A 144,179-nucleotide genomic window follows, 5' to 3' on the forward strand; every position below is an offset into this window, starting at 1 on the left:
GAACGTATATGACCATAACCTGTTAAAAACTTACAATTATTGTCGACAGTATGGGACTACAAACGATGAGATTTACGTTATGGATGCAACAGTAACATTATGTCCAGTCACACATGACATTATCGCCAAACAATCAGTACGGTGACACACTATGCTATGGTGTATATGCACGTAGTGATTAGTAGATATCACGTGACAGTCAGTGTAGGGGGCATAACATTTCACCATAATCGACATATATGTATTGGTTTGCATGGGGAAATGTACACACAGTTTTGGCGAGACAATGGTACCATGTTTTTTAAATCGAGAAATCATCTGCTTGGATGCTCAGTGCGACGAGGCTGGTTGGATATTTGCAGTTGTGACAAAACACCGAGCAGGAAGTGTTTGGTGGTACAGATGGTAAAGATGTACGTGGAGAGAATTCAGACGACACCAAAATGCCTTATATAGGTGTACTATAAAGCTGCTGATGGGAGATATGGTAAGGTGTAAGACTAGATTACTAGATTGTTCTTTCATCCAGAAATAAAAACACGTGGTGCTTCAGTCTTCAGCACAATATTCTATCAATACTAGTGACAGTAATAATAAAAAATTTCCAATGTTGCCATGTGACGACGGTTAAAAAACTGTTATAAAATACATTTTACTTGACAAGTACGATACAATACACTTTCGATACGATAATATATTTTTGAACATGTGAATGGACATTTATCACAGAATTTAATTCAGATGTAGTATTGGCAATTTATGTGTATATTCTCTGGCTGAATATAATAAAATACTAATAATATTGAGAATGATTGGAAAATTACAAATAAAGAAATTCTATGAATAAACACTTCAGGTCAAACTATCGATGATAGTTGAGTATTATCATTATTCATTGTATCTTTATATAAAACTAATTTTTATTAATAATTCATTGTATACAACCCAAATCACTTTCTTTCACTGTATTTCACAAAATGTGTTTGTCTAATACAATTTAAACTCATATGGAGGTTGCAAGAAGACTGGTGTAGTATATTTCACTGCCTTGTATAACACTAGTGTAAAGCATTGTTTTCGAGGACATTCTCAATAGAACATTTTCCGTTCAGTCCGAAATCACTCGTTATGCGTGAAATCGAACGTAAAAACGGGACTAACAAAAGTCATAGCGTTGTAGTGGCGACGAACATCGCATGGGACTTGACAAACGCGAAAGTATACTGTACACATTTGATGATGGTCAATTTTGATGACGTAAGGGTATTCAAACGGAATATTTCTCTGTCAAAGATCGGCCTTTCGATGTGAGTAACGAAATAAACAAATTCGAGTTCAAAAAATCAAATCGTTCTGATATTTGCGGCGGACGTTCGGCGCGCGTCTTTTACGTAATTCGCGCGATCTCGCAGTTGTAAATGACTTATTGAATAAATGAGGTTCCATTTCGAACCATGGTTACATACGCTTTATGCTGATTTGGCTTGTACATTATTAGTATCTATTCAATATGAGTCAGTGTTCACTATCTTCCATTGTTAACTGTTTAGGACAATGACAGTGGCGTGGTCGACAGTGCGCCTGTCTTTAGGTGGACACAAAGTGGGAATATCTTGTTAACACAAATCGCAAGTAGCTGTTAACCTATGGTAATTGTATTGAGAGTATATAAATTGAGTGTTTGCTTTACGAGATTATATGCATTAATTCATAACTATGAGAGATGATGGCAGTTCTACTGTCAACAAACAGTTCCATGATTTTAATTTGAAAATATATAATGACACGTATTGTTTGATTGGGGTTTCAGCCAAGTAAAACCAGTGCACAAGTGGTCTTAGACTGTCGACAGCCGGTCATACCTAATATTAATCTGTCATTATTAATAAATATTGTTTATAGACGTAATAAACGTAAATAAATTGCGAACGCTGGGACAGGAAGTATGGAGTGCCGTAAGGCACGACCGAATGTCCGGTGCAGCAATTCACTGGTAAGATTTCTTACCAGATCCGGGTATTTCATATGCAAATGATAGTCGCGCAGATGTCTATCATTTGATCGTCGCCAATCGTGAAAAGGGTCAGGAATCGCCGGCTACTAGGATCGCCCACGACTTACGCAAAGTTTGTTTTGACTGTACTATACGCGATCGGGGAGTTTTTGATATCATGTTACTAACAACCTTGAAATCTTGACGTGAACAACCAACGCATTCAGGGGTCATTTAGTATAAGTTTGCATGCATTATGTTAATATAATTTATTTCGTGACGTCTGCATCAACTATGAATTATTCATATCAACTGGAAACCTGCAGACGGGGAAAGTCTCTCGGGACTAAAGTCCCTCGCGTGAAATGGTTCGCATTTCCAATCAAACGCCTTTGGCGTTGGGATGTCTAGGAAACACAATCACATTAGGCCCTAGGACTGTCGACGGTCTAAAGTGGTCTTTGCCCTACATATTATTTACTACCAGACTTTAACACACACCTGTTAAGTACATATCACAATGGAATATCTAAACACTTCACGTTTATGTGAATATGTTCTGACATTCCATCGTTGTTATTTTTTTAAGTATTAGGTACCTGCAATGGATAACTCATAAAATGCTGAATTGCCTTAGGATAACACATATGATGTTTGCAATTGAACTCCAAGAGCCAAAGCCAAGCGCTATGTGTATATGTATTGCAATAGCGTTAAATGTTAGGAATCTAATACAATTACTTAAAGAAGGCATTTCTATAACATGTGACATAGCTGTTTGAAGGGCGCGGATGCATTATCAGATCGTGCGCTGGATACCTGTACTGTGTTTATAACGTACTAGTCCAAAGTACACTTCATAAGATAAGCAGCCGATGTACATGCATTGCTAAGCAACATAGCGTTTATGCTAGCACTCATTCAAAAAAAACAAAGTCCGATAACTGCTGTACATTCTACTCCGCTCTACCAAGTGACTGAAACAGATTTATGATTCGATCGCCACCTTAGATTTTGTAAAACCAATTGCACCCTCTTTATGGAATATGTATAGTAATATTCAAGAAATAGTTTTAGTGGTAATTTGACACTGGCTACCATTTGTAAGTTATCTAAATATCCATATTCAACCAGTTCATAATTGCTGGTTCAATTGACGAGGTCCTAGTTTATTGTGAAGATTCCATTTCCAGCCTAAGCTGGCGCACATGGTGGGTTACTATACTTTTGGAATATCAATACGCACGGGACGCGATATTGAGAAATGCACACACCTATGGCAGACTTGTGTCATTTCACAAGTGTCATTTGCATACCTATACACATTGTTGAGTAGCAATTCACGATACATAGCATTCCGAAAATTGAATGAATTGACCTCTGTGCGTGCGTGTGTCCGTGCGTGCGCCTGGACCGATCCACACATACATCATACATAATATTATACATATGCACATCAATTTGTTTCACGATCTGAATCGAGATGGTCGAATGGTAGCCATTTTTGTAAATCATAATCTACCATTTCTCGGCTGTTTACAGATGGATTTTGTTCAAACTTGGTACACACATTGGACATTATATGACCCTGATGCACGTCATTTGTTTATCTGATCAGCCATTTTGTTTTAATGAATGTGAATCTAGAGCTATATCTCTGACATGTTTTGACTTATGTTTTTCAAATTTTATATATTCATTGCACATCATGTCATAGATTCACAGATGTATTGGTTTGACGAGTCAATTCAAAATGGCCGACTGGTGGTCAGTTTTAGATTTGATAACTAACGGGACTGTGTCATGCATGGCTTGTTATTTTTAATGTATTCAGTTAGTTTACAAACTGACAGTCATATCAATCAAATTCCGACGTTTCAGAGCTTGTACATTTTTTTTTTCGTATTTCTCTTTACTGTTTTATAGTGACACAATTTTTTACTCGACGTAATGTAAAGGTTGTTATTTGCTACATTTCTACGAATGAAATCAAACACAGTTTACCTTTTCACAAAATTAAGTTCTGGCAACGGAAACATTTATTTTAGACAGTAGTGCGCATAATGTGTCAAATGAACGATTTGTTTTAATGATGACGTCACCATTCAGTTTAAATGCATACATCAATATGACATCCATATGTTTTATCATATGTACTGTAAAGCCGGAACGCAGCCAAGCGTTTTGACAGTTGTTGGGCGCGATTATTAGATTTGAGTAGCGCCACCAACGGCACGAAATCCTGTTTTTATATAAATGCGGAAGTGATGTGGTGATTTACCGCGGTATTTTCTTTTGTGTTATTTTAGAATCTTGGGCAAAAATCATAATTCAAAATGATGAACTGATATGCAGGACTCAAATGCAACTTAGTCCTATAGGTTTTCGATCAAAAATCAACGAATTTATGAAAATATCATGCAATTTACAATGACCTTCGTATTCACCTTTCAAAATCAAAACATTAAGTTTGGCGTATTTGTAATTGTCGCATTTTTTTTTTATAAAAACACTTTTACATTTTCTGTTTTGACTAGGACAAAAAGTATGTTTGAATTCATAATTTAATATAAAAATATAAGTGCTAAACTCAGCGGGCGTTGCAATTTTGACCTTTGCACTGGCGTGCTACTTTCTGTCTACTGATGGCGTTGGCGCAGCATGACATGTTTATCGAGCGGTCTCTGAATCTTTTAGTGTTTGGCTGTCTTCTTGCTGAATTTAATTCGAAACTTTCACCAAAGAGACCAGCATTGCTTACTATTCGTATTGTGGCGTTTTGAGGTCAAGTTGAGGGTTCCAGTGTATTTTGTTTTATTCGAATTCTTGTTGAGTATAGTGTAAACTTCAAAAAATAATTGTGTTAGCTCTGACAACTTGGCGCTTATCTCTGGAGTGTCGAGCTTGGAACAAATATTTCTAACGTACGGCTAATATAAAGTTACGTTTTTAGAATTACCAAAACAGTCATTTTCATAAAAAAGGATTTAAAAATAAAAATATAGTGAAATAACCCTGTCTTCTGTCATACGGCTACATTGAAAGTGTATGAAAAAATGGGATTCCTAATCACAAAGCCCCATTTCCAAAAGTCAATAAAACATATATCATAATTTTGATTGAGTTGAGTCAATGTTACATCTTCCAGCGTTAGTATTTGAAAATCCATCTCTTACAGTTTTCACCCTGAAAGGTTGTTAAGATGAAACAGTCGCAAAATTGAACACAGTTATTTTTAGATCGGGATTAGACGTCCAAATGAGTGGTAACTTGTGTACATAAATTAGAATCAATTTTTTAAATGACATTTATCCTTATCATAGCCTTATAAACTATCATCATTTGCGTTGCTGTCTATTTCTATCTGTTCTTTCATTTACTGTTCGTTATATTAATTGTCCCGTGTATTATTAATGGCCTGCTACATAATCTTGGCACTAATTGCATGGAAGTGTGAAAGATTTATTTGAGTGTTATTAAATCTTCACGTCAGAGGTACCAAGTTCGGGGAATTCTCCACCTTTCTATCAAACAAAGACACACAGTGAATCGAATTGTGTCACATTTGGTCTCAGCCGCGTTGTAACGCTCCCCAGGCAGCACCAAGACTCTTGCCTCGTGGTGAGCTTGCCAAAACTAACTGTTAGCCAATTACAGAGAAGTGTTTGAGCTCGAGACGCAAAATAATCAACACACCGTAACGTCTGATTAATCGCCCCTGGTGTCGGGACATAACTCTCATATTTATAGGCTCAGCCAGTTGTTACATTTACTAATTCCCTAACATACGAATGAACCTGATCATGACAAGTTACGAGCAGGTGTGGATTATCCAGGGGTCATTAGTGAAAGTCGCTTTGACTGCAAAAAGCGGCCTCACCTAAACGCATGAAAATATAAATCATGACAGAAGCATCCAGAAAACATGGCGTTGCTAGTGTTAATATTGTGTAATCATTTAACTCTGAATGTGTGTTAGTTACTATGCAGATTATATGTATATAAATAGGCTAGCACAATAACTCAGTTACAATGCCTAATTCATTAAATTAATTCCTGTAAATTCAGCTAAACTTTAACTTCAGATTTCGTTAACATTCACATTTTACTGATTGTTTGTGATTTCAGTTTTTGATATCATTATGATCAATTTACTGATCGCATTATTATGTTAACATATATGTCATGGCAGAAACATATAAGCGCATACTACCATTGAGGAATGGGTGTTTTCTGTAAAGTGGAAACAATAAATGGCGGATCTGTTTACAAACGTCGTGTAGGGAAATTTACAAGTACAAGAACACAAAACTAATGACTGAAAACAATCGACAAAACAAGTACAACACATCATAGTCAAATCAGTAAAAAAGTAATATATGAACTTCATGATATTTATCAAGTAAAAGTAAAAGTACACTATAGCGTGAAATCATGGATCATTAGTAAAAAAATCGAAATCTAGAGTACAAGTAAACGAAGATACATTCTACCATTTTACTCTCGTAGATTCGGAAGTGTCTCATTTTTTTTATAAGCAGAGCGATTTTTAAGAAAATCCCTGAGCTTAAAGTCGACATATTTGGCTTTCTAACGATATCTTAGTTATCGTGCTACATCATCTACATCTAACGACGAGGAAAAATGATGTGTGGCGATTCTAAAAATACTAGTGGCCCGAATCAAGCGCACTATTTAGCACAAAAGAACTAGATTTCATTATATATGGCAGAAAATTTTAATTTTCAAAGGCTACGGTGTTCAAAATAACAGTTTTGCTGGCCTATCGGAAATACGTAATTATATAGCAGACATTTGAAATTTGTCACGTGACCTATGTATATTAAGCGCCCTCTATGACAGTGGGCTGCGTTCCGGTTGTGTACGCGGACTCCCAACAGTTCATTATCGCGAATGAAATACACCCCCCCCCCCGCACACACACGACAGAGTGGAACTCGGAAATTGACGTAACAATTACACATCTTCATAAAAATCTCATCAAAGTCACCCTTTCAGATCGTTCATTGGGTGCATGGTTCGGAAGTCATCTTCGATTTTGCGATTAACGCAAATCGACCAATTATTCATGATATGTCCAATCGATGTGACATTTGGTAAGTAGTATCTACTCTACAAGCCCATCGTCATTTAAAAAAAAACAACGTTGTATGACCTTATTGCTATGCATACCTGTAATATTTTAAGCACTGTATGGAAATGTTTAATATGATTCAAACAATACATGACTAAGATAACTCACTGAATAAGTACTAGTCAAATGATTCTTGGTCACCGGTGCAAATTTCATGAACGACTGCACCCTTCAATCGGGTTTGCTAATATATACTTTTACCGTCTTTACGTTTTAGCCTCGAAAGCCAATAATTGCTTCTTTTCACCAGCTGTATTTCGTTTTGTAATTGGACTCACCACCGATCATGCGCAACATGATAACTGTGTGAGCTATTACTACTTGTACTCAAATTGCTAATTCGCAATATCAATATAGGCTAAAAGCAAACCGTGTCAGCGTGATATGCTTTTCATTCCAATGATGCAACCGAGCATATAACTTTTAACGACCATACATATATCTTCACCCGGCCCACGCTACTAAGAAACCGAAAGTGAACATAATATATAAAAAAACATGATCTGGTAAAATCCGCCTGTTGGATGGATGATAAAGTTTGACGGAAATTGTGTCATTTAATCCTTAATTCAGAGAGATCAATAATTATTCAACGAAATGTCTGATCCTTTGATTTTTCAACAATTGTGATAAAAACATAAACAATACTTATACCCTATATATATATATATTGAGAATAATTTGATAACACAGTTACCGGGTATGTTTCATGCTCACGTGTAATTGTGGAGAAATCATTGGAATGTTAGAAATAAACAAATTATATCTCGTTGACTCCCTGAAGTAATGATGGGTTAGGCCAACCACGATGTTATGACAGCATTTACTAAATTTGGCAAAGCCCTAATCCAATCATGATATGTTCTCAAATTGAAACTCCATACGTCCATCCTAACCTCTGTGACCTTGAGAAAATTTACAGCAGTATTGTCAATTTTGCATATTGAATGAGAGGGGTTACGCTAACTCTATATCCAATAGAAGCAATGGAACAATGCTTTACAGTGTATGATTCACAGAATTCTATTTCCAATTCTTTGAATGAATAAAGATACAGAATAGTATTTAGTCTAATCGCAAAACATATAATATGATTTACGTTTTCGCTGCTTGTTAAGAGGGTCGGCAAGTGGTATTTTCGTAAGCTGTAATCAATTGTCTTTATTTTCGTAATAATGTAATTTAAATAAATAAAAAAAGTAAATCCGTATACATGGACAAGTTGTAAAATGTGAACAGCTAGTTTATTCGTCCGTAATTTGTACGAAAATATTATTTTTTGTAAGCGTATAAAGCATTTACCAAATTAAATGTTGTAATTTGTACCATACACAATTCTCAATTTTTATTCTTAAACTCAAATTATCAAAATCATTATAAAAATGTAAAATGTAATTAGGAATTTGCTTTATCTGTAAAGTGTAAACACCTATTTTTTTTACTATAAATGGGATTTTCATTTTATTTCCTGTAAAAAATGTCGTTTTTATTAAGCTGTACCAGCTATCCTCCTTGCCCTCCCCTCCTCTGTTAACTTTCAAAAAAAAATTGTCTTGCTTTAAGTTGTCAGATCATTTACTCAATCGATCACTGGTGGCGCTGTTGCATCGTCTGAATCGCGCGGTTTCGCGAGCTCGATATAAACATACTCTCCCAAGAACTCGTGCTGGATTGCACTGAGACATTGCGTACTTTAACTCGGTAAAATCCGTAGCTCTGATTGGAGGCGCCTTTAAAATCATGCACCAATCAAGGTTGGCGTAACATGTGACAACTGGCCATAAATATTATGTAGCCTTGTGTTGCAGTTCGCAAAGAATCGCCGATGCAATTTTTGGCGGCCTTTCCACAGTCTCCACTATACAAGCTTGTCTGTGGCATATTACTGAACAAAAACTACTGTTGGTCAAAACTAATACTGTCACTTGATACAATTACAATGTGTATTTGACGCAAGCACCGCAGTTGATTCCATGCGCCCTTTCTTCAACCTACTAGTCTGAGCTTCAACGCACCACACGGAGCCCAGGACAGAGCCTCCGTCTCGAGCGTTGGTCGGTCTGTGCAAATAATTGAAATCATTCCCAAATTCTTATCAGTTCACAGTAAGGGCGTTAGGCAAAAGTGTTAGATAAGCCAGGATTAATGACAATTTTCAATTTTTTTCCTAGTTTCCACCATTTAGCGAAACTGTAATATAGACGGGGTATGACCCAGTGTGTTCCATTTTCGGACACACCGCGTACCACACTTCTCGTTCGCGAACATTATTTATAGTGTTCGTAGTTGATTCGAGTGCCAAATAGCCACATCAACATTATTTTAGTGTAAAATAGTACGTAATTTTTATGTGATGGTTTTGAAAAATCTTTATGAATACAAAATAAAAAAATTCATGAACATATTGAAACTTTTGCTTGATCGAGCCTATTTTTATGAGTTATCGCACCCCGGCGCCGGCTGTACAAATATTGTTCAAAATCAGAGTCACCCGGGAAGTTGGTTATTAACAACGCATCGGTAGCTGCAGTATTGCAAGGGTATAGCGTTGTTTTATTTTCGGTAAGCTTATTTCGCCATCGAACTAATTTTAAATATGCACTGAACGGCAGCTACGCATCAGTGACAGCGATGCACCAAGAGTGACCGCACAACAGCGATTATTAAAGTTCACAGCTCAAGCATTCGATATTGAGCCCAGATTAGTGAATTATGTTTTTTAATGATTGAATATGTTGTTACCTTGTTTTATAAAAGGCAGACATGCATAATAATGCAAAAAAGGGGCATGGTACACGTAATCACTGGTACGAGCATTGGATGAAAAATTGCAGGTCGCGTGTTCTATATGGCAATCACCTATTGGTCAACTTCACTCGTGTCATACAGGGCATTTTCACCGTCTGGCAACCATCGCGGTGAAAACGAAGGCCAACAACTCGCAGAAAACGGTATTTTGGGTTGGTTGTTGAAACTCCCTTGAACAGTGTAAAATGATTAGCTCTGCGTGTGTAACATATATAAATTCAGTTGTTCGGGAATACTTCAGAGTTTGTGTTGTTTTCTCGAATGTTCACCGGCTCGACCGGCGTTCCACAGCAGCGCGCACAGAGCCCATAGAAATGCATGGTACAGTGCGCATCTTAGCAACGTGGAACGTCTTATGACGTAGCTCCGCCCCGAGGATACCATCTGCCGAGGTGCCGAGCAATAATGATTCATACACCAAAACTAGTTATCAAAGAGATAAAACAGATTATATTTAAGTTTATTTGAAACGGGAGAGACAAAGTTAAAAGGAATACATTGATCTCCAGTATTGAAAATGGGGGTCTTAATATGATTGAAGTTGACTCTTTCATAAAGGCACAACAAATAAAATGGGTTAAAAAATTTATCTCTGGTGGTCTTGCTGGATGACAAACTATTATGAATAGGGTTTTAATGGGTTTTGAGAGTAATATTATTTTTTTGTGTAACATTGAGATTAAAGAGTTGATAAACAAGGTCCCACTTTTCTATTATGATATTTTACAAGATTGGTCAAAAATTACCCATATAAATCCTGAAACTGTGCAGCAAATTGATAGCCAGATACTTTGGAATAATACATATTTAAAGATTGCTAATCATGCAGTGTATTTCCGGGGATTGGCAAACAAAAATATTAATAGGATTGGGGATTTAATTGACACCAATGGAAACTTTTACAATTGGGGTTTTTGGAATACTAAAGGTATTTCTCAAGTAGAATTTTTCCAAATTCAGGGTATAATAGATGCTATTCCAAGGGAATGGAAAAGTATAATTCATAGAAACAGACATACAAAGGTTGATTATGGTGAAAGGATTTATTGCAAGTCCTCCTATATAGTTATTAATTCAATTACAAGTAAATAAATTTATAAATTGTTATGCAGAGATATTGTTGAGACTCCAACCATTGTCAGCCGATTTCAAGAACTGTATGGTGTATCCTCTGAAATGAGTAATGTGATATTTTCACTTCCTTTTCAGACAACTATAGCTTCAGCCATGAGAACTTTTCAGTTTCAAATTTTACATAGATACTTACCTGTTAATGCAAAATTGTTTGAATGGAGCCTTGTAAATTCTCCTTTTTGTTCACTCTGCCAATTGTATAATGAAACAATTGAACATCTTTTAGTTGACTGTCACCATTTTCAGAAATTATGGAATGCATTGCAGGCAGGGTGTAGTATTATTCAACATATAGAGTGTAATAAAGTAAATATAATTTTAGGTATTTTAAATGATGACAATTTAATTTTGAACCATTTTATTTTACTGTTCAAAAAGTATATTTATAGCTGTAGAAGAAATGCTACAATCCCTTCTGCAATTGCGTTTAAATCACTAGTCCGTGAAAATAGAAAAATAGAGTTGGAAATAGCCCTATATAAAGGAAAGGAACAATATCACTATCGTAAATGGGAGCTCTTAAATAATTGGTTGGCTTAATACAAGTAAATTAATCTTGTTTTTGTTTTTGTCTCACCACCGTAAACCATGTACATTTTTTTTCCAGGGGGGATTTTGTCATCTGCTCTGTATCTTTTTCTTTATTGCGGAATAAAAAAAAATTGTTATTAACACAAACAAAAAATCTGCCGAGGTGTAAGAGTGAAGCGATGGCACAATATATCAACCTTGGCTAGCGTAGATTGCGCTGATAATACAAGATATAAATTTATACAGAAAACAATTTTATTCAAAGCATTATTTATTCTATTTTTTTAAGAATCTTCTCTGAATCCGGTTAGCCTTGAGCAATTTCAAAGCAGTTAAAATTATAATTATACCTTTGTTATGCACTTATGCAATACCTCACTGCGTCTTAAAGCAATTGTGTGTGTGTGTGTTTGTGGGTCGGGTGGGCTAGTCTCACTGCATTAATTAAAGACAATGGCAATACAAATAATTGAATCAATAAAACAATTGATTAATAAATTGGACAAATAAAATTATAACAAAAGTTGGCCGAGCCATCTTACTACTGGAATTCCAGAATGGCATTAGGAAGGAGGCAAAAAGGAAAAAAATACAGCCCAGTTAATCTCAGGATTACATGTACACCAGCTGACTGTGGTTATATCCGATGAAAAAGTTGGCAAAGGAAGGAATTCGAACTCAAGCCTCATAGAGCCTTTAACAACTGAAGTTTTGCAATATCCAATGAATGTATTGCATGAAATCGATCTCGTTAATTATTTAATAGTTATCAGAGGTTTAACGATTTCAATAATTGTGATTATGTTCATAGTCGCAACCTATCTATTATTATCCAAAATCCATTATCTGATAATTATCAAAGATAATACAACAGTTTGAACATTACTTTGTACTCATATGTTTCTCACTCAAGTCAACATCTGCGTACGGCAACCGAGGTGGCTCACAACATGCCATTTTATAAAACCATTTTTACAATTCATTTACATTTTGAAAATTCATTTTTATTTTATAATCCCTTTTTAATAACCATTTTCGGTTCCGAAATCGATTTTTAAAGGCCACTTTCAATTGTTTAAATTCATTTTCGTTTTTAAAATCCGTTTTCGTTTTTAAAATCCGTTTTCGTTTTTTAAATTCGTTTTTGTTTTTAAAATCCGTTTTCGTCTTTAAAATTTGTTTTCATTTTTAAAATTCGTTTTTCTTTTTTAAAATTCGTTTTTGTTTTTAAAATTCGTTTTCATTTTTTAAATTCGCTTTCATTTTAAAAATCCGTTTTCGTTTTTAAAATCCATTTTCGTTTTTAAAATTCGTTTTCATTTTAAAAATCCATTTTCGTTTTTAAAATTCGTTTTCATTTTAAAAATCCATTTTCGTTTTTAAAATTCGTTTTCATTTTTAAAATTCGTTTTCTTTTTTAAAATTCGTTTTCATTTTTTAAATTCGCTTTCATTTTAAAAATCCGTTTTCGTTTTTAAAATCCATTTTCGTTTTTAAAATTCGTTTTCATTTTAAAAATCCATTTTCGTTTTTAAAATTCGTTTTCATTTTTAAAATCCGTTTCCGTTTTTGAAATTCATTTTAATTTAGAAATCCTTTTCTGTTTTTTTAAAATCTATTTACATTTTACGTCCAGGTTCTTTTTCCAAAAAAAATTAAGTAATTTTTCAAAAATATTTGTAACCTTTGGCCTCGACCACCGCGTCACGTGACCAACGTACTGTCCAATCACGAAGCCTTCATCTTCAATCACCGACGAGACCGGTCATACAGAGCACTCATTTTGCGACTTGCATGTTATCAAGGTAAGTAAGTCTTCATGATTTTCGTTCTTCTTTACACCTAGATTAGTATAATCAACTAATATGCGTGTTTGTGTTTGATTACTCTGAATAATTGTGACATGTTTTGTATATGACAACCCTATATCGATAATTTCGTTGCCAGTGAGTTTTGCGTATTAAACGCATTAAATAACTATAATACATGTCTCGGGCATAATTGTGTCGATCTGTTTAATTGATGTATCGACGATTGTTATTTCCTTTCTTTTCTCAAACCTAATTTTCAACTTCACTTTTTCGAAAGCCATGGATCTACCATTATTTGTAGAGAATTTAGTCATACGGGGAAAGACGAATGACACAATCTTACTGTACCTCAAAAAGAAATTAAATATTAGGTGGAGGTAAGTAACTCGACACATTGTCAATAATAATTTGTTTTGTATATTTCACAGACAGCAGCTGTTTATTATTTAACTTATTACGATGTTACTGATGCACTGTCCCTCAACACCAGTTGTTGGGGGACGGTGTCTGAGGTTAACGTTGTAGGGATGGCATGGCTGACAATACATATTGTGCCACTATCAAGTCATCTATTTGTATTAATTGATCACATACACTTAACCACTCAGATTACAACAGCCTCAAAAATCTGACAATTTTATTTCGTCACCATCTTGAGAATAGTAGTGTTCATGCTACACGAAGTGCGGAATTTCTCATATGATTGAATATCGGATAAACCATGAAGTGTAAAATTAGACTCAATTGCATTCACGCACTGGAGGAAACAGGGTTAGCCCGGGCTGTGTAACGAACTTGTTAAGAATATAATTAAATCTTTAGTCTTTTTTAACTATGAGTACTCGGTACAAAGACTAGGAATGTATACATGTGTGTTATACGGTTATATAACAACACAAAGTATAATCAAGTATATTCAGAATGTGCAGATTATAGTATAACGGGAAGTAGAACGGAGTCTCACCGCCGGCAATTTTGATCACTACGTTTGTTCATATCCCAGCTGCTTATCTGCACACCTTTTAATCTCCACTCTCTGCCAATCAACGACCTCCATAATATATATAAGCATCTGAAGACCATCATCCGTCATTCACTTGTATTACACTTGCCCCAATTATGGGGGAACCGGAAGTGTAATTGTATATTACAGACACAGTCACAGGGACTGTGTTACAGAGTATAACATAGTGGGAATGTGTACAAATCTTTTGCAATCTGAGCAGTCGCTGGACTGGTGTGGCTCGTTAGTTTGTGTATATATCTGGTAGCATCGCTTATGTGTGGGATTTAAATACAAACACAAGTTCAGCACCGTCATTGAGGTTTGACTCACAAACCTCATTGACGGTGATGAACGTCACTTGCATTAAACTTAACTTGCAATTGACCTCACTGTGATGCCGCATTCGAGCCGTACGCAATATGTCGATAACGCAGACATATCTCATGTATATTATTTTAAAATGCGATTATTAATGGAAATATTTTATTATGAAACGCTAGAATCTGGTATATTCGGTCTTGACCACCACTTGTGGTTATTTGAAGACTGTTCATGCTTTGTGGCATACTAAATTGGCCAAAAAAATTTGAAAAGTGTCTCCAATGTTTACACAGATAACCGGCGTAAGCGTTGGCAAGCTTAAATAGATATACAGCGCCACCAGTGTCTGTTCCCGGCTCCATGCGTCCATCCTGTTAAACACCCATCCACTCTGAAGTTATCAGCATTATCTAATAAAATACGAGGCGGCGTTGTCACTGCAGCATGTACAGCATGACAATTCATTTCGATTCATTTCAATTATATCTATGACCATAGACCCTCAACAAAGGGTTGAGGGTCTATGCTATGACTAAGTATGCTTTTCTTCTTCTCCTCTTTATTATTTGTTCTTATTGTTTTGTGTGTGTGACAAACAATAAACAAATATATGAAGATTGTTCTTGTTAAATTGAATTTTTATACTATTCAGTATATCTACGTTGAAAAGGAGGATGGTGTCATGGGGAGTAACAAGGCACGATAAATCAGTAACGCCTGATGAAGTCCTTGAGGCGATAAAAGTAAGAAACTATATTAAACTTTATATCCAATTAAACACCAAATATTATAGTATATGTTAGACATGTTGAGAAATTCAAAAAATACTTATAAATGCACTTTTTCTCTATTTATCAGATGGAAATGAAAGGCTGAGGGAGGCTACTTGGGATTAAATCCATGCACAAACGCGTCAGGCAAAAGTACCACATATTCGCTACAAGGTAAACTAATCGGTATAATTGTGTCTCGCATTGTACTCATTTGCTGAAATAGCAATATAATTGTATTTGTTTTCGACAGAGATCAAGTAGAGGCCATCATGGTAGCCCACTTTTATGACCAAATGTGTATGCGAAGAAGAGGACGATTGGTTCCAGCTATCGGCCATAGGCGAAAATATTATTCCGAGGTATGTTTACATTAGACAGTGGGAGCAAAGTTGAATATATGAATATATGCCTGAGTTATTTATCCGGAGAACATTGTAAAAGCCTGCAATAGAAGTGATTCAATCGTGAATTTCAAAGTTTTAAAGTCTCCCAAATACATGATTTGTCCAACTTGAAAATGATTATAAATTAACGGACTTTTTCTAGGGACCAAATTGGTATTGGCACTGCGATGGTTATGATAAACTTATGGGATTTCGAAAGAAAGAGTATCCCTTCGCTATTCATGGCTGCATTGACGGATTTTCAAGAAAAATACTATGGCTCAGAATATACAAAAGCAACAACGATCCCCATGTTATATGCAAGTACTTTTACGACGCGATTACGCAGAATAAAGGTGAATAAAAATAAATATCCATAATTGATGTCTCATTATAAAATACGTAAAATTTAATAAACTGTGTGTAAAGAAATGGCCTGGGAATTCGATGGTCTGATTTGTTAATTCCGCATTATGAATAAATGTTGACGAAAATGATATCGCCGTGTCCATAATTCTCTGTTTTGTCGCGGTCAACAACTAGAAAACAATGAAATACTTATTTATTTAACGAAAAAAGGTAAAATGAATATATTGAATATTATACAATGTATTATATATTCAGTTCTGTATATTGTGACACATGGAACGATTCGAAGTACACGTAGACCACATATACAGATGTTCGTTCAGTTATGTATGTTTTACTATGTGCACATGTGTGTGTTTTTTTTGTGATGTAGTAACTTTAAGCTGTTAAACTGATTCGTGCATTTGTAATAGAAAGAAGAATCGGCGCAAATGTAAACGAATTATAATGCTTATGTCAGGCATTTTCTGTTGCAACAGTTATTTGTTATTTCATAACACAAATAATGTTACCTTGTGTATCATTTTAGTCTGTCCGAGCCGTACGAGGTCCGATCGTGGTACGGAGCTGGGAGATTTGGTGCAGGCCCAGATGTATTTTAGACGTGATCATAGTGACACATATGCGTTTGAAAGATCACATAAATATGGTACTTCAATGTCCAATCAGGTATTATTGCATCCAACAATTCCCAGAAACATAATATCAATAATTTACAACACATATACTCAGATTCTGGGAATTATATTTATTTTGTATCACCTTTGTTCATTATCATATACGATCAACTGGAACAGGCATTCATTTTTTGGACATCACGTTAGAATGTACATTATGCAATACAATCGATTTACCTGTATGATTTTCATGAATCTTCCGATTACAAACCTATATTAGTTAGTTGACAGCATTTGCACTTTTAGAATGCCCCCATACGATGTGTAAAGCCCAAATCGATATATAACTAGAACATCAGCAAAAACACTACAATAATACTTGACAATAAAATAAACCACAATAATTCAATCTAACAATCACTGCAATAGAACATGGCTTACGTTATCAATACGTTTTTGTAGATCATGGGTAGTCATACACGTTCGCATGTATTCCCATAACAGTGCCTAACAACACTAATTTTTCTTATGAGAACATTCGAAAATTTGCAGAGACTGTCAGTCACTCTTCTATCTCTTTTATTGTGGCCAGTTCATTGACAACCAAATCACTTCTTCATACTAAGTATAAGTCTTATGCTAATCTGTTTTTGTATGAATAGTGTATCGAGAGTTGGTGGACACAATTACGCAAATACAGCAGTCAGTTTTGGAGGGAGGAATTTAAGGTACTGTATAACAGTATTGTATAATGTCGATATATTTGCGTTTGTTATCAAATTTATAGATCATCCCAATCTGTTCCTGATCTACCGATCAGAAGAAAGCTTTCAAATACCCATTATAATGTCATACAAATATTTTTTTTTAATATCAGATGTTGAAAGATTCAGGGATATATGACAGTGACAGTTTAATTGACAGGTAAATGTAAACTTCATGAAATCACTTTTGGAATGAATTATATCGTTAATTGATATATATGAAACTATTAGGATGTATGTTGATTGTGTCTAATTCAGACTATTCATTAATTCTATGATCATGCACAGAAACTGCCTTATGTATGTGTATATGCCTATATTAGAGGAAGAACTTAGTGAATTTGCGGATGAATGGAACTCGCATAGAATTAGAAAGCAAAGGAACCAATTACGACCAAATGGTGTACCAGAAGACTTGTACAGTTTTCCCGAGTTAGTCGGTATGTATTCAGATTCACACACAAACCATGAAATATTCTTGAAATTTATACCAGTGAACATATCCTCACGTGTTGTATATCAATGAAAGTGATTGGCAGGTTGGTGGCTGAAGGCTTATCTAACTAACTTTATTCACATAATAAATTCTCTTTGAAAATACCATAATACAAAACCAAAACAATTTGTATTTAGCATCGTTCCCAGGCATTTATATACATAAAAATCTTATTGAAATGCAATAATTGTTTTGTTTTTTTTAATGTAGACAGACATTTGGGTAATTATGTAAATTGAGCAATTATGCAGAGATTTCAACCCAAAACTAAGTAGATCTGTTTATTGCTTGGCGGAAAGGCGAAAAGTGAATTATTATGCAAATCAGATAAATATTATGTATATAAACCCAAATAAGATCATCACATTGTCTTAGAATATTTATGTACCAATATTCATTAAAATAAGATAGATACTTGTGACAGTTGACAATTATTATGTAAATCAGTTATTATATATATGCATACTTTAATGTAATACTAATAAAGTAAAGTCACAGAGCATTTATGTACAAAACAAAATTATTATACACATTCGGTAATTAATATGCATGAATATTAACCACTAACCTATCATGATTGTCTGCCCTATAAAATCTATGTAACATTGAAATGTGATGATTATTACATTAATATGCATCAAATTTACCAAAAACTAATAGGGTCTGGGCTTTGTTCCAGATCATCTTTGTCCAAGTTTCATTTAAAGCTGACCAGTTGTTGTTGGGGGTAATTATGGAACAGACACACATACATACATACAGAGTAGCTGCAAAGACTCCCATTGTGTGCTTCTTACACCAAAGTCAAAAAATGAATTTAAATTCAATTTAGTTTTTAAAGTATTAATATGTCAATTTCATTGTATGAATTTTATTAATTTTGCAGGTGCCAGAGATATGGGATACAGTGTATCTGATACTGACCTTGAATCTGTAGCAGAAGAAATGGGTGTTGGAACTGGACTACCAGACTATCTGTCAGCAGAATTTAGAGAAGCAGCAGATAACGAAACATCTGAAGAATTCAACATTATTAATGTAAACAATGCTAAAGCAGCCTATGTATTTCTTAGAAGCACTTTTAATCCTGATGTGTAATTTTGAGAGATCTGCAAATACTGTGGCTAAGAACCGTTTTGTTATAATTGTCCCAATGTTTCTATTCGTCCTCTGTTCCTGTTTTTTGCATGATCTATTTACAATACTTCAGTGACCTAAGAAAATATACGATACTAATATATTGTTGTAGCATAAGTGATATATGATCTAAACTATCATGAATAAAATGTATAGTGTGTGACATGACTTAGTGTGTTATAATTTATATATTTTTCACAGCAAACTAGCCACATTGTTCTGAAATTTGATATGTAGTGTGTATGTAAATTAGAGTTAACAAAATTGACAATTGGTCATGCAATGCCATGGTGGATTTCAACAACATGGAAATGTTCTATTTATCATACCATTTTTATATTTGGTATACAAGAACTTTAGCACAGACTGTGTAATGTTGTGCTTTAACTAGAAGCTTCACTATACGAGTGTCCTTTGTCGCATAACTGGTCCATTCGTCCGAGTTGAGAATTAATGTTTTTGTGTGTCATGAACAACTTGTATTAATCTGGGAATAACATCCTAAGGAGTTGTTAATTTGTCCTCATGACTTGTGCAGTTTTCTCTGACAGGACCGATGCTCTGATATTGTCCCTAGTTTCTTACTTCAACCAAGACATATTTGACCTAGTATGGAATTGGTTTTTCATCATGCATTCTTGTCACACTGCTCAGCGACATACTATGAGAAATAATGGCAGTATTTTAAGGTGTGGAGCTAGTTTCTGAGTCGTCAATGTCAACAGATGGTGGGAATTATGTTGACCTTGCCAAGTACAGTATTAAATTAAAGCAGCCAGTGTATGAGTAGCAAACATCTCAAGAAATCTTAGTTATTTCGAGCTACACGCTCACAACAACTCTCTGTTAGTGAGGTTTCCTAGACTAAATCCATTTCATGTTTTAGCTTGTTCAGGGAGTGATGTTTTTAAATATTTGCAAGGTGGGAATGCAACTTTAATGTGTATAATAAAAACCTGCAATACTATTTGAGAAATTAGTGATGTTTGTAACATATACATGTGTCATCAAACATCAGCCTTAACACCAAGAATGCAAGAAAAGTGTATACTCAATGTAACATTTAATTAACATAAAAAAATAACTTACATAACTGGACAGGCATGGGGGTAGATGAAAGTCATACAGAAATGCCTGCACACTGAAATATTGCAACTGTATTATTTTGTTTTTCTTTTAAATGGTCAGTACAATTATCATAAAATATCATGACTGGTCTATGCTGTAGTGTATTCATTGCCAAATACATGTATTATTACAACATCTGATTATGGGAAACCATCATTGTATATAACAGAAAACTATTATTACCCTAGAAACTCACTAAAATTATATGTCAATTTTTTTTTACAATGGTAAATTTCATATCAACGAGTCATTGTTAATTTTGTGATCTGACATATCAATTTGATTCTGATGAAGTCATTGAGATTAGATTGAAACCATTAATAGGAGATGGATTTGTAAAAAACAAGTCATTGAAAATGACACAGTTCTCGTTAAATTTGTGAAAGTTCTCTTTGTGCTTGTCACGAGCGGGTCCTTGAAACTTGAGTCTAAACAGATTATTTATTAACATCAAATTCGAACACGTGTTGCGTGACGACCCCTCCAGTTTAAGACATAGCAAAGAAAAACATAGATCACAAGTGAAAGCATGTCATAGTTATCACATTTTTAACAAACAAGATGGCCGCATGTACATGTATCCATTTATGACATGCTAAATATGAATGAAATGATACAGAGATATAGTAATATGGCTAAAAATAAAAACACCCGTTATCCGGCCATCTGTGATCTTATTATGAAACAAAGTGACATGTATGATGTATGTGCCAAATACAAATGAAAATGGTACATAAATCTTGGAAATATAGTAGTAAGGCCGAAAAATCAGATGGCTGTCAATCGGCCATTTTGAAACAAATTGTCACGGACATTTATCCTAACATGTAAAAAATATATGCCAAATTTGAATGAAAACTGACAAAGCATGTCCAAGATACCACATTTAAAAAAAACAAGATGCCTGCTAGTTGGCCATTGCAAATTGCAAAAGAAATTGTCATGGACATGTATCCTAACATGTATAATCTATGTACCAATTTTGAATGAAAACTGACAAAGCATGTCCGAAATACAACATTTTCAACAAACAAGACTGCTGCCAGTCGGCCATTTTGAATCGAATCGCTAAACCACTGCATGCACATATGTTCCACATAAAGTACTAGGCACCTGCAAAGAATGAACAAAATTGGTCCAAAAGATTCTGAAATACGACTCCGCACGCATGGATGGACGGATGGACACACAAACAGAAATGTTCATTGCATACATGGGAAAGTAGGCATGGGTATCATGAAAAACAAAATGGCCACCAGTCAGCCATATTAGTTTGAATCACAGAAAAAATATGACATGCAACTATAACCCAATATGTATGATCATCATACCAACTTTGATCCAATTGGCCTAGTCATCTCTGAGAAGCAGCTTCGGACATGTAAACATGACGATTTATAGAGCTTTTATATAAAAATTGAGCGTCAGCCAGCCAAATTGAATTACAAAAATAATGTTGGTGCAGATGTATCTCTTTGTATACTACCTTTGTACAAAATTTAAACAGAAACGTTCATTGTATTCAAGATAAAGTAGCATGGGTACCATGAAAAACAAGATTGCCGCCAGTAGGCAAATTTGTTTGAATCATCATACCAACTTCGTCCGAACGGGGACTAATAATACTACACATCTTATTCATGCCATGTCAGTCACTTTCAATTGCACCTGTAAAAAAGGAAAATCATGATCAGATATCAGGTCGTCATATTTATCTTAATCTAGATTGAGATTCTATGCTTAAAGTATACTTAATATAATTATGCATTTGGCATTACCGGTATATAGAATTTTATGTGAATGATCAAGAATTAGAAAGAGTATCGTCATACATGTATCTTGGTATAAAACTAAATACCACTGGGAACCTAGATTTAGCACAAGTAGACTTGACAAACCGGGCTCTGAAAGCATTTTTCAAACTGAAGCAGATGCTCTACTCGGAAAAACAAGTTCCCATCAAAATCTATCTGAAAATGTTTGACACTATGATCAAACCATTACTCACATATTGTACAGAAATTTGGACATGTGACATAATAAAACATAGTTGAACTCTGGTGACCTTGCACATTGTTATATAATATAATTCCCTTTATCATAGTTTGTTTCAATATAAATATGCATTGTCATAATTTTGAATACAAACAAGTTTTGGGGTTGAACCAACAGTGGGGAATCAATCTACCGAATGTCCTTAATAGATGTAAATATCTTACAAAAACATTGGTGCCAAATTTGTTTAATTATTTTAAGGGACATAATTTCCAGCTTTATTCAAAGTAATTCAGATATTTTAGTATAAAAACAAATGCCTCATCTCAGAAAAAAAGTGCTGCATTTAGACGTAAATAGATTCATAAAACATGCAAGATAACAGAAAATCTTAGCTGGCTTTTGTCCAAGTATTTGTCTGTCAAAAATTAATGATTCTATCATTCTGTTCTAATAGCTGAAACAAATTCCTGTGAATTTTCATTTGTCGAATAAACTGTTCGTCAAATACAGAATACATATATCTTAGTACAATTTTCTTTTCAAAATGTGGATGCAACGTTTTGCTTTTTATGTATTTTTTATGTATTGTTTTTGATTTGATAACTTTGAAAAAAACAGATTTTCAATAAGTTCAGATCTTGATCAAAGTTTGGCACCCAGTTCATAGCAGTGCTTATATTGATTTTCTGACATCTTGTTTTCTGTAAATATTTTATTGGTAGGTTTGCAAATGTGTATCAGACTGTGCAAAAAATCTCTTCATGAGTTGGTTTTGAAACCCAGTATAGTATTCCCATGAGATTTGGGAGATACATTACCAAGGATATTATTACAAGATAAATGATTTGCTTCATTGAACACATACAACAATGCATATTTCCACTGAGATCAGTGACCTTTGATGTGTATCACCAGTGATCAGTCAAGTGGAAACAGTCAAAATATTTTATCAGATTTTCTCAAGTTTTGCATGATATTTTCATACAGGACATCTGTTGTTCAAACTCAAGAAAGATTTTTAGTATACGACTTCAATAAAGACTATTATTATTACGTAAAACTGACAGATGTTCAACACTGGACAGCTGGAAACATTTTGTTTTTGTGTCGATCAATTTATATTGACAAATGTCGGAAGGAAACACCTGTTAGCTAGTACCACTGATAAGAGTGAGTAGTTCATTGTAGTTCTTGTTTATTATGTAAACAAAGTCAATCTCATTAACCTAGTAATTGTTTATTGCTTTGTATGCACTACATGAACACTTTTGTTTGAGGCAAGTTCTTTCACTGGATGTGCAGAAAGTTGTTAAAAAACTTACCTCTGGTAGCTCATCATCTATCATACTCTCAGATAACTCTTCCATAGCTTAAAAAATCAAAGAAAGCTTAGAAAGAACTCCCATGTGCTGAGAGTATTGGAGACACATTAAATATAATTCGAAATTACTTAGCTGAAAACTAATTATGCAAATCAGAAAATTAATATGACCAGATTTGAGTGTAAAACTAATGAGGTCTGCGCAATGTAACAGAAAATCTATGTCTCCAAGTTTAATTGAAATGTGATTAGAACCAAAAAATTATGAATTATTATGCTTATTAGGGAATTAATATGAACAGATTTTTACCCCAAACTAATTAGGTTTGTACATTGTCCTAGAGCATCTTTATACTAAGTTTCATTGAAATGGAATAATTAGTACCGTGAAAACTCCAAAATTTCGACCCCTCTAAAAATTCGATCGCCTATTTATTTGCCGGGTTTCGGTGTTTTATTTACCTCCAAATTTTCGATTCCACTAAAAATTGCCGACTCATTCTTATTCGAAAATTGCGACCAGTTTTAGTTTTCCCACAAACGAAAAAAAAAAACGATGTGAGCGTTCAAACGGGACCTTCCTCGAAGGCATGAATCCGGGTTTCTGATTGACTGAGAGATTTTTATTTTATTGGTAACGAAAATATATTCTAAATAAACGAAGTTTGAAATAAAAACGAACACAAAAATCTCGGCATGCTGCGTTTCTGAATTGTTGATTATTACTGTACTCAGTAGTGATTATAATAATGTACACAAAATAAATTTGTTGAATGGTTATGAAATACAAATAAAAGTCAACTTAGTTTCATCGTAAGCGAATGATTCCGGTCTCGTATAAACGTTTGATGCTGTAGGATATCCGCCATGTTCTCTTAGGTCAAATAGGTCAAATCGCTAATTAACCAATCAAAAAGCTGGATGATGCCAACGTGTTCAAATTACCATAGCTTATTTAAATATGTTAATGTTATTGAACGCAATGCGGAAGAGATTGGTGTTGTAGTACGATGTTTTGGCTTGGATTTTGATGCGAAAACGGCATGATTTTTTTTAAATAAAAAATTACTTGTTTTTGAAAAATAAACTGGTCATCTGAAGAATAATTTAACATTGTTCACAGTGATAACAGCTCATTCTCGAAAGGAAGCTTACCCGCTCACGCTAGTCACGATAAAAATCATACACGTGTACTCTTGAATAGACAAACGTCAATGACTACGGTAAAACTTAGACTCTATTTTAGGCGGCAGGATTGATTGAAATGTCCGAAAAATGACGCCAAAATACACCTTAAAAGTCCCATTTTATTTTCTTAAATCCTATTTTATTTTTTAATCCAAGGGCGAATTTACGGCAGAATTTGGTCCCTCAAATAAGGGACACGTGAGCTTTGATTCTAACCGGATACATTGCACTGGGTCGGGGAGATAGTTTGCTAAACTTCCATGCATCTTTTGTCCAATGGGTACCTGTACTTCGAACATTCGCAAGTTTTTCTAGGTAGTGCGAGACAGCTTTGTCTTTTGACCTATTAGTTTTGTGCTGACCTCTTCTCCGCGTCTTGATGTTTTGTTTTGCTTGTCATAATACTCACTGATTGATGACTTTGTTTAGATTTTGAGTTACAACTCGGCCACGACCTTTGCTTTTACCGTGAAACATGAGGAAGTTTACGTCAATTGACGGACATTGCATTTTTTAAAAACTAATGAAGCACACTGTCTATCATCCCCATTTTTTCATTTGCTGATTTCTATTCTGAAAAATTCGACCGTCCGAAAATGCACCTTAATTTTGACTCTAAAAACACGTCACATATCTAACACCAATTATTTAAAACCGGTCGAAATTTTGGAGTTTTTACGGTACTTTAGATATCAGTGTGAAAGCTTAAAATTGGTTAATTATGCAAATTAGGTAATTAATATGTACAGATTTTAACCCGCAATTATTCAGGTCTGTCTATTGTCCTACAGCATCCATGTACATTCATTGATATGTGATGTATAGTACCTGAGATATCAGTGTGAAAGTTGGTTAATTATGCAAATTAGGTGATTAATATGCACAAATATTTACCGGAAACTAATTGGGTCTGCATAATTCTAGATTCATTGAAATGTGATGATTAGTACTTTAGATATCAGTAGAAAAGCTGAAAATTAATTATGCAAATTAGGTAATTAATATGCACAATTATTTACCCTAAAACTAATCAGGTCTCTGCATAGTCCTAAAGGATCTATGTACCAAGTTTCATTGAAATGCGATGATTAGTACTTGAGATACCCGTGGAAAAGCTGAAAATTAACTAATTATGCAAATTAGGTGATTAATATGCACAAATATTTATCGAAAACAATCAATCTCTGCATAGTCCTTGAGTATGTAAGTACCAAGTTTCATTGAAATGTAATGCTAACTACTTATATCAAATGCTGAAAATTAATTAATTATGCAAATTAGGTAATTAATATGTACTGATATTACCATAAAAACTATCAGGTCTGTGCAGTGTCGTATGACATCTATGTACCAAGTTTCATTGAAATGTGATGATTAGTACTTGAGATATCAGTGGAAAAACCGAAAATTGACTAATCATTATGCAAATTAGGTAATTAGTGTCCACGGATTATTACCAAAAACTAATCAAACCTAGCATTAGTTCAGAGCATCTATGTACCAAGTTTCATCAAAATCCAATGAGTGGTTGTTTAGATATCAGTGGAACAGTCATGGAACCACTAAAAAATAGCTAATTATCATGCAAATTAGGTAATTAATATGCACGGATTTTTACCAAAAATTAATCAAATCTGCGCATATGTTCAGAGCATCTATGTACCAAGTTTCATCAAAATCCAATGAGTGGTTCTTTAGATATCAGTGGAACAGTCATAGAACAGCTAAAAAATAGCTAATTATCATGCAAATTAGGTAATTAACGAGCATGGATTTTTACCAAAACCTAATCAAATCTGCGCATTGGCCCAGAGCATCTATGCACCAAGTTTCATCAAAAACCGATGTATGGTTCTTGAGATAGCAGTGGAACAGTCGGACACACATACACACACACACACATACACACATACACACATACACACACACATACAGACACACTAACTGCAAAGACTCCCATTTTGTGCTTCGCACATGGGAGTCAAAAATACATTTCATAATCAATTGTAACGCTACATATGATTTTTCACCGTATATACTCAAACTATGATGTATGGCAATTTAGACTTTTTGATCGAATTTGTATTGGTAATATACTATCTTAATACAGTGAACAATTTTGAATCAAAAATGATATAATATCCTAATTGTGCACAAATAAGAGTTATGGGCATGTAGCATCATATAAGTTCAAATATGGCAAAAAAAAAAGAATAAATAAATCTATATATCCCAGTTTCAGACTTAGTCCAAGATGTAAAGATGCTTAACGTAGAACCAATCCACAAGACATGTCATCAACAATAGATGTGAACAGTAGGCTGAGGACCCCATATATCAATCATTTATGTGTAACATTCCTATCAATGGGCAAGGGTACTAAAAATAACAAATGTCAAAAGAACAATGGACAGGCAACTGCTGAAAAGTCAGCAGCATATTTGGAACAGCTTTTAAGACAGTTTTAAAACAGATTATCAGTTGGAAGATGATTTTTGCAGAGAAAATAAACTGAAAACGAGATTGTACACATGTGCTTTGCGCAGTAAATATGGCTGTGACCGTTTTCCAACCCCCAAACAATAGAAAATATTATGCTATAGCCAAACATAATTTGCATATTCATTGTACTAGCTTAGGCAGAATGGTGTGCACATTTTGGAGGCTGATACGAGTTAGTTGAAGGATGATGGCACTTTTAATTGTGGGAGTCTTTTTTTATGACAAGCAATGTACTGCAAACTGTGCATGTTTGGAATATTCAAAATCTGTCCTACATTATGGTTTGTTGACCTCAGGTAACGCAATATACACAAGCACACAAACAATAAATGTGTAAATAGTATCAATTCTGGAATTGGATTTTGATGTATTCCCATTCATAACAAATGACTACAAATAAAACTCAACCTACCAGGCAGATTTAAATAAGCACAATAGTCAGAGCAAACATGTTCCTTCGAAAAACCAACAATCGCAACCCTTGAAATATTATCCATACCAAATAACCTGTAATATATGTAAAACTTTAGCAGGGAAAATAATTATGTTTACATAAAAAAATGGAGTGTGTCAATAGTAACTGGTTAGACAACTGTATTCCATATTTATGATATTTTAGTTTAGTTAAAACGCTAAACATGCTAAACAATTATAATTCATCTGTTACTATGCTGAATCCATAAACAGCTTTGAACTAATTTAATGAAACATAGTAACACAAACTATGATTAGTAGAATTTAAACTATTCTGTACACTGTGTATGCAGTGTATAAGACTGATTAATGAAATACAGAAACCAATCAATATTTATGCTATTTTTCAAAGGTGATGAAAGTAAAATTCATATTTAAAAGTACCTTAGAAATGCTTCTTTGTACTGGAAATAAACTGACTGCCCTGGACTGTTGGGTATTTTTCACCCACACTAGACTAAAAAGATTAATAGGACAAAAGAAAAAAAGGAAAGATACCAACAATTCTAACACAAATTTAATAATAATTTAATATACTTTCTACATTTAATTACACAAGAAAGGTTAATAAGGCTACAATACTTACAAATCATGTGTTTCACTGTCAACTAAATCCCAAGTAGCAACAGCAACATCAGTTAAGGTATAGCCAACACCTGCAAAATTGTATGTCATTAATAAGACCATTATTGAACTATAGTATGATAGACAAAAGTACTCTAGAACTTGATATATAGTAGAAAATATTTGGCAATATTTTGCATTTGTAGTCCTACGTAACTATACAAAATAGCTAATCATTTACTCCACAACTTACTCATCATCATTACTACATGTACCATTGTCAATAATTAGTCTACAACACAAACCAAAGTTCATGAGACAGTATCCAATTGGTCAATAATCGCATTCTACATTCATAGAAATGGGGGAAATATACATGTATACTTTAGATCCCAATACAAAATCAAAACAAGCCTTTTCTTTAAAAGGTAATTATAACAAGTCATTGAAAATGACACAGTCCCCGTTAAGTTCTCTTTGTGCTCGTCATATTAAAGTGGAGGGGTGGTCGCGAGCGTGTCCTTGAAACTTGAGTTCCAAGTGGCGTATACAACAGATTGTTTATTTACATCAAAACACTTGTTTCGTGTCATAGTAATATAGCCAAAATAAAAACAGCCGTTATTCAGCCACCTTTGATCTGATTATGAAACACACTGATATGTATGATGTATGTGCCAAATACGAATGAAAATGGTACATAAATTGTGGAGATATAGTAGTAAGGCCAAAAAGTCAGATGGCTGTCAATCAGCCATCCTTGACCAGATTTTGAAACAAATTGTCATGGACATACATCCTAACATGTATAAAGTACATGTATGTGCCAAATTTGAATGAAAACTGACAGAGCACGTCCAAGATACCGCATAAAAAAACAAAAACAAGATGCCTGCCAGTTGACCATCTTTGATCCAATTGCGAAATAAATCGTCATGGACATGTATCCTAACATGTATAATCTATGTACCAAGTTTGAATGAAAACTGGCAAAGCATGTCCAAAATACAACATTTTCAAAAAACAAGATGGCTGCCAGTCGGCCATTTTAAATCAAATCGCTAAACCACTGCATGTGCATATGTCCCACATAAAGTACTAGGCACATGCAAAGAATGAACGGAATCGGTCCAAGGGATTCTGAGATATGACTCCGGACGGACACACAGACGCACGGACGGACGGAGACCGAATTATAAGTCCCCGTTTTTGGACTTCGTCCGAACGGGGACTAATAACCTACAAACTTTATATATCTGTGGTAAATAATTCCAAAGAAGTCCCACTCAAAGTTTGCATTTATCTACCAAAAATACCAGGATATTCATAAACATTTAAAATATTTACCTTGTAAGTCCATTAGTAATAGTCTCCCATTGTATTTTGCATATGCCCAATGAACAAAAGCAGCCATCTTGTCAACCATATCAAATGGAAGCAAATTGTTGATCATTCCATTATTGTTTAGATATTTGATGAATTTTCCAGGAATAAATTCTTCAAGTGTGTAATATACAATGTCATCATCAACTTTTAGCAGATAACATGGGACAACACTGTAAGGACAAGATGTACACAATAAACATGAAAAATGTGCGCTTACATACAAGCTCCACTGTCCTATAGAGCTTTGCAGTAACCATGTCAAGTAATAGACAATCCCAAGATAAGATACAGGTCACCCTCAAGAAAATAGTTTGATTGTGACTGTTGAAGACATGCCCACCAACAACAACAACACATTTACATCATAATTATCCAATGGACATGCATATATACTGTAATCGAATCAGCAAAAAATGGTGGTGTAGATGTACTTCTTGCTATTCTATTATTGTTCAAGGATTTAATAAACAGTAATTGTATTTAGGAGTTTTAATAGATGGGTCAATGACATCCAATTCTGAACACACTTGCGGGTGACCACATGAATAGACCTGACCCAAAGATTGTCTCATTTTAAGATGTGTCAAAACAGAAACTAATCAAAGAAGCATAAGCATAAGTATTTACCAAAAACATGACGAATACTCTATAAAAGTGTCATTAAAATCCAATTAGTGGTTCTTTATATATCAGTGGAACATTCATGGAAAAAATTAACTAATTATGCAAATTTGGTAATTAATATCCACAATTATTTACCCTAAAACTAATCAGGTCTCTGCATAGTCCTAGTGGATCTGTGTAGCAAGTCTCATTGAAATATGATGATCAGTACTTGAGTTATCAGGCGAAAAGCTGAAAATTAACTAATTATGCTAATAAGGTGATTAATATGCACAAATATTTACCCCCAAACTAATCAGGTCTCTGCACAGTCCTTAAGTAACTATGTACCAAATGAAATGTGATGATTACTACTTGAGATATCAGTGGAAAATCCAAAAATTGATTAATCATTATGCAAATTAGGTAATTAATATTGCAGATTTTTACCCAAAACTAATCACATCTGCGCATTAGTTCAGAGCATCTATGTGCCAAGTTTCATCAAAATCCAATGAGTGGTTCTTTAGATATCAGTGGAACAATCATGGAACAGCTAAAAATCAGCTAATTATCATGCAAATTAGGTAATTCATATGCATGGATTTTTACCAAAACCTAATCAAATCTGCACAGTGGCCCAGAGCATCTATGCATCAAGTTTCATTAAAAATCAATGTATGGTTCTTGAGATATCAGTGGAACAGACAGACACAGACAGACACAGACACAGACACAGACAGGCAGGCAGGCAGGCAGGCAGGCAGGCAGGCAGGCAGGCAGACAGGCAGACAGACAGACAGACAGACAGACACACGAACTGCAAAGACTCCCTTTTTTGTGCTTTGCACACAGGAGTCAAAAATACTAGTTGAACTGAGATTAACTTGAACTAACCATGGAGTTTCGCCATATTCCGGTGGTACATTTTTCTTAAAAACTTTGCAGAGCATATTTCCAAGCATTTGAGTCTGGACTTCCTGAAAAAATAAAAATACATTAAATTAATTGGTAAATAGTTATTAAAATCTGTTAGTTATTTGTATATTAAAGATTTAGAGATACAGTCAAACCTGTGTTAACGGCCACCTGGATATAGCGGCCACCTGCCTATAGCGGTCACAACCGAACAGTCCCTACGAATTTTACATGTAAAGTACCCTGTTTACAGCGGCCACCTGCCTAACGCGGCCAACGGCCACGCTTCAGCGGCCGCAGTGATCAGTTGAACTGCATATAACGGACATAGTTCCCGGATGTCTTGCAGACTACTGCCTTCCACCTCAGACAACTAACAAGCTCACAAAGGACAAAGTTAGCACGTTTTCACACCTTTCAACCGATGGCTTCGGCAATTATGTTTTATTCTTGTTTATAATTTAGTTTACCACGGCAAGCACACCGTACCGATGGCTATGGAACGCCAAAAACATAATTACGAATTTGAAAGTGTCTTGATAAAAAAAACATGCTGTCATTAATGTTTTGTTGAAATATGTATACATTGGAATAACTTACAATTTTGTTCAATTAATGAATCGAGCAATCACAACGACGACGACCCGCAAAAGTTGTGTGAGTCGCCGGGACACAGTCACGGTCCCTATGCATGTGGCTGGGGTGAATCGGAATGCCGACGGTAAATCCCCGATCGAATTGATTACCAACAAAAAAACATAACAGCTCACTTGTTATTTAGTATCGATATTTATTCACTTTGAACTCCTATAAATACCGATAAATACGCATGTAACTGGAACTGATAGCAAAAGTAAAAAAATCAACGCAACGGCCATGCCTGTTTATCCATCCAAATAAATTATGCTAATTTCCCTTGCGCATGTGCGTTCTTGTTCTTCCGGGGTTATGATAACTCGGGTCAAAAAGTAGAGTCGTTTTCTTTAGCCCTGCGTTAGTGTCACTGCGAGGGAATGTGTGTGCAGTATCGTCTCGTTGTCTAAACTAAATTCGTTCAACAATTTTTTTTCGGTCGCTACTGCCTCGGTACATGTAACAATAGATGCTTTTAACAATGATGTTAAATTGACCCCAGTTCGCCGGCCCATTATTACCTCCATGGCCGGCCAAAGCCGCCAGGCATATTTCACATGTTTCTATTGTTGCACCAGTACAATAACATGGAAGTCGCACAGATTTCGATTGCGCAAAGTAATGTTTTGATTAGGGATCAACCATTTCGTAAGTGAGGTAGGTCGAGAAGATTTTTGAAAAAAAATGAACGAAATGTTAAGGGAATTGTGATTTGGGAGGAAACTTTCAAGTTGTCACGTACATGTAACTGGAAGGATACAATAGATAAGTGTTCTTTCCGTATACGTAACGTTGTAGGGATCAATAAAGCATTGCTAACTGTCCCTCTTCCTTCTCCTTGAAAGAATTTGCTATAGCCCAGAAACATTCCGATTTATTAGAACAGTTACCAGACACAATAGATATTTAAAGAAACAAAGAAATTCAGAATAGCTAAGCAAAGCAAACTGAGTGATTTCTTTAGTAGGAAATGAGACTCAAACTGCTGCTGAACATGAACTTTACTGTACAAATCTTCAAATAATTTTCATACTACTCATTATTGTTCAATGATAGATTTTAGTTTACATAATACAATTTAAAATCAACATTTTTATTTGTAATAAAGTGTTAGGATACTGTGTACAGTAGTGTAATAGTGTGTCAAATGGGGTTGCGAGATCCGTTTTAATACATTCAGTGCCTAATTAATATTCATGAATAAATTAGTGAACCTGTATAGAAAGGCCACCTGTCTATAAAGGCCAAAATTTCAAAGTCCCTTGGGTGGCCGCTATAGACAGGTTTGACTGTAGTGGAATTTTGTTTTTATCTATTTTCATTCTTGAAGAATGATGTATCAATGTTACACTACTAAATGTAAATTACATTCCTCAAATCTCAAATATTGACTAGATTTTTTTCTCCTCATATTTTCTGGATATTAGTTGCATTGGATAAAGATTCAAGCCTGATAGTGTTATTCATATTAGTATTGAGTTTCTACATGCTCCATATTATAACAATAAAAGGAAATTTTTTTTTTCACTGAAGAGAGGAAAGTATCAAATTTTAATAACATTACTGAAAATTCTCAAATCAACCAGCGATTGTACCATTTGTCAACATTGGCACACAGAAACAAAGACATGTACAGATATTGGAATGACTAGTGTAAATATGTAAATAGACTAAAATTAAATGATCAGTATGTATTTTGGTCTGTAAATTTATGAATAAAAAAAATAATATCTAGAAAGTGCATGCTTCAACCATTATAGAAATTTGATTAAAAATGCTAAAAACTGATTAATAATTATATTTTAAATATAATGAAACTCCATACTTATAAAAGAACGTAAACATTAAGTATGAACATGCATTTACGCCCTTACTCTTTTTGCCATTATAAATCTGACATCTTTAAAACTCTTTCCTTGTTCCTGGTAAAAGCTTTCATACACAGCTTGAATGCGATCATCGAAATGATGCTTCAGGACATAATTGCCTGATTTCAGGTAATCATTTTCTAATATATGACAGTTGTATGCCTCTCGCATACCTCCTTTACCAAGTAACTTTCCTTTGCGGAATGAAATTGTGTGTGGTATATCATCCCAGTTACATGCACCAGATGAACTGTATTTAAAACAAAGTAGCTGTTCTTTTGTGATTGGCCTAACCACACAGAATGAAAAACAAACTCATTTTAAAAGTGGTATTTCATGTATTGGTGGTTTTATGATAATTTCCAAAATGCTTGAAGATGTAAAATTTGATGTCCACTTAGTTAACCAACCAATCTTGTTTATACTTTATTGGAAGGTACACATGTCAGGCAATCTGACTGCAATTGATTAGCACAATGTGTTAAAAATCATAATCAGTAAATAAACCTGAAATGTTACCCAATACCAACTCATTACCCATGGTTTTATTATTACATGCAACATCAAGGATGCATTTGACGTGATTGGGACTATGATGACATGACATTATGCATTAACAAATTAGAGCTACTTGAGAAATGTTAATTCAGGCAATAACTTACCAGACTCCAAAGCAGTACAAGCCATACTTTGACCAAATCTTAGTAATGTCGCCACACTAACTGAAGACATCCCTCCTTGTTCCAATCCCTTCTTGTTTTGTGCATTCAGAAAAATTGATGATTCTAGAAATAAGGAAAGCAACATTGATAAATAAAAAACAATAAATAAGTACTAAAAAACAATGATATTAAAACTGCCTTACAGATAGTAATTTATAGAAACATCAGTTGGATAAAACGGCAATATCATCAGTAATTCAGTGTTCCTTTTACCAAATACAGAGGTGTCACCAGGTCAAAAGTAGTAATACTTTAAGGACAAGGTATATGACAAATTTTCTACCGTATATATATTCGCTTCTAATTGACAAATATGGTGATATCCTCTTATGAGGTACCTTTGATTTCAATTTGCACTTACCAGAAGTTGACTGCCTACCACTGACCTCCACCTGCAAGAATATACAAGATTATAATTTACATAATAATTAACTGATTTTCAGGATGCTCTGGGTTGTTTCACCAGAGTATATTTAAATGCAATTTGGTACTCAGACGATTTAGAAAAATGTGCAGACAAGGTGTTTTAGTGCAAATGCATGTACATGCAAATAATTTCTTAATGATTAGGTAACTATTATTATGTCTTGGGCTGTTCCTCACTATCTTAAGAAGAGCTCATCACAACTCAATGAAATTAAATACATGCAGAGGTGTTGAAGTGAAGTGAAGTGAAGGTACTTTATGTTTTGATGCGAACTAACATCTTAATTGTCTTTTGTTTATGGTCGACTCATAAACGCGTCTATGAACACAGGTTACCTTGTTGGTAATATCCTGTACTTTGTTTGGCATATTAATTTAAATAATTAAATAAAACTTTGCTACTTTTTGTTCCAGCCTGTTTTTCCATGATCTCATCAGCTTTTAACCTGTTACGTAAGCTAATTTACTGTTATATAGCTACTTTTTAATAACCAAAAATAGGTTACACACCTTGGCCTTTGCTGACTTCACTTTTGCCACATCTGCCAAATGTTTCAGTTGACTAGAAGCTGTGAATAACAATGTATTCTATTACACTGATAAACATGCATGTATTTTGAAGCATACTCCAACAAACAAGCTAACACTGCATGTACATTTATAATTGGAATAAAGAACTCTGCACTGCCTATTATTGCATGGTAACAGGGCACGGATATTCATTGAAATATTGAGCTTGACTGTATCTCAGTATCTCATCCATTATTGTCCAAGACAATGTGTAAATAGTGAAGACTCCTATAACTGTTCTAATATATTCATCTAATATGCATAAAAAATACTCACCACTATGGCTACTTGGAATACTGCTAATACTATTGTGCATAGATAGGTCAGAAAGTAGACTTCTATAACAAAAAAATACTGCATAAATATTGTATTGTATTGTAAGTTAATTTGCCATCATGAAAATAAACATATGGTTGTTAAAAACAGTCATTGAAAGATGCAGCATTTGCATCATATCACAATTTGTATCTGAATTAGATTAGTCAGCCATTTCGGATTATTTATATAAATGATGGGACAAAAACAGTAAAAAAAACAGACAAAAACAGTAGAACAAGTCTATACATGAAATTATTTTGGTTTTACTGTGTTTTAAAAACTAATCAGAAAGAGTTTAGCACTAATGGGAACAACCTACTTTGGTTCACTAGATAGAGCATCACTATCAGCATCACCATCTTCATCCTCAAAATCCTGTAAATTTAAAAGGATTTAGCAAATATTACATATTGCCTGGTGACTTTTTTTCCCCACCAGTAATTTTGATATCTTTGTAAGCTTTTATCAGGAAATGAGCGCATGTGTTTCAAATATATTATACACAAAAAATGTTTTAATTAACAAGGCAAATTCATTTGCACAAATAATTTAATTAGCTACTGAGTGTAATTCTGGTACAGGCCTAATACATCAAATTTGTATTATCTTTCCCAAAATGGAGAGCTATACATGTAGGTATTGAAATTGCTTTGTTATTGTCTTTGTCTTTGGAATAGGCACTTGGTTGTTACCAAGATGAGGCAAATAATTTTAATTTGATTTTTCTCATACTTAAGTAGCTATGGTGTAAATATCTAATGGAATAATGACCATGTATGATGACCTGATATTTTGGTCATATATCTTGAAAGACAACAAAATAGCACCAGTTGCATGTTCTTATCTGCAAACTGTTGCAGATAAGGACATGCAACTGGTGCTATTACAGACAGACAGACAGACACACACACACACACACACACACACACACAGAATACTAACTGCAAAGACTCCCATTGTGTGCGTCACAAAAATGAGTCAAAAAACACCAAAAAAAATGTTCAACATTACCCAAGATGACTTGATAGATTATTGTAGGAAACTACCGGGTAAGTGTGAAACTCCCTGTTCAAAGACACATTCGTTTGAATGATCCACTGGGATTATTGTAACCACAAACAATTTACAACAGATATGATGATGACAATTCCACTAAATTCTATTTAATCATAATCCATGATCACAAAAGAGTTTAAACTTGTTACTGTCAGAACAAGAGTACTGCCTAATACTTTATTTCCTTCATCCATTATACAGCTATCATAAGAGGTAAACTTCTTACAAAATTAACCATAATATTTTTTTCCAAAGGATATATTAACACTCACAAATCACACACCATCCTTCACTGTACCGGTATTTATACCATTCATACATTATACTAGAGTGCTACAGACGATCAGCAAACTATCAGTAAAAAAGTTTGAACAATACTAGGTACATCAAAATTCTTTGAGAATTATAGGAGAAAATTAATACTACTTGCCTGAGGACATTTAGTAGTCTTTTCTTTTCTCAGCTTTCGCTGCTCCTCCCTTATTTTATCCCAAGTATCTACATGAAAAAAAATAGTATTAATACTTATGCAGTGAAACAGTGAAAGCTAAGAGGGGGCACCAGTGACCCTGATTTTTACATCTTGAAGCTGATTATTAAAATATGTTATCAGATACTAAATTTTCTTATTTCGGATCACAGAATATAGCTTTCCCTAACCAGTCTGAGCTGTGATCCTGCCATATAGTATTGCATGTACCGGTATTACAAAGTAGAATGCATATCTTTCTTTTTTTTAAATATATTTTTGTGCCAGACGATAGTTCGGGAAATTGAATGTCTCCCCTGACATTTTTTTTTTTGTATGTGCAAATCGCAAGTGCTAGTGCCGACACATACCGATAGTGCATTTTGCCACAGAAGTGGGACTACATGACAGGGCTGTGTGGCCATCTCTCTGGGTAGGGGTCCACCCTTTGAAGTTCAGCCTAAGGTAGGATTTGAACTTGGGTCCCTGTGGGAAACACCGTTAGAGGGATTACAATTTGTAGTTCAAGGGTTTTTTATTGTAATTATATTAAAGTTAGAATTAATACACTTTACAAGATCAACAATATCAGCAAATAATTAATACATGTTAGTGCAGACAATTACTCTGTATACTACTTCTATTATTGGTGCATTATAACTACAAAATAAAACAATATTTTAAATATAGCCACGTAACACGTGATTGTCTCTATCAGGATCTAATCAGCTTCTGCCAATCAGTGAACATGGGTAGACTCTTACTACATGTGCGATTCAAAATTAAATGGGCACAGATCTAGAAGCAGTACCTACACACGAATTGGTGACGTCATAAAATACATGACCTTCAATCGGGGTCGTTTCCTCGGTATATACGAATTGGTATATACAAATTACAATAAAGATACTTAAGACATTACACATAAGGTAAAACAAATCACGTGACAATATAATGATAATAACGGTAATAAATCCTACTAGCTTAACAGTTGAAGAGAACGCTCATATAGTCAGTCGGGTGACGCCGAGGGTCACGAACTGTGTTGCAAAATGGCCGTGTGGTTGAAACTGGGTCATGGCGTGACGCGTGAGGAAGACCTCATTAAACACTCAAAATCACAATAAAACGGGGAAGTGGTTGCATATTACGGCGTAGCTAACATGGGAAATAAAAAAACGCCCAATACAAACGACATGTGTTCGAATCACACTAGATACACACTCACCAGAACCGAAGCAATCAGAAACCAGCAATCGTTTTGGCTTTTCCGTTCAACTCATCGGAACACTGGAGTAGTTAGAAAAATGAACACCACTTAACGACCAACGTCGTGGCGTGGTACACAAGCGTGCCATCAAAATAAAACAAAATTAGCTTGAAAAGACAGTGGTTCGAGTCCCGCTCAGAGCTACCGTAAAAACGTAAATCAAATAAACTGAAATCTCTCAAACCGTAAACAAGTAAACAAAGAACGTCGCAAAAAAATAATAAACCTCACAAAACTCCACCATACAAAACTGAATGAATAAATAATAAAATAACTAACGTCTTAAACTGGACGACGCGCAATTTGTTCAACAGTTTCCAGATTGTGACAAGAGATAAACAAGACCCAAGTCAAGGTAAGTTTTGTTAAAGTGTCGATGGCGTTCCCTATATTACGAAAACAATTCAGGCAACAGACGAATATCTTCTGTGGTGTTGTTGAATTTATACCGTGTCTGCGGAATTGTTGATTGAGGGTTCGAAGCCAGCAGTTAACATTTTGTTAGAAAGTTTCACAATTAAATCAAATATCCAATAATACCAGTATATTTATTTCATTATTTTAACAACTTGCAATGGTGGAAGTTGGTCAAACACGAGTTCTTACACCTAAATAAGTATCAAATATTTGTCGACACATTTATTCTCTCAACCTTGTAGAGGTGGAAATTAATTAAACAACAGGTATTTACTCACAAATATAATGGTCAATATTTGTCCATACATTCATTCTGTCAATTTAAGAACTTGTAATTGTTGGAATTAATCAAATGAGAGTTGTCTACACCAAAATAAGTTTCAAATACTTGTCCATACATTTATTCTCTCAATTTAACAACTTGTAATGGTGTAAAATAATTAAACAAGAGTTGTCTACACCAAAATAAGTCTAAAATATTTGTCCGCACATTTATTCTCTCAATTTAACAACTTGTAATGGTGTAAAATAATTAAACGAGAGCTGTCTACACCAAAATAAGTCTAAAATATTTGTCCGCACATTTATTCTCTCAATTTAACAACTTGTAATGGTGTAAAATAATTAAACGAGAGCTGTCTACACCAAAATAAGTCTAAAATATTTGTCCGCACATTTATTCTCTCAATTTAACAACTTGTAATGGTGTAAAATAATTAAACGAGAGCTGTCTACACCAAAATAAGTCTAAAATATTTGTCCGCACATTTATTCTCTCAATTTAACAACTTGTAATTGTGGGAATTAATCAAACGAGAGCTGTCTACACCAAAATAAGTCTAAAATATTTGTCCGCACACTTATTCTCTCAATTTAACAACTTGTAATTGTGGGAATTAATCAAACGAGAGCTGTCTACACCAAAATAAGTCTAAAATATTTGTCCATACATTTATTCTCTCAATTTAACAACTTGGAATGGTGTAAAATAATTAAACGAGAGCTGTCTACACCAAAATAAGTCTAAAATATTTGTCCGAACATTTATTTTCTCAATTTAACAACATGTAATTGTGGGAATTAATCAAACGAGAGATGTCTACACAAAAATAAGTCTAAAATATTTGTCCGCACATTTATTCTTTCAATTTAACAACCTGTAATTGTGGGAATTAATCAAACGTGAGTTGTTTACATCAAACTAAGTATTTAATATTTGTTGAGACATTTATTCTCTCAATTTAACAACTTGTAATGGTGTAAAATAATTAAACGAGAGTTGTCTACACCAAAATTAATCTCAAATATTTGTCCACACATTTATTGTCACAATTTAACCACTTGTTAATAGTGGAAATTACTTAAATGCGACTTGTTTAATCAGTTGACATCAATGCAACTTACCCGCAGACAGTGCACAACAGAGTATCATTATTGAGCAATTATAAACAAGAACGTGTCTTGGCATTAGGGTTAGGGTCGGGTCTGGTATGGGCAACGCAAATGGCAAACACCCAATTGGCAAGATGTACACTAATGGGTTATGGCATGCATATAGTTTACACAAGTAAAAACACAAAATTGGCAATTTTTTGGACAATTGTAACTCAATAATAGAAATATGTTGTATTTCTATATATATACACACTATATAGTCTTATCAAATGCAAACACATCCAGTCAATCCAATGTGGTCTTGTGGGTCAGTTTTCTGCATAGTGATCAGGAGGACCTGGGTTCAATTCCCTTGCCTGCCCATCTTTTTCTCGCAAACACCATTTGGCAATAAAGCTAAATATGACAACAAATTATTTAATTTGCATGACTACCCACATAGCTCAGTTGATTTGTACTATGTCAGCAATGTGAGCGATCGCTGGTTCGAATCCAGTATGTTTAGTTAGATTTTTGAATGCTAGTGAAGACAGTGCTCCTATGAATAGGACTTAAATCCTAACTCTTGTGTGAAGACACTCGTGGTGCAGAGGACAAGACAGTGCGCTGGGAACTCAAAGATCGCAAGTTCGAATCACGGTTTGGACACTCCTACAAAAGACATGAAAGACGTTAAAAACATAAACAGCGGATTCAAAAACTCAAGTCAAACATAACACAAGAATACTACCCCACATGGAAGCCAGTCGAAGTCGTTCGAAGAACGAACACAGTCGAAGAACAAACACAGTTGACAGCTGTAGGTCACGTGCAACAACAGACACGAGGTGCATGGCTGCTCTCCAAATGGGTCCCTTCTTTTGTATTGACCCCCTAAGGATTGCTAATCCCCCTTTCTAACTCTTCCCCCAAAAATAATATATCGCCCCTTTTAAAATGTATTGACCCACAAATTAATGAATATTCATGAGCACAGAAACTGCTACGTCATGAATAAATTAGCATAATTTAAAAAAAATTGCATAAAGTTCTGGAGCTCTGCCATTAAATGTTGTCACATACCTCGTTCTCTTGCTCTCTTGCTCATTTTTGCACTTCACATATAAAAACAAACATTTGTGGAAAATTAATTGCACTAAAGTTGTAATAGCAATTTTTGAGACAAATGGATGAAGGTAAATCTCCACCGTATATACCACCACACACACTCCTCAAAAAAATGAACATGTCCTAACGAACGGTGACATAAAGTATAACAGCTGCGTTTGGGCTATGTAAAGACACTGAACCCAGATCGAGTTGATGAAAATAATTTGACGGTAACTACATACGACAACATACATTCATACATTCATACATGTCCATTTCCTCGAGCGCGGTCAGCCATGTTAGTTGGTCAATGGAGTTAAAATGAGAGATATAATTATGATTCGAACAAGTTATAGCCGTGGTTCTGCTGCGTGGTACCGAGTAGGGTGTACAAGGCAGCGCCGTCGGTGTACTGGCCGGACCACAAATGCACTCGACGCTGCAGGCACGTTGTAAGCAGACAGATTAAGCCAAGAACCCTCTATGAACCCCGAAACGCCGCGGAACAACGGCTAAATAAGTTCTAGACTGGAGAAAAATGACGCAAAGTAGCCTTACCATAAAAACTTCAATGACGGAAATCAGTGCCAGGATCAATGCCGAGTAACGAAATCTGGTCACGTGGTATGAGGTCAGAGGGCGAGGTCACAGGTCAAAAAGTGAAAATGAAAATGGATTTTGAAATTGAAAGTTTAAATGATATTGAAAACACAAATCGAATATCGTATCGAAATGAGAATGTCATTAAAAACAATTATTATGTTAAAGTTAATGCGATAGGCAGGAAATAACAGTGACTTTTCAGTAAATTATGATAGAAATTTTGCTTCAAAGTGAAAAATACATATATACCTAGAGTTCAAAGGTCAAGAAAAACGAAAGTGGATTTTAAAAACGAAAATGCATTTTGAAAACAAAAATGGATTTTAAAAATGAAATCGGATTTTAAAAATGAAAATGAATTTTGAAAATGAAAACGAATTTTTAAAACAAAAATGGATTTTAAAAATGAAATCGGATTTTAAAAATGAGAATGAATTTTGAAAATGAAAATGAATTTTGAAAATGAAAATGAATTTTAAAAACAAAAATGGATTTTAAAAATGAATTTTGAAAACAAAAATGGATTTTAAAAATGAAATCGGATTTTAAAAATGAAAATGAATTTTAAAATCAAAAATGAGTTTAAATAATTACTTTTAAAAATAAAATCAGATCTCAGTAACAAAAATGGGTTTTTAAAACCGATTTCAGAACCGAAAATGGTTATTAAAAATGAATTATATAAAAAAAATGAATCTTCAAAATGTAAATGAATTGTAAAAATTATTTTATAAAATGCTAATTTGTGAGCCACCTCGGTTGCCGTACAGGTGGCATGTTTCACAATGATTTAATCAAAATATGTAATCGCTGCATACAATTTCCGACAATCTTTCTAAAACATAATCTTCAATGATGGATGAAAATTATGCTGTACCACACCCAATTAGTTCCATGAAAATTATGATTTTTGACATGCTAATAACGGGGTGATGCATTTGTGGGTGTTGATAAAATATTTAACTAATAAACTATTTAACTACTACTAACTATTTAAAATATTTTTTTTTTTAAATTCCTTATGCATTATTGTTCTTGAAGTTATAAATGTATATGAGTAATCGGAATTCCCCGGTTTGATCACCCGACCCAATCACGTGTGTCTTGGTCAGTAACCATTCAACACCGGTATACAGAACAGACTCCACTACCACGACACCGTGTGCTAACCCTATAATGGAAATCCAAAGCTGTTGAAGGCAAAATGTAAGTATTAAATTCAACTTTACGATGGATGATCTTTTCCATGACCTTCAAAATTACCACCACCAACCTTCATTCATGTTTCAACTCCTTCAAAACTCCGAAATTGTAAATTGTGATCACAGTTAGTAATACAGAACAGAACTGTATGTCCGCTGCATATTGGGAAACTCTATTTTTACATAGCGAGAACCAGGTAATAATGTATGTCACGATGAGGAATCAGTACGACATTGATGTTATAAGCTATTTCAGGTTATTTTGTGTATGTACATTGTAGCAAACACTCAAACATTATAAGAGACGACTCAATTATTAAATCCGGGGTGGGCCGCTAAAATCCGGGTGCGGCCTACCTTAATGTCAACAGTACAAAAGGTCATTCTTTTTTACTTAGTCACTGAGGTGAGGTCATTCTATTTTTATAGGCTGCCATGGTTATTCATTTTTGTTTTCCTAAACATTACTATTTTTGATAATTCAAACGTAATTCTATTGTATTGACAGCTATTCCTTTACGAAAGCAAGTGATGAAACTATAAAATCAGACGCAAAAAACAAACTGTTTTGCTTCAGTACTTCATGTCTGATCCCATAAATAATAAATCCACTAAAATAATAAATAAATCCACTAAAATAATAAATAAATCCACTAAAATGATTTTTATTGGTCATATATCCTTCAGTCACATTAAGGTTTTAATGCACTGCTTACAAAACACTGCAACAATATAATCTTGTAGCTATTTTAAGTGATGTTACATTCGAAATATATGGTAGGTTAGTGATCTCATAAAATCAAGATTTGAAGATATCTTTTATATCTCAAGGACAAACATCATCATCTAAAACAGTCGTTGACGCTCGGGTAATATGAAGGTGTATATTACGTACCCATACAGTGTAATGAATCCCCATGGTATAAAATAACGCGCTCACTAGCGGGTGTCCGCAAAAACGTCATCATATCATGCGGTATATGCCCAAACTTGTCCCGATCGGACACCACTCTATATTGGTTGTTTTAGTTCGTAAAATAACAGTCACTGAACGTGCGTAATTTTAATATTTCATTAAACAAATATTATTTTTAGTTGTTGATAAATCTTATTCCGACTTGGTCTACATTGTTATGCAATATTAGAACTGTACGTTCTCGCCCATAATGCACCATCAACAATTATAAATTACGGGTTGAGATTCACACGAAGCAACGATGCGATGAGCAAACATATACGTTTCTAGATGTCAATCTGTCAGGAGCGGATGAAGTATTTCCGGTTATTTACACACCTGTTGACGTCAGTAAAAAAATATGTAATTACGAAATATGCGGGTTTTGATTCTAGTATTACAGTAGACAGTGTGTGTTTCCTACACAGTATTTCTGTGTTCAGGCGACGACCAACGTATGTATATATAGGTTTCACATCTCAATAGAAAGTTGATCAAGACGCGTGACGTAGGTAGCCACGAATATCATTCTTACTATTTTGAAAACTTTTTTTTTTTCAAGTAACAGCATGATTTTTGCATGTCAAACTAATATCAGAATAACTAAACCTTAGATTCGCGGAATTGGTTTTGAGATGGCGGACTGATAAATTTGAAGTGAATAGTCAGCTGTGTTGACTCTTCTAATATTGTTAATACTATTGTATCATAGCCGACTTTATAGTATAGATGCTTCATGCCTGGTTTTTTAACCTAGACAAATCACTATTTTTCATTTTGTACAAATGTAGGCACTTTTGGTTCTATGTGTACAATGTGTTTTACCTTGTTATATTTTGGTAGTTGCAGTGTTTTACCTATAGCTCCAATTTCTACTTAAAATTCAACCATCAATATTTGTGCGTACTGCGTGCTTCATCTAAGACAATAGTTATCTGAGATTTGACAGTTATTAATATTTATAATTTTGTTTTATTCAATGCAAAAGTTGGAATTGAAATTCAAAACGCGCTATGTAATTATTCAGAGTAGAATTCTGTGCCATCACGGACTTGCATGCATGCTGTAATCGATTGACACGCCTAGAGTGACGTATTGTAATCACATGTTTTACTGGGTAGTCACCACCACTACCCCCTACAAGCGACAGAAATAGCGCTTGATGTATGTCACGTGTCCTATGTTACTATAGGTACAACGATATACAAACTGACCATGGGATAAGGCCCACTCACAATACCTCAGAATGATTGATTAGCTATTATTAGTAGTTTGTCCAAAATCTCATGATCATAGAAGGTAACGATTCGTCAACCTCAAGTTTATGAAAATTTTGTTTGTTCGCGCCTAAAACGAATAAACACGTGCACCGCTCAGAATTTCTAGTCATTTTGAATAGCTACAAATAGCGACGATTTCCCATTACCAGTCCCAATATACAAGTACTGGCGTATTGTTTTAAGACCACACCCTAATTGGCATACTATTGTCGATGAATGCATTTATAACATAATCTGTGATCTTGGGAGGAATTGTGGGTCATAATATATTTTACTCTTATTCGGGTAACTCTCAGTGAATGTGTGTGGTTTATGAGAAGCTATTATAATTAAATAAATTAAATATATAAATAAATAAATTACCTTAAGAACAATTTTAACATGGAATATGTGTATTTACGTTAATCGTATTATTGTTATTAACAAAACGATATAACGCGTGAACTTTTAAATTGTACATAAGTACACGCCTTAGACGCTCTCATAGCTGCCGGGAAGTGCACACTGTCCCGCTGAATCTGCCGGCATACGGTATGCAAAGTGCTCACTGTATTGACTTTGCTATGTGCTCACGTTAGTACAGTTGAATGACCCTTTGAATCTTCAGAACCTGTTAGATCCATCGCTTATCAACTACGTATCAGACGTGATTGCAGTGGGTAACTTAAACTTTAACTTTGCATTGTGTAAATATATAATTCAACATGGACGATTGCGTGATGACGTCAACACAATTTTTGTTTAACTATCCAAGATGAAAGACGAGTGACCTTAAAAACGTGGACATAAACATTTATTCCCTTACGATCTTTTAAATCGGTTTTACTTGAATATGTACAACATGTTTTATAACCTTCCTAAAACTACAAGTTAATGGTTTCCTTTATTCGTAGGTATACACTGCACAGGCAATTGATCAAAGGCGGAAAATTCGACGATGGCTTCGAGCACATTAAAAACAGTGGAGTGCGGTTATTCAAGATCTATTTTGAAAGACGAGCACATTTCCCAAAAATGTATTTGTACCTTTTGCGACCACGTGCTAAGGGACCCGTTCCAGAGTTACTGTGGGCATCGATTTTGCAGAAGATGTATCGAAGGACAAGTTAGGTGAGAGTGGCTACAGCACGTGCTTCATACAAGCGAACCATATATTATTTTATCAACTATATAGCGTAAATTAAACAGATAGGGTTCGTCCCAGTTGCCGTCAACGGGGTTAAAACATATGTTTCTCTTGGCTGCAGTGATGGCAAGGAATATTGCTGCCCAATATGCGTCGTTGATGATCCCGATTCTAGTGACATAGTATTGACAACTGATAAGGTAAGACTAACATAGTCTTTGAGTTATCTATTCAGTCATTTGTGTTCTTTATGCTTTAGTCACATTACACATCGACGGTCAGCAAGTAAAACACCATATTGAAATTCAACATACACCAAATTCCTTACTATTAAAAGCACGTATTCTGGAAACAATTAAACTATCAAAATGAATATACTTTTTTATATGCTATTAATTGTGGGGACTCACGTGAGACCCGCTGTGTATAATTATAATATGTGTACTCAGATATATCCGGACCGAGCGATTTTTCGTGAAATGAAAAGAATACCAGTTGTGTGTACGAACACTGGATGTGATTGGACGGGATTATTTATTGAATACCAGGTAAGAATGAATATCATGGTGATAACTGCAAAATATCACTCACATATAATACAATTTGCCCGATACTCTCACATATCCGACTAAAAAATGCTATTCACGAAAACATTATGCCCATTCCGAAACCTTGTATCAATGCTGTATTATTCAATAGAGAACTCGAAAAGCGAAATTAATTACTGACATGTCTTTTGTAGCAACATGAGGATATCTGCGAATACATGGTAGTAATTTGTGCCCGACAAGGATGTCTTCAGAATATTCTCCGATGCAAATTAAAGATGCATTCTGAGAACGAATGTCATATGAGGATCATTACATGCAAATACTGTAACACTGAGCTTGTATACCAAGAATTGGAGGTAACTATTAATGGACTCAAGCACACTTTGTGCTCCATATATATGCTCAACTGACGCCTAGCACATATATGTAGCACAAAGTGTGCTTTAGCCCACTATGGTTTGGTGGGAGTTCGTTATTTTTATTATTTCGTAGCGTTGTAAATATCGATGAATTTGTAGAGAACTTGTAGAAGGTCCACAGTGAACGGAACAGTTTAACAGTCATTGGCCCCTGAATCTGCATAATTTTAAAACGTCATTCTTCAAATTTGTTTTCACCTGGGCAATCACAATGACAAATTAAAATGAGAAAGAAACTAGTTTTGATAAATCCAATATTAAATGTAGATTAAATTCGCTGCTTTGCGGATGAACGAGTGACTTGTGTTTGGTATGGAGTAGCACTGCGTAGAACGCCTGATCGAGTGAGCGGTACACGGGTACGTCGTTGCGTTGTCTGGCCGCGGCCACGCACTACGCTATTAACACCTAATAACCTAAATATGGCTTAGTGCTTCATCTATGGTTGTGAGGCGCTACGCTGCTTGTGCGAGTTTGAATATTGTGTTGCTGTTGTAATGTAAATGATCGTTTTCCTGTATTCATTAGAAAACATCTCTACGTGTGTGTAATTATCCCTACAACACAATTAAGCTAGGCTACCGCATTTGACCGTTATTTAGCTTAATCGATGACGCACGTCTTAATGACTTTTAACATCTTTTAAGTTTATATATTTAAAGTGTGTTATTGTCTATTTAGGTTCATTATCAAAGTTGTCCCAAAATAAAAGTGCAATGTAAATATTGTAACATCGAACTGCTGAGAGAAAAGGTTAGTTTCAAACTTAAGCTTACTACTGCAATTCACGTGTTTTCACACGTCATCGAGGCAAACGATATGTCACTGACCCAATTCTAAGCGGGGATATCGAAACGATACAATTTTTGTTTTATCATATGTGTGGACAAATGTTGTTTACTTTTAACATTGTCTATTTTTCAGCTACTCGAACATACTGCTATAGAAGGAGGTGACTGTTCCAGCAAAAGGCAACCGTGTACATTTCACACAATTGGATGTAGTACTCTGGTTTGTAAAGTTTTGTCTAGCTTGAATAATTCAGTTCATCTAATTTATGTATTCAGCCTGATGTTAGATACACTTTCACAACGTATTCTTGTAATACTCAAATCGTTTTTAATTCATTAAATTACTATTCAATCACGAAACTTTTCGTGCAATATAACAGTTGACTAAATACGAAACTGTTCACTTTAGAGAGCATTTTATTTTAAGATGTATCAATACAGCGCAAATCTGACAATATCACAACATGATTTGTACACAGGTGGAAATGGGTAAAGAGGCAGATAACAACGTTTACGAAATTCAACATCACACTGACCTGATACTTTCAAAAACCATCGAGTTAGGGAATGCGATGGCCTCCTTAGAAGAACGCAATGTGCAAACACGTCAACTGTGCACGTCTGTCGAACATTCTACGGCTGATATCCAAACGATAGAGACACGTCTGCATAAAGTTGAAGCTGACCTTCAGCGTCACATTGATGCCGAGAAAAAGAACCACACTGACGTCAACATAGATACTGATCAAGCCGAGAAAATAAACAACGAGGTACGACAGTTAAATCACAAATTAGTTGTAATAGACAGAAAGGTTAGCACGTCACAAGAGATTGTGGCGATGTTGAATGAAAACGTCGACAGCAATTCCGAGACTACAAAAAAACTCCAAGAAAATGGGGAACAGTTGAATGAAATGATACAATTACTGGAGCGCCAGTGCAAGGCTCAGGACCGCAGTATTTCGTTGAAAGACGTAGCATTGGCAGAGCAAGATTTGAGAATCCACTCCCTTGAGATGACGTCATACAACGGGATTTTACTTTGGAAGATTAGCGATTTCGCTAGAAAGAGACGTGACGCTATTTCCGGCCGAGCACTTTCCATATACTCGCCGTATTTCTTCACTGATCGTCATGGTTACAAATTATGCGCTAGGATTTATTTAAATGGAGACGGTATGGGGAAGGGGAATCACGTGTCTCTGTTCTTTGTAGTGATGAAAGGAGAGTATGACGCAATCTTAAAATGGCCATTTAGACAGAAAGTCACTTTGATGTGGTTGGATCAATCTAATCGGGAACACGTGATTGATGCATTTCGACCCGATCCTTCTTCCACTTCATTTAAACGTCCTAAAGAACACATGAATATCGCTTCTGGATGTCCACTATTTATGCCACTAAACACGATAGACACACCAGGACGGCAATACGTAAAGGATGATGTAGCTTTTATTAAAATTATTGTTGATACGACCGACATGTGAAACAATTAACAATGTACTATAGTCAAAATCGCCCTTTATAATTACATACGCATTTAACAATATATTCAGAAAATCAAAACAAATCATAAATTTAACTATACCGTACTTGCGTTAATTAAGATATTAATCTTTTTTTAATAATCAATTCATGTGTACTTGCATGAGCAAAATGAGTTTGAAATAGATCTGTGATTCAAATATTTTCTAAAAGTTAGACATGACTGTGAAAGCTCGCCTGCTATTCTTACATCACTCACGCCTCATTCAAGGTACAAGTCCGACCAATAAGTTAACCCAGCGCCCCATTGCTCCTGTTAAATGCAATGAGCTCTTTATTAGTTCTACAACTTAACTCCTGATTGTGCAACAGTGTTGTATTGATTACTAACAGCTATTCACATAAACTTGACCTCTCATCGATGAACCCGCTAAACTATGTTTCAAATTGCCATTTATATGCTCTCAGCATGGTAAACTCATTGTGCCTCGCATACAGCATGACCAGGTGCCCTAATATTACAGCAGACCTCCAAAGAAATGTCAAATTATACTCGCACTCAAGATCCGACGCTCCACACTACCGTTGATCTTATTTGCACCAATAATGGAAATAATAAGAATTCAGTTGCAATGAAAAGCTATTTATGAATTACAAAATAAAAGTTCTACACCATGCTCTTATGGCAATGCCATCACAGCAGTTCCAGCCTTATCTACTATTCATCTCACTTAGAAAAGTGTAATCAAACAATTCACTAATGGCCAAACAATTCTACCTGACCGCCAACCACTCATGCAGTGAGCAATAAACGAACACAATTACACCAATGATCTTCCTCATTGTTATCATCGACAAGGATTAGTGTTCCACTAGAAAATATACAAGAGAAACGTGACATCATGCAAAGTTAAACAAGATCTCCAGCTGATAAATTATATATATTCGGGGAGGGGCACATAACTCTTCGATAGAAGCCTGCATATACAGTATGTGTATAGATGTAGTTGGGTTGTAAAGATTCAGACTATTCTCCAGGTAGACAGCGATATCCAACCTTTTAATTAATGTAAACCATAAAGACCGCAACGTTCTCCAACAAACTCAAGTCAACTGAAGACTATGTGACTTAACGTATTTAACTTATTTCGTTTTATTCGAAATGCTTTTAATTTGCGTGTCAATTTTGTTCATTTGTTAATTGTTTTTTAACCAGATTCAAATCATGCTTCCGTCTAATTATTTATTGTCATAGCAACAGGTCATCACACTTGATCTTGCATTGAGCGGTAACACCTTTTTCAGCCGTTGCTCGGCACTCATTGGAAATACATCATCAACATTAGTTTAACATGTATGAGGAGAACACAAATATTTTTAAAACATTAATAACCAATATGTATTACTTTGGTTACAACCTTAGTTAAATAACCGAACGTAAACTTTGTATCACTAGTCACAATGTCAGTGGGCTTCAATAACACATGTCGTTTCTTATTGAAGGCACATGTTACCAAACTTAGTCTATACAAATGACTAGTGGGGGATTTTCAAAAGTTTACACAATTTGTATGGGCAAATACTCGATCGGTCATTAGTAATACAGTTTATGCTGTATTCAATTATGCTAGTCTTCGGTATTAAACCGCTAACAATATTAATTCTAGGTCGAACGTCGCCCGAAGTATTTCCAAGTATTTTAAAGTGGTTCACTATACAATAAGATTTCTACTCAATTCCACATCTTGACATCCAAGTTATTTATTCATGACAATACACATAATCAATAAGCTGCAAAATAATGCTATCATAATTAGTCTCTATGCAATGAAGCCAGAAACAATAACTAGTTTTGGTTTACGTCCATTCATGTGTGTATTGTAATTTTTCGGACATGCCTAAACTGATCTTGTTCGTAGTTGATACAAATACAAGTTATGATGGGATGCTCGTCGACTTGCTTTTAATTTGGTTGAACATCGACTGACTAGCGATCATTTTTGTTTTAAAGAACATTAAAAAATAACAATTGAATATGTCATCAACCGTTTCTCAGGCATGGCTTGTCTGATTTCATTCACATTCAAGTATTGACATCTCTCCATTCATACTTTAACACTGATGATATTGATGTAGTATGTACTCTTTTTGTACTCAGTGTGGAATTGATCACATCCATCAATCACGCTGATCATCAAAAAGACTTGTTCATCTTGCCAAATATTTCACCTTTATGTTTATTCAATCATAACATTGTCAACGGAGTATCAAACTCGAAGCATATATACATAGTGTGGGAATAAACATTTTATAACATTTATACTCATGACAATAGCACTAACCCTACCTGTGCTAGTTTCACAAGTAGGAGCCTACATAGAACTACATTAAAAACTCCGACTTTTTACACCCAATGAACCAAGCATAATGCCACTGAATGAATGTCCTGAAGGTGCAGTGTAACTTCATCTTGGCCACCGATAGCTCACTGATCACTATCACTCTCTGTCGCCACAGTGACCACTTTCATGAACAGAATCAAAATACCTTTTGGAGAATGTTAGGACTGTTATCTGAAGGGCTCATCTGTATGCTATCAGCCAATATATCATCAATAGCAACAGCAACCCCCCCCCACACGTGATATAGCTCACAAATGCTGATGGCAACATTGCATTATGATCAGTCATTGAAGTTTCAGCAACAGTTGATTGACTATTTAGCATCTGTGGCTTCCTTATTTTAATGTCATATCACTATCTTCTTATGTGTCAATTCAATTTTAATGGGGTATTTTAGTATCACGCCAGACTGAATTTTAGATGTTTCATATACATTGTGATTGTTGACTGTTGTTCTTACCTTACATGATTAACGTCTCATAAAAGGTTTGGTTTACAAATTCACTGATGTCATTTGGATTATGGGATAATAATTGATGATGCTGACAATCTATGGAACCAGGGGCATTCAGAAAATGGGTTCAGTTAGTACACACTGCTGTGAATCAAGGGTCATCCAAGAAATCTGCACAAGCAGATGAAGTGGGCTTGTACTAAGTATGCCACTGATGATCAATAACAATGTTCACAGTAGTTGGATTATTATCTCCTGTACCAGATCAGATGTGCATGTCGTTGAAGGACTAGTCATTTCAGAGTTGCAGTTGGCTGCATCAGCTGTGGACTATATTGCAGAAGATTGGCCGGAAATCCCAGAGTGTATTGGCAGCTTAGTCAGCTTCATGTTAAATTCCACAATCTCTATAATATCTTTTGTTAGACTTCAAATTTGTATATCAATAACTGCAACAGTTATCTTTGTAATCAACAAGTAGAATGTTTAGAACGTCAAGCATCCTAAATCTGCTGCATAAACATACTACCACCTTTTCTATTACAACAGTGTGTTGCAAGCTCTAAACGCCCAAACTATATAGCACAACATCCTGAAACTTTGAGCAGCTTTTTTGATAGCCTGAATTTGCACTTGAGCTACTTAGTTTTGGAATTTTTCAAACAATAAAATATGGGGGGTAAGAGTTCGGTGGGAGGGAGACGGGCTGTGCTGCCTGTCCCTTCTCCGCCAGGATTCGGGTCAGATGTGTCCCATCCTCAATTTGAGGATCAGGGGGGACAACTCACATCAGTGGGAAAGAGAGCGTCCACTTATGAAGGGGGAACCCTCTGGATGGGGGCGCCCTACGCCGATATTCCCACACCTTCCTCAGGCATTGTCGGAACAGGATTTGTTACCTTTGCTTCACCAGGCCATGCAAAGTGCCCATACTTGTTACTCTGTGAGGGGGCTCCAGTGTTGATAACCCTGTGCAGAGTGGTATGCATCCAATCGAAGCCCAGCTGACCCTTACCATTATGCAGTTTAGAACGCAGCTTGTGAACCGGGCAGTGCTTGGCTTGAAACTTGTTTTAGTGCATTCTGTTGGTCATCCCACCTTCCTGGATAGGGGAGTTGCCTTTGAACTATTTTTCATTGGCACTCCCCTTTCTCAGACATCTGTTCGTCAATCCCCCTGGGCACCTCGTATGACCCAGGTTATGGAGGGGCTCAGAGTGCGATGGAGGGGGGTAATTGGTACCCTTCGGGAGACGGATGAGAAGACTAATCCTGGATTGGGTCAGTCCTGTCCCATGCCTCCCATTGGGGAGCTGATACCCCATCAGGGCTATGCAAACCATCAACGGGTCCCTTATTTGGGATACTTGTGCGGTGTCACCGCCTTCTTCACGGGTTCCCCACCCCATCCTGGTATTCATGCCTTTGTTGAGGCGGGTTGCAAGGATTGGGATTGCCTTGGACATGTGGCCGGCTAGCTGATGCGGTGGTTGTTTTGGTGGATGCTCAGGATTAATGTATCCAATTGAAGCAATCATTCTTGTTGGGTTGTTTGCCTTTTTCGGCCAACAGTTCAAACCAAAACCACAGGGCGGCTCAGGCAATAAGTGCCCTGCTTAGGACCGGAACCAGCGAGGATCTATGTGCTTGTGGTCAGAAGGGTCTAAGGGGCAGAAGAAGATTGTTAGCAGGAAGTTCTGGCACTGGTGATAGAACGTTCTGGCACTTCTGGGGGCCTTGGAGCTACGACATCTCTTTAAAGGCTTCACTGGCTGCCTGGGCATGGATGGTGGTACGACTCCAGAGTCCTCAGGATTAGACTCCCCGTCTTCGTCCTCCTGTGCTGGAGGCTGGAGTTCTGGGACCCCCACCCACTCCTAAGATTGTGCCTCAAGCAGCAAACACCAGCTTGGCGCAGGAGAGTTTCTGACCCCTGAACACTCGCAGCAGAGTCTCTGGGGTAACAAAGTCCCCTCTGGTCTCCTCCTCCTCTGATTCCTCATTCCCCTCTGGTCTTCTACCGAGGGACGAGGTCAAGGCTGAGATGACCTGGCAGGGAGTAGCCAGCCTTCTGGAGAAAGGGGCGGTACGCCTAGTGACGACGTCCTGTCCTAGACCTTAGGCAGCTGAAGGGGTTTGTTGAGCACAATCGCTTCCGGATGCTTTTGTCAGTGCCCTCCGGCGATTGGCTGGCGTCATTGGAGTTGAGCACTGCATATTTTCACATCCTCATCCACCATTCTTGCAGCTGGTATCTCCCTTCTGAGGGCAAAGTTACAAGCTTAACCGTCCACCCTTTCAGTTTGTGCACGGCACTCTACATCTTCCCCAGGGTGTGTTTAGACAGGTGACCCAGTTGATCCACCACGCTTTGATGCTCGCTGGTTCTGGTGCAGAATGGAGGACTTATTGGCTGAGCCGCCTTGCAGTTTTGGTTTGAACTGCTGGCCAGAAGGACTAGCTACCCTGGCCAACAAGGACGATTGCTTCCATTGAATATATTGATCCTCAGCAACCACCAAACCACAGCGTGAATTGATGCTCTAATGCCAAAGTAACCCATTCTAAACAATTGATGGGTTTAAGTTTTGCCTGTAAAGCCTGATGCACCTGCAGGCTCTGGTTCCGGTCAAATTACCACGCAACACAGCCGTCCAGATCCGCGCAACCCATCTTAACAAAGGCATGAGTACCATGATCGTGGAGAAGGCTCCGGTACTGCATGAGTATCCCAAACCAGGGACTCTTTGATGGTTTACATAGCCTCAATGGGGTATCTGTTCCCCTAAACGGCAGGCATTGGACAGAACTGATTCAAAACCAGGATCAGTCTTATTGTCCTTTACTCTCGAAGGGTACCAATCACTCCCTCCATCTCCCCTCCATAGCCTGGGCCACACAAGGTGCCCAGGGGAGTTGGTCAGTGGGTGTCTCCACGCATGCAGTGGGAGAGGGGAGCACCGATGAAAACGGGTCCAACCACCGGCCCCACGCGGAACAAAAATCTCACGCCAAGCACTGCTTGATTGACAAGCTGCAACCATAAATGCATATTAGTAAGAGTCAGCTGGGCTCCGGTTTGGTTGGGTAGCCTGTGATTGTCCTGACAAGGAAGGGGCGAGAGATGACGAAGCACTCGCCCACCCCCTTGCTACAGAAGTCGTAGGTGCGCCCCACAGAGGGACTGCGTACCACCCTGCACAAGGGTACCAACACTAGAGTCCTCCCTCGCAGAGTCAAAAGTTGGGGCACTCTGCCCGGCTTGGTGAAACACAGGAAACGAAGCCTGGTTGGACCGTGTCTTAGGGGACGCTCCCTTCTAGAAAGAGGGTCCCCCTCTATAGGAGAAGTTGACGCTCCCTTTCCCACTAATGTGAAATGTCCCCCGATCCTTCAATTGATAGACCAACAGTAGGATGGTCACATCTGACCATAGTCAGGCAGTATTTCAGCCTGTGCCCCTCTCACTGGACTCGCCCTCCCCAGGTCCTCCTGCGTTGTACCCCATGACTGCAGGAGGGAGTTCACTTTGGGAGCAGTTCACACATCCAGGCTTTCCAAGTGATCTCATCATCATAGAAGGAGCCCCTTTCATCGTGACTAACATCAGTAGGGTAAGACAATGAGGTCTTCCCCTGTACTCATGTAAGCAAGCCTGCGTCGGTACTGATGAAGACATGGTGGATTGGACTGGTTTAGCCATGAAGGACCGTACCAATCCCACCTCAGTACTCGGCATTGATGTCAGCACCCCAGTGGAAATACGCTGTATACCGACATCGGTAACAGCAGTGACTGGAAACTCTGATCCCTCGACAAAAGCAGTGAAACGGTAAATTTCCACCTTGGTCATATCGCATGGAGAAACTGACACCACACTTGGAGAAAGTTCCGCCATCAGTACTTCCAAGATAGCGACTGACTCCTCTGTCACCCCACTGGTGAACGGTTGTGAAGGTCTTGCTTCGATTGTTGATTCCACTACATTGAGCAGAGAGTCGGTCCTTGGCAACTCTCAATCTCCCTCAGTTTGCAATAGGAGGCAAGCCTTGTATCGGTTCTCAAGGGGAGGGAGAAAATTTTCACAATCAGGCACATCGCTAGCCATGACTGGGGATTTTCCCTTTTTAGTGAGACGCTTACCATCCTTTCGCGATCGCTTGCCTTCCACCTTGCCTCAAAGAGTTTCCACACTTGGGAATCCCATAGATCGCGAATGCCCTTGAGGCAAAAACCCAAGTCCTGCACGCAACCCAAATATGCGGATCCAAAACGGCATGACCGAGTGGCAGAAAGAGCATTACTTATGTGGCGACGATTTTGACGGCATGTTCTTAGTCTTTTTCGTTGACTTAGGCATTATACAGTCTAGGAAAAGATTAGAAATGAGGTCGAGAAAAAACGAGAAAATTCTTCCCGCCAATAAAGAATCAAGCGAATTCAAAACTGAGCTGGCGATTCAACAAAAAGGGAAAGGCCTTACAGTGATGTCGGGAGTCAGAGTTGATCGCCAAACACAAAATTTCTAGGAAAGCCCAGTAAAGAAACTGTAATCTGCCTCTTTAGTTCCGTACACGCTTGCAAAAAAAAAAAACCTGTTCTGCATGCACCAGAAACTAAAGTGAATTGAGAAACTGCAGGCAGCAGGTGCATGATCGCCCTGGGGGTGACCCCTTAGGCGAGGCTTTTTCTTTAAGAATGCTACATTTGGGTGTTCTCTTTGGATCCAGGTATATTCTCTATTAGTTTCTGTTTGGGGCTGTAATCTGTAATTAAGCCTAACGGGTAATAAATGAAATTTATTATTTCCACGGATTTTCTGGTAGGTGATGTAGTAAACTAAAATGTCTATGATTTCAGCAGTTTCTCTACACAACGCACACGTCCTATTCATTCACACCAAATAAAAATGTGGTCTTTCACTATATTCTTCGTTTTTGCGATTTTACACACAATGTTCACTGACAGTACCTGTCTATACAATGGATGAAAGTTCACAATAAAAAATCGATATCTGAATAAGCACAGATGACACGGGAAGGGAGTTATCACTTCTTTCGTATGTATTATTATATCTTTGGATTCTACTTTGAAGGAGTACATCAATTCACGAATTTATTTGTACGCATTGTTATAGTTCTTGTAGAACACAAATGTCTCCGGCGTTGATTTGTGCTGCTCGCTCGACTTCAATTCAAAGAATGGACGCCGCCATCTTGATGTCTAGATATCTTATGGTCAAACGTATGTTAGTTATATCAACATCTAACAATGATTCCCCAGACTTTCGATTCACTAATATGAATAAGGAGGGTAATAAATCAGTCCTAAATCAAATGGCGTTTCATAATATGGATATGTAGTCTCTGTGAGAGTTTTGACAGTGGTGGCATAACCTTTTCATTGTATGTTATATTCGTTAACCGAAATATGCGATCCAGTTTCAATATAAAACGAGTAACTTAAACAATAAGTCAAAAGTTTAGACTATCATGACAAGTTGTGCTGACAAGTATTCAAGCTGATGAATTCTCATAAATAAGAGTATATATAAGATAAATATAGATATATATTTATAGTTTAACTATTAATGGGTAGTTTAGCCATGTATTTTTTTAATTTTCTGAGGTAAACTTCTGAGATGTAGTGTGGCTGTTTAATTCCCAAAAATACCACATATTCAACATTATTTCTGATATTAGTTTTCTTTGCTTAACTGCGGTAAGAATGAGAAAAAAAAATATTTTGAGCTGACTATGTCTGGTATTGCAAAGATCGGTCATTCTCCACAACTTGCGTCGGTCTCTAATAAGGGAATTAAATTTTATGATGGATTTTAAGGTATAAGTAGTAAAGTTAAATATATCATTTCAAGCTATGCCATTGTAAATTCTGACCCTGTGAAACGGAAAAAAATGAAAACATCCTGATATTGTCCCACCAACACGTCCAGTCGTGATATCATTCGTTGAGCGACGGCATACTGTTGTTTGATATATTGTGGCGGGTCCCAGACATGTGATAATGAGTTAATAATGTGTGTGTGTGTGTGTGTGTGGGGGGGGGGGTAATATTATATCCCAACCACATTCAGAACTGTTTAAACATATATCAAAGAGATTGCAGGCACAATGAGAATATTGTTATCACTATGGGTATGTAGATCGTGTTTAAAATAAAATATCACATAGACTTTTTTTTATATATTCTAGATATATATATCACATTGTTTAACACTCAGTCATTTGTTATGGCCTGCTTTGACCCGGATTATTTAATCTCCTTCATTTTATTGTGTAGGCAAAGTACACGCCTAGCTACACTGATTCATTGGCCCATGTGAGATCATGCATTCAATGTACGCGAACATCTCATTCTTTGAAGATGACGTATAGCCACCTCTACAGCCCCATGGTTAGATACCGTGAAAACCGACACTAACGCCGCCCGATATGTTGCTTTGTATACATATGCTTTGGCGTGTGAATCGAAAGTACGCATGGATACTTTGTAACAACCCATTGCACATGTTTATTTTTGGACTGCTGATACAGTCACTGTATTGTGTTGGCAGCAGAATTTGAGATACGTGCATTCCTGACCCCCCCCCCCCCCCGTGGCATAATGCCAGTTGCATGGTGATTGTGAAACATATCGGAATGTGCTGAACCCAGTGTCGTTGGCAATTAAGATAAAATAAACTAGAGTGTCTCCTGCAACATCGACCAAATCTCTGATTTCATTCATTTATTGTATATTCCCATTCCTCGCTGGTTCAAGTGATTAGCACCTCGTACTATTTATTTATTAAAGTCAGGGAAACCATACTTATTGTGTTGTTGTGATTTATTGTATTCGTTACAGCAGACGAGATTAAGGAAGCAAAATTATAAGATATAAGATAATCACAAACAACCACGTACAGGTTTAATGTCAATAATGACCAACAGTAGAAGTCGACCGTTTTTGCTCTTCAGCCTACGGTAGGATTTGAGTTGGGTCTACCGATCACGATTCTGAAGGAACAATCACTATGCTACCATTAACCGGTCAGCTCATGCACCTTTGACCTGCGACTAGCAATCGCCATTTTGTGTAAGCGGCGATTTATTCAAATCATAACGGCCATTTTGTGTTTTGAATTGTATGTTATTGTATATACGTCACTGAAATACATTTATCAAAGCAACAATTTATTGAATATTTGATCTCTGTTGTATCGCCGACATAACAATAACAACATACCGCATATTTTAAATCAAACTTTACGGGCATTTCAGACGCTCCAAATGACTAAAAACACCTCAGTGTGTGGCATGTACGCTCGTAGTAAAAATAATAATCTTTACAATTGAACAGCGTCCGGATTACTTTCGGAAATTCCGTCGCGTTTCGGAAAGTTTTAATTTTCACAACTTTTGAATATTTATTTGTGCTTTTAGGTTAGTGAGGAGGTTATAATAATTTTTCATTTCACTTTAACTCTGTTTTTTTCACCCCTCAGACCCCTTCAAAAAGTCACTTCTGGCCATTGTAATGGCCACTATTTTTTTAATGGCCAGATTATCAACCAGAACTTTTTTAATGGTCAAAATATTGACCAGTATTTTCAAACTGGTAGTTATAATGACCACTACTTTTACACTGGTCAGAATAATAGTATTTTTTTATTTAATGATGGAGTGGGTGACAATCTATTTTTTTAATGGGTATTATAATGATCATTTAATTTTTCATTACATGAATAAAATGGTCATTTTTTTTTCATGTCACAGATATACCCGGTAATGGCACATGGGGATTGACAGCTCTCCTCTTTTTCCTCACTCGCTTCAGTTTGCTTCAATTTTAAGCCAGTACAATTGTAGGTAAACGTAAAATACAAGATTTTGAAAAATTTGAAATATGGAATTATATATCTTGAAAAAATATGAAGTTTTGGGTTAATTTTTTTAAAATCACAACAGATCATGCACTTGATACTGTTGGCTTAATAATATATAGTGTAATGCAATAGGTTATTAAACATAGAAGATGACCTGTTTTCAAAATACGGTCTAGACCCTTATCACAGGCGCTAACGAAGTTTGTGCAAACATGAGCCCAGGCTGATCACCCAAAATACCATCGTACTTGATGTCCATTCGTAAATTTAACTATTATATTCATAACTATTCTTATTCATAACTATACTAAACTTGACAATCAATACAAGCACATTCTGTGACATTATTCTTGAGATAAAAATGGACTGACAATGAGACTCTGTACTACTTCCTGTTCTTATAAAGGCAATGTCTATCATTATAATACCTTGAACAAACAAGCAAGACATTCATTACTGAACATTCGAACAGTGTGCAACCCCCAAAATACTCAGCAACTGACTTTCCACAAAAAAAAGTCACATAAACAGCGAGTTATTAATCCGAAAAAAGAATGTCTTTATGAGTGGGGTTAAGCTCAAACATAAACAAAATTCCCATTTTAATAATGACAAAAAACTAAAGTTCAGTCTTCAAATACACCCAAACTATAACATTTTACATTGAAATACTTAACCAGTAAGGGACGACGTCAAAAGATCGATGTCGGATAACAAACCCCAAACCTCCCTACCCCCACTGAAACTTAATTGATAAATATCGGTCATGGCGTCAGACTACATTCACCATTAAATACAAATTGATAATCGGACAGTAGTATTGCATAGCAGTTGATTGTCGGGTGGGTGTAAAATGATTTTACAAATGCAATTCATTTGACGCACAGATTGACACTCAAACCAAACCATTTTTCTGTTTTTTTTTCCCTTTTCGGTTATTTCTGTCCATGATTGGATAGAAAAAAACAACAACTACAAATACTCCAAGATTTTTTTGACTTCATTAAAAAATAAAATCGTTTTTGTAGGATGGAAACTTTTTGAGGTCAAAACCCCCCACTCCCAAACTAAAGGAAATAAGTTTTTTTATCCGACATCGATCTTTTTACGTTGTCCCTAACTTTTCATAATGTGTCTTATAAACTGTAGAAGTTTATGTTGAAGGATCGATGGAAGGTGATTTTAAAGTGGCTTAGACACAATCAACTAAAAATACCCATGATGCTCTGCTTTATTTTTATATTCTGCTATTTTCTCTATTATGAATGGTTTAATGCGATATGAAAAATATCTGTGAAAATATTCCACGACTACTGCATGTGTACAAAAAGGTGTTGGGTGGTTCAGTAAGTTATATGTGGGGGGGGGGGTCTAGCATAGAGTTCCATGTGTGTAGCTAGCTAGCTGACTTAGCAGTGAATGGCATGTACGTTTGTTTGTTCACGGTATTATAATGCTGGACAATAGTAGTGTTCATGCTACATGAAGTACTGGCTAAGCACGAGCTAAGGGGCGCCATCAGTCGGTGCGAGATGACCTTTGTTAAGCAGCTGTTTACGAACGCAAAATTTCTGCTGCTGACATTTTTCGTTAAAATTTATGAAGCGACGTACTCTGGAACACGAGCGAAGATGGACCGATTTATTTGGATGCACAGGAACAGTATATAACGGCGTTACAGAATGCAGAGTTTTATTAGTGCATGTCGTAGACAGCGAACCAAATTGGAGTTGTTGTATGCTCTACTACAGCGACCCAATCAGTGTGGAAGCGTGTACGGAGTAATGACTGGTGGGATACTCGTAGACAACTTCTCCAGAAGTCGAAGATATGGTGTTTCGCATGGGCGCACATGCCGTTTTGGGGTGTAATGTAAATTTGCACATGTGATATTGTGCTTCTGAGTGTACCAATCAACGTCACAAAAATTCCATTCTATCAACTATCAGCAAACTCGTATTGGAAGCACCACAATGGTTTAAAACGAAACATTATAAGCATTATAAATCAATAAAACATGGAAAAGGAATGAAAAAAAAATATTAAAGGAGAAAAATATATGGTGGTTGGTTCGATAATTTGTGGTTGGTTTAGTTATGGCACTGTACCATTGCTGTTTAATTGTTTGTTCATAATTGCTGCCTCCCTTGGGAAACAAGTTTGGGTGTTAGCCAGTGCACAGACCCTCAAGACTGTGGCCTGTGCTATAACTGTTGGGCCCTCCTGTGAGTGAACACAATTGAGTATAGCTGATATGCAAACATTTGGGATTAGCTTAAATCTTAGCCTGTACTTGGTCAAAGTCCCTCTAAGGACTGTGACTTAATTTTTGGTGTAGCCTGAAACCAGACTACTGTGGATCAGTGATGTTTTGTAATGGATTACCTCCCTGATGAGTACATTTAAATAACAATGGAAACTAGCATATCACTGGCAACACATACAAGGATTTTGGCAAATTTTTACTGTTTTGTATAAAACTATTTTCACAATAACATTAATGTTTTACAATAAATTATACCAAACATATGTATAATTTAGTAGCAGTAAAACTTTTTAAGTTTTTTTTTAATTAAGAATGCACCAATCTCACTAGGAATCTATTCAAATCTAACCCTTAGTGTGGTATTAATAATGGCTCATCAAAGGTATTGAATTACTGAACTGGAACACACATCTTTGTATAGTTTTCAAAACTAAAATATTATTTCATGCTCTGCCCCCTCTCATGTAACAGTTTGTTAAGAATACATACATTATTTAAAATCATTTTAAAAATGTGACTGGAATGTCCAGGCCCAAACTTCTGCTGCTGCAACATCCATCTATTCCTGCATGTACATGCAATTGTTTCTCTGAGATTCTGCATGCAGCCAGTTTATTTTTTGAACTGAATAACACATTTCTAGAAGTTTATTTTTACATTTCCAGATAACACTATATATAATTTAACAATTTCAGGAATAGATTAGATTGCTTGCTATTCCATTAGAAACTCTTACTTCCAAGTGTGATTTTTAACAAGACGTTCATATGTTTAGCTAACCATCATGAGCTAACCAAAGGGAAACAAAAGCATAGTGACAGTCACCACAGCCGAAAGTATGACAAAGGCTTACGCTTCAAAAAATGACTGGAAAGTAAATAATTTATAACCAAAGACTGTCTATGCATAAACAACTAAAGATCTGGGAGGTACAGCTTTGCAAAGTAAAAAAGTCATATGGGGGAGGGAGGGGGTTAAAACATTGCTTCAAAACATCATCTTAATTATTCAGCTCAGTGTACAAACACATGAAGTACAGAAATTGAATAATTAATGAAAACATTAGACAAAACAAGTATATGTAAGCAATATTAAAAGTATGCCATGTTTTGTTTTTGATGTAGTACACAGCCATAGAGACTGTTTTAGTGGATAATAGTATTTTAGGTTTGCAATGTCATACTCCTCCAGATATTTATCAAGTTTTCTTGAGAGGCGATTAGCTTAAGGAGGGGACTGTGCAAAATGTTTTTTCTCCTCTTTGTTTTGTGCTATTCTTTTTCTAGTGTAAAATATTTTTTTCCCCAAGATGTAGGCGTGTCAATTTTTTTCCTATTATTGATCTCTGCTGGATTTTTTCAATAATATTTTCCTGTTAATTATTATTAAGAAGATGAAAGACTGTGGAGTGAGTGTGGGTGTATACAAAAGGGTCAGCAAGAAGAACTACTGTAGAATACTTTATTTTCGCTTGGAATTTATTTTCGCTATTTTCGCTGAAGGGATGATTCCGTGAAAATAAAATCCAGGGAATAATTTCACATTAAACTCATCAAAAATCAGTGAAAATAAATTCCATACAAAACACCCAAAAAGCCTTTTCAGCGAAAATTAATTCCAGCGAAAATAAAGTATTCCACAGTATATAAGATAACTGAAAATCTTGAAATATCAGTTGAAAGATGTCACTTTTATTTGAGGGAAAACATAGAAAAGCAATGTACAGTGACTCTACACACTTGGAACTTGGAAAATCTGTGTGCAAGCGTAAAACTGATAAACATGTAAATGCTAAACCATTGCATCCATCAATACTGGTTAAACTTTTTTCTTCCCTTAACGTCCATAAATTCTGGTTCTTCAACTTCTTACGTCCCATATATATAGTTTTTTCCTTTTTTTAAATTGTCATTATCTGCAAAAAATAATTCAGTTTGCTATTAGTTTACAATGACCAGTTTTTAATTAATACACTTTGTAACCAATTTTGAATTTGTGGTGTCTGTGTATGCTGGCATATTTCTGTCCTCACAAATAGCAATGTCGATAAAATGACATCTTCTCCCCTATGCAACTCAGATATACTTCCAAAAAAATGATACCCTGTACATTCTGATTGAAAAAAATATAAATATCGAAAAATGCATCTAGACAACAGAATAAAATAAAATAAAATTGTTTCCTAACCGAATATATTAAGGGGTTGTGCCATATATACACACAGTTTGTCTCTTGAGAGACTAGGACAGTACATTGCTGTACTTAGGAACCTAATTTCTGAGAACAATAGGGGGATTTAACTTCCCACAAGACAAGAGACAAAAGAATGTTATGTAACAATGCAGCTGCATGATTTTGTCTCCCAAAGTAGGAAGCTGTGTACATACAAAATTATAGAGTCCCTCCACAATGGGAATGCTACCATGAATGTACAACTTCATCGATCCCCTGGTACTTTTACAAAATAAATAATTGTATTATAATTATGATCCAGTACAATACCATATTTGCTCTAAAATTACATTTGTGGATACTAAATCATGAAAATATTACATATTTCGACCATTGAAGATCCCTGTAATTTACCTAAGCGCATGTGCTGCTAATACTAATAGAGTAATTATGGTAAGTGTAATATTGTTTCTATATTTTTTTTCAAAATCAAGAAAATGATATTAAAAATATAAAAACAGTTTAGTTTGAAAAATGATATAATGATATTCAGATGGTTATGATTTAAGCATGGACCTTAAAAAACAGGGACATGCAACTTCTGTCTGATACAAAAGAAAATCCAAGTTTCCTATGTACAATGCGGGTTATAACCTCCCTAGAAGATTTATACATCTGAAACAGTTTTTACTACCAGTAGTATTCCCATTGGTCAGTGTATAACGAGTGCACTATGCTATATCTGTTCTAAATATGATGAAAAATCCACTTGTTATAATGACACAAATTTTGACAGGTCATTGTTTACTTTTAGGCAGTTTTGTTTCCTTGCAGAGAAAACTTAACATTTTTGTTTGCCTTTCCTGATTTCATAGTGGAATAAAAACTATTAATTTTTAGTTTCACTCGCATCAATAGAATGGACTTGGCTATTCAGTTTTGATCAAATTTAATTTTTCTGATTATATTCCAACCACAAAATTGTCTCATTTTGTGTAGCTACTTCCTGGCAGCCATGTTTGGCTTATGAAACAGGGGAGGATGTAACAGTGGTGTTGACATAGATTTATTATCAGTTTCTCTAAGGTGTTAATTTAGTAGAGGACTATAACTAAGGTTACTTGAAAGAGATACCCACAGTAGCATGCCCCTGTTCCTGTTATACACTGTAGAATACTTTATTTTGGCTTGGAATTTATTTTCGCTAAAGGGATGATTTCGTGAAAATAAAATCCAGCGAATACACTTTTTTTCCTATATTTCATATTAAACTCAACAAAAATCAGTGAAAATAAATTCCATACAAAACACCCAAAAAGCCCTTTCAGCGAAAATTAATTCCAGCGAAAATAAAGTATTCCACAGTAGACTAAATATTTTTTGTCCAAGTTTTGATCAATTTGACTGACCCAGGTCAGGACTTTTACTGACTGCATATTGCACCTTCATCATAATTTGTTTAATTTTCACCCATTTGCCCCCTGGATCTTCAATAGTAGTGTTCATGCTACACAATGTACAGGCTAAGATCTAAGCTAATCTCGTAAGCTAATGTTTGAGTTCATGCACAGAAGGAAACGATGGTTAGCACGGGGTAAGGAACACCCAAACTTATTAAGAATAGGCAAAATCTTCAGGAATTTTAACTATGATTGCTCAGTTAGAGGAACTAGGAAGGTTAGTTCTACAGTTATAAAACAATACCAAAGCAAATTCAGAAAGTGCAAATTGCAGAATAACAGGAAGTAGCACAGAGTCTCATCATCAGGTCATTTTTTTCTTGAGTAAATCTCTCTATATGTGTTAACATTGATTGTCATGCAGGAAATGGCACACCGAAATAAAAAGTTATGAATATAGTAGTAAATCTCCTAAATGAACATTGAATACATTGGTTTTTTTAGCCGAACTAAGCGCTCATGCATGTTTTGTTTTGCCTGTGCTAAGGCTCTGGACTGACCAGATTTTACTCTGTACTTAGTATTTCTTAGCCTGTGTTTATGCAAATTTTTTCTAGCACAGGCTAAGGTATTGGACCTCTTAGCCTTTGCTGAAGAGCTCTGCGTGAATACTACTAATAAGTGTCTTCTGTTTATTCCTTCCTTAGGCGCATACATTTAGGTTCACTTCCCTTTTATATTGATCTCTACAACTCATTCAAATCAAATTAGGCTCAAAGATGGGCAAAGAATATTAGATTTAATTGAAATTTAGTTTAAATCCATGCTAAATTAAAAGTTATTTTGAGTATGGGAGTTTTTTTTTGTGCGCAAAGAAAATGAACTGTTGCACACTGTGGGCATATATCATCTATACTAGTTTACAGGAAAAAGGGATTCTGTATGGTATTTGACGTTATGGGAATAATATATATAGTGCATACATGGTTACTAAGTGAGATTTCATAATGTACAGTACACTATTGCTGGTATTGTCTGAAGAGAAAAAAAAAACAATATACATAATCTTTGAAAATTTGAAAAAAAAAACATTTTGCAGTCAGTTAAATTATATTAATAATTTGAAAACATTGCCATGAATGGAAACAAATTTTACGTTGATGTTTTTTTGCAGATTTCAGGAGCTGGAAATAACCTTTGTTTATACTTTTCTTGTATTAACAAACATAGGAGCTAATCCTCATTAACACCTACTTGAGCTTGTTGTTTGACAATTATGAATGATAATGAAACAGTACTTACACAGTGAGCCACGCTGTTAATTGATGATATGCATAACAGCGTCCGGATTACTTTCGGAAATTCCGTCGCGTTTCGGAAAGTTTTAATTTTCACAACTTTTGAATATTTATTTGTGCTTTTAGGTTAGTGAGGAGGTTATAATAATTTTTCATTTCACTTTAACTCTGTTTTTTTCACCCCTCAGACCCCTTCAAAAAGTCACTTCTGGCCATTGTAATGGCCACTATTTTTTTAATGGCCAGATTATCAACCAGAACTTTTTTAATGGTCAAAATATTGACCAGTATTTTCAAACTGGTAGTTATAATGACCACTACTTTTACACTGGTCAGAATAATAGTATTTTTTTATTTAATGATGGAGTGGGTGACAATCTATTTTTTTAATGGGTATTATAATGATCATTTAATTTTTCATTACATGAATAAAATGGTCATTTTTTTTTTCATGTCACAGATATACCCGGTAATGGCACATGGGGATTGACAGCTCTCCTCTTTTTCCTCACTCGCTTCAGTTTGCTTCAATTTTAAGCCAGTACAATTGTAGGTAAACGTAAAATACAAGATTTTGAAAAATTTGAAATATGGAATTATATATCTTGAAAAAATATGAAGTTTTGGGTTAATTTTTTTAAAATCACAACAGATCATGCACTTGATACTGTTGGCTTAATAATATATAGTGTAATGCAATAGGTTATTAAACATAGAAGATGACCTGTTTTCAAAATACGGTCTAGACCCTTATCACAGGCGCTAACGAAGTTTGTGCAAACATGAGCCCAGGCTGATCACCCAAAATACCATCGTACTTGATGTCCATTCGTAAATTTAACTATTATATTCATAACTATTCTTATTCATAACTATACTAAACTTGACAATCAATACAAGCACATTCTGTGACATTATTCTTGAGATAAAAATGGACTGACAATGAGACTCTGTACTACTTCCTGTTCTTATAAAGGCAATGTCTATCATTATAATACCTTGAACAAACAAGCAAGACATTCATTACTGAACATTCGAACAGTGTGCAACCCCCAAAATACTCAGCAACTGACTTTCCACAAAAAAAAGTCACATAAACAGCGAGTTATTAATCCGAAAAAAGAATGTCTTTATGAGTGGGGTTAAGCTCAAACATAAACAAAATTCCCATTTTAATAATGACAAAAAACTAAAGTTCAGGCTTCAAATACACCCAAACTATAACATTTTACATTGAAATACTTAACCAGTAAGGGACGACGTCAAAAGATCGATGTCGGATAACAAACCCCAAACCTCCCTACCCCCACTGAAACTTAATTGATAAATATCGGTCATGGCGTCAGACTACATTCACCATTAAATACAAATTGATAATCGGACAGTAGTATTGCATAGCAGTTGATTGTCGGGTGGGTGTAAAATGATTTTACAAATGCAATTCATTTGACGCACAGATTGACACTCAAACCAAACCATTTTTCTGTTTTTTTTTTCCTTTTCGGTTATTTCTGTCCATGATTGGATAGAAAAAAACAACAACTACAAATACTCCAAGATTTTTTTGACTTCATTAAAAAATAAAATCGTTTTTGTAGGATGGAAACTTTTTGAGGTCAAAACCCCCCACTCCCAAACTAAAGGAAATAAGTTTTTTTATCCGACATCGATCTTTTTACGTTGTCCCTAACTTTTCATAATGTGTCTTATAAACTGTAGAAGTTTATGTTGAAGGATCGATGGAAGGTGATTTTAAAGTGGCTTAGACACAATCAACTAAAAATACCCATGATGCTCTGCTTTATTTTTATATTCTGCTATTTTCTCTATTATGAATGGTTTAATGCGATATGAAAAATATCTGTGAAAATATTCCACGACTACTGCATGTGTACAAAAAGGTGTTGGGTGGTTCAGTAAGTTATATGTGGGGGGGGGGGTCTAGCATAGAGTTCCATGTGTGTAGCTAGCTAGCTGACTTAGCAGTGAATGGCATGTACGTTTGTTTGTTCACGGTATTATAATGCTGGACAATAGTAGTGTTCATGCTACATGAAGTACTGGCTAAGCACGAGCTAAGGGGCGCCATCAGTCGGTGCGAGATGACCTTTGTTAAGCAGCTGTTTACGAACGCAAAATTTCTGCTGCTGACATTTTTCGTTAAAATTTATGAAGCGACGTACTCTGGAACACGAGCGAAGATGGACCGATTTATTTGGATGCACAGGAACAGTATATAACGGCGTTACAGAATGCAGAGTTTTATTAGTGCATGTCGTAGACAGCGAACCAAATTGGAGTTGTTGTATGCTCTACTACAGCGACCCAATCAGTGTGGAAGCGTGTACGGAGTAATGACTGGTGGGATACTCGTAGACAACTTCTCCAGAAGTCGAAGATATGGTGTTTCGCATGGGCGCACATGCCGTTTTGGGGTGTAATGTAAATTTGCACATGTGATATTGTGCTTCTGAGTGTACCAATCAACGTCACAAAAATTCCATTCTATCAACTATCAGCAAACTCGTATTGGAAGCACCACAATGGTTTAAAACGAAACATTATAAGCATTATAAATCAATAAAACATGGAAAAGGAATGAAAAAAAAATATTAAAGGAGAAAAATATATGGTGGTTGGTTCGATAATTTGTGGTTGGTTTAGTTATGGCACTGTACCATTGCTGTTTAATTGTTTGTTCATAATTGCTGCCTCCCTTGGGAAACAAGTTTGGGTGTTAGCCAGTGCACAGACCCTCAAGACTGTGGCCTGTGCTATAACTGTTGGGCCCTCCTGTGAGTGAACACAATTGAGTATAGCTGATATGCAAACATTTGGGATTAGCTTAAATCTTAGCCTGTACTTGGTCAAAGTCCCTCTAAGGACTGTGACTTAATTTTTGGTGTAGCCTGAAACCAGACTACTGTGGATCAGTGATGTTTTGTAATGGATTACCTCCCTGATGAGTACATTTAAATAACAATGGAAACTAGCATATCACTGGCAACACATACAAGGATTTTGGCAAATTTTTACTGTTTTGTATAAAACTATTTTCACAATAACATTAATGTTTTACAATAAATTATACCAAACATATGTATAATTTAGTAGCAGTAAAACTTTTTAAGTTTTTTTTTAATTAAGAATGCACCAATCTCACTAGGAATCTATTCAAATCTAACCCTTAGTGTGGTATTAATAATGGCTCATCAAAGGTATTGAATTACTGAACTGGAACACACATCTTTGTATAGTTTTCAAAACTAAAATATTATTTCATGCTCTGCCCCCTCTCATGTAACAGTTTGTTAAGAATACATACATTATTTAAAATCATTTTAAAAATGTGACTGGAATGTCCAGGCCCAAACTTCTGCTGCTGCAACATCCATCTATTCCTGCATGTACATGCAATTGTTTCTCTGAGATTCTGCATGCAGCCAGTTTATTTTTTGAACTGAATAACACATTTCTAGAAGTTTATTTTTACATTTCCAGATAACACTATATATAATTTAACAATTTCAGGAATAGATTAGATTGCTTGCTATTCCATTAGAAACTCTTACTTCCAAGTGTGATTTTTAACAAGACGTTCATATGTTTAGCTAACCATCATGAGCTAACCAAAGGGAAACAAAAGCATAGTGACAGTCACCACAGCCGAAAGTATGACAAAGGCTTACGCTTCAAAAAATGACTGGAAAGTAAATAATTTATAACCAAAGACTGTCTATGCATAAACAACTAAAGATCTGGGAGGTACAGCTTTGCAAAGTAAAAAAGTCATATGGGGGAGGGAGGGGGTTAAAACATTGCTTCAAAACATCATCTTAATTATTCAGCTCAGTGTACAAACACATGAAGTACAGAAATTGAATAATTAATGAAAACATTAGACAAAACAAGTATATGTAAGCAATATTAAAAGTATGCCATGTTTTGTTTTTGATGTAGTACACAGCCATAGAGACTGTTTTAGTGGATAATAGTATTTTAGGTTTGCAATGTCATACTCCTCCAGATATTTATCAAGTTTTCTTGAGAGGCGATTAGCTTAAGGAGGGGACTGTGCAAAATGTTTTTTCTCCTCTTTGTTTTGTGCTATTCTTTTTCTAGTGTAAAATATTTTTTTCCCCAAGATGTAGGCGTGTCAATTTTTTTCCTATTATTGATCTCTGCTGGATTTTTTCAATAATATTTTCCTGTTAATTATTATTAAGAAGATGAAAGACTGTGGAGTGAGTGTGGGTGTATACAAAAGGGTCAGCAAGAAGAACTACTGTAGAATACTTTATTTTCGCTTGGAATTTATTTTCGCTATTTTCGCTGAAGGGATGATTCCGTGAAAATAAAATCCAGGGAATAATTTCACATTAAACTCATCAAAAATCAGTGAAAATAAATTCCATACAAAACACCCAAAAAGCCTTTTCAGCGAAAATTAATTCCAGCGAAAATAAAGTATTCCACAGTATATAAGATAACTGAAAATCTTGAAATATCAGTTGAAAGATGTCACTTTTATTTGAGGGAAAACATAGAAAAGCAATGTACAGTGACTCTACACACTTGGAACTTGGAAAATCTGTGTGCAAGCGTAAAACTGATAAACATGTAAATGCTAAACCATTGCATCCATCAATACTGGTTAAACTTTTTTCTTCCCTTAACGTCCATAAATTCTGGTTCTTCAACTTCTTACGTCCCATATATATAGTTTTTTCCTTTTTTTAAATTGTCATTATCTGCAAAAAATAATTCAGTTTGCTATTAGTTTACAATGACCAGTTTTTAATTAATACACTTTGTAACCAATTTTGAATTTGTGGTGTCTGTGTATGCTGGCATATTTCTGTCCTCACAAATAGCAATGTCGATAAAATGACATCTTCTCCCCTATGCAACTCAGATATACTTCCAAAAAAATGATACCCTGTACATTCTGATTGAAAAAAATATAAATATCGAAAAATGCATCTAGACAACAGAATAAAATAAAATAAAATTGTTTCCTAACCGAATATATTAAGGGGTTGTGCCATATATACACACAGTTTGTCTCTTGAGAGACTAGGACAGTACATTGCTGTACTTAGGAACCTAATTTCTGAGAACAATAGGGGGATTTAACTTCCCACAAGACAAGAGACAAAAGAATGTTATGTAACAATGCAGCTGCATGATTTTGTCTCCCAAAGTAGGAAGCTGTGTACATACAAAATTATAGAGTCCCTCCACAATGGGAATGCTACCATGAATGTACAACTTCATCGATCCCCTGGTACTTTTACAAAATAAATAATTGTATTATAATTATGATCCAGTACAATACCATATTTGCTCTAAAATTACATTTGTGGATACTAAATCATGAAAATATTACATATTTCGACCATTGAAGATCCCTGTAATTTACCTAAGCGCATGTGCTGCTAATACTAATAGAGTAATTATGGTAAGTGTAATATTGTTTCTATATTTTTTTTCAAAATCAAGAAAATGATATTAAAAATATAAAAACAGTTTAGTTTGAAAAATGATATAATGATATTCAGATGGTTATGATTTAAGCATGGACCTTAAAAAACAGGGACATGCAACTTCTGTCTGATACAAAAGAAAATCCAAGTTTCCTATGTACAATGTAACCCAAAAAAATGATACCCTGTACATTCTGATTGAAAAAAATATAAATATCGAAAAATGCATCTAGACAACAGAATAAAATAAAATAAAATTGTTTCCTAACCGAATATATTAAGGGGTTGTGCCATATATACACACAGTTTGTCTCTTGAGAGACTAGGACAGTACATTGCTGTACTTAGGAACCTAATTTCTGAGAACAATAGGGGGATTTAACTTCCCACAAGACAAGAGACAAAAGAATGTTATGTAACAATGCAGCTGCATGATTTTGTCTCCCAAAGTAGGAAGCTGTGTACATACAAAATTATAGAGTCCCTCCACAATGGGAATGCTACCATGAATGTACAACTTCATCGATCCCCTGGTACTTTTACAAAATAAATAATTGTATTATAATTATGATCCAGTACAATACCATATTTGCTCTAAAATTACATTTGTGGATACTAAATCATGAAAATATTACATATTTCGACCATTGAAGATCCCTGTAATTTACCTAAGCGCATGTGCTGCTAATACTAATAGAGTAATTATGGTAAGTGTAATATTGTTTCTATATTTTTTTTCAAAATCAAGAAAATGATATTAAAAATATAAAAACAGTTTAGTTTGAAAAATGATATAATGATATTCAGATGGTTATGATTTAAGCATGGACCTTAAAAAACAGGGACATGCAACTTCTGTCTGATACAAAAGAAAATCCAAGTTTCCTATGTACAATGCGGGTTATAACCTCCCTAGAAGATTTATACATCTGAAACAGTTTTTACTACCAGTAGTATTCCCATTGGTCAGTGTATAACGAGTGCACTATGCTATATCTGTTCTAAATATGATGAAAAATCCACTTGTTATAATGACACAAATTTTGACAGGTCATTGTTTACTTTTAGGCAGTTTTGTTTCCTTGCAGAGAAAACTTAACATTTTTGTTTGCCTTTCCTGATTTCATAGTGGAATAAAAACTATTAATTTTTAGTTTCACTCGCATCAATAGAATGGACTTGGCTATTCAGTTTTGATCAAATTTAATTTTTCTGATTATATTCCAACCACAAAATTGTCTCATTTTGTGTAGCTACTTCCTGGCAGCCATGTTTGGCTTATGAAACAGGGGAGGATGTAACAGTGGTGTTGACATAGATTTATTATCAGTTTCTCTAAGGTGTTAATTTAGTAGAGGACTATAACTAAGGTTACTTGAAAGAGATACCCACAGTAGCATGCCCCTGTTCCTGTTATACACTGTAGAATACTTTATTTTGGCTTGGAATTTATTTTCGCTAAAGGGATGATTTCGTGAAAATAAAATCCAGCGAATACACTTTTTTTCCTATATTTCATATTAAACTCAACAAAAATCAGTGAAAATAAATTCCATACAAAACACCCAAAAAGCCCTTTCAGCGAAAATTAATTCCAGCGAAAATAAAGTATTCCACAGTAGACTAAATATTTTTTGTCCAAGTTTTGATCAATTTGACTGACCCAGGTCAGGACTTTTACTGACTGCATATTGCACCTTCATCATAATTTGTTTAATTTTCACCCATTTGCCCCCTGGATCTTCAATAGTAGTGTTCATGCTACACAATGTACAGGCTAAGATCTAAGCTAATCTCGTAAGCTAATGTTTGAGTTCATGCACAGAAGGAAACGATGGTTAGCACGGGGTAAGGAACACCCAAACTTATTAAGAATAGGCAAAATCTTCAGGAATTTTAACTATGATTGCTCAGTTAGAGGAACTAGGAAGGTTAGTTCTACAGTTATAAAACAATACCAAAGCAAATTCAGAAAGTGCAAATTGCAGAATAACAGGAAGTAGCACAGAGTCTCATCATCAGGTCATTTTTTTCTTGAGTAAATCTCTCTATATGTGTTAACATTGATTGTCATGCAGGAAATGGCACACCGAAATAAAAAGTTATGAATATAGTAGTAAATCTCCTAAATGAACATTGAATACATTGGTTTTTTTTAGCCGAACTAAGCGCTCATGCATGTTTTGTTTTGCCTGTGCTAAGGCTCTGGACTGACCAGATTTTACTCTGTACTTAGTATTTCTTAGCCTGTGTTTATGCAAATTTTTTCTAGCACAGGCTAAGGTATTGGACCTCTTAGCCTTTGCTGAAGAGCTCTGCGTGAATACTACTAATAAGTGTCTTCTGTTTATTCCTTCCTTAGGCGCATACATTTAGGTTCACTTCCCTTTTATATTGATCTCTACAACTCATTCAAATCAAATTAGGCTCAAAGATGGGCAAAGAATATTAGATTTAATTGAAATTTAGTTTAAATCCATGCTAAATTAAAAGTTATTTTGAGTATGGGAGTTTTTTTTTGTGCGCAAAGAAAATGAACTGTTGCACACTGTGGGCATATATCATCTATACTAGTTTACAGGAAAAAGGGATTCTGTATGGTATTTGACGTTATGGGAATAATATATATAGTGCATACATGGTTACTAAGTGAGATTTCATAATGTACAGTACACTATTGCTGGTATTGTCTGAAGAGAAAAAAAAAACAATATACATAATCTTTGAAAATTTGAAAAAAAAAACATTTTGCAGTCAGTTAAATTATATTAATAATTTGAAAACATTGCCATGAATGGAAACAAATTTTACGTTGATGTTTTTTTGCAGATTTCAGGAGCTGGAAATAACCTTTGTTTATACTTTTCTTGTATTAACAAACATAGGAGCTAATCCTCATTAACACCTACTTGAGCTTGTTGTTTGACAATTATGAATGATAATGAAACAGTACTTACACAGTGAGCCACAACTGAACAAAAACTTGCGAATTTATTTTTTTCCAAAAAATAGGTATGATAGTACATAAAGCAAATGCGACAGTGTTTTTTAATTTATATAATTTTTGAAGAAAAAAAACGAAAGCCCCAAAAGACTATCCTGTTACATAAACAACAACAAAAGTATCTAATATTGTATTGAAGCCATTGTAAAATGGTAAAATAATTACAAATTCATACCTTGATGTGCCAGTTGCAGTACTGCAATCGTCCTATGATTCAACACCATCTAAATACTCTGCAGGTTATGTAGTCCACTAGCAGTCACTGGCATCAGCGTTACTATAAAATTTCACTGGGGATCGAGGCATTATTCGCGAAATTTCATTTAAGTGTACTTGCAAGCGCCAGTGAAACTTGAAAAAATAAATTCCCACATGTATATTGACTCACACGAGGTAGAAGGTTTTTTTCTGGGCCATTATATTAGTGACATGAACAAAAACACTGGTCATGTTATGTATGTAATGAAAAATAAAATGACCATTATACTGCCCATCAAAAAAAAAAATGTCATCAACTCCATCATTTAAAAAGCAATTGTAATTATTCTGACCAGTATAAAAAACATGGGTCATTAAAACCACCATTTTAAAAACACTGGTAAATATTTTGGCCACTTAAAAAATTCTGGTCAATATTCTGGTCATTAAAAAAATAGTGGCCATTACAATGGCCAGAAGTGACTTTTTAAAGGGGTCTGAGGGGTGTAAAAAACAGAGTTAAAGTGAAATGAAAAATTATTATAACCTCCTCACTAACCTAAAAGCACAAATAAATATTCAAAAGTTTTGAAAATTAAAACTTTCCGAAATGCGACGGAATTTCCGAAAGTAATCCGGACGCTGTTAATTGATGATATGCATAACAGCGTCCGGATTACTTTCGGAAATTCCGTCGCGTTTCGGAAAGTTTTAATTTTCACAACTTTTGAATATTTATTTGTGCTTTTAGGTTAGTGAGGAGGTTATAATAATTTTTCATTTCACTTTAACTCTGTTTTTTTCACCCCTCAGACCCCTTCAAAAAGTCACTTCTGGCCATTGTAATGGCCACTATTTTTTTAATGGCCAGATTATCAACCAGAACTTTTTTAATGGTCAAAATATTGACCAGTATTTTCAAACTGGTAGTTATAATGACCACTACTTTTACACTGGTCAGAATAATAGTATTTTTTTATTTAATGATGGAGTGGGTGACAATCTATTTTTTTAATGGGTATTATAATGATCATTTAATTTTTCATTACATGAATAAAATGGTCATTTTTTTTTTCATGTCACAGATATACCCGGTAATGGCACATGGGGATTGACAGCTCTCCTCTTTTTCCTCACTCGCTTCAGTTTGCTTCAATTTTAAGCCAGTACAATTGTAGGTAAACGTAAAATACAAGATTTTGAAAAATTTGAAATATGGAATTATATATCTTGAAAAAATATGAAGTTTTGGGTTAATTTTTTTAAAATCACAACAGATCATGCACTTGATACTGTTGGCTTAATAATATATAGTGTAATGCAATAGGTTATTAAACATAGAAGATGACCTGTTTTCAAAATACGGTCTAGACCCTTATCACAGGCGCTAACGAAGTTTGTGCAAACATGAGCCCAGGCTGATCACCCAAAATACCATCGTACTTGATGTCCATTCGTAAATTTAACTATTATATTCATAACTATTCTTATTCATAACTATACTAAACTTGACAATCAATACAAGCACATTCTGTGACATTATTCTTGAGATAAAAATGGACTGACAATGAGACTCTGTACTACTTCCTGTTCTTATAAAGGCAATGTCTATCATTATAATACCTTGAACAAACAAGCAAGACATTCATTACTGAACATTCGAACAGTGTGCAACCCCCAAAATACTCAGCAACTGACTTTCCACAAAAAAAAGTCACATAAACAGCGAGTTATTAATCCGAAAAAAGAATGTCTTTATGAGTGGGGTTAAGCTCAAACATAAACAAAATTCCCATTTTAATAATGACAAAAAACTAAAGTTCAGGCTTCAAATACACCCAAACTATAACATTTTACATTGAAATACTTAACCAGTAAGGGACGACGTCAAAAGATCGATGTCGGATAACAAACCCCAAACCTCCCTACCCCCACTGAAACTTAATTGATAAATATCGGTCATGGCGTCAGACTACATTCACCATTAAATACAAATTGATAATCGGACAGTAGTATTGCATAGCAGTTGATTGTCGGGTGGGTGTAAAATGATTTTACAAATGCAATTCATTTGACGCACAGATTGACACTCAAACCAAACCATTTTTCTGTTTTTTTTTTCCTTTTCGGTTATTTCTGTCCATGATTGGATAGAAAAAAACAACAACTACAAATACTCCAAGATTTTTTTGACTTCATTAAAAAATAAAATCGTTTTTGTAGGATGGAAACTTTTTGAGGTCAAAACCCCCCACTCCCAAACTAAAGGAAATAAGTTTTTTTATCCGACATCGATCTTTTTACGTTGTCCCTAACTTTTCATAATGTGTCTTATAAACTGTAGAAGTTTATGTTGAAGGATCGATGGAAGGTGATTTTAAAGTGGCTTAGACACAATCAACTAAAAATACCCATGATGCTCTGCTTTATTTTTATATTCTGCTATTTTCTCTATTATGAATGGTTTAATGCGATATGAAAAATATCTGTGAAAATATTCCACGACTACTGCATGTGTACAAAAAGGTGTTGGGTGGTTCAGTAAGTTATATGTGGGGGGGGGGGTCTAGCATAGAGTTCCATGTGTGTAGCTAGCTAGCTGACTTAGCAGTGAATGGCATGTACGTTTGTTTGTTCACGGTATTATAATGCTGGACAATAGTAGTGTTCATGCTACATGAAGTACTGGCTAAGCACGAGCTAAGGGGCGCCATCAGTCGGTGCGAGATGACCTTTGTTAAGCAGCTGTTTACGAACGCAAAATTTCTGCTGCTGACATTTTTCGTTAAAATTTATGAAGCGACGTACTCTGGAACACGAGCGAAGATGGACCGATTTATTTGGATGCACAGGAACAGTATATAACGGCGTTACAGAATGCAGAGTTTTATTAGTGCATGTCGTAGACAGCGAACCAAATTGGAGTTGTTGTATGCTCTACTACAGCGACCCAATCAGTGTGGAAGCGTGTACGGAGTAATGACTGGTGGGATACTCGTAGACAACTTCTCCAGAAGTCGAAGATATGGTGTTTCGCATGGGCGCACATGCCGTTTTGGGGTGTAATGTAAATTTGCACATGTGATATTGTGCTTCTGAGTGTACCAATCAACGTCACAAAAATTCCATTCTATCAACTATCAGCAAACTCGTATTGGAAGCACCACAATGGTTTAAAACGAAACATTATAAGCATTATAAATCAATAAAACATGGAAAAGGAATGAAAAAAAAATATTAAAGGAGAAAAATATATGGTGGTTGGTTCGATAATTTGTGGTTGGTTTAGTTATGGCACTGTACCATTGCTGTTTAATTGTTTGTTCATAATTGCTGCCTCCCTTGGGAAACAAGTTTGGGTGTTAGCCAGTGCACAGACCCTCAAGACTGTGGCCTGTGCTATAACTGTTGGGCCCTCCTGTGAGTGAACACAATTGAGTATAGCTGATATGCAAACATTTGGGATTAGCTTAAATCTTAGCCTGTACTTGGTCAAAGTCCCTCTAAGGACTGTGACTTAATTTTTGGTGTAGCCTGAAACCAGACTACTGTGGATCAGTGATGTTTTGTAATGGATTACCTCCCTGATGAGTACATTTAAATAACAATGGAAACTAGCATATCACTGGCAACACATACAAGGATTTTGGCAAATTTTTACTGTTTTGTATAAAACTATTTTCACAATAACATTAATGTTTTACAATAAATTATACCAAACATATGTATAATTTAGTAGCAGTAAAACTTTTTAAGTTTTTTTTTAATTAAGAATGCACCAATCTCACTAGGAATCTATTCAAATCTAACCCTTAGTGTGGTATTAATAATGGCTCATCAAAGGTATTGAATTACTGAACTGGAACACACATCTTTGTATAGTTTTCAAAACTAAAATATTATTTCATGCTCTGCCCCCTCTCATGTAACAGTTTGTTAAGAATACATACATTATTTAAAATCATTTTAAAAATGTGACTGGAATGTCCAGGCCCAAACTTCTGCTGCTGCAACATCCATCTATTCCTGCATGTACATGCAATTGTTTCTCTGAGATTCTGCATGCAGCCAGTTTATTTTTTGAACTGAATAACACATTTCTAGAAGTTTATTTTTACATTTCCAGATAACACTATATATAATTTAACAATTTCAGGAATAGATTAGATTGCTTGCTATTCCATTAGAAACTCTTACTTCCAAGTGTGATTTTTAACAAGACGTTCATATGTTTAGCTAACCATCATGAGCTAACCAAAGGGAAACAAAAGCATAGTGACAGTCACCACAGCCGAAAGTATGACAAAGGCTTACGCTTCAAAAAATGACTGGAAAGTAAATAATTTATAACCAAAGACTGTCTATGCATAAACAACTAAAGATCTGGGAGGTACAGCTTTGCAAAGTAAAAAAGTCATATGGGGGAGGGAGGGGGTTAAAACATTGCTTCAAAACATCATCTTAATTATTCAGCTCAGTGTACAAACACATGAAGTACAGAAATTGAATAATTAATGAAAACATTAGACAAAACAAGTATATGTAAGCAATATTAAAAGTATGCCATGTTTTGTTTTTGATGTAGTACACAGCCATAGAGACTGTTTTAGTGGATAATAGTATTTTAGGTTTGCAATGTCATACTCCTCCAGATATTTATCAAGTTTTCTTGAGAGGCGATTAGCTTAAGGAGGGGACTGTGCAAAATGTTTTTTCTCCTCTTTGTTTTGTGCTATTCTTTTTCTAGTGTAAAATATTTTTTTCCCCAAGATGTAGGCGTGTCAATTTTTTTCCTATTATTGATCTCTGCTGGATTTTTTCAATAATATTTTCCTGTTAATTATTATTAAGAAGATGAAAGACTGTGGAGTGAGTGTGGGTGTATACAAAAGGGTCAGCAAGAAGAACTACTGTAGAATACTTTATTTTCGCTTGGAATTTATTTTCGCTATTTTCGCTGAAGGGATGATTCCGTGAAAATAAAATCCAGGGAATAATCCCACATTAAACTCATCAAAAATCAGTGAAAATAAATTCCATACAAAACACCCAAAAAGCCTTTTCAGCGAAAATTAATTCCAGCGAAAATAAAGTATTCCACAGTATATAAGATAACTGAAAATCTTGAAATATCAGTTGAAAGATGTCACTTTTATTTGAGGGAAAACATAGAAAAGCAATGTACAGTGACTCTACACACTTGGAACTTGGAAAATCTGTGTGCAAGCGTAAAACTGATAAACATGTAAATGCTAAACCATTGCATCCATCAATACTGGTTAAACTTTTTTCTTCCCTTAACGTCCATAAATTCTGGTTCTTCAACTTCTTACGTCCCATATATATAGTTTTTTCCTTTTTTTAAATTGTCATTATCTGCAAAAAATAATTCAGTTTGCTATTAGTTTACAATGACCAGTTTTTAATTAATACACTTTGTAACCAATTTTGAATTTGTGGTGTCTGTGTATGCTGGCATATTTCTGTCCTCACAAATAGCAATGTCGATAAAATGACATCTTCTCCCCTATGCAACTCAGATATACTTCCAAAAAAATGATACCCTGTACATTCTGATTGAAAAAAATATAAATATCGAAAAATGCATCTAGACAACAGAATAAAATAAAATAAAATTGTTTCCTAACCGAATATATTAAGGGGTTGTGCCATATATACACACAGTTTGTCTCTTGAGAGACTAGGACAGTACATTGCTGTACTTAGGAACCTAATTTCTGAGAACAATAGGGGGATTTAACTTCCCACAAGACAAGAGACAAAAGAATGTTATGTAACAATGCAGCTGCATGATTTTGTCTCCCAAAGTAGGAAGCTGTGTACATACAAAATTATAGAGTCCCTCCACAATGGGAATGCTACCATGAATGTACAACTTCATCGATCCCCTGGTACTTTTACAAAATAAATAATTGTATTATAATTATGATCCAGTACAATACCATATTTGCTCTAAAATTACATTTGTGGATACTAAATCATGAAAATATTACATATTTCGACCATTGAAGATCCCTGTAATTTACCTAAGCGCATGTGCTGCTAATACTAATAGAGTAATTATGGTAAGTGTAATATTGTTTCTATATTTTTTTTCAAAATCAAGAAAATGATATTAAAAATATAAAAACAGTTTAGTTTGAAAAATGATATAATGATATTCAGATGGTTATGATTTAAGCATGGACCTTAAAAAACAGGGACATGCAACTTCTGTCTGATACAAAAGAAAATCCAAGTTTCCTATGTACAATGTAACCCAAAAAAATGATACCCTGTACATTCTGATTGAAAAAATATAAATATCGAAAAATGCATCTAGACAACAGAATAAAATAAAATAAAATTGTTTCCTAACCGAATATATTAAGGGGTTGTGCCATATATACACACAGTTTGTCTCTTGAGAGACTAGGACAGTACATTGCTGTACTTAGGAACCTAATTTTTGAGAACAATAGGGGGATTTAACTTCCCACAAGACAAGAGACAAAAGAATGTTATGTAACAATGCAGCTGCATGATTTTGTCTCCCAAAGTAGGAAGCTGTGTACATACAAAATTATAGAGTCCCTCCACAATGGGAATGCTACCATGAATGTACAACTTCATCGATCCCCTGGTACTTTTACAAAATAAATAATTGTATTATAATTATGATCCAGTACAATACCATATTTGCTCTAAAATTACATTTGTGGATACTAAATCATGAAAATATTACATATTTCGACCATTGAAGATCCCTGTAATTTACCTAAGCGCATGTGCTGCTAATACTAATAGAGTAATTATGGTAAGTGTAATATTGTTTCTATATTTTTTTTCAAAATCAAGAAAATGATATTAAAAATATAAAAACAGTTTAGTTTGAAAAATGATATAATGATATTCAGATGGTTATGATTTAAGCATGGACCTTAAAAAACAGGGACATGCAACTTCTGTCTGATACAAAAGAAAATCCAAGTTTCCTATGTACAATGCGGGTTATAACCTCCCTAGAAGATTTATACATCTGAAACAGTTTTTACTACCAGTAGTATTCCCATTGGTCAGTGTATAACGAGTGCACTATGCTATATCTGTTCTAAATATGATGAAAAATCCACTTGTTATAATGACACAAATTTTGACAGGTCATTGTTTACTTTTAGGCAGTTTTGTTTCCTTGCAGAGAAAACTTAACATTTTTGTTTGCCTTTCCTGATTTCATAGTGGAATAAAAACTATTAATTTTTAGTTTCACTCGCATCAATAGAATGGACTTGGCTATTCAGTTTTGATCAAATTTAATTTTTCTGATTATATTCCAACCACAAAATTGTCTCATTTTGTGTAGCTACTTCCTGGCAGCCATGTTTGGCTTATGAAACAGGGGAGGATGTAACAGTGGTGTTGACATAGATTTATTATCAGTTTCTCTAAGGTGTTAATTTAGTAGAGGACTATAACTAAGGTTACTTGAAAGAGATACCCACAGTAGCATGCCCCTGTTCCTGTTATACACTGTAGAATACTTTATTTTGGCTTGGAATTTATTTTCGCTAAAGGGATGATTTCGTGAAAATAAAATCCAGCGAATACACTTTTTTTCCTATATTTCATATTAAACTCAACAAAAATCAGTGAAAATAAATTCCATACAAAACACCCAAAAAGCCCTTTCAGCGAAAATTAATTCCAGCGAAAATAAAGTATTCCACAGTAGACTAAATATTTTTTGTCCAAGTTTTGATCAATTTGACTGACCCAGGTCAGGACTTTTACTGACTGCATATTGCACCTTCATCATAATTTGTTTAATTTTCACCCATTTGCCCCCTGGATCTTCAATAGTAGTGTTCATGCTACACAATGTACAGGCTAAGATCTAAGCTAATCTCGTAAGCTAATGTTTGAGTTCATGCACAGAAGGAAACGATGGTTAGCACGGGGTAAGGAACACCCAAACTTATTAAGAATAGGCAAAATCTTCAGGAATTTTAACTATGATTGCTCAGTTAGAGGAACTAGGAAGGTTAGTTCTACAGTTATAAAACAATACCAAAGCAAATTCAGAAAGTGCAAATTGCAGAATAACAGGAAGTAGCACAGAGTCTCATCATCAGGTCATTTTTTTCTTGAGTAAATCTCTCTATATGTGTTAACATTGATTGTCATGCAGGAAATGGCACACCGAAATAAAAAGTTATGAATATAGTAGTAAATCTCCTAAATGAACATTGAATACATTGGTTTTTTTTAGCCGAACTAAGCGCTCATGCATGTTTTGTTTTGCCTGTGCTAAGGCTCTGGACTGACCAGATTTTACTCTGTACTTAGTATTTCTTAGCCTGTGTTTATGCAAATTTTTTCTAGCACAGGCTAAGGTATTGGACCTCTTAGCCTTTGCTGAAGAGCTCTGCGTGAATACTACTAATAAGTGTCTTCTGTTTATTCCTTCCTTAGGCGCATACATTTAGGTTCACTTCCCTTTTATATTGATCTCTACAACTCATTCAAATCAAATTAGGCTCAAAGATGGGCAAAGAATATTAGATTTAATTGAAATTTAGTTTAAATCCATGCTAAATTAAAAGTTATTTTGAGTATGGGAGTTTTTTTTTGTGCGCAAAGAAAATGAACTGTTGCACACTGTGGGCATATATCATCTATACTAGTTTACAGGAAAAAGGGATTCTGTATGGTATTTGACGTTATGGGAATAATATATATAGTGCATACATGGTTACTAAGTGAGATTTCATAATGTACAGTACACTATTGCTGGTATTGTCTGAAGAGAAAAAAAAAACAATATACATAATCTTTGAAAATTTGAAAAAAAAAACATTTTGCAGTCAGTTAAATTATATTAATAATTTGAAAACATTGCCATGAATGGAAACAAATTTTACGTTGATGTTTTTTTGCAGATTTCAGGAGCTGGAAATAACCTTTGTTTATACTTTTCTTGTATTAACAAACATAGGAGCTAATCCTCATTAACACCTACTTGAGCTTGTTGTTTGACAATTATGAATGATAATGAAACAGTACTTACACAGTGAGCCACAACTGAACAAAAACTTGCGAATTTATTTTTTTCCAAAAAATAGGTATGATAGTACATAAAGCAAATGCGACAGTGTTTTTTAATTTATATAATTTTTGAAGAAAAAAAACGAAAGCCCCAAAAGACTATCCTGTTACATAAACAACAACAAAAGTATCTAATATTGTATTGAAGCCATTGTAAAATGGTAAAATAATTACAAATTCATACCTTGATGTGCCAGTTGCAGTACTGCAATCGTCCTATGATTCAACACCATCTAAATACTCTGCAGGTTATGTAGTCCACTAGCAGTCACTGGCATCAGCGTTACTATAAAATTTCACTGGGGATCGAGGCATTATTCGCGAAATTTCATTTAAGTGTACTTGCAAGCGCCAGTGAAACTTGAAAAAATAAATTCCCACATGTATATTGACTCACACGAGGTAGAAGGTTTTTTTCTGGGCCATTATATTAGTGACATGAACAAAAACACTGGTCATGTTATGTATGTAATGAAAAATAAAATGACCATTATACTGCCCATCAAAAAAAAAAATGTCATCAACTCCATCATTTAAAAAGCAATTGTAATTATTCTGACCAGTATAAAAAACATGGGTCATTAAAACCACCATTTTAAAAACACTGGTAAATATTTTGGCCACTTAAAAAATTCTGGTCAATATTCTGGTCATTAAAAAAATAGTGGCCATTACAATGGCCAGAAGTGACTTTTTAAAGGGGTCTGAGGGGTGTAAAAAACAGAGTTAAAGTGAAATGAAAAATTATTATAACCTCCTCACTAACCTAAAAGCACAAATAAATATTCAAAAGTTTTGAAAATTAAAACTTTCCGAAATGCGACGGAATTTCCGAAAGTAATCCGGACGCTGTTGCATGTTTTGCTATAATTTACAAGCTAACAACATTTCTAGATGTTATCAGTGAATAATTGTATATTGTGAGCTGGAAATATATATAGTTGAATGAAAAATATTTTATGCAATGAAAAATTGTGAATGTTGCAATGAAAGATGACATATAATGCAATGATAAATTGGGTATAGGGAAATAAAATGGTGTATATGATAAAATGAATGATTAGTTATAAGGTTCACTGAAGGGTCATATATAGTTCAATGAATAATTTTATATAATGCAGCGTAAACTATTTTTATTATTTTCTTTTATTTCAGACGATGTCCGTATTTGACAGAAAAAATAAATATAATGAACTGTTTTTATTATTTATTTTTACAATTTCAGGCGATGTTCATACTTGACAGAAAAAATAAATATAATCACTGATTTAAGCACAATGGAGTCAATGAAATAGCTTAGGCCAGTGCCGGTACCAAGGCCTGAATTGCAAAGGACATCAGAGTTCAGTATAAGGTGAGGCCAAATTTCCCATAATAGGATGTTAGAATCCCATAATATGATATAACGCCCTCGTTGATGGCATGAGATTTTCCGTTTGTTTGACATGATCTCTTACATTCAGCCATTGTTTTCTCGAAAGAACAGGTCTGCTGTTACCATGATAGGACATGAACGTGAAACATCGGTTTACAACTAAAACCGAGGCCCCGAAGTTCGCAGGAAGAATTTAGTTGTCCGATGTCACTTCACTTTATTACTCGCATGTCCTTTGCTGTTATTATATTTGAGCAAGTTGACTCTTTAACCTATATTTTGATAAGATGTCGTTTTGCTATTGCATTTTCTAGATTCTTTGATTGAATGCAGCATTTACAGTTCATTCAAAGTTCAAATGTGCGTTTGAACAATGTCGACGTCCGTAGTTTCTTGTCGGTGCCAACTTTAGCTAAAATAATGAGCATCATCATCATCGAGACTGTTAGGAGGTGATACATTTAGCTCGACCATGGCAACAGTGGGCGATGATTTTTTTCAGATTTGACCACCCAACTATAGTGAAAGTATGATCTGCCTAACAAGTGTGAACAAAATCGGCCCAGCCCAAAAATTACAGAATTAATATATGAAGACACAGAAAATCACATAGGCGGGCACACATAAGTAATTTTAAAGCAATCCTAGCGGTGCTGATCACCATTAAAAAAAAACACAACATACAGTGTTGTTTTGTACAGTACGTCGCCGATTAGAAGGGCAATCCCCACTCATGCGACACTGTGAGCGAGGACCTAGGGACCTGTGCTGTGGAGTCGCTTGCTGTAGCAAGTTTTTGATACAAATAGCCAGAATATTGGCGTGGGGAGCTATCGCTACGGATTGCCAGGATATTAGTGACCTGGGTAACCTTCATGAATGTCTGAGAAAAGTTCAACCTTTAGCGTGTATTCAGTGTAAGTAGCACCTATGTTTTTTTTTAATGTGCGTTAGGCCACACTGATTTAATTTTATAGATTACATCCTCTGAAGACCCTAAAACTAATGCGGGAGGGCAAAACAAAAATCCTACCAAAAAAAAAAAAAAAATGCTGCTAAAACCACAGGACTACGGAGCTGTTATTACGAATTGAATCACAGTGTATCAAAAAAACAAGAACAAGTCTTTATTTGTAGGAGGCACATTTTGATATACACATCTCGTATTTTATTACTGTTACAGGTATCATCACCTTTGATTTTGAAAAGGTTAGAGGACAGCTCTGGACAATATGTCCTTAAAGTTGTCACGTCACATCTCCCTGGCAAACGTCAATTGCGTACCAGTCTACAACAATCCCTCCGTTTTACCTCTGAACTTTTATGCTCACGTATTTTGGTGGTGTGGTCGCCATGTTGGATCATTTATGACAAAATTGGCATGTTTTGAGACAATCTCCTTCCCACAGGCCTTTGCGCTTTACGTAACGCGCATCTAACTGTGCGGAGTTTGGTTTTGAGGTAGTCCAAAACGAGTTTTACGACAAGTCGGCGCTTTGCGACAATATGAGTCGGCAAGTTCCGGACAGAAAACCGATCTGTGGAGACTCGTCGTCGGAGATTTTTTTTTTTTTTTTTTTGAGAACAGGCAAAAATTTATGCGCGCGCGGATGTCATCCATAAAATTTAGTCGGTGTAGCCTTATGGGTTCGATTACAAAAAACGTTGAAAAAGGACCCTGGTTGCTGGCCTGGTATGGCATTTATTATATTGAATACAATGCATGATTTGTTTTATGAGATAACGTTATGTATGTCAGTATATGCTCTGTTTTACATATATATATATACTTACATATACAAGGTCCATGCTCGTTCGGTAAAGACATACAAGTTAGTTAACTAGTTAGGGCCTTAGAACTTGACACGCGAGATGTACATGAGTGTTCATATTGATGTTGACATTGAACAAATAGTTTGCCTCAGACTAGTAATACAACAGACTGGTAATGCGGCGTTTTCTTTTGAAGTAATGCGTGCCACGTTTGTTTAGGTTATCAGTTCTTATCTACCGAGTAAACGTTGCGGAGCAACAAGATTATCACAAAATAACGCGAGATCTGTTCATATTCTAATCAACTATCGCAAGACGTAGGTAATTCTTATTAACTCCATAACCACACCGAACTTCGAAAAGGACATTTACAGAAGAATTTAGCGAATCTGAGGACGATATTTACGAACAACGCGTGTAACACGTACTACGAAGTCGAACTCGACAAAAATGAGACACCCACAGTTTTTACCGATAACCGGCTTACGCTGAAACGCTGAGAGATATCATGCATATGGCACCATGTATTACTAGTCTGAGGTTTGGCATCTCTCGTCGAACGCAGTCTTGTTAACATAGAAAGGTTTGTTCTCTTGCTTTTACCTACTCGTTTGAATGTGCAAATAATGAGAAAATGAATATGAAATACGTATATCATTGGTTTAATAGTCAGTCGCCATTAATTCACATTCAGTGTTATTCATGTGTTTTCAATTAATTAGTCGCCTAGCAACAATTAATAACTCATAAGCGCCCTCGTTCTCAACAAAACGAAAATAAACAAGCCGGTAGGCTGGTTGGCGATCCGCTCCGCTCAAAAACAAGCACCATGTTTTTGGCTGTTTCCATGGTGTGACATAAACGTGAAGCTAACGTCGGTTTATAACTAATACGAAGTTCGCAAACACCATTCAGTTTTTGGAAGTCACTTAGTTTATTACTAGGACCACAATCACTCTCCTAGTCGAGTGACTGTGCTAGGACGTATTCTGCTGTTACATTTATTATTTCCAACAGTTTTGCGATAGCATTTTCTAGAATGAAGCGTTTCCTGTAAATGCTGGAAAGCGAACTAATGAAATAACGAGATGGTAAATATTTACCTAAAGTACAGTGTGTTGACCTTCATAAAAATATACTTCATAATGCAAAACATTAGTCACGGTGAGTTATTTAAATATACAACTCCTAATCGAAAAATATGACCACAGTCCAGAATTTCAGACGGATATTAAGAAACCTAAGAGCATATCAAAAGCATTTACTCTAAAATATAAAAAAGAACTGCAGTCAAAAGTCAAGAATGCCAGCAAATAAAGGACTCTGTCCCACAATCTTTTGTGCGCGTTATTACGGTTTACAACTAAAACCGAGGCCCCGAAGTTCGCAGGAAGAATTTAGTTGTCCGATGTCACTTCACTTTATTACTCGCATGTCCTTTGCTGTTATTATATTTGAGCAAGTTGACTCTTTAACCTATATTTTGATAAGATGTCGTTTTGCTATTGCATTTTCTAGATTCTTTGATTGAATGCAGCATTTACAGTTCATTCAAAGTTCAAATGTGCGTTTGAACAATGTCGACGTCCGTAGTTTCTTGTCGGTGCCAACTTTAGCTAAAATAATGAGCATCATCATCATCGAGACTGTTAGGAGGTGATACATTTAGCTCGACCATGGCAACAGTGGGCGATGATTTTTTTCAGATTTGACCACCCAACTATAGTGAAAGTATGATCTGCCTAACAAGTGTGAACAAAATCGGCCCAGCCCAAAAATTACAGAATTAATATATGAAGACACAGAAAATCACATAGGCGGGCACACATAAGTAATTTTAAAGCAATCCTAGCGGTGCTGATCACCATTAAAAAAAAACACAACATACAGTGTTGTTTTGTACAGTACGTCGCCGATTAGAAGGGCAATCCCCACTCACGCGACACTGTGAGCGAGGACCTAGGGACCTGTGCTGTGGAGTCGCTTGCTGTAGCAAGTTTTTGATACAAATAGCCAGAATATTGGCGTGGGGAGCTATCGCTACGGATTGCCAGGATATTAGTGACCTGGGTAACCTTCATGAATGTCTGAGAAAAGTTCAACCTTTAGCGTGTATTTAGTGTAAGTAGCACCTATGTTTTTTTTTAATGTGCGTTAGGCCACACTGATTTAATTTTATAGATTACATCCTCTGAAGACCCTAAAACTAATGCGGGAGGGCAAAACAAAAATCCTGCCAAAAAAAAAAAAAAAATGCTGCTAAAACCACAGGACTACGGAGCTGTTATTACGAATTGAATCACAGTGTATCAAAAAAACAAGAACAAGTCTTTATTTGTAGGAGGCACATTTTGATATACACATCTCGTATTTTATTACTGTTACAGGTATCATCACCTTTGATTTTGAAAAGGTTAGAGGACAGCTCTGGACAATATGTCCTTAAAGTTTTCACGTCACATCTCCCTGGCAAACGTCAATTGCGTACCAGTCTACAACAATCCCTCCGTTTTATCTCTGAACTTTTATGCTCACGTATTTTGGTGGTGTGGTCGCCATGTTGGATCATTTATGACAAAATTGGCATGTTTTGAGACAATCTCCTTCCCACAGGCCTTTGCGCTTTACGTAACGCGCATCTAACTGTGCGGAGTTTGGTTTTGAGGTAGTCCAAAACGAGTTTTACGACAAGTCGGCGCTTTGCGACAATATGAGTCGGCAAGTTCCGGACAGAAAACCGATCTGTGGAGACTCGTCGTCGGAGATTTTTTTTTTTTTTTTTTGAGAACAGGCAAAAATTTATGCGCGCGCGGATGTCATCCATAAAATTTAGTCGGTGTAGCCTTATGGGTTCGATTACAAAAAACGTTGAAAAAGGACCCTGGTTGCTGGCCTGGTATGGCATTTATTATATTGAATACAATGCATGATTTGTTTTATGAGATAACGTTATGTATGTCAGTATATGCTCTGTTTTACATATATATATATACTTACATATACAAGGTCCATGCTCGTTCGGTAAAGACATACAAGTTAGTTAACTAGTTAGGGCCTTAGAACTTGACACGCGAGATGTACATGAGTGTTCATATTGATGTTGACATTGAACAAATAGTTTGCCTCAGACTAGTAATACAACAGACTGGTAATGCGGCGTTTTCTTTTGAAGTAATGCGTGCCACGTTTGTTTAGGTTATCAGTTCTTATCTACCGAGTAAACGTTGCGGAGCAACAAGATTATCACAAAATAACGCGAGATCTATTCATATTCTAATCAACTATCGCGAGACGTAGGTAATTCTTATTAACTCCATAACCACACCGAACTTCGAAAAGGACATTTACAGAAGAATTTAGCGAATCTGAGGACGATATTTACGAACAACGCGTGTAACACGTACTACGAAGTCGAACTCGACAAAAATGAGACACCCACAGTTTTTACCGATAACCGGCTTACGCTGAAACGCTGAGAGATATCATGCATATGGCACCATGTATTACTAGTCTGAGGTTTGGCATCTCTCGTCGAACGCAGTCTTGTTAACATAGAAAGGTTTGTTCTCTTGCTTTTACCTACTCGTTTGAATGTGCAAATAATGAGAAAATGAATATGAAATACGTATATCATTGGTTTAATAGTCAGTCGCCATTAATTCACATTCAGTGTTATTCATGTGTTTTCAATTAATTAGTCGCCTAGCAACAATTAATAACTCATAAGCGCCCTCGTTCTCAACAAAACGAAAATAAACAAGCCGGTAGGCTGGTTGGCGATCCGCTCCGCTCAAAAACAAGCACCATGTTTTTGGCTGTTTCCATGGTGTGACATAAACGTGAAGCTAACGTCGGTTTATAACTAATACGAAGTTCGCAAACACCATTCAGTTTTTGGAAGTCACTTAGTTTATTACTAGGACCACAATCACTCTCCTAGTCGAGTGACTGTGCTAGGACGTATTCTGCTGTTACATTTATTATTTCCAACAGTTTTGCGATAGCATTTTCTAGAATGAAGCGTTTCCTGTAAATGCTGGAAAGCGAAATAATGAAATAACGAGATGGTAAATATTTACCTAAAGTACAGTGTGTTGACCTTCATAAAAATATACTTCATAATGCAAAACATTAGTCACGGTGAGTTATTTAAATATACGACTCCTAATCGAAAAATATGACCACAGTCCAGAATTTCAGACGGATATTAAGAAACCTAAGAGCATATCAAAAGCATTTACTCTAAAATATAAAAAAGAACTGCAGTCAAAAGTCAAGAATGCCAGCAAATAAAGGACTCTGTCCCACAATCCTTTGTGCGCGTTATTACGGTTTACAACTAAAACCGAGGCCCCGAAGTTCGCAGGAAGAATTTAGTTGTCCGATGTCACTTCACTTTATTACTCGCATGTCCTTTGCTGTTATTATATTTGAGCAAGTTGACTCTTTAACCTATATTTTGATAAGATGTCGTTTTGCTATTGCATTTTCTAGATTCTTTGATTGAATGCAGCATTTACAGTTCATTCAAAGTTCAAATGTGCGTTTGAACAATGTCGACGTCCGTAGTTTCTTGTCGGTGCCAACTTTAGCTAAAATAATGAGCATCATCATCATCGAGACTGTTAGGAGGTGATACATTTAGCTCGACCATGGCAACAGTGGGCGATGATTTTTTTCAGATTTGACCACCCAACTATAGTGAAAGTATGATCTGCCTAACAAGTGTGAACAAAATCGGCCCAGCCCAAAAATTACAGAATTAATATATGAAGACACAGAAAATCACATAGGCGGGCACACATAAGTAATTTTAAAGCAATCCTAGCGGTGCTGATCACCATTAAAAAAAAACACAACATACAGTGTTGTTTTGTACAGTACGTCGCCGATTAGAAGGGCAATCCCCACTCACGCGACACTGTGAGCGAGGACCTAGGGACCTGTGCTGTGGAGTCGCTTGCTGTAGCAAGTTTTTGATACAAATAGCCAGAATATTGGCGTGGGGAGCTATATCGCTACGGATTGCCAGGATATTAGTGACCTGGGTAACCTTCATGAATGTCTGAGAAAAGTTCAACCTTTAGCGTGTATTCAGTGTAAGTAGCACCTATGTTTTTTTTTAATGTGCGTTAGGCCACACTGATTTAATTTTATAGATTACATCCTCTGAAGACCCTAAAACTAATGCGGGAGGGCAAAACAAAAATCCTGCCAAAAAAAAAAAAAAAAAATGCTGCTAAAACCACAGGACTATGGAGCTGTTATTACGAATTGAATCACAGTGTATCAAAAAAACAAGAACAAGTCTTTATTTGTAGGAGGCACATTTTGATATACACATCTCGTATTTTATTACTGTTACAGGTATCATCACCTTTGATTTTGAAAAGGTTAGAGGACAGCTCTGGACAATATGTCCTTAAAGTTGTCACGTCACATCTCCCTGGCAAACGTCAATTGCGTACCAGTCTACAACAATCCCTCCGTTTTACCTCTGAACTTTTATGCTCACGTATTTTGGTGGTGTGGTCGCCATGTTGGATCATTTATGACAAAATTGGCATGTTTTGAGACAATCTCCTTCCCACAGGCCTTTGCGCTTTACGTAACGCGCATCTAACTGTGCGGAGTTTGGTTTTGAGGTAGTCCAAAACGAGTTTTACGACAAGTCGGCGCTTTGCGACAATATGAGTCGGCAAGTTCCGGACAGAAAACCGATCTGTGGAGACTCGTCGTCGGAGATTTTTTTTTTTTTTTTTTTGAGAACAGGCAAAAATTTATGCGCGCGCGGATGTCATCCATAAAATTTAGTCGGTGTAGCCTTATGGGTTCGATTACAAAAAACGTTGAAAAAGGACCCTGGTTGCTGGCCTGGTATGGCATTTATTATATTGAATACAATGCATGATTTGTTTTATGAGATAACGTTATGTATGTCAGTATATGCTCTGTTTTACATATATATATATACTTACATATACAAGGTCCATGCTCGTTCGGTAAAGACATACAAGTTAGTTAACTAGTTAGGGCCTTAGAACTTGACACGCGAGATGTACATGAGTGTTCATATTGATGTTGACATTGAACAAATAGTTTGCCTCAGACTAGTAATACAACAGACTGGTAATGCGGCGTTTTCTTTTGAAGTAATGCGTGCCACGTTTGTTTAGGTTATCAGTTCTTATCTACCGAGTAAACGTTGCGGAGCAACAAGATTATCACAAAATAACGCGAGATCTATTCATATTCTAATCAACTATCGCGAGACGTAGGTAATTCTTATTAACTCCATAACCACACCGAACTTCGAAAAGGACATTTACAGAAGAATTTAGCGAATCTGAGGACGATATTTACGAACAACGCGTGTAACACGTACTACGAAGTCGAACTCGACAAAAATGAGACACCCACAGTTTTTACCGATAACCGGCTTACGCTGAAACGCTGAGAGATATCATGCATATGGCACCATGTATTACTAGTCTGAGGTTTGGCATCTCTCGTCGAACGCAGTCTTGTTAACATAGAAAGGTTTGTTCTCTTGCTTTTACCTACTCGTTTGAATGTGCAAATAATGAGAAAATGAATATGAAATACGTATATCATTGGTTTAATAGTCAGTCGCCATTAATTCACATTCAGTGTTATTCATGTGTTTTCAATTAATTAGTCGCCTAGCAACAATTAATAACTCATAAGCGCCCTCGTTCTCAACAAAACGAAAATAAACAAGCCGGTAGGCTGGTTGGCGATCCGCTCCGCTCAAAAACAAGCACCATGTTTTTGGCTGTTTCCATGGTGTGACATAAACGTGAAGCTAACGTCGGTTTATAACTAATACGAAGTTCGCAAACACCATTCAGTTTTTGGAAGTCACTTAGTTTATTACTAGGACCACAATCACTCTCCTAGTCGAGTGACTGTGCTAGGACGTATTCTGCTGTTACATTTATTATTTCCAACAGTTTTGCGATAGCATTTTCTAGAATGAAGCGTTTCCTGTAAATGCTGGAAAGCGAAATAATGAAATAACGAGATTGTAAATATTTACCTAAAGTACAGTGTGTTGACCTTCATAAAAATATACTTCATAATGCAAAACATTAGTCACGGTGAGTTATTTAAATATACGACTCCTAATCGAAAAATATGACCACAGTCCAGAATTTCAGATGGATATTAAGAAACCTAAGAGCATATCAAAAGCATTTACTCTAAAATATAAAAAAGAACTGCAGTCAAAAGTCAAGAATGCCAGCAAATAAAGGACTCTGTCCCACAATCCTTTGTGCGCGTTATTACGGTTTACAACTAAAACCGAGGCCCCGAAGTTCGCAGGAAGAATTTAGTTGTCCGATGTCACTTCACTTTATTACTCGCATGTCCTTTGCTGTTATTATATTTGAGCAAGTTGACTCTTTAACCTATATTTTGATAAGATGTCGTTTTGCTATTGCATTTTCTAGATTCTTTGATTGAATGCAGCATTTACAGTTCATTCAAAGTTCAAATGTGCGTTTGAACAATGTCGACGTCCGTAGTTTCTTGTCGGTGCCAACTTTAGCTAAAATAATGAGCATCATCATCATCGAGACTGTTAGGAGGTGATACATTTAGCTCGACCATGGCAACAGTGGGCGATGATTTTTTTCAGATTTGACCACCCAACTATAGTGAAAGTATGATCTGCCTAACAAGTGTGAACAAAATCGGCCCAGCCCAAAAATTACAGAATTAATATATGAAGACACAGAAAATCACATAGGCGGGCACACATAAGTAATTTTAAAGCAATCCTAGCGGTGCTGATCACCATTAAAAAAAAACACAACATACAGTGTTGTTTTGTACAGTACGTCGCCGATTAGAAGGGCAATCCCCACTCATGCGACACTGTGAGCGAGGACCTAGGGACCTGTGCTGTGGAGTCGCTTGCTGTAGCAAGTTTTTGATACAAATAGCCAGAATATTGGCGTGGGGAGCTATCGCTACGGATTGCCAGGATATTAGTGACCTGGGTAACCTTCATGAATGTCTGAGAAAAGTTCAACCTTTAGCGTGTATTCAGTGTAAGTAGCACCTATGTTTTTTTTTAATGTGCGTTAGGCCACACTGATTTAATTTTATAGATTACATCCTCTGAAGACCCTAAAACTAATGCGGGAGGGCAAAACAAAAATCCTGCCAAAAAAAAAAAAAAAAAATGCTGCTAAAACCACAGGACTACGGAGCTGTTATTACGAATTGAATCACAGTGTATCAAAAAAACAAGAACAAGTCTTTATTTGTAGGAGGCACATTTTGATATACACATCTCGTATTTTATTACTGTTACAGGTATCATCACCTTTGATTTTGAAAAGGTTAGAGGACAGCTCTGGACAATATGTCCTTAAAGTTGTCACGTCACATCTCCCTGGCAAACGTCAATTGCGTACCAGTCTACAACAATCCCTCCGTTTTACCTCTGAACTTTTATGCTCACGTATTTTGGTGGTGTGGTTGCCATGTTGGATCATTTATGACAAAATTGGCATGTTTTGAGACAATCTCCTTCCCACAGGCCTTTGCGCTTTACGTAACGCGCATCTAACTGTGCGGAGTTTGGTTTTGAGGTAGTCCAAAACGAGTTTTACGACAAGTCGGCGCTTTGCGACAATATGAGTCGGCAAGTTCCGGACAGAAAACCGATCTGTGGAGACTCGTCGTCGGAGATTTTTTTTTTTTTTTTTTGAGAACAGGCAAAAATTTATGCGCGCGCGGATGTCATCCATAAAATTTAGTCGGTGTAGCCTTATGGGTTCGATTACAAAAAACGTTGAAAAAGGACCCTGGTTGCTGGCCTGGTATGGCATTTATTATATTGAATACAATGCATGATTTGTTTTATGAGATAACGTTATGTATGTCAGTATATGCTCTGTTTTACATATATATATATACTTACATATACAAGGTCCATGCTCGTTCGGTAAAGACATACAAGTTAGTTAACTAGTTAGGGCCTTAGAACTTGACACGCGAGATGTACATGAGTGTTCATATTGATGTTGACATTGAACAAATAGTTTGCCTCAGACTAGTAATACAACAGACTGGTAATGCGGCGTTTTCTTTTGAAGTAATGCGTGCCACGTTTGTTTAGGTTATCAGTTCTTATCTACCGAGTAAACGTTGCGGAGCAACAAGATTATCACAAAATAACGCGAGATCTATTCATATTCTAATCAACTATCGCGAGACGTAGGTAATTCTTATTAACTCCATAACCACACCGAACTTCGAAAAGGACATTTACAGAAGAATTTAGCGAATCTGAGGACGATATTTACGAACAACGCGTGTAACACGTACTACGAAGTCGAACTCGACAAAAATGAGACACCCACAGTTTTTACCGATAACCGGCTTACGCTGAAACGCTGAGAGATATCATGCATATGGCACCATGTATTACTAGTCTGAGGTTTGGCATCTCTCGTCGAACGCAGTCTTGTTAACATAGAAAGGTTTGTTCTCTTGCTTTTACCTACTCGTTTGAATGTGCAAATAATGAGAAAATGAATATGAAATACGTATATCATTGGTTTAATAGTCAGTCGCCATTAATTCACATTCAGTGTTATTCATGTGTTTTCAATTAATTAGTCGCCTAGCAACAATTAATAACTCATAAGCGCCCTCGTTCTCAACAAAACGAAAATAAACAAGCCGGTAGGCTGGTTGGCGATCCGCTCCGCTCAAAAACAAGCACCATGTTTTTGGCTGTTTCCATGGTGTGACATAAACGTGAAGCTAACGTCGGTTTATAACTAATACGAAGTTCGCAAACACCATTCAGTTTTTGGAAGTCACTTAGTTTATTACTAGGACCACAATCACTCTCCTAGTCGAGTGACTGTGCTAGGACGTATTCTGCTGTTACATTTATTATTTCCAACAGTTTTGCGATAGCATTTTCTAGAATGAAGCGTTTCCTGTAAATGCTGGAAAGCGAAATAATGAAATAACGAGATGGTAAATATTTACCTAAAGTACAGTGTGTTGACCTTCATAAAAATATACTTCATAATGCAAAACATTAGTCACGGTGAGTTATTTAAATATACGACTCCTAATCGAAAAATATGACCACAGTCCAGAATTTCAGACGGATATTAAGAAACCTAAGAGCATATCAAAAGCATTTACTCTAAAATATAAAAAAGAACTGCAGTCAAAAGTCAAGAATGCCAGCAAATAAAGGACTCTGTCCCACAATCCTTTGTGCGCGTTATTACGGACACGCGCAAAAAACTGTACCACGCTACTATCTTGCCACAGTGGAGTGTTCGGTGACCATTGAATTAGCCCGTGATTCATATTTTATGTGTATTAATTTATTCATCAATTTTCGTGACTGACAGTACTGCCCAAATTTTAGCCAAAAAAACGCAACTGGTGAAACGGAAGAGCATTGCCAGGCGATGGACGCGGGGCTCTTTGGCGACGACCGCATAGAGGTCAAAATACGCGTTAAATATGGCTCTTCCATTTCGCCCCCTCCGGAATGTTCTACTTTCACAGCCTAATCGCAGGTTTTTCGAAAAACGTCGAAAAAACACAAGAATTAGTAGAAATGTTCCTGTTTTGGGCGGATTATTGATGGAGAATAATGTCTTTATTACAAAAATGCTGAAAAACCGTGAGTTGTTGCCTTAGTTATTTTTTTATTGGCGAAAAACTTCGAACTCGGCAAATTTGGTTGCACAACTTCCCTTTATCACATACACCCAGCGACACCGATAAAACTGGTAGGAGGTAATACATTTGGGGCGAAAGTATTCAAAAATCAGTTTTTGGATGTTGCAATGGCAATGGTGGGCCAGGATTGTTTTCCAATTAGTGACGGCACGATCTACCTGTGAAGTATGAACAAAACCGGCCGAGCCGAAACAATCACAGAGGAGTTAAAAGCCGTTGCTGGTGAAAAGTTACCCCAACTTTAGGGTCAAATTTCTCGGTAATGAAAACAGATATCAAAAATTCAAATGGTAACTTTGTGCCCACACTCAAGCTGAGTAGAATGAGCTATGTCTGAAATGTTTTATCCCAAATTTGTAGGAGGAGATACATTTGGCGCGAAGCTATCCAAAAATCAGTTTTTTGGCTGTTGCTATGGCAACGGTGGACCAAAATTTTTTGCTGATTTTTCCTAATAACTAGGGTGAAGGTGTGACCTACCTGCCAAGTTTGAACGAAATCGGCCAAGCCAAAAAAATCACAGAAGAAATCATACGTGAAAACACTGGAAATGTACACACACACAAAACGACAAAAGTGATTATAAGGGCAATCCTAGCGGAGCGGATCGCCAATAAATCGATGTATCGCGCAGCGGAGGTCGATGCGACGGACTACTGTCTGAGTGCATACTTTGAGATATTCTCATAATAACTTTAAATACATCTTTTCCTTCCAAGAAAACATCATGGGAATGTCGAAATCCAAAATGTTTAGAACAGAATCAGTGAACTCCTTTGGAGTCTGGTCAAACCCCTGTGGCAGCCATGTTTGTTTTTGGGAGGATCATCTAGAATATTTTTGAATTAGTAAGGTTCGATTAATTTGCAATTTTAGCAAATAATTACAAACAGGTGCACGTTCACGTCAGGTCTGGTTCATCAATACGTAGGCAACTATAGGAAATCAATGAAATTAATACAATTTGCCCATTTTCGCTAAATAAGTGACATGTTATCGGTATAATTCCATATATAATGCGGTCAACTGTGTTTCTCAGGTGAACATAATGCCAGCAGTGGTTAGTCGTCTAGTCCTAAAACGATTACATGCATTGATTATAACACTGCACCCGAACCATGCATAATAAACAAAATTTACAAAAGTATTTCTCTCTGCTATAAATTAACAATCGAATTATTTTCTTCACACATAGGTCAATGATAGTATTTGTAACACACGCAATACTGCTTGAAACTCAAATTTCAACGGTTATACACAAATATCGTCATCTGAGCTTATACGTGAATACCCCTAGCACGGAGAAGGTGTGTCATAACGTGACAGCACAAGTAAAACACGTATTTCACTTTAAAGTAAAAGGTGAAAAATACGATGGCTTCGAGCAAGTTAGAATCGGGCGAGTCGGGATACCCAGTTGGCATCTTATACGAGCAATATCAGGATGACAAGTACATGTGCGTACACTGTAAAAGAGTGTTAAACAACCCAGTGCAGAGTAGCTGTGGTCATCGGTTTTGTAAAACATGCGTTGATGTACTGATCAGGTACGTTTACAATTATCACAAAGCAATGTAGTCACCGCACATGTTTCGTTTATAATTCATGAGGGCAATAACTTTTTTTTAAATTGTGTGTTACCAATCACAACACAGTTGTATGTAAATGAAAAAAAAAAAAAAAAAAAACGATTTAGAACACTTTCATTATTGCGCATTATATCAATTGTGTGTATTGCTCGGTTATTCATTTTTGGCTCTCGATACTATTATATACACGTCGAACCTTTATATTGTAAGGCATCGGACTTATAAAACCTTCAAAAGCCAATATTACATTCAGAGAAATGAGCTTACAAGAAAGATTATTGCCGATGCCAAGTTTATATGCTTATATATTGTAGGGACACTGGCAGCTGTCAATGTCCAGTGTGTTCAGATGATCCGGATGTAAACATCAATACACTGACTACTGAAAAGGTAAGCTGCTTTGTCGGCATAGGATTATTAACGTTAAACTCGGGGTATACAGGTACAATGTTGTGTTAAATCGTAAGAGATTATTGAATGTTATTTTATGTAGGTCTTACATGCGATCCCACGATTTCTTGTATACGCTTATTCAGATCCTCTAATATAATACACGAGGTATGTAAATGTGTCGAAATGGACATAGTGCGAGTGGTTAGTGCTAGTAGCACTAATCCGAAAAATTACTAGATCTAGTGCTAAAGCGGCACTATATTTAGTGCTATTAAAAGCGGCACTAGATCTAGTGCTAAAATGTACATAGTGCGAGTGGCATTGATATCGCGTTGTCAACGACGTCGAGACATCCCCTAATTGTCTGAAAATAAATTAATATTTACGTAAAATTGTTGTATCTTTCATTCATTGGAAATGTGCTACAGTGGGAAAAATGAGAATGTACATGAATGTCATTGACCACGTTTGTCGTAATAGACCTTTGAAACAACGCGATCGACCGGGAAACTAGCTCCATGGACAGTGAAACTGCAAGTCGAACTTCGTAATTTTTACAAATTGTGAATAGATACACTCATGGACGTACCAGAGAACGTCCATGATACACTGTATGAAATGGTAATGTGTGGAAGTTTGTGTTTTCAACTTTGGTGTATGTAAAATTGTAACTTGTATGTAAATGGTGGAATTCAGCGTTTTTTTTAAATCGCTGACGTGCCGTTTTATTTCTGGTCGGCGCCACACTTAATGAAAATAGATCTTCAATGAAATTATGATGCCTTATATGAACTAAATAAAAAAAATTGTATACTCCTAGTCTAAGTCTCGGGTCCCTGTAAAGCTCGGTGGATTTTGTGTGTACGGCGACCTGTGAAAGGGCATGTTGCTCAGTACCGCTGGGAACTTGACAGAAAATGAACCGTTGTCTGGTTGTCATGACATTGACCTTTGCAGACATACAGCCAAAACAAAATCAGCTTGGACATTCAGTTGTGAGAAATGACAATAAACGGTGCCAGCGATAGATTTCGAGAATGAAAGAACAAAATAAATGCAATCAAAGGCGCCGACCACGCGCGTTGGAAATAAATAGAACGCGTTGCGACGAGAAATCTCACCAGTATCTTTCACTCACGCAAACGCACACACACATGCTATTCCCGTATATTGAATACGTTGGCAACGGAAGGGACAAGTTTAAATCATCTTTGTATTAACACAACTTGAATATATGTTCATTGAATGTTTAGTTTGATAATTGATTAAGCGGACTGCGACGGTTAAAACGAAAAGACAAGGCTAAGACGAAAAACGTGACAGTACGATTATGATTATCCTCGTCTTCTACACGCCCGGGGACTACACGTTCAAGTATCCAACTTCCCAATACAAAAAAACAGGATTAGTATCGGCAATAATTTCTAGTACTGCCTGGATAATTGCATATTATTAGTTGACATCAGACATATCTTTTGAACAATGTCTCAAAATCCCGAAAGGATATTCAAATATGTTGGGATGAATATGACTTGAATATCCATCTTTTGAAAAATCAGCTAAACAGTTCACCACCACGTTTATCGTGAATTGGCGAGTTATCTTGTGGTGTTTTTCGTCAATGTATTAAATATAAGTGCGTTGGGAAATAGCATAATTATATTGCGTGATTGAAAGAGGCTGGTGAGACTGTGTCACAACGCGTTCTATTTAAGTAAGTAAGTAAGTAATTCTTTATTGCTATCGTATCCCATTTGAGATCTTGACAAAAAGTACAATAAAGTCAAAAACATGTAATAATAAAAAAATGAAAATAAAAGGAAATACTAAAAATACAGTAAATGAATGAAATAAATACACATCTCACAATAAGAGATAAATGAATAATTGTAATATAATGTAAATAAATGTAAATCTGTGTTTTGTGGGTTTTTTTTTTTTTTTTTGAGGCAGCTGGTACTGAAGTTATTGTTTGATTTTTTGCTCCCTAAGCATAAAGCAAGTATAAATGTGTTTTGAAATGTCTTTAATTATGTGATCGTTTTTATTATTTAATATGTTTATTAATGTCTCTCCATGCATTTTATGTTTAGTAAAAAGGCTGGTTCTTTCTTTATCATATAGCTGGCACGTGAAAAGGAAATGTTTCTCATCTTCAATTTCTCCAAGATCACAGACAGGGCATATTCTATCAGAGATGGAGATGTTTTTGTATCTGCCTGATTCAATCTGTAAACGGTGGGCACTTATTCTAAGTTTAGTCATTGCAGCACGATATAGTGGATTTTTAATTATTTGGAGGTATTTCTCAAAAGAAAAATCAGTTTTTATTTCTCTGTATGTTCTCAATTTGTTTTTGTGATGCACGCCCTTATCATCATCAAACATGCATTCTTTACTTTTTTTCTGGAATTGCATTTTAAGTTTTTCTGTGATGTCTTCAATAGTAGCATTGCTGTATTTAATTTGCCCATCTTTCCAGATATTACTTAAATTTAGGTTTTCCAAAATCTTTTTCACACCAGATACCCAGTTTTTAGTACCAGAATCATGCATCTTAATACCAAGCTTGTATGCTTCACATACTAATGTATTTTCAGGCATTTCCTGAACCCTCATCCAATATTTTAACAATTGTTTTGTACCCTGTATTGTAAGAGGGTACCTCCCTAATTCAATTAAACATGGCAAGTTTGAGGCTCTGCTGTTCACCTTTAATAAAAACTTGCAGAATTTGGTATGGAGTTTTTCCATGGGTGTTGACAAATTCCAAAGCTGTTTTGTGTGGGCAATAATATCACTAGACCATATTTCAGTGCAGTATAAGAGAATTGGTCTAACTACTGCGTCAAACATCTTCAAATGAATTCTGAGTGGTATACAAGTTGCCGAAAATAATAGCTGATTCATTTTGAAGCAGGCCTTAAGAGCTTTGTTTTTTAGGTCTATATGGGCTTTTTCTAATTTCCCTGTTGTATTTAAATTTATGCCAAGGTAGGTGTATGATGTCACTCTTTCTAGTACATCCTGGTTTATAAAAAAATTATATTTGTCTAGGCGTCTACCTGCTTTGTTAAATATGATTGTTTTAGATTTTTTAATGTTGATCTCCAACTTCCATTTGTGGCAGTATAATTGCAGGGAATTAATCGCATTCTGAAGTCCTGTATTGGTTTCTGAAAGGAGAAGCAAGTCATCTGCATAAAGTAAACATGGAAGTTGGTTATTTAATAAAGTTGGTGGGTCATTGTTTGATGCATTTATATGACTTTTAATATCATTTAAGTATATATTAAAAAGCAGCGGACTTAGACCATCGCCCTGTCTGATGCCTTTCTCAATTGGGAAAGTATTGGTCAAGCCGTTTTTAACCTTCACACATCTAGTAGAGTTTGTATAGATTGCTTTAATAATATTATAAAATTTACCAGTGACTCCATTGTTTCTGAGCTTGTGTAAAAGACCCACATGCCAGATGGAGTCAAAGGCCTTTTTGAAATCGATAAAGCATGAAAACAGGTACTTTCCATTGGTAGTATATTTTGTTAGCAACTGTTTTAACACAAAAATGTGATCGCGGGTCCCAAATTTTGGCATGAATCCTATCTGCTCTTTGATTATTAAATTTTTTTCCAAGAGATAGTTGCTTAAACGCTGTTTGAGAATGGATGTAAACAATTTGCTTAAAGTGTTGAGGAGAGTTATCCCCCTGTAATTACCAGGGTCTGTAGAGTCGCCTTTTTTGAAAATTGGGGTGATGATCCCTAGGTCCCAGGTGTTAGGGTATTGGCCACTAGCTAATATCAAATTAAAAAGTTTATCTAATGATTTTATTAGTGTGTTCCTGCCTGCCTTAATCATTTCATTTGTAATTTTATCAATACCCGGGGCTTTGCCATTTTTTAACTTGTTAATTGCATTGTGAATTTCAAGCTGTGAAATAGGATTATCCAGAATATCTATATGGAAACTGTTACCTTGATTTTTTTCATTATCCATGGTTACATTGATATTATTTTGTGATGTTTGAGAATTTAAATTCTGGAAATGTTTAAACCATTTTTGGCTCTCAATGTTTTCATTTTTTGTATCATTCTCATCACATTTTAATTCTTTTATGAGGTCCCAATAATCATTTGGGTTTGATTTACTCAAATTATCTAGTTTATTTAAAATACTGTTATTGAATTCTCTCTTTTTTCTTTTGAGAGAATGTTTGTAATTCTTTTTTAGATTGTAACATTGAGATCTTAATTCTTTATTAAATGGGTCTAAACATAATTTACTGGACAGCTTTTGAATGTCTTTTTTCATAACTGAAAGATCATTGCTGTACCATTTTGATTTTTTCTTTTTTTTATGCTTTTTTCTTATATTTTTATGGTAATTTTTTTTTAAACTTTTACCAGCTGCCTCAAGATATATGTCAGTTAATAACATGCTTGCAGTGTTAATTGACTGCTGGGTGTTGGAAAAATTTGTATTGTTGAAATTGTTAATTAACCTGTTTATATTTTCGCCCTGTAATGCACAACTGAAACGATACCTTGATTCATTATCCCACATGTATGAAACATTGGTTTGTGCAGTTACATCATCATTTTTATCCTGAGGTTTTTGCAGTGTTCTATCGTATACTGCATTTGTTTCAAACTGACAAGAAATCTGACAGTGGTCAGACAATGACAGATTTAGCTGGTGCACATTAAATAATTTAAATTTGGTAAATAAGTCATTACTGACAATTGTGTAATCAACAATACTGCTACCCTTGCGTTGATGACAGGTAAATTTACCTGTGGTGTCCCCCATACATCTACCATTCAAAATTGTCAAATCAGAGGCTATACAAAGATCCAACAGTAAATCTCCATAGTTGTTTTTCACTGTTAGATCTTGGGAAGCTCTCCTAAGAAAATTATTTGTATCTGAGGACCGGTAGTCAGAATTGTTGTAAATAACAGTGTCTTCATCATTTTTTGTCCTTGCATTAAAGTCCCCTGTCAGAATAATAGAACCAATTTTGGAATATTTTGTGATATCTTTTTCTAATGATTGGAATAAGTTAGGCTCCTTCCAACTGAAAATGCTTGAAAATTGAGGACTTAAATACAAGGTACACAAATAAATGTCAGTGTCCAGATGGAAAAAATTTTTGTCAAGGCAAATCCAAATAAAATCTTCACAACTGCTCTGCATACGTTTTATATCCTTTGCATAAACGTTTTTATAGTACAAAGCAATACCACCAGAATTTGAGCGGGCCTTTTTGTGTTTTTGTGTTCGAAAAGAGTGGAAGACACTGTAATTTGGAATATCTATGTTTGACTCACTATTTGTTTTCGTTTCTACTAAGCTAATAAAATCAAAGTTTCTAACACTATCTAAAAAAAATATTATCTTTAACTTTTTTCTCTAAACTACCAAAAATATTCCAAGTTGTAAACTTTAGAATAGCTCTATTTGCTGTATCGGAAGTCATAATTGTAGAATGAAATAAATTGTTTAAAAAAAATTATAAAGCATGAAATAAAAATACCTTAGTCTAGGTCAAGTAATGAGTTATTAATTGTAGTCATTTTGACTTAATTAATACAAAAGAGATTATCTTCTTATATAATTGAAGATATGTGTCAATAGTTCTTCAACTGGATTGTTGTTTCTGTAGTTACGGTTATTGCTGTATTGTCTCTTCTCGCTTCTCGTGAATTCTTCCACATTGTTTTGATTATTGGTGTTTCTTCTATTAATTGGCTTGTGGCTTTGTGCCTTGTAGTTTCTTACTGCTGGATCTGATTCTCTGGTTGTCGAGTGGTTACTTAATTGTGATTTAATAGCACTGTATATGGTTTTTTTCATGTTTGCTACAATGTTCCTGGTTCTTTTGTCGTTGGGATGTACTTTGTCCGCATACAGATGCATCTTTATGTTCTTACCCTTGTCGCGAAAGTTATTGTTTATGTAATATACATTTTCAATATCTTCAGTGATTATCTGCAGAGATCTGTTAAGTTTAACTATGTCTTGGTTAAAGGTGTCTTTATCCACTCTCGGTAATATACTGGATACGTATACTTTGCTGGTTGGGTAGGTATTGCGTGTATGGTTATAATCAGCTGCTCATATTTGTTCTGGCATTCATCTAGTGGTATTCTATTGTATTCTACATCATTTGATCCAATGTTAAATACAATGTTCTGTGGGTTTTTAAACTTAGAATCTCTGATAAATGAGCTTGCATCGTCTAAACCTTTCCCACTTAGTACTTTGACATACGTCTTTCTGGAGGTTGAAAATTTCTGTGGGTCTATACGTTTTATTATAGAATCTCCTACAATCACTGTGTTGTAGCTTCCTTTGTTTGTTTTGTTGTGTTCACCTGGGCAGCTGCTAGAGATGGATGTTTCAGATGCAACTGGTTGTTTTTTCCCACTTCTACTGGTTTTCTCATGTTGTGGAGCAGATATGATATTCTCCCCTCTGTTGTCATCTGATGTTGATGGAGTATGGATATTAGGAGGATGTTCATCTAGTACTGCATATCGGTTCTGAGTAGGCACTGTGGCAATAAAAGGATCCGCATTTATGTTCAGCACTGATTTCAGATTATCCATATCTCCAGCCAAAACTGCAGATGGTATGTCTGTTTGTATTCCAACACTAACTTTACTATAAGTTTGGTTGTGTGAGCTTTGTATATCTTTTAAGATATTAAGTATACTGTTTTGAGTGTCATGAGATTTGTTGATATTTTTCTTCAGAATTGAGATGTCACTGTTAGTTTTGTTCAGGCTTGCTTGCATTTTATCCAAGGTTGCTTTTAATTCTCTGCTGTCTTCTTGGGCGAGTTTCTCTTGAGATTCTATTATCGCAAGAGTGTCCAGTTTATCTTGTTGTAAACCATCAAGTTTACTGTGGAGATTAATATAATTAGACTCTATTTCTTCTATTGTTTCCATAAAGCGATTTTCTTTCTGTAGTAACACGTTTTTAGCCTTACTCAGTAGAACTGACTTCATGGGTGACGGAGCCGGTGAATTCGGGCTGCTAAGTATATTTTTTGCTGCAGACGAAGTATTATCTGTTTCCTCTAAACAGTCGTTTTTTCTGTCTATATTGTTCACTGACTGAAGGTCACAAGTACATGTTTCCAGATCTGTTTCCTGGGCAGCTTCCGGTAATAGATCGCCATGTTGGCCTAATATACCTTGGGCGTCGCCATCTTGGATTTGTTGTTTACTTTTTTGTTCAATTTTGTCGTCACTTTTTTGGGCACAGAAAAGTTCGTTGACTTTACATCTAAGAACTGGATACTCAAGGTCTGCCCATTTTCTTATGTATTTGCCTTGTATATATATATAACTCCCGACGAGTAATAGAAACTTACGGTGACTTGTTTGCTGTCGTCTTCCGTGTCCCGATTTCTGTCTATCCATTTCATTTGCATCCCGCCTGTTAAGTTGCACCAGTGTACATTTATATTCTTGTCGTCAAGGAAAGAGTCATCGTACCTTTCTTGTGCTGCCATTATCCAAATCTTAATTCTTTGTGGAGTAGTTCTATAACATATATCGTTAATCTCCGGGCGCGTTTGACCTTTATCGGTGTATTTACCATGTCTCCAATGAATAACATTGTCCGATTCGTCTGGCGACAAGTCTTTTCCCTTTCGTTGAGTTGTTGGCAATAAAGGAAACTCAACCTCATCGATGATAATTGGTTGTTGGGTATTCTTTTTAGGCGAGCCGAGCTCATATATGTAATCATCAACCTTAGTAGATCGCGTCGATCTTTTGTTCTTGTTCTTGATTTCGTCAGTTCCTTTGTTCAGTACAGTGGCCATCTTTGTCCGATGTTACTTAGATGTCAGCATTAAGTTCCCTCGAAAAACACACTTTTCCAACTCTCTTTCAATATAGACTTGATGTTTTGTTGACCAGGAATGTATTATGTAGTTGTATGTAATGTTTTTGACCTAGATCGGCATTAAAAACGCGAAATTTATCCACTCATTACGGAGCTTCAAAAAAACGTGTCATTACGTCATTACGTAATTTCCAACGCGCGTTGTCGGCGCCTCTGATTGCGTTTATTTTGTATTTTTATTTTCAAAATGTATCACTGGCTGCGTTTTTTTTTTTTATGTCTCGCATCTGAAAGTCCAAGCTGACCTTGTGTTGGCTGTAATCAACCAATGGTAAAAGTGGATTCACGCAATCCTGTTGTTACATTGCACTCCCTGCACGGAGGTACTAACGGAAGGGGCCCCGACGCTATTGTTTTAGCTTTGCCATATGATCGTTTGTGAATGTTTGTTCACAAACATTGGTCTCGTTAGCTCTTAGCACCTTCTTACAATGGGTTATGCTCCCGGTTATGCTAATCTTGAGCATTCGGTAATATTCGGAGCATGGAGGTACTAACGGAAGGAGCCACAACGCCTCTCAAGTGGCCATTAGAGCCTCTTAAGTGGCTTATTTCCTTTTGTTTCAACCCAAGTTAATCCTGATAAAGACATTGTCTAGCTCATCTTTGATGTCGTTGATAGTTTGTGATTGCTTACACAAGTAACCAGTTAGCGGAATATGATATAACCTCGCCGATGTTTTAAAGTGACCATATAATATATGTCTAGACACTTTCTCTGCAATAATATTTGTTAGGAGTCCTTAGGATTTTTTGTTGTAGACTCTCGAAATCTTGTTGTTGTTACAGTTGCTAATAATTAAAACATGTGAAATCTGTGAAGTAACAAGTTCCTCTGTTGAATTTCCGGTTGTGAAATAGTATTTTAACCCTCCACAGCCAAACAAACCCAGTGCGCATGTGTGATGAACGTAGTTTCATAATGCGCATTTATTTTATTTTAGTTTTTAAAGTTATTTTTTTTAAATATGTTGGCGTAATTTTTCGGACATTTCAATCTTTCCTGAGGCCTAAAATAGTCTATTAAAGTTTTTATTCAAGAGCGTGTTTATTGTGACTAGCGTGAATGGGTAAGCTTTGTCTGGACAAAAAGCTGTAAAGAATTTTAAATTATTCTTCTAATGCTCAGTTCATCTTTTGAAAACAACTATTTTTTGATTTGAAAAAAAATCATGCCATTTTCCTATCAAAATCCAAGCCAAAAGATCGTACCACAACATCGGCAAGTCTCTTCCGCGTTGCGTCCAATACATTAACATATTTAAATGAGCTATGGTGATTTGAACACATTGCCATCATCCAGCATTTTGATTGGTTAATTAGCGATTTGACCATGCAAGAGAAACATGGCGGATACCCTACCGCATCGAGCGTTTGTATGCGATCGGAATCATTTGCTTACGATGAAACTAAGTTGCATTTTAATTTCATAACAATTCAACGAATTTATTTTTTGTGCGTTATTATAATCACTACTGAGTAATAATCAACAATTGTGAAACGCAGCAGGATTGCGCAACTGTGATCGTTTGCTACTAGCAATGCAGTTGTGTTCGTTTTTATTTGAAACTTCGTTTAAAATATACTTTCGTTACCAATCAATGAAAACAAATGTATTTGACACTGGTCGACAATGTAATGAAATTTCAGGCGGTCTACTTTTTAATTCAGCAAGAATTATTAATTATTGTTAATTCTGCAATATCCCCGGCAGTTTCTTTCGTCTTGTAAAGCCCAAATAAGCGCTCACCAGCCGTAAAATCCCCAGGGCGATTTTTCGGATGGGCGAATTTACGGCAGAATCCGGTATTATATAAAGAAAGTATTATTATGGACATCTCGCGCATATTGCCGATGTTTTATACTGTTTGTAGTTTGCATATGAAAGTGGTTGTTGATGTCCCTCCTATTATTCGACGTCGTTGACAATGCAATAACAATGCCACTCGCACTGTGCACATTTTAGCACTAGATCTAGTGCCGTTTTAGCACTAGATCTAGTGCCGTTTTAGCACTAGATCTAGTACTTTTTCGGATTAGTGCTACTAGCACTAACCACTCGCACTACGCCCATTTCGACACATTTACATACATGAATACACGTATACAATTAAGTATGGTTTTTCCAATATTACGAAACATTGTATTATCCAACATTTGCCAATCAAACAATGAAACAGCTTTACACGATATTCTTTGCACGTTTATGCCCACACATGCAATCTGCTCACCATATACATAATCACCTTGATCTGTTTAGGTGTTCCCGGATAGAGCGATTGCACGGGAAATGATGAAACTACAAGTAAGGTGCGTGTATTATGGATGCGACTGGGACGGATATTTCCTACAGTATAAGGTATGCGATAAATCAAAATCATGATGATTAACCCCAAATTAATGAGGTCTGTTTTATTGTCCTGGGCCTAAAACTGACCGGTAATTAAATATGAACAGATTTTAACATAAAAATAATAAGGTCTGCGCATTGTCGAAGAGAAACTTATGTAGCAAGTTTAATCGAAATCTGACAAGCGATTCTTGAGATAATGGTGAGACAGACAGAAAGACAAGCCGGTAGACTGGTTGGCGATCCGCTCCGCTCAAAAAGCAAGCAACATGTTTTCGGCTGTTGTCGTGGTAGGACATGAACGTGATGATAACGTTGGTTTATATAACTAAAACCGAATCACGTATACGAACTTTGCAAAAAAAAAAAAAAAAATATTCAGTCTTTATTTTATTGTTAGGACGTATTCTGTTGTTAAATTTATTATTTCCAACCGTTTTGCATAGTATTTTTTAGATTGAAGGCAGCATTTAGTTCATTCAAAGTTGGCGCCAGTGATCTCTTATCCGGTGCGCAACGTAGCCAAAATAAAAAGCATGATCATTTTAACACTGCTATTACAAGACTAGTAGGAGGTAATAAATTTGGACGAAAGTATTCAAAAATAAGTTTTTGGCTGTTGCCATGGCAGCGGTGGGCAAAGTTTTTTTTCAATTAGTGACGGTACGACCTGCCTGTCAAGTATGGATAAAATCAGCCAAGCCAAAAAAATCACAGAGCAGTTAAAAGCTGTTGCTGGTGAAAAGTTACCCCAACATTCAGGTAATTTTCTCTGTAATGAAAATAGACATAATAAACAGTAAATTTATGCCAACACTCAAGCTGAGTAGAATGAGCTATGTCTGAGGTGTTTTATCCCAAATTTGTAGGAGATACATTTGGCGCGAAGCTATCCAAAAAAAAAGTTTGTTGGCTGTTGCTATGGCAAGAGTGGGCCAATTTTTTTTTCAGATTTTTTCTAATAACTAGGGTGAAGATGTGACATACCTGACAATTTTTAGCGAAATCGGCCAAGGCAAAAAAATCACAAAAGAAATAATACGTGAAAACACTGGAAATCACACAAACACACACACACACAAAGCCACAGAAGTGATTATAAGGGCAATCGTAGCGGAGCGGATCACCAACAGAAGAGACGGACAGGATAGTCGCAAAGACTTCTAATATAAAGTAAAAATAAAATAACGCGACAGCGAATAGCTGTCTTATTCAGTATCTACTTAAGTACAACGCATTGTATTCAAATTAGGTGTTTATAACAACTGCTGTGTTTCTATGCCAGTGACCGACCTTTACCAAAGTACGTACACTAGCAAACTAGTTTTAAGGAGACACAAACACTGTGTCGGTGAGTGCTGATCCGCAACGAAGCATATTGACAGGAAAATTAAGCTTCTATCTTAAGCCATGACTACATTGCCAATTGTGTTTCACACGATGACGTTATTTGCATTGTTATTATTCATATATATTCACAGAGTTGACAACACATCGCCCTCTGACACTCACTAGGGCAAACGTCCCATGGGACAATTGTCCTGCATATTTTCCCAGACAAACGCCCCCGAACTGAAAAAAAAAAAACATGATAATTTCATATGCGACACTCCATTTCAAGTCATTATTCTATCTTAAAAAACTTATTACACTGATTGGCATGACATTGCATTATGGGAATAAAGCTGTGTTACTATAATGATGGGGGTTCACGTGCACTACTTTAGTAAAGATGTTAGTCATGAACATGGGAAGAACGCGTTGTGTTTTTAAGGTAGACTGTAACCGCAACAATAATTATATATAATCTCATGATGTCTTGCACAGGCCTGATATTCATAGCTGAACATAGTCAGTACAATGCGCTGGAATATACCTTCTTGACTTTTTTTTTTGTGGGAGGGAGATTTGTCCGATGCGTCTGTCGGTGGTGGTGGTGGTGGTATCCTACCGGGCAAGCCTAACACATCATACATATCAGTGAAAATATATGGTTTGAATTGTAGGAGCACAGAGCGTCGTGTGAATTCTGCGTTATAAGTTGTCCCGTTGAAGGATGTAGTCAGGAAATACAAAGACGCAACCTGTCAAGACATAAAAAGGACGAATGTTATATGCGTAATACAAAATGTCAACACTGCAATGATGACTTCATATATCGCGATCTAAAGGTATTTCATAATCATTAATTGTTGGTTAATGAATGCACACTGACTAAATAGTACATAAGTGATACACATTGTCTTCTTAGCGAAATGTGTGAAAGCAGCACACCAACAATGTTTTTAAAAATTTGATATTTATTTGCATTTGAATGAAATAAATTATATTTTCAAAAGAATTGAATACCTTATACATTACTTTTATTGTTCAGACTCATCATACCCGTTGCCTGAAAATGAAAGTTTCTTGCGATTGGTGTGGAATTGTAATGTTACGAGAGAAGGTGAGTATTACCATGTGATGAAATGGCATAAACAATGAAACACTCATCATTGCTTACAAATAGACAATTACTACGTTTTGTCAAAACAGAAAGTTACAGACATATAATGTTTGCTATATATGACTGAATGTTCACTAAAATATAGTGTGGATATTGTTTAATTGAGAAACTAAACTGTAAATCTTGAAATTGCATCCTTATATATGGAAATACCAGATTGCAGACCACAAAAACACTGACACTGGTGACTGTCCAAAAATGAAACTAATCTGTGAATTCAAACAAGTGGGTTGTTCGACATTGGTAAGTGAATCAAATCTGAATCAAATGAGATTTATGCTATATGCTTTACAATATATATTGTACCTTTGTCACACAATGGCAAGTTTGTGATTTGTTAACAATAAGTAGTTATATTTTGTAAATCATCCATCAGTGATTACTACGTGGTATAAAACACAAATAAACGCGCCATTTCGCTGTTTATTTACTTCTGGAAATTCCATTATAATAAAGAATGATCTGTATATTTTAGATAGAGAAGGACGAACAAAGTATCCACAACAAACAAGCTGCTCAGCACCATATACATCTACTGCTCCAAACGATACTGGCGATGGATAAGATGAAAGTTAACATTAACGAGTACAGTACACAGATTCAACAGATGACAACCTTGTTAGAATCGCAGAAAACAAAAATTCAGAACTTGACGCAAACAACGGGAAATCTTGAGAACCAGGTAGGGCAGTGTGCTAATCAGCTAGCCAGAAAAACTGTCGGAGCTGGAATGAAAGAGGCGGTTAATAACTGGCAGACAAAGATAAATGAATTAAGAGCAAACATTGTTAAGTTAGAAAAGAAGCTAGAAACATATGAGGCTATAGTGTCTGTGTTATCACGCGAAGCAGAATGCACTGGTGGTAATTTAAAGTTTGTGCAACGCCAAGGAGATCAGTTTAAAGAACAAATTCGGATATTAGAAAATAATTGCAAATCACAAGATCGAATAATAGCACAAAAGGATGTCTCATTGGCGGAACAAGATGTACGGATACAGGCACTTGAGATGACGTCATACGACGGTATATTGCTATGGAAAATCACCGATTTTGCTAGGAAGAGACGTGACGCCATTTCCGGCCGTACACCATCTATATATTCTCCGTATTTCTTCACCAGTCACCATGGTTACAAATTATGTGCAAGGCTCTATTTGAATGGGGATGGTATGGGGAAGGGAAATCACGTATCCCTGTTCTTTGTAGTGATGAAAGGGGAGTATGACGCAATCTTAAAATGGCCATTTAGACAGAAAGTCACTTTGATGTGGTTGGATCAATCTAATAGGGAACACGTGATCGATGCGTTCCGACCAGATCCCTCATCGAATTCATTCAAACGTCCAACAGGTGATATGAACATTGCATCCGGATGTCCTTTATTCATGCCACTCAGTGTTATTGACAATCGTAGATGCGAATACGTGAAAGATGATACCGCATTCATCCGTATTATTGTCGATATAACTGACTTAGTTTAATTCCTTATATTGCATTTCATACGACTCTCGTTTGTTTGATCTACGGTTCGATGTGTAATTTCTAATGTTGTTTAAACAAAGTCCGTATAATGAAATACAGAAGTAAAAAAAAACACAAAAACCAAACGACTGACAAGATTTGACAATACAATCCAAAAGACCAAGACAAACAGAATTTTACCAAATTACGTAGTCAAATCTGTAAGAGAGTGTGTATGGCCTCTATAGTATACACAAAGTAAGGTCAGATCACTAAATTTGACATGATTGAAAGATGAAACTGTTGAAATTCTGCTATAAATACACGTATACCGGTATATATTATCCGGGAAATAAAACTGAACATTAAAATATTTGAAATTACAATTTACTATAGACAATTAAGTGCTTTTAAGAACAAAATGTACTTCATATAGTGTATACACAAAATAAATGCTACTAACTGTCCCTCTATTTTAGTAATTGTATATATTCTAAAATATTATTCTTGGATATTGATTGTTAAATTCCGTTTAGGTATGGTTAGTTAAACTGGTAATTCAATAATTTTGAATATAGCTTTATGAGTATTCAGAATTTAATCATTCATACCACGAAAGTCTATCTACAAAATGACTTGAGTTTCTGGTGACTATTTCAGGTTATATTCACGTTTCGTCTTCATGATTTTTTTTTAGCTTTGAATTGGTATGAAATGTGCATATATTGTCAAAGCCTTGTAGGACTATCAGCATTTTTGTCGCATTCGTTAAAAATGAGAATATAACATAGACATTGGTACAAAAATGAAGATTCATATGATTAATAGTAGTATGTATATAGCGAATAGTAACGAGATCTAATGAGCAAACAAAAATATATACCGACCAGTAACGCGTATCGGACTAGTTTCCCTGTGAAGTCTGCTGAACGTTCCTATAATTTTCTTTGGTCACTTCGATCATTTATCTGATCGATTTGTGCATTTGTGCAGAATGGAATCCCTTGATGCTGCAAATACATTTTTTGTGTCAGCTAAAACTTATGCATCGACCACACACAATTACTGATTTAGCGGCAAATACAAACTCCAATGCACACTGCTACTAATAACATTCATTTGGGATAAACTCTAGTTTTCTTCTTCCTGCAGAAACAATTTTGTTTAAGAAAGTATTTCAGTTCTGCTTGTAAACTTGTATATATGTCTTATATAAATGCAGTGTCTAGGTTGAAACAATGAATTTAATTTCTATGTATATATCATATAAATATTATTCGTTTTACTCTGTAAATATTGTATTATGCAAATAACATATTCGCGCAATAGTGCTCTGATGGACTATTTCATGCTACCCTATTTAAATAAAATAAATATTCAATCAGTTTTCGAGAAATGTGTTCCAGTTATACATTGTTCATACATAGATACATAATCATGACACATTCCTAGTTAGGTGTTTAGGTTGAAACATGGCGTGCGTTTTTTTATCAATTGCTTGGGCCAGTTTCAGAGAACTGTACTGTTGTCAATATCATGAACCTATATATATGCTTCCATCGTAAAACATATCTTTGCGGTTTTGCAGTTTTTATTCAATTTCTTTCAAAGTTCAATATTATAACCAGTTTGGTTTTGCGTTTCCTGTTCTGTGTATATTTTCAAGATATTGAATTTCACTTCAAATTGTTGCAATACCACCTATAATAATATACTATTTGTAATAACATTTTAATCATTTGTAACACTAAACATACTTGTAATAACACTCAACCTTTTACTATTTTGTTCACACATTTAACAATTAACCCTATTCATATTACCAATGTTTTTGGAATAATAGTTATTTCTTATTGTATTATAAACTTTATCTGTAACAATGATTAACGCTGTCAGCATCCTTTGAACCCTGCAAATAGAAGTGTGCATGGAATCGTGGGAAGAAATACTGTACATTGCCGTGTAATAACTGTCATAAAAGTGATTAACAGGTCATGCTTGTTTTCAACTCTGGAAGGACAATTGGAATCTACCAGTTGTAATTTACATAACAAATGATGTTTACAACTGTGGAAAGACAATTGGAATCTACCAGAGTTGCTTGTGATTTACATAACAAAGGATGTTTACGATCTACAGAGTTGCCTACGCTCGACAGCTGCTAGCAAGACCACATTCTGATTAGTTCATATTATAAATCATAGTCTAATCTATCTGTCAATACAGAATATCAAACAAAAACACTAAAAAATACATGTTCTCATTTACATTGCATCTTTAAAGTTAAAAGAATACAATATAAGATGTATGTAAGAAAAATAACCTATACAATAAAATATACATGCCATTCAATACAACTGATTGTAATGTGATTGAAAAAAGTTTATTCGATTTGAAAAAAAAGGTTGACATTAAATAAAACTCTTATGGAAATAATATAAAGTGACATGAATATAGGTAACCTACTCTACATATACAGTCCTATATGACTGGCAGTTTAAAGTTCTATGGGAGTTTCATAATCCCATAATTCTATGGGAATTTCATAATACAGGACCTATGATCTCATCCTATAGAACATATGATCTAATGCATTAGTCCTATTTTTAAGTGAAATATGGTTGATTGTTATTAAAAAATGGGGTTAACGTTAGTATTACAGATATGAGGGAACCGAATCCACGACCTTCAATACGCAAGAACAATTCGAACACACAGCCCACTTTACTGCCTAATGCAGCAAACATTTATCATGTCAACGATCATCATTAATCTGCATCTCAGCAACACACTTGACAGAACTAACCTCACTGAAAGGCGTTGACCGAGTCGTTTAAATCATGAGAACTGATTAGTATGTTGGCGACATATCGCTGTTTACACGCTTAAATTGAACTGTAACTATAAAATTGACCAAAACAGAAACAATCTTCTGCGCTCGTGCAAACATACTACCAATAAATACTTGTTTATCACGTATACAAACAGGAAGCATTATTCATTGGTGTAATCCATTGAATTATTTATTTATTAGGGTAAGTAGAGTAGGAGGACTGACGGATTATCGACCTTGTTTACTGTTTAAATGATTTATATTAATTGCGTCCACGCACAGCTTCTTATCCCTTGCTAAGAAATCGTACGTGAACGCTTAGCACGGGCTAAGAAATGCTAAATACGGATTAAATCTGGCCTGTTTTTAAGACTCGGTCCATATACTTAGCACGGGCTAACGAGGTGTGCGTGAACGCTTAGCTCGGGCTGAGCACCCACAACGCAATCGTATTAAATGTTCATTTGGAAAATGTTCTTTTATACTCATAACTATTCAGTTCGGAATGCCATTTCCGACACGAAAATCAATGCGAGCAAATCTACGGACATTGTTCTTGACAAAAAATAGACTAACGATGAGACTATGTGGTACTTCCTGTTAATCTGCAATCTGCACTTTGCTTGGTATTGTTTTCTAAGCGTAGAACAAACATGTATACCTCCCTAGTTATTACCAAACGCTTCAGCGTGGTATTAATAGTTTGTTTTTAGGGGTGGGTGATACCAAGGTGGGAAATGGATGCACATAAGGGGTTAATTTCTTGAATTGCAATATAGAGGGTTCAGGCCGAAATACAATATATAGTGTTTTCATGTTTCGTCTGATATTTCTGTAGTATTCTGCTGCTGTAAGTAATGCACGATTTGTTCCGAAATTCAGTATTTTGTGTACATTCCAGGGGTATTCGTTTTTTGCTGAAAACACCCCTATTTTTTAATGGCAGAGTCGAATAGTTTCACTCCCACTGGGAAATCTGCATTGTTGCTTGAATGAGAGCTAATTAAACACATTTCCCATACCGGCGAAAGAGTATGCAACAGCCAATTAACAGCCTGTCACATGATTTTAGTCTGAATGTCAACATGAAAAGAGGCTAGTCCATTATACGCAGGAGTAATTGGGAGTAGAATATGTGAGGGATAGTATTAACAGAGATGTGTATACTGGAAAGTAATAACTATCATACTTTTGCACTCTGAGCATTCCTGTTTAAGTATATTGGTTTGAAAATGTTGAACTTGCATGATTTGCAATGTGTTTTTTTTACTGAAACTCCCCTATTGATCGAATTCCGGGTTTGAACGAGAACGACACACCACGGGATTCATTTGAATACAATGCTGAAGGCAAGCATGCCGTGCTACTGTGGTACTCCACTGACGGGATGACTTACTAGTACTGCATGCTACAACTTCGCTTCTGATGTTGCTTGCTAGCCGTGGATTGAATGAATCTTGATTACCGGTTAAAATGTTGCTCATTTGGCGTTGGTAATCTTTATTTGGAACTGGGTAACGCCGCAACGTCGCCAGCAGAAACCTCCTGGTACTTCGTACTATGATAAAACTCAGTCAATATACACCAAGTTCTGTCAATCGTAGTATTCCATGTGATGTACACCTAATATGCAAAAAATGTTGCTAAACTGGATAAAAATAGCAGACGAACATTTATTTACAAAATAAAAATACTTCGGTTGCCAATGAAAACAAGCCGGTAAAAAACAAGCAATATGTTTTCGGCTGTTACCATGGTAGGACATGAACGTGAAGCTAACGTCGGTTTATAACTAAAACCAGGCACCTTATACGAGGTTCGCAAAATATCATTCAGTCTTTAGAAGTCACTTTATTTTATTGCTAGGACGTATTCAGCCGTTAAATGTATTATTTCCAACCGTTTTGCAATAGTATTTTCTAGATTGGAGGCAGCATTTAGATTTTATTCAAAGTTCAATTGGGATTACGTTGACAGTGTAACAATGTCGGCGCCAGTGATCTCTTACCAGTGCGCAACGTAGCCAAAATAAAAGGCATGATCATTTGGCCATTGCTATTACAAGACTGGTAGGAGGTAATAATTTTGGGGCGAAAGTATTCAAAAAACAGATTTTGGCTGTTGCCATGGTAGCGGTGGGTCAGGATTGTTTTTCCAATTAGTGATGGTACGATCTGCCTATCAAGTTTGAACAAAATCAGCCAAGCCAAAAAAAAAATCACAGAAGAGTTAAAAAGCCATTCCTGGTGAACAGTTACTCTAACTTTGGGGTCAAATTTCTCATTAATGAAAAAAGATATAAAAAATTCAAATAGTAACTTTGTACCCACACTCAAACCGAGTACAATGAGCTATGTCTGAGGTGTTGTATCACAGGGAATTGGACAAACTTATGTATTTTAATAAATTATTGAATAATAAAATGTTATATAACTTTTCTTTTACCCCCTCCCCTTCCTGGTATCTAAATCAAGTAATCACTATTTTTATTTTGTAAACACATTTCCGTCTGCTATTTTTGTCAGATTCAAATCGTTCACCAATCGTTCATTTTTGGCATGTTAGATGTACATCACATAGAATACTAGGATTGGGAGAACTTAATGTATGTTAACCACGTGGAAACTGAGTTTTATCAATCTTGAAGGGCTCTCTGAACATCCACCCGCAGCCTGGACCCGCAGTAAAATCAGCCTTTTCACTTTGGCGCGTAGATGTTTTGACTTGACAAATTGTTTGACAGCTAGCAAAAAGATTGTGCGACGCGCATCGTAGGCGGCGTCTTTTTTATGACGTTTTGAACACTTAGTCAATTTGAGCAGTATTTATTCGGACAATGACTCAAGTTTAGACTTCTGATTATTTTATTTTCACACGTACAGTGACACGCGTTCTACACTGACACGCGTTGCTAGGTCGCAGCACTGTCTTGGAGCATATTAATGGGCAATTGGGTTCCCATTTCCCTCACACTCTATTGAGACACAGCACAGTGAAAATTGGATTCACATGTAATGCTTGAAAACATGTCAGCAAAAATAAATTAAGTGAAATTCTACGTGACTTCATAAGAGTTGGAAATGAACAAATTACACCCGACCCTACCACTCCATACACAATGTAAATTACACCCCAAAACATCCTTTCGCCCATGGGTACTATCGTGTTTCACCAGTGTATTCTATTTGACTTCAGGAGAAATTGAAATAAATTAATTATAATTTCAGCCTCTAGTTGAGCACCGATCAAATCATAAACTACCTCGTCTTTATGTCAACTTTAAGTTATTCATTGCCTACATCAGTGACTTCAAAATATATGTTTCAATTTAACTCGCTGTTAATTGCATGGGAGTGCCAGTCTTTCATGAATTTCTATTGTCATGTCAATTTCTTGCGATTACTGGGAACATGAAGCTGTAACTAAATCCTGGTATAAGCACCGGTTAGGCAGGCTTGAACTATGCATGTGAAGCCACCTTTCTCATTGTTTGGTAACTATTTGCTGCAAATGCAGCAACAATCAATATAAAAATATTACCCACACAGCATTCTACAGGTTACTTGTTGTATTAGTAATCATAGTGAAAATGACGATTTTTGTATATTCTTAACAAGTTTGGGCGTTACTTAACCCGTGCTAACCACTGTTTCCGCCCGTGCGGGAACATACGAGATTAGCTTAAATCCTAGCCCGTAGTTTGTGTACCGTGGATACTACTATTTTAATGACAGCACACATCATTTAATCACACGAGTTGGTGTAATAATCTATAATACATAGTGACAATGGTGTCGTCTGGCACAGGAACAATGGCCTGGCAAATGTTCAAGTATTTATTAACAATAACTTTTCCAATTACTGCTTAGTTCCTAGTCGTGGGTGGTAATTCCAAACACAAGTAGGGTTACGTGGGGAAAAATTAAAACCACAATTATATCTAGCTGATCAATATTCAAACTGCCAAGATCACGATCATTTGTAGTGTTACCAGCCTGCGAGACACATTGATTGTTAGTAGAGAAATACAAGCACTGAAATGTTTGCTGACGCATTAAACAAATCGTATATTGTTACCTTATTTATGACATACTGGTACTCCAAATTTCTTTATAGTAGTGATTCCAAAGATGGGTACAATATCATAGCAACAGTAATGCAACAAAACGAAAATTAGTGAATTACCAGTTAAACAGCGATATAGCGGCGCTGAGACAAACGTTTCTGAAGACTCTGTGGATATTATGAAATTGACTTTGTATGGTCATTTCAGGTTTCGTGTAGTTTGCCTGTCGATAGCTAATGTTCATGTCATATCTTTGGATTCAATCAGCTGAGTCAATTGAGACAGGTGAATTACGAGGCGTACTTTACATCGAACTTTACTCAATATTCACGATTGAAAAAAACAAACAAAAAACAACTTGGTGGTGCCAACATTTGCGGAAACGGGAACAATCACCTAGCACATGAAATTACAGTATCAATCAATCTTTATTTAACTTCCTACACAACTATGCAGCATTGTTCATGGATAGGGATTCAAATACGGAGTTGAGTGTCGATTAACTAAAGTGAAATATGAATACCGATTTCAGAAATGTTCGCTACTGTCTTTTAATGAGGGCATCATTGATATTTTTGTTATGTTTATATTTTCTACACTGATGTATTATATAGTTTTGCATAATAAATGAAAGCAGAAAGAAGTACTAGTAATTAATTTAAACTAACTGTAGTAAGTGTAGAATTAATGGTACTGACCACTGTCAGAGTGCAGTATACTAGCAGTTATTTAGCTGTCATGTGCTTCATGACACCGGAAGAAAATGGGATATGTAAGCAGAATACAGTAGTTAAGGTCATACTATAGGTATGACCATGATGGCGCTGTTCACCATGTTATCCGACGACGTCATACTGAGTTTGATGACGTCACAATGGTGCCGTGCATAAATTAGCATAGGTGATGACGTCATAATGGAGATCCGTGCATAAATTAACATAAATGATCGTACAAGGCCGTAAAGGGGGTAATTTGGATGATGACGACGTCACAATGGGATACTGTGAATAAATTTACATAAATGAAATATATTTGAATACGAGATCGTCTTCTTGTATAAATTTGCATAAATTACCATAATTGTTTTTTATTGAACGAGCATTGTAGTCACGAAAGAGTTTTTTCTGAATGTATCGTAGAGGGCGCGCACATACACGTACACACACACACACACGCGTTTTTGAAAACTAACTGAGTTTATTACACAAAAGAAGTAAACAAGAATGAAATATTTACATGGAGTATACATTTATGGCGTGGTTGAGTATTTTTTTAACTCCACGAAAAAAACATATGATGTGAGTAAGGTAAATAGTTGCATGGCGTTTAAATGTATAGCGTGATTAAATATATCTTTGTTAACACCTCGAAAATTACGTACATAACATGTTAATGTATGGCGTGGTTAAATTTTCTTTTTAACGCCACGAAAAATACGAGTACATGAACGATCGATTGCAAAAACAGAAAAGAGAAAAGTCAATAATAATAAACAGTGATAAATAAAGTAAGATTTATTCAATATATAAATATTTTGTTAATTTTTATATTTCTTACTTCCTTTTAATGAGTCAAGCAGTCTGTACACTTGTTTTTATTCCATCACTCTAATCAGAATCGCTCATCTGTCGTAGAAGAAAAAAAAAAGGAGTGAGAATAATATTAAAAAACGATAGTTATATAAAGAGGATAGTTTACTCCAGTGATATATCACTGCAGGATGTATTAATGCCGCAGCTACTACTTGCTCAAGTAAGTCCACTGATATGTCCAACTATGAAAGAGCCACACCTGGGAATACAGAAAACCCAATACAGTTACTTTATCATGCTGCACAAATTATCAAGGGTGATTTGACAGATTGCAATGGAATTAATAACAATCCAGTCGACATTGAGGTCCCTTCGAATAGAAAAGCTAAAGCTGATTACAAAGAAGGATGTAGAGACTGATGAGTTTGGTAATCATAGTTCATGTCAAAATGAAGCAGACGAGCGACATATCACCATGATAAGCCAAGATATTGTACACTGTGCAACACATGGAAGGAAGAAAATGCCTAAACATTTCAGTTTAGCTATGACTGTGAGGCACCTGACTGGGTCAAAAAAAGCTGTTATCATCTTGAACCGTATGGAACATTGTGCGTCATATGATGATATTGAGGTGGTTGACACAAGCTTCACACTTTAAGTTTTAGCCCAGGCAGAGAATACTGGTGTTGTTATTCCTACCATTATTGTTCCTAATGCATTTGGCCAAATGGCCGCAGATAGCAATAATATCATTGAAGAAAATTTAGATGGCAAGCAAACAACTCATTCTACTACATTGGTTGTGTACCAAAGGGGGCAGTTTAGTCCAAAGCCATTCAGAGTTGTACATGCAGATCATACTGTCAGAAGAAAAGCCTTAATTGAAACAGACTATGTTCATAATATTCTGGAGTGTGGAATATTTGGTAAGAGAACAACTGTCACAGACCTCTTCAACAGCATCAATGTTAAATGGTACCAACGTAACAAAGACCTGGAAAAAAGTCCATCATCCATGGATCTGACATGGGCAATTCTAGCATGTGTCCTACTAAGTTGTTTGAAGTGGCTATCAACCCTATGTCTAATCAAGAGATTATCCAGCTGGAGTTCTTTTAATGCACAAGTACTTCAATGTAATAAACCACTAACCACATAGATTGGTTACTGCCCTATGATTGCAGGTTCTCCAACTGAATTTATTGTGGTGTATACAGTCATGAAGCAAGGTCAGAAAATTATTAAGATACATGGACAGGCAGATTCAGTAATCACATTCGACTTGGCAATTTATGTAAAGGCGAAGGAACTACAGTGGAGATATGAAGAAGAGTGTAATGACACTGTGATCAGAATGGGTGGTTTTCATATAGCTCTCAACTACTTAGCTGTTATAGGGAAGCGCTTTGCAGACTCAGGCCTAGAAGATCTTCTCATAGAATTTAACACATATGGCGCTAACACAGCATCTTCTCTACTAAATGGTAAATCCTACAATCGTGGTGTTAGAGCTCATAAACTAGTGATGGAAACCATGCTGCGTTTACAGTGGCAGTCATTTTCCCAATGGCAGCTGAACATGGCACCTGAACACCAGATAGATATGACAAGAGTGGAAAGTTTAAACAGAAAGATTGAACTATTCAGAGATAAAGCTGTAAAGAAAGGTGAAATAGTTGAGGAATTTGAAGAGTTGTGCAGAGGTCTACCTGATATTCAACACAATTTCACGTCTTTCAAATCAGAAGCAGTGTTAAAGTCAAATCTCTTTGCTTTCTGGAACTCGTATACTGACATGGTTCAACTATTGCTTTTGTTTATTCGTGCTGAGAGAAGTAGAGACTGGAAGCTACACTACTGCTGAAATAGTGTTTTTTTTCTACTGCAAGGATAGAACTAATTAATCAGGATGGTTGCTCATATATCTTGCCAGACACTCACAACTAGGTATATGAAAAGTTCATGAAGGGAAATCACCCTGTTAGTCGCTCGAATACACATTTCAGTCAGGTTTGGACAGATATAGCCCTAGAACAGTCTGTTACCCTGGATTCCAAGAAACGTGGTGGGATAATCAGGATTACTCAAAAGCCATGAGCCTTAGAAAAATGTTTTCTCACCAGTCACGAGAGGGCAGCCATAACAACTGCAACAAAATGGACAATGGACGTGCGCCTGGTGGCAGCCACCAAACACTGCTCCTCATTTCCTGCTCAGTTGTCCAGCTCCGGAATATATCCAGGTGATATTAATCGTACTGACATTTGCACGAAAATCAGTGACTTTATTTGTGATACTGCTTGCATCCTCGATTCCTGTTCACAAAACTCATCAAAAACACTTCTGCTCTGTTGACTCACTGTAGGCTAATCCATGCGTGGCCATTGTTCTTGGCATATTGTTTCCACTGTAATGTATTTAACACCTGCAATTCATCTGGTCATTCAAGCCAACATTCCACCATGCAATATAGCAACTCCATCCTCAAATTATTCAATACCTGCACCTCCAGATTACCAATCTCTGTGTATGACACTATTAAGAATTTGATCACGTCCAGCAATACACAGAGGTACCAAAGCTGGTTCTAAATTAATAAGACATATAAAAACTATCCGTACTACATGCAGTCCACTACCACTTTGTAATGGTGTAAAGACCACTAATTTAGTCAAGTCTATTCACAACTGCAGAGATACCACTAGAAACATTATACGCATACCACTCCAGGATAGACAAACCAAATCAACCAATCAATCATAATAACGTCACCATTGCACTCTTCAATGCACATTCTGTCAACAATCCTGAAAAAAGGACGGAAATAACAACATTCGTCACTGATTACACTGTGAAATTATTGTTTATTACAGAAACATGGCTCAAACCACGCGGAGATGAAGCAAAGTGTTCTGATTTAACACCATCAGGATATACAATCAAGTCTTTCCCTTGCTCTGCACGAGGTGGTGGGAAATATATTATCATCACTGAAGCTCTTTCATCTCACATTACATGTACATCTGAATTTCCATTTAATCATCTATCCTATGAATTGGTTCAGTCATCACTAACATTATCACAGAAAATATTCAATTTCTGCTGCCTGTATCGCCCACCACCTAGTCACAAGAATAAACTCACGGATTCACTGTTTATTGATGACATTTTCAATCTATTAGAGTACTGCAATAACCTTCCTGGTTTGTCTGTTATCCTAGGTGACTTTAACGTCCACCATGACTGTCCACAAAATGCAACCACCTAAAAGATGATGGATCTACTATCAAAATTCGATCTCACCCAAACTGTATTACAGCCAACTCACAACAAATGACATATTCTTGAATGGCTACTCCATAGAACTGATGACAATCATGTCTTGTCCTCTAATGTTTCCAATGCTATCGCCTCTGATCATTACTGTGTTATTAGTCGCCTTAACATCACTGAATGCCTCTTGCTTTAATGCAGTCAGCACTGAATTAAAGGCCACCAAGCAACATCGCCACCGTGCAGAGAGACAGTCAAAGAAACTAGTTACCAACTAGTTGTCCACGATGTCTAAACCACCTACTATAGTGAGAAGATTACAAATAGCAGTACTTGGTAGAAGTGTGACTGCTACTCTGCCATCTATTTCCCATCAATTGGTTTGTCTGAACGCTTTCTAGAATACTTCGACAGTAAAGTAAAATTGATTAGAGGAAGGTTGGATTGCCAAGATCATGACATTTCTGTCCATAGCGAAAAACGTTTCCACGGTCACACTCTCAACAATTTTAATCTGATTTCTGAAGAGCTAGTGAAACGTGTGATTCTCAAATCTCCAGCTAAATTCTGCGATCTCGAGATCATATCAACTAACTTAACTAACTAACTTAATTGAATGCTTGGATACCATATATAATAACAATAATTAATGATTATACGGTGGCCCATATGTGCCATGGCACAGCTATTGTCTTGTGTCAGTTTTTTATTACCTCATGACAAAACTAGAATCACCAACGACATAACTCTATAATCTCATGACAAGTCATTAATGTCTCTCACACAAATTTAACATCTCTTAACACAAGCCCATTATCTTGTGACGTAACTTTATAACAACGTGACAAACTATTAACATCTTATGACACAACTGATTAAACTACCAGCACAAACCTATTATCTCTTGACACATTTCTACCATCTCGTGACACAACTTCAAATCCTCGTGACGTAACTTTATAACTACGTGACAAACTATTAACATCTCATGACACAACTAATTAAACTACCAACACATACCTATTATCTCTTGACACATTTCTACTATCTCGTGACACAAATTCAAATCCTCGTGACGTAACTTTATAACTACGTGACAAACTATTAACATCTCATGTCAAAACTTCATTCTCACAAGTTATGACAAATCGTGCTTTATTGTGACGGAAGTTGAATTATATATCTCACATTCCTTCAGTAGTTGTATATAACCGTTTTAGCACGTTCTATTATGAATGGCAAATGCATATCAGAGCATGCAGTTTAACTCGCTATTTGATGAAGGTGACAGCACGTATGTCAATGCCGAGGACGAAGAAAGCCTCATAAAATATTATTTCTTTAGAGGTTTCAAGTACGATGAAATTCTACTCTTTTTGTCGAAGTACTACGACATCAACATCAGCTGACGAACTTTGATAAGAAGATTGGGCCAATATGGGTTAAGGCGACGATCACCAGAGTACGACATTAGTGTAATCAGAGGTTATATCCAGCGTATAATAGATGGTCCTGGCTGCATTGTTATCGCACAATATGGCACAGTCTCCAAATGTATTGATGGCTACAGCAGGAAGTTACTTTGGCTGTACGTCACTCATTCCAACAATTTGCCGGATAATGTAGCTCTATTCTACCTGGACGCTGTACACGAATTTGGCGGTGCTCCAATAGAGCTTGATACAGATTTGGGTACTGAAAACGGGACCATGGCAGCCATTCAGTGCTTCTTTAGAAATGACGCTCACAGATATGTGAAGTCACCACGAAACCAACGTATTGAAGGGTGGTGGTCGTTTTTCCGCCGAAATCGTACAACTTGGTGGATTAATATATTTAAGGATTTAGAAACACAGGGTCTACTGGATACTAGTGATACATTGAATAAAGAGTGTCTTTGGTTCAGCTTTGCTCGTATACTGCAGAATGATTTAGACCATGTCAAAGATCACTGGAATACTCATTACATCCGAGCATCCAGACATGATACAGTCCAGGGAAGGCCAGACTCATTGTATTTCCTGCCAGAACGTCATGATGGTGTAGAAGATTTATGTGTACCTGAAGACGAGGTGAGCTATGCCAAGACCCAGATAGTTGAAGCTGATGGACAACACAGACCTATCAGAACCAAATAACTGGCATGACGCACTGCCATTATACAACGTGTTACTGAATGCGCAAAGCATGGCTGTTAAATGACATTTAATTCTGACAGATGCATGTCAGAGGTATAGCTTTTGAACAGCATTCATTAAAACAAAATGGCAACTAGTCAGCCATTTTGAATCAGATCGGAAAAATAAAATCCTGTGATTCAAATGATACGTAAAATTCAACAATTCATTGCATGAATATAATTAACATGTAAAACTTTATGTACTGTACACAACCCAACTATCCTTATAGAATCATAAATTATGACTTGTAACATCTGGTGTTCATGAAGCAGTTCCTGTGCACTTATTTTATTGCCCAAAAAATGTTTTATTTCAGTCAAATTTGAACTCATGACAACTATACTATACTGTGTTGAGTTTATAGTGTAACCATAAAGGAGGACAGTTTACCAATATCTTAAAAACTATACATAAAACACTTTACAAAATTGAACTTGCCCAGGATCCAAAACTTGGTAATGAAATATCCTTGGATTGAAAGAGATAGATTAAAACATTTTCAGTTTTTGTAGCCACAAAAAAAAGTACTATGTGCTGAGCCATCTATTTAAAGATAAATAATCAAGGCATGATATAGATACAGGAATTTACAAATTAAAATTAATTAAATGAAATTAAAACTACAATTCCATATACATCTTGTTGAATCATACATTGCAAACCTATTCTGGATATGTTGAATTAGGCCGATGAACAAAAATTCTGTGTTTCCGGTAACCCTACCTACCCATATTTTTGGTAAAATCAGAAAGTTTATTTTATGCAAATTAGCTGCAAAAATTTTATTTTTATGCAAATTAGTTAAATTTTATCACATTTAGCAGTCACAACTATTCTGTGTTCGAAAATTTCCTCATATGATTTTCTAAAAATGACCAAAAGTTGATAGTTGATTCCATCATGTGAAAAATAATTGTGTAAAATACACCAATGTTAACAGAAGATTTTGGGGAAAAAATAAATAAAAAGTAAAATTAAAATCCCTACCTACCTACCCAATATTATTTTATCCCATTACTGGAAACACAGATTTTTTTCTTGGCTTTAATTCAGTTATGTATGCAAATGAGGTCATTACATATTTTTGACATTGATTCCTGTAAAGTTCTAAATTATGCAAATTATAGTAAATAGTCAGGTTTAAACACCTCCTATATTGAATTTGAAGAGTGCTCAAGTAGAAATTAAATTACACCAGACAAACAGACAGAGACGGAGACCGACAGACAGACAGACAGATGGGCAGACAGACAGCACAGACAGAGACGGAGACAAACAGGACAGACAGAGACAAAGACAAACAGGACAGGACTAGACAGGACCAGACGAACGGACCAGACAGATGGACTAGACAGGACAGGACACGACAGGACCAAGCCAGACAGGTCATGTCAGGACAGGACCAGACGAACGGACCAGACAGGACAGGACTAGACAGAACCAGACAGGACATGACCAGACGGAACCAGACAGACGGACTAGACAGGACAGGACAGAACAGGACAGGACCAGACCAGACCAGACCGGACCAGACGAATGGACTAGACAGACCGGACCAGACGGGATAGACAGACAGACGGGACAGATGAACGGATCAGACCAAATTGGAATAGAGTGGATCTGCTCTAACCTGATCTTTGACACATAAAGCATAAATTTAAGTTACTTTATGCATAGCCAAAATGTTTGGCATTAACAATTCCAAACACCATATCCTGAATAAAGTTCTCATAAGACCTATGTACAACAGGCAAATGTAGGATACAGCTGCACGTATTGGGCTTTGGAAATCGAGAGAGCTCACCCTCTGCACCATCTTTGCCTAGCTCTTTATCATGCAGGAACTGAATTTCCTTTAATCCTGTGCTAAACATCAGTATTTGACTTAGTGTTATATTCAGTTCTTCTTCTTCCGCGGCCTGGAGAAAATCAGCAAAATATGCTAATATGTTGCTCTCAAGGTTGTATTTATTCGAGCCAATTTCACTTCTGGTATACAATACAGTCTCTTTGTTTTCAAACATAGCAGCCGTAAGGGGAAGGGCAGCCTCACAGAAAGCAGCTTTGAAACTCCCAGGGTACTGCTGGATTGCTTTGAGAACACCTAGTGTCGATAGTCCATCTCGGAATTGGTCAAATGCTGGTCGGTTCCTTCCATACATATGCTATTTAACTGTGGCAAGAATCATATCTTCCTTGTCTTCTTCTTCCAGGCTAGTATTTTGATTCAATACATCATGCACCTTGTCAAGATCAACATTCTTTAGTTTCAGCAAATCATCTTTAACAGTTGAGTTTTCAGGAAGATCATCTAATGTAGGTTTCACATCCAACAGACCAACCACTAAAGTGTTGAAAAACTGTTCTGAGAAACAGTGAGGGGCTGGACCTCCATGTACACTCGACATTGCTAACATTTGCCCTGCCATATAGTACTCATTCTCATCAACACATTTTGTAATACCAGAAATTGATTTGCTGCCAGTGGCACCATCTAGAAGTTGTGAATTTACAATATGTTCAGTGCAAAGAGTTAGTAGTTCCTTCATAGGACCTCCAGCATCAACTGCTCCTTCAGCATAGCCATCATCATCCATAAACTTAACAGACATCTTATTACTTGCACAGAAGGATTTTCGCTTCAAAGCTCTTTTAACTCAAAAATTTGGCTTCTTGATAAATTAAATTTGGAAGTTTTATCATAATTTATTTGGGTTGCCAAGTTACTTAATATATCTTCAATTGGTATTTCACCGCAAGTTGATCCTACAATGGGTGATGAGGTTGGGTGCTCTTCCTCTGAGTCTGTGAATTGACTACTATTATATTCATTGGAAAATAATCTGGCATATGCCTCATCTGAATGGATTTGTGTGTCATCAACTGTGAATGGATCTAGAGATTTTTCTTTTGTGAATGAACTACATTGTTGATTAGGTCCAGACCTTACTTCTGATTGAATGGTATTCTCATTTCTAATCTTCTGTCTTTTCTGTGGAATTGTCCCACTTCCTAAGCATGTGGTTGATGTGCGAGACCTATTGAAATCATCATCAGGCATACATCGCTCATCATCATCATTCCTGTCGCCATCATCATCAGTATTTAGTATAGTGTTGAGACCTTCCATTATGTCAACATCACTCTCTTCACATAGAAACAGGCATATCCTTCTGTAGTCCTTACCTAGCTCTTCTTTATAGCGAGACAATGTGAAGAACTCGCTATTCCCAGTTCCTGGAATAAACTGTGCATTAGACCCATCATCTAGCAAAAGTAAATAGGTGACATCTTCATTTATGGATTTTTTTTTGAAAGCCTTCCATTTGATGAGAGCTTTTTCAAGAATTGTAGATGCATTTGCAGTACGTTCTATTTTTAACGGCAACCGTTTCCTCCATTGCTGCTTCAACTGATGTGTTTTCTCGTCAAAAAACATGATACCAATATTTATCGTCACTTTTTCATTATCATCCTCTTCCTCCTTACTTTTCCTTTTCCTTCTCTTGTTTCTTCCTGTGTTAGATAGCTTTCGGTAAGCAGCAGCAGTTTTTTCCTCTTTATAAGCTTGAAAACTTTTGACTTTAGGTTTGTCTGGTTCCTTTACTTAGGAACAATTTAACCCACTGAAACCACTGTTTACTTTCATAGCTTGGGCTAAGTTGTAGTTACATCCTCTAAAGAGGTTATGGTTTTGACGACAAGTTTAGAAAGAATTCCTGAGTTCTGAGGGTATTCGAGGCTTATGAATTAGAAATAAAGAATATATAAAATTAATCCACATTTAAGAATAAACTGCAAGTAGTGATCAGAGATTATATTACGGAGTTATATTATACCACTGTTTCAGTGTCGTTAATACATTATTGTGATTGGAACAAACCATGTTTTAATTTATGCAAGCCATGGTTAAATGGAGCATAATGCACTGTTACCCATGTGTTATGGTTTTGAAGTTGTGTCCCGGTACGTATATAAATAGCAATTATTGATACTAAATCAAAAATTTATTAAAAATTTGCTTAAATTTTGTTTTATGCTGGTAAAACAAACTCAATTTATGAACATTATTGTGTATAGACAGTTTAATAAAGGGGAATGTCATTATACCAAAAAAAAGAGCAAACATCACAGTTGTCAAAAAATTGCCATGCCTGTGCAATGTAGTAGTGTGTACCATTATGTCAGTCAGTCATACTCTTGTCCAATTCCTACAATATTGCACATGAGATATTACAATAATACTTATTAGGTCACATGGTATATGGTCATCTGACATAACAGTAATATCTTGTGTTCAATGGCTTTAATATTGAACTGGTTATATGTCCAGTTATATACAACAATACTCTAGATATGCTTATTATTTAAAGTGTCTGTGAAATGGCTGCTATTTTCACGCCTAAAATTATCCATTGATACATAAATATATTAATTTTTATGTTTCTAAGCATGAATTATTTTTTTAAGTGTAAAAATGTGTTTTAAACTCAATCTACGGCAACTTTATTTTTGTGTATTTTAAAACGAGGCTCCTCATTAGCTTCTCATTTGCATACAGAAATTCCCCTTGTGACGTCAGAAGAGGAAGTCGCATGGCAGCTTGCATTGCTGATACGTGTAAATAAGGCAAATTTCTTGTGCAGTTTTCTCGTCTTTGACTAAATTTTCACTTATGTACTTGTTCGTCGAGGAGGAATGGACCATAATGAACACATAGTATCAATTTTTGTTGCATGGGGTTGAGTTAGATGCGAAATATGTTCGTTCTGGTGTAGCTGGTCACCGTGATCGTCACCGGCGCACGTTTGTACACTGACGCTGGACAAAATAGAATTTGACGTCGGAATTATCTCGTTATTTAGCAGGTTACTAGGCACGTCACTACACTGTTTTATTTCATCGATCGTCTGAGTAAAACCTTCAAAATTAAAATAAAAGAGAACATATTTTGACATTCTAAACATTAGACCACAGTGATCACTATAAAATAATTTAAAAAAACGACAAATCACAGTTACTAAATAAATGGAAATAAATTGAAATTTTGTTGAAATAGGTGAACGCGTCGGGTCACGACGAGGGAAAGTGTTAAAAGCGGCGTTTAATTGGATAACAAAAATAATCGAGATCGACACACATACAGATAAATTCAGAGTGGATTCGAGTTACCGTGATCCATGGCGTGATTGTCATAAGTATAACATCATATTAAAACTTTATTTGGTGGAAACACATTGACCAAGCCCGGATTCTTATTTCAGAAAATATTACGCAGATCAAGTTGCAAGCATGGAGGTAAAACAAGAACAGAGGTGTGAATTTGACATTCAACACCAATCACCGAACAATTCAGAACTTTTAGCCTTCGAAAATGAAAACAATTAGCAGTGTGTAAGGGCTGTGTAATTTCCTGTTTGTCCGACGCTTCGTTTTCGTGTCACTGTCAAAATTATTGCTACCTTTTACTTAACAAGGACTAAATAGTCTCTACAAAACGATAATCAGGATCGCAAAAAAGTCAACTCATTTGAAACATTTGCCGGACGTCTCTCTCTCTTCTGAAATCCGCCTCGGTGATCATGGTCCGGAATCTATTTCTTCCAAAAGTGTTGCGCCAGGTTTATGTTGTCGGCGTTTCTCTTTAAACCTAGTTGTTTTTTTCATGGACGAGGACAGTTTTTCCAAAAAATGAATCTGAGGTTAAGTGGCTTTCGTCCACTGATGTCGCACCTTCGGATCGATTAGAAACGTGTGAATACTTACACTATGACTATACGTTTCACTGCAACTGCCCTCAACACAACATCTAAAAACTCTCTCTCTCTCAAAAAAAAAAAAAAAATAGACAAAAAAAGAAAGAAAAAAAACGCAGACTGAAAAATGTATATCGTTTAAAAGTATACTGAATGACCAGTGTTATTACGGCTCAGGGGTATGACTTCCTCTCATATTTTGGCATTTTGGTGGCGCACTTTCGGCGAGAGTCGGAAATCCGGAAACAGTCGACCGTTTCAGGATAGGTGGTCGTGGATACGAGTAATCATTTTCAGCAAAAAAATCAATAACTGCCCATTTCAGTGGGATACAGATCTAAAATGGGAAACGTGAGGGTGGGCATTGCACAGGCACTTTAAATCACATGACCTTATATGGTCATCTGATATGTAAGGCGTATCTAGTTGTCAAATAGCTTCAATGCTGCACTGTTGCATTGTCCCATTTGCTGGAGTGTTTGATATATTACAGTTATGTAGATTAATGAGGTCACATGAGCCCAAACCATTATTGTTGATGACTATTTGTCATTAAATTAATTAAAACTAAACCCCAAACTAATCAGGGTTGCGCATTATTCCTGGGTATCCATGTACAATTTTCATTACAATACGATGATAAGTTCTCATGTAGTTGGTGAAAAAGATGAAAATTGCTAATATGTAAATTAGGTAATTATATGCACATATTTCAACCCAAACCTAATCAACTCTATACATCATCCCATTCCATAGCATCTGTGTACCAAGTTTCATCGAAATGAAAAAAGTAGTTCCTGAGACATCAGTGGAACAGTCATGGGAAAGCTGAAAATTGGCTAATTATTATTCAAATTAGGTCATTGATAAGCACGGATTTAAACCAAAATCAAATCAAATCAGTGTATTAGCCCAGAGCATCTATGAATCAAGTTTCATCAAAAACTAACATATGGTTCTTGAGATATCGGTGGAACGGACACACACACACACACACACACACACACACACACACACACATACATACAGACACACTAAATGCAAAGACTCCCATTGTGTGCTTGTGTGCTTCACACACAGGAGTAAAAACAGTACTATGTTTATAGCAATAACCAATAGCCCAGACAAAATATTATGTTCAGGGTCACTGCGCATGTCAGTTAGAAAATATAAAAGAAAAAGAAATCTCAAAAATCACAAATTTATTGACAATTTCAGAATAAATAAAAAAACAGTGCCGATTTTTAGAAACAAATTGAACAGATCCAGTTACTTTTTTTCTTGGTCTTAGGTACAGTGAAATTTACGAAGGTATAATATTTTTTCATTGAAAGTTTTTTAAATATTTCAAAACCGTATTTCTTGTCGTGATATAAGAATTTCAGATTGGATAACTACAATTATTTGCAATGACAATTATAACTCGTAACAATGACGGCAGAATGTTTATTTTGAAAGAAACTTGCTAAGAACTTGAACGTTTCGAAACGAACGATTTCGAAAACCATCAGCAGCCGTAACAACTGCTCGTTCACTGAAGAGCTTAAAGAGAATGCTTTATTAGCATAAATTAGCATATGATTCGTAAGCGTAGTTCCGTAACATATTGATTTCGCTGTCGTTTTGACACTCTTGGTCGGTCATGTGATAAAAAGGTTATCGCCTGATATGACTTATTCATAGAGTTGGTTGATACTCATGGCATCATGGGATGTATGGACAAGTGATATCAGGTGATAACCTCATATTACCCACAAGTTTCCTTCAATCATTTGCCGGTTCACTGCGAAACATCTGTTAATGTGCTGTGAGTGGTCAAGATGTTTTTTCTACCATCAATTGAAATTGATAAACAATTACAGATAATTTATATAAAAAACAGACATACCATCATGAAATTTACTATATTGTGTGTTAGAAAAGTAAAATAAAATTCTACAAACCCACGTACCCTCTAAGCGTAATATACATTTGGCAAACATTTTCTCAGTCAGAAACCCAAGATTATTGGTAAAAGTTGCCAACATGAAAAGCAATCTTCCTTCATTTTGTATTTAAGTACACCTAATTCAAGTTGTTTGTTTTTTAGATGAGATGACTACATTTCTCATTGCCAATTTTGCATAGGTGAACACTGCCCAGGAGCAGTACCTTAGCCTGTTGCTGTTGGAAACATGAATATTTGTTGTTACTTGTTGAGTTATTTTTGCAATGTGTGCACACAGTGTTCATACAGTGTCCATGTGACATATGCACACAGCAGACACACCTGGCACAACAAATGTGTTCCCTTCAACTTAATAAATATTAATAAATATCACAATTCAAACTGAATCAAGAAGTTTTAATTGGCTGATGGAGCATTGTCTAATGGTGTCAATGCGCATTGCGCTGATTGCTTTGGCTGATTGATTGATTCAACCACCACTGAAATTTATAAATATTTATGAAAAAATGAAGGGAACACCCTTCTTGAAAATAATCTGCTTTTCAAAAAATTCAAACGCGCGCTCTACGGACAGTGGTGGTTTTTGAAAAAAATAACATAGTCGAGCATTTTTTCTTTAACATACTCTATGCGGAGAGACAATATCGTTTCCCTGGAAACAACGATTCTAGTTAATCACAATAGCGTTACACGAGTATTTTGTGAATGACCAAATGTTGAACTTTTGGGTAACTCTGGTTTGAAATCTAGAATGGTAACAATTACATTACAGGATGGAGTGATATAGAAGAAGAAACCCACATGACGCAGTTCACCGACATCGCATTTTTTCATTTACGCCCACTTCCGTGAACAACACTTCTGTGAACAAGAACGTCAGTACCAACTTACCTGCTTTCGTTGTTCCCTCTTTATCAGCACTATAGATGATCAATAACTTAAGGCCGCGCCACCCACTGTCTGGTGGATATAAAACACCGTGATCCAGTCGGATGCCTTTATACACTGAACCATCACGTTGCTGTACGCTGTATCGCAAACCACATGCACTGGGAAACTGACTTGATACGGTGCTGAGAACAATCGTAGCATCCCTTTCCTTTGGCAGTTCGACCAGTTCACCAGTTAAAGTGTCCGATACATGGACAAATGATCCCATGGTGACGTGACGGATAACAAGCTCAGGGAGTAAAATTCCTTCACATAAGCAGAATTTAAAATGGCGCCAGTATACGCACCAGGGAATTGTGGGATACATATCAGACTTCCGTCATGGATATGACAGTTTTGTCATGATAAAATTTTGTCATGGGAATGCGAGTTTTGTCATGACATTGCATGTTGCAATACAGTGATATACTAGAGTGTAGTCACGATACATTATGAATGCATCATGTAAATGTGAATATTTATCACAATTCTTTGAAGTTATAGGATTTTCGTGAGACAAAACGGTATGTTTCGTAATTTTAGAGTTCGCGAATTTGAAGTTGTGTCACGAAATGGTAGAAATATGTCAAGAGATAATAGGTTTGTGTTGGTAGTTTAATTAGTTGTGTCATGAGATGTTAATAGTTTGTCACATAGTCATAAAGTTACGTCATGAGGATTTAAAGTTGTGTCACGAGATAATGGGCTTGCGTTAAGAGATGTTAAAGTTGTGTGAGAGACATTAATGACTTGTCGTGAGATTATAGAGTTATGTCATTGGTGATTCTAGTTTTGTCATGAGGTAATAAAAAACTGGCACAATAGTCCAGGCGATGGGTGCGAAAATTGCTCAAATGATGATAAAAGCATGAAAATCAGCACACATGTATGTTACATCATTCTAAACATTTTGAGAGGTGGAGCCAATGCAAACTGTAAATAACATAGCAATGGTTGCTAAGCAACATATTCCCCATAGAAACCGACATGCAGATACCTGCAGACCATTTTTCCGAACAATTTTAATGTATTTTTATATCTGCAGCTTTGATCTTCCAACTAGCACCACCCTGGAGCAAGTGTATACACATAGCAACAGTTGCTAGGCAACATATTTTCCTTAGCAACCAAGCATATTTGATGTTTGCTGATTTAAACAATTCCATGTATTTCAATATATATAGCTTTAGTATTATATCTTCACTCTGGGGAAAAAGTAAACTGCACATGGTTTTATAATGGTTGCTAGGCAACGCATTTACCTGATCATATCACCATGTTGGCTTTTTTAACCCATCAATTATTGTTGGCCTATTTTTATAGAACAATTATATAAATAGGTTATGCATGCTCCAGATGGTTTTTATTGAATCATAATCCATTAATTTTAGTGATCTTTTCAGGGCTGGCGGTGTAGTTACTTATTGGTGGTGGAAGATAGATGTCTTCAATTAACGTACTGGTGCATGCTCAGAAATGGCGAGCCCCTAACAAACAAGTGACTGGTCGAAATGCATTGTTTGTCAAATAGACAGCAAAGAATCATTGACATGTCCCACAGATGCAGGCTATAAGACAATTGCTGAAAACATCAGTCAATTTAATGAACTTCAGTGCATGCCTGTACAAATAGATGTTACACGTTTGGACAATGGGAATGGTGTAGAATCCACATTTAAGGAACATAATGCAAAGTGGCACAAATCCTGTTATTTGAAGTTTGGCAAAAGTCTAATGAAGAGCCAACAACTTCGGCAAAACGGATTTTCACACGCAGCATTAGTGAAGAATCAGATACCACCCATGTGCAGAGCAAAACCCCAGTGTGTTTCTTCTGTTGCAAAGCAGAAACTGCAAAGGAAAAACTTCACGAAGTCAGCACATTAACGTTAGATTACCGTGTACGGAAGTGTGTACAAGAGATCCAAGACGAGGCCCTTCTGGCTAAATTAGGTGCAGTAGACCTTATCGCGCTTGAAGCAAAATACCATGCAAGATGCCTCACCAATTTGTACAACAGAGCACGTGGAAAGGTCTCACAAATTTCATGTGTATCAAGTGACCAAACATGTAAAGGTATCGCGTTAGCAGAGCTGATATCCTACATAGAGGAAAGGAGACAAGATGAAGACATAAAGGTGTTCAAACTTGCAGATCTTACTAAGCTGTACACTGAGAGACTAGATCAGCTTGGTGTGAATGTTCCTACACGAATAGACAGTAAGCACCTTAAAGACAGAATTATAATGCATCTCCCAGGTGTAAAAGCCTACAGGGAAGGACGAGATGTGTTCATGGCTTATGAGGATGATGTAGGAACCCTCCTACGTCAAGGCTACCAGACTGATCCAGATGAACAGAGTGTCAATATGACCCAAATTGCAGACTCGATCCGACGTGACATTTTAACACAGAAGGTAACATTCTAGGGTCATTTGACGAAAATAGTCAGGTTGAATCAGTGCCTCAGTCACTTCTGTCGCTTGTCAGCATGCTCATCAATGGATCAAATATTACGGATCAGACATGCAACAAGAACCTCAGTCAACCAGTGCTTACCATCGCTTAGCTGTTAGTTTTCAACTGCATCAAGAGGCACAGAGACTACAGTAAAGTACAACATGTCTATCACGGCAAAGATCGGGAGACGCCACTACCCAACTATATGGGACTTAAGGCCCATGCATTAACGAGAGAACGACAGTTGGTTGATTGTCTTTATGCTCATGGTGTGTCAGCCTCATATGATCAAATCATGGATATAGTCACATCATTGGGAAATAATGTCTGTGAGTATTATCACCAGATTGGCACAGTCTGTCCTCCCCAGATCCAGAAGGGTCAGTTCATCACTGCAGCCGCTGACAATATAGACCACAATCCAAGCTCAGCTACCTCAACTGGTTCATTTCACGGGACAAGCTTGTCCTTGTTCCAAAACATTACTACCGAGAGTAAAAGTGGTGATAACACCGTGGTTTTACCCATTCAATAAAACCTTTGAAGGGACAGAGGAAGGTAATGGACTTACCCATGGCCTATTGTGACATAAGACCGACAGGTCTGCCATCAGGTGATGTCTATGTTCCACTAACTTCTAGTAGCCTGACATTTTCCTGTGATAAACTGAGTGAAGAGATGGAAAAAGAATACAACTGGCTGAATCATGTTAAGAATGAAAAGATGCATGCAGTTGAATTATCCTGCGAGTCTAACATATCTTGGGCCGCATACCATGCCAGTTGAATGGCAGAATCAAATCTTTTACCATCGATCAATGCCATGCTGCCTCTGTTTGCTGAGGAGGCCAGTCCCCCATCAATGCTGCATCACTGCTTTGATGTTATTCAGGCAGCTGTACACTTTGTCAACCCTGGTCAGATTCCAGTAATTTGTGTTGATCAGCCTCTGTTCGCAAAACTGAAACAACTACAATGGTCCATGGACAGCCAGTATGGAGAGGACAAGTTTGTAATTCTTCTTGATGGACTCCACACGGAAATGTGTTGCTACAAAGTACTGGGTCATTGGCAGAAAGGGAATGGATGGGTTGAAGCTCTTCAAGAGGCAGATCTTTCCTCAAGGCATCCCATTTCACTCGGACCCGGCATGCCCATCAAGTAACTACATGCATATTGTATATTCTCCTGAAGAATGCATATGATATGTATGCCACCAACATAGAAGGCCCTGCAGAGAGTTTCAACATGTGGTGCACACGTTGGAAGACTGACAGTCCACAATTCTTGTACTGGTACACAAACCTTGAGTTGGAACTGCTTGCCTTGGCATTTGTGTGTTGATTGCGTACTGGTGACTTCGATTTGTACAAAGATACACTGACTAAATTGACACCTTGGTTCTTCAGTCTCAACCACACCCATTACGCCCGCTGGATGTCAGTTCACGTGAGAGATATGTGTAGCCTGGACAACACCCATCCTGATGTTGCCCGAGAATTTCGGCACGGCAAGTTTGTCATGGCCAAGTCCTTGAGAAAATTCTCCCTCATTGCAATTGATCATGGCCATGGGCAAAATAATGGTGTGATGAAGGGTGAATCATTGGACTGACACAGAATGCTGATGCTCTTTTACGATGGGCAGTAGCAGGGCAAGAACTTGTCCGTGTCATATCTGAATTGGAGTCATCCATGGTAGGGAAACGAGAGAATCCCAGCCAGAGAAACCACCATGAGCAAACTGATGCTACCCAGAAGAAATTTGCTACACAGGTCGATACACTGGTCAGAATAATTGAGAGTATGGGGAGCCCGTTTGAAGAAGAAAACCAAGATCTTCTGAGACTGCATTCAAAGGACATCATGGACAAGCAGTCAATTGAGTGCCTCACTACAATACAATCAAAGGGTCAAGAACAGTATGGAACATTTGTAGATGAGCGTCTCCGGGCTAACATCAAACCAATAACAGCAACCATCACCAGGAACAAAGTAGTACTGTTCAACGAGCATGCGCACAAGTCAAAGAAAGCAGGGACACATGTCATTCTTCTCAAAAGCGAAACATCCCTTTTTGCAAGACTGTACGTTGCATGCCAGACAAGAGATGGTGATTTGGACAATTTCTTCAGCCAAGAAGATCGTCAATTTCCACCATCCCTTTCTTCATATGGACATTTACGTTTTGGGAAAAATTAATCATGAATGGTGCTGTCCTCGTGAACATCCTTAAACCTGGAGGATGCAAGACATTTGGCGACTACGCTGCAAATGTGTTTGTTCCACATATCACAAGAGAACAGAACAAGGCTCAATGAGTAGATATTGTGTGGGATCAATACTTTGACAACAGTCTAAAAGCACAGACCAGGGAAAAGCGTACTATGGGTCCTAGTCAACGTAGGCGTGTTGAAGTGTCCAGCCCCATACCGAAGAACTGGCAGCAGTTTCTCTGAGTGAATAGCAACAAGATAGAATTGTTCAAACTTCCTAACAATGAACTGATATCAAGTGCATCAGCAGAGAACCCTCTTGTTGTCACTGATGGTGCTAATGTACTCTGTATACCTGCACAAGACACATCCAGCATTACTCCCTGCAATCATGAAGAAGCAGATTCCAGAATCATGGTACATATTGCTGATGCTGTCAGACAGGGCTTTCACAAGATCCTTGTTCGGACAGTAGACACCGATGTAGTTGTTTTAGCAGTAGCGACTGTCCAGCAGCTAGGAAGGATAGACCTCTGGATTGCATTTGGAAGTGGCAAGAACTTTCACTACATCCCAGCACATGAGATAAGTGCCTCCCTTGGCCCACACAAATCTTTGGTACTTCCGGTGTTCCATGCTTTCACCGGCTGAGACACTGTGTCCCAATTTGCCAAAGTTGGAAAGAAGACTGCATGGAAAGTGTGGGAGACGCATGATGAACTCACTGAAGCCTTCTATGAACTGCACATTGCACCAGAACAAATATTTGAAGAGACTGAGGCTTCACTAGAGTACTTCACCATCCTTCTCTATGACAGGACAGCAACAAGTACCTCCATCAACGAAGTCAGAAAGTTTTTATTCACACGAAAAGGACGTCAGATGTCAGCCCTTCTTCCAACCAAGGCGGCCTTACAGCAACATATCAGAAGGGCAGCATTGCAAGGTGGGCACTATTGGGGATGTACTACTATACCATATCGCCAGTTGCCTTCCCTTCTGAGTGGGGATGGACTTGCCCAGAACAGTGGAGGCCCCTTTAGACAAACTTACCAGAAGCAAGAGTATCCTGCCCAGAGTTGCTGAAGTGTCAATGTAGGAGCAGATGTAGAGACTGCAAATGTGTACGAGCGCACTTAAAATGCACCGTTTATTGTACATG

General features: G+C 36.0%; 4 protein-coding genes and 5 long non-coding RNA genes across 9 annotated transcripts; 2 read left to right on the top strand and 7 right to left on the bottom strand.

Annotated features, from left to right (window-relative positions):
* Window positions 1-21,759: 21,759 nt before the first annotated feature.
* On the bottom strand, window positions 21,760-34,659 carry LOC146732674 (myosin heavy chain kinase B-like). Its single transcript, XM_085492160.1, has 7 exons — window positions 34,544-34,659; window positions 31,360-31,442; window positions 29,821-30,029; window positions 28,496-28,565; window positions 27,848-27,942; window positions 23,747-23,793; window positions 21,760-22,094 (listed from the first exon to the last, which is right to left on the bottom strand). The coding sequence occupies exons 2-7, from the start codon at window positions 31,425-31,427 to the stop codon at window positions 22,065-22,067; spliced, it is 519 nt and encodes a 172-aa protein (XP_085348286.1). The 5' UTR covers window positions 31,428-31,442; window positions 34,544-34,659; the 3' UTR covers window positions 21,760-22,064.
* Window positions 34,660-35,468: 809 nt separating this feature from the next.
* LOC146732675 (uncharacterized) lies at window positions 35,469-36,292 on the bottom strand. Its single transcript, XR_014926851.1, has 3 exons — window positions 36,237-36,292; window positions 35,876-35,937; window positions 35,469-35,598 (listed from the first exon to the last, which is right to left on the bottom strand). It is a non-coding gene; the product is annotated as an uncharacterized LOC146732675 (long non-coding RNA).
* A 1,130-nt stretch (window positions 36,293-37,422) lies between these two features.
* On the bottom strand, window positions 37,423-42,268 carry LOC144358571 (uncharacterized). The gene is made up of 3 exons (XR_014926844.1): window positions 42,172-42,268; window positions 41,587-41,618; window positions 37,423-37,471 (listed from the first exon to the last, which is right to left on the bottom strand). It is a non-coding gene; the product is annotated as an uncharacterized LOC144358571 (long non-coding RNA).
* Window positions 42,269-43,294: 1,026 nt separating this feature from the next.
* On the top strand, window positions 43,295-50,664 carry LOC100370471 (TNF receptor-associated factor 2-like). The gene is made up of 8 exons (XM_078012231.2): window positions 43,295-43,422; window positions 46,547-46,763; window positions 46,901-46,979; window positions 47,229-47,327; window positions 47,522-47,686; window positions 48,431-48,502; window positions 48,674-48,760; window positions 49,020-50,664. Exons 2-8 carry the CDS (start codon window positions 46,591-46,593, stop codon window positions 50,025-50,027), a joined length of 1,683 nt encoding a protein of 560 aa, XP_077868357.1. The 5' UTR covers window positions 43,295-43,422; window positions 46,547-46,590; the 3' UTR covers window positions 50,028-50,664.
* Window positions 50,665-64,703: 14,039 nt separating this feature from the next.
* Window positions 64,704-65,584, bottom strand: LOC146732676 (uncharacterized). The gene is made up of 2 exons (XR_014926784.1): window positions 65,420-65,584; window positions 64,704-64,947 (listed from the first exon to the last, which is right to left on the bottom strand). It is a non-coding gene; the product is annotated as an uncharacterized LOC146732676 (long non-coding RNA).
* A 6,825-nt stretch (window positions 65,585-72,409) lies between these two features.
* LOC146732677 (uncharacterized) lies at window positions 72,410-76,971 on the bottom strand. Its single transcript, XR_014926748.1, has 2 exons — window positions 76,568-76,971; window positions 72,410-72,653 (listed from the first exon to the last, which is right to left on the bottom strand). It is a non-coding gene; the product is annotated as an uncharacterized LOC146732677 (long non-coding RNA).
* Window positions 76,972-81,722: 4,751 nt separating this feature from the next.
* On the bottom strand, window positions 81,723-86,283 carry LOC146732678 (uncharacterized). The gene is made up of 2 exons (XR_014926749.1): window positions 85,880-86,283; window positions 81,723-81,966 (listed from the first exon to the last, which is right to left on the bottom strand). It is a non-coding gene; the product is annotated as an uncharacterized LOC146732678 (long non-coding RNA).
* A 14,557-nt stretch (window positions 86,284-100,840) lies between these two features.
* On the top strand, window positions 100,841-116,289 carry LOC100367251 (TNF receptor-associated factor 2-like). Its single transcript, XM_085491896.1, has 6 exons — window positions 100,841-101,142; window positions 101,499-101,574; window positions 113,860-114,024; window positions 114,228-114,299; window positions 114,516-114,602; window positions 114,835-116,289. The coding sequence occupies exons 1-6, from the start codon at window positions 100,970-100,972 to the stop codon at window positions 115,840-115,842; spliced, it is 1,581 nt and encodes a 526-aa protein (XP_085348022.1). The 5' UTR covers window positions 100,841-100,969; the 3' UTR covers window positions 115,843-116,289.
* A 15,087-nt stretch (window positions 116,290-131,376) lies between these two features.
* On the bottom strand, window positions 131,377-132,321 carry LOC146732679 (G2/M phase-specific E3 ubiquitin-protein ligase-like). The gene is made up of 2 exons (XM_085491897.1): window positions 131,953-132,321; window positions 131,377-131,874 (listed from the first exon to the last, which is right to left on the bottom strand). The coding sequence occupies exons 1-2, from the start codon at window positions 132,319-132,321 to the stop codon at window positions 131,377-131,379; spliced, it is 867 nt and encodes a 288-aa protein (XP_085348023.1).
* Window positions 132,322-144,179: the final 11,858 nt, after the last annotated feature.

Source organism: Saccoglossus kowalevskii, chromosome 17 (genome assembly GCF_978046115.1).
Source record: "Saccoglossus kowalevskii chromosome 17, keSacKowa6.1, whole genome shotgun sequence".
Classification (NCBI taxonomy): domain Eukaryota; kingdom Metazoa; phylum Hemichordata; class Enteropneusta; family Harrimaniidae; genus Saccoglossus; species Saccoglossus kowalevskii.

Coding starts and splice junctions, on each gene's coding strand:
- LOC146732674 (XM_085492160.1), bottom strand. CDS start 31,427: ATGCTTGGAAATATGCTCTGCAAAGTTTTTAAGAAAAATGTACCACCG. Junction 30,030..31,359: donor GAATATGGCGAAACTCCATG/GTTAGTTCAAGT, acceptor TTGTCCTTACAG/TGTTGTCCCATGTTATCTGC. Junction 22,095..23,746: donor TAGATGATGAGCTACCAGAG/GTAAGTTTTTTA, acceptor CCTTTTTTACAG/GTGCAATTGAAAGTGACTGA.
- LOC100370471 (XM_078012231.2), top strand. CDS start 46,591: ATGGCTTCGAGCACATTAAAAACAGTGGAGTGCGGTTATTCAAGATCT. Junction 46,764..46,900: donor TGTATCGAAGGACAAGTTAG/GTGAGAGTGGCT, acceptor TCTTGGCTGCAG/TGATGGCAAGGAATATTGCT. Junction 48,761..49,019: donor CAATTGGATGTAGTACTCTG/GTTTGTAAAGTT, acceptor ATTTGTACACAG/GTGGAAATGGGTAAAGAGGC.
- LOC100367251 (XM_085491896.1), top strand. CDS start 100,970: ATGGCTTCGAGCAAGTTAGAATCGGGCGAGTCGGGATACCCAGTTGGC. Junction 101,575..113,859: donor ATACACTGACTACTGAAAAG/GTAAGCTGCTTT, acceptor TTTGAATTGTAG/GAGCACAGAGCGTCGTGTGA. Junction 114,300..114,515: donor TTGTAATGTTACGAGAGAAG/GTGAGTATTACC, acceptor TGGAAATACCAG/ATTGCAGACCACAAAAACAC.
- LOC146732679 (XM_085491897.1), bottom strand. CDS start 132,321: ATGTCTGTTAAGTTTATGGATGATGATGGCTATGCTGAAGGAGCAGTT. Junction 131,875..131,952: donor AGAATGTTGATCTTGACAAG/GTGCATGATGTA, acceptor ACAGTTAAATAG/CATATGTATGGAAGGAACCG.